Source organism: Neolamprologus multifasciatus, chromosome 5, assembly GCF_963576455.1.
Source record: "Neolamprologus multifasciatus chromosome 5, fNeoMul1.2, whole genome shotgun sequence".
Classification (NCBI taxonomy): domain Eukaryota; kingdom Metazoa; phylum Chordata; class Actinopteri; order Cichliformes; family Cichlidae; genus Neolamprologus; species Neolamprologus multifasciatus.
The window spans coordinates 19,588,341-19,732,105 of NC_140443.1; the positions used below are offsets into that span (position 1 = coordinate 19,588,341).

Below are 143,765 nucleotides of genomic sequence, written 5' to 3' on the forward strand. Positions count from 1 at the left end.
TCCATCTCAATTAAGTACTGTATATTTTTTATATTTTTAATAGTGTGTCACACAAACAACAAATATTGTCAAAAAAAAGTAAGAAATCTTTGGGGGTGCTTTGATTCATTTTGGGGGTGCTGAAGGACCCCCAAAAATGGGCTAAAATCGCCCCTGGCCTAAATTATTTCTCACAGTTTTTTGTTGCCTTATGGTTCCAAGCGCTGTCACCAATCTTTGCATTTTGTTATTATCTCATGACAGTTGTTTAATTAGCTACCATCTCTCCTATGGACTTTTTAATGTCTACAGTCTCAGATCAACACAGCCCTGCCCTCCAGCACTATCCACAGCAACCCCTCTACAGCAACATTGTACCCATCAGGTAAAACATCGGCTACGTTTGCTTTGCCTTGTTGCCCATATTAGATTCTTGATGAATGTGTGTTGTTGTTATTCAGCCTGGTTCAATGTGCCCCTTTTTAACTTTGAGCACCCGCCCCTTTAAACCTCTCTGCACGGCCCTGCCCTTTAGGCTCCATTTTTTAGAAACACCAGATCTATCACTCTTGTGCAGATGATACACAGTTCTACCTCTCTCTAAAACCAGGTGCCGATAGTACACTGCAGAAAGTCTCAGTGTATGTCTTAGCAACATATATTGCTGGATGTCTCTGAACTTTCTCAAACTAAATCACGACAAAACCGACATTATAATTTTCGGTTCCATTATCAGCTAATGTACAACCCCATGTAAAAAATCTTGGTTTCATTTTTGATTCTACCCTCGAGCTGGACAAACAAATAAATTCAGTTGTTCGTGGCAATTTTTTCCAACTCAGGAGCATTTCTAAACTCAAAAATATCCTGTCATCTAAAGACCTGGAAACCCTTATCCATGCCTGCATATCATCACGTCTTGACTATTGTAACTCTCTCTACTTAGGCATCTGTCACTCCAGCCTGTCCCGCCTGCAACTTGTTCAAAATACAGCCGCAAGGCTCCTGACGGGTAACAAAAAAAGAGAGAGTATTACTCCAGTACTCGCATCTCTACATTGGCTGCCAGTTACATATAGAATTGATTTTAAGATTTTATTATTTGTTTTTAAAGCTCTCCATGGTTTGGCTCCAGGTTACATTTCAGATCTTCTTAGCCTGCATTTACCCACTCGAACTCTGCGCTCCTCCAGTAAGATGCTGTTATTAGTTCCACGCTCCCAGTTCAAATCTAGAAGTGACAGGGTTTTCTCCATTGCTGCCCCAAAACTCTGGAACAGTCTTCCCCCTTTCATAAAATCCTCTTCATCCTTGGAAGTCTTCAAATCAAACTGAAGACCAACCTATTTTCCAAGGCTTCCGGATCTCTCTGACATCTCTTTTATTCTGTTCTAACTATTCTGGTCTTTTATCTCATTGGATGATGTTTGCATGTGTATACACGTATACATGTATTTTATGTTCACATATGTGTGCTTGTGTGTGAATGTGTACATTTTTGTATATGTAGTTGCATATTTGCGTGTACACATATACTTTTTACAAACATATACAGTGGGGCAAAAAAGTATTTAGTCAGCCACCGATTGTGCAAGTTCCCCCACTTAAAATGATGACAGAGGTCAGTAATTTGCACCAGAGGTACACTTCAACTGTGAGAGACAGAATGTGAAAAAAAAATCCATGAATTCACATGGTAGGATTTGTAAAGAATTTATTCGTAAATCAGGGTGGAAAATAAGTATTTGGTCACCTCAAACAAGGAAAATCCCTGGCTCTCACAGACCTGTAACGTCTTCTGTAAGAAGCTTTTCTGTCCCCCACTCGTTACCTGTATGAATGGCACCTGTTTGACCTCATCATCTGTATAAAAGACACCTGTCCACAGCCTCAACCAGTCAGACTCCAAACTCCGCCATGGCCAAGACCAAAGAGCTTTCGAAGGACACCAGGAAAAGAATTGTAGACCTGCACCAGACTGGGAAGAGTGAATCTACAATAGGCAAGCAGCTTGGTGTGAAAAAATCAACTGTGGGAGCAATCATCAGAAAATGGAAGACATACAAGACCACTGATAATCTCCCTCGATCTGGGGCTCCACGCAAGATCTCATCCCGTGGGGTCAAAATGATCATGAGAACGGTGAGCAAAGATCCCAGAACCACACGGGGGGACCTGGTGAATGACCTGCAGAGAGCTGGGACCAAAGTAACAAAGGTCACCATCAGTAACACACTACAACGGCAGGGAATCAAATCCCGCAGTGCCAGACGTGTTCCGCTGCTGAAGCCAGTGCATGTCCAGGCCCGTCTGAAGTTTGCCAGAGAGCACATGGATGATACAGCAGAGGATTGGGAGAATGTCATGTGGTCAGATGAAACCAAAGTAGAACTTTTTGGTATAAACTCAACTCGTCGTGTTTGGAGGAAGAAGAATACTGAGTTGCATCCCAAGAACACCATACCTACTGTGAAGCATGGGGGTGGAAACATCATGCTATGGGGCTGTTTTTCTGCCAAGGGGACAGGACGACTGATCCGTGTTAAGGACAGAATGAATGGGGCCAAGTATCGTGAGATTTTGAGCCAAAACCTCCTTCCATCAGTGAGAACTTTGAAGATGAAACGAGGCTGGGTCTTCCAACATGACAATGATCCAAAACACACCGCCCGGGCAACAAAGGAGTGGCTCCGTAAGAAGCATTTGAAAGTCCTGGAGTGAGTCTCCAGACCTCAACCCCATAGAAAATCTGTGGCGGGAGTTGAAAGTCCGTGTTGCTCGGCGACAGCCCCAAAACATCACTGCTCTTGAGAAGATCTGCATGGAGGAATGGGCCAAAATACCAGCTACTGTGTGTGCAAACCTGGTAAAGACCTATAGTAAACATTTGACCTCTGTTATTGCCAACAAAGGTTATGTTACAAAGTATTGAGTTGTATTTTTGTTATTGACCAAATACTTATTTCCACCCTGATTTACGAATAAATTCTTTACAAATCCTACCATGTGAATTCATGGATTTTTTTTTTTCACATTCTGTCTCTCACAGTTGAAGTGTACCTCTGGTGCAAATTACTGACCTCTGTCATCATTTTAAGTGGGGGAACTTGCACAATCGGTGGCTGACTAAATACTTTTTTGCCCCACTGTATAGATGTCTTACAATGTTTCTATAGTGTTTTCATTCATTGATGTCTTTTAAATGTGCTATATAAATAAAAATGACTTGACTCGACAGACACAGAGACCCAGACTAGACACTGAACAGAAAGAACACAGAGTACAGAGACAGGAGCGACAAGAGACACGACTGACTGAGGAACAAGAAGACAAACATAAGGACAGAACTAAACCTACACTAAACATAGGGGCACCAGAACTAAACCTAAGAACTAGAATTAACAGAGCAAAGAAGGACTTGAGCGCTAGGAATAAAAAACAGAAACCAAAACACTAGTAATCATAAACCTTGATGAAATCAGACCACAGGGGCACTGACATAGAACCGTGACAAGAATACAGATTAGAAAAGTGATCAGTTACATTTGTAGATTGTCACCATATCTATTTGATAAATAAAATGAATGTCACTTTGATTTAGTGACAAACTACAGTAATTCCCATGTCTGCTTTATTGTTTAGGATCATGCAGTCTAACCTTTTAGAGCTTTTCCATATAGCTGTTACATAAACACCAGCACCAAGAGTACACTGAATAGTAATACAAATAGATTAACATGTTTATTTTAGTGCTCCATGCGCTTGTGATGATCTTGTGAATGGTTGTCATGATGACAATAACCATTGTCATGACACCTGTTATCTCCAGCTGGGGTTTTAGAATGTTTTAAGTCCACTAATGCAAATAAAGTCTGGCTATGTTGATCTTGGTTTGTAGTATACCCCTCTGATGTTCATACAATAAGATGGTTTTGTTGTTTAAATGCTTTGTTCATTCAATTATATCATTTTGGTTCCTCATCAAAATAATCTTAATTGTTACACAACTGTAACAAACCTCAGACCAAAATTAAAAAAGGAAACCTGTGAGCATAAAAGCAGCAACTCACCGTTAGGTGGGTCATCAACAGGGACTAAACTGGTCATACTGTAGACTTCAGAATCATTTGGAGACATCTTGTTTGATAACAGAAGAAATGGAGAAGAGGAGAAGTCATGAATGACTTGCAATTAAGTACATGAATTATTAGTAGATACAAGGAATTTTATTACAACAAAAATAAGAAAGAAAAGTACCCATCCTCCTCGGTCAGTTTTTTTTGCGCTTGAAAAATTACCTACAACAAAAGGCAAAACAAAGTCAGCATATAAAACTACCATACAAAAAAAACAACAACACTCAAGGACATCGTGGTCTGCAGCACGGCTGTGAGGGAGGCAGTCGCACCTGGATGGCATATGTTATCACGCCTCGCCAGCTTTAAAGTCTTTATTGGGTCCTGAGTTTGTGTTGTTGTTTTGATGTGTTCGGCTGCGAGCTGAAAAGCTGCAGCTGTGTGTGTGTGTGTGTATATATATATATTATATATAAAGTACAGCAACCATTAGTAAAGTGTATGCTGAAAAGCATGGAAACGTGGCTGGGTCTGCCGTGGATTTATTACACACATAATACCAGAGGTGATTAGATATTTAATTAATTTAAGTCATTGAGGATGTGACAGTGTTGTTACATCAGAGCAAAAAAGACAAGCATTAATTCTCAAATAATTGTCAGTTAATACATGCTAAAGTAAAGTGATCTCTCTGATCTGTCATTAAGCTTCTCACATACTTGTTTGCATCCATCCAAACAGGTTTAAAAAAAAAACAACTGCCATTTTGTGGCAGCTGCTGTCTATTCACTTATAAATCAGAATGATACTTGATACCAGACCTACTCAAATCTATATGGGAATGGGCATTCTCATGCGTGTGTGATAGAGGTGGGCAGATTGAGTTAAATATCAATGATATACTAACACAGTTGGATCAATACGTGTTTCTATCCAGAATGTATGCACTCCACTGAACTGTGTTAAATCAATTTTTCTTTTTTTTAAAAGAAAACTGAAAAAACATACACGTTGAAAAATATGCAAACTTTTTTCTGTTGACTGTCAAGTCAATTCTTTTTACCCTATGTTGGGCGAGTTAATATATTCACTGGTGTGTTGAAGCAGTGAGGTACAGTGTTGGTGCCGAGCAGCTGGAACATAATGCTGAGTCTTAAGGAGGAATAAGAAAATTGTGGTAAAGCGTGTAAGTATGTAAGAGAAGTAAAAGATATGGAGGTAAGAAATCAGTCGGTTTATGAACAGAATGGTGGTGGAGCTGGTCGGTCGATTTTGTGTATAAACTTATCCTTACCATTTCTTCTTTTCACGCAGACAAGAGCCATTCCCAGTGAGATGATGCCCACGATTACACCAAAACCAGTTGCAACTACAGGTAGAAGTTTATGAGCAGAAGGTACTAGAAAAGCACAGACCACAAACAAGTGTCAGTCTTACTTCCAGTTTTGGTGAAAGTAAAGAAGAAAGACATCTACTGTTAAAATCCAACAAATTTCTTATTTTACGGTCTTGAGAGCAGCAAAGTATGTTGAATGGCATGTAGGCAAAGAACAAACTTCACTGATATGCAAAGCAAAACCCTCCTAGTATGATGAATACACAATTTAAGGAAATTTCGCTAACCTGAAGATGTCCTTGGTGTGGTCACAGAAGAAGTCGTCCCTGTAGTGCTGAGCTTTGTAGAAATTGGGTCTACTGAAATGTCTACGGTTAAAAACCAACAAATCTCTTATTTTACGGTCCTGAGAACAGCAAAGTATGTTGAATGACATGTAGGCAAAGAACAAACTTCACTGATATGCAAAGCAAAATCCTCTTAGTATGATGAATATGCAATTTAAGGAAATTTTGCTAACCTGAAGATGTCCTTGGTGTGGTCACAGAAGAAGTCGTCCCCACTGAAACGAATATCTCTAGATGTCAAAAAACACCACAGCAGTTGACCTGGGCATTTTTATTTACTTATAAAAATCTTAACAATAATTGTGTTTTTCCTGATTGTGTGACTTGTAAAGTCCATAGATGGGGGAGGAGCAAAGGTCAAAGTGTTTTATCAGCTGCAATAAAAGAAGATTGTGTAGTGATTGTTTCATTATTTAAGTTTCTTGTGGATTCACCACAAAAGGCATTTTTCTTCCACTACTGCAATACTGCCATACAACAGCCCAGTGGCAATGTTTTACAATTATTCCTACAACACTTAAACAATGTTGTAGGGCTTTAATACTGATTGAGTGATTCAAATACTTTGATTATAAAAAACTCTCGACACAGCCTTTGCTTCGATGCTTCCTTTAACACGCGGCTCTGTAATGCTCCGATGTATTGTGTGTGTGAAACGATGTAAACGCACCTAGAACAAGACCTGCAGCAGTGTGTGAATAAAAGGTTTGACAACATTGATCCCACACACACTGATAACACAATAGCAACAGTGATGATAGAGCTGACACAGTTTAACATGCAGCCGGAGTTTGTTTATGCGCAAGAGCAAAGAAGTGGAGGCGTTACCGAGACTATGAGGTCAAGGTGAGTGAAACAGAATGTGTTTCTAATTTCAAAACAGCAGCGATGTTCCTGTAATCACCATTAAAACCTTTACTTTAGCGTGAGCACCTGATCAACAAACTCTGGCGTGAAGCAAAGCAAACTCTTCAGCTGCTCTATCCACCTCTATTTGTTTTAAACAGAGAAAAAAAAATCTGCAGTAAGCCTTCAGAAGTACTATTAAAATATGCAGATTGTCTGTTAACTGAGTCTGAGACCAGACTGGTTAAATCATACAGCTTGCTGAAGGCTGACGGTAGCAGTCTTATTTTACATGGAAGTGGTATCTGCAGCAAACAGGGGCTAAACCGTATTAACTTGAAGACTCTTGTAACATTTTCACACTGAAAGTGAAATCATATCAGATAATGTGCTAATTAAACTGCATTAATATTTAAAAATATAGGAATAAAAACTTTTTTAACAACCTAATAAAAATATAAATGGGCATTTAAACTCTGATCCACTGACCTGAGAGCTATTAGGTTGGACACTAAAATATTATTAATATTAATTATTAACATTTAGACCATCGTATCATCTGTTTTGTGCCGTAGTTTAGATTACACATATATCTTGTTTTGTTTTATTGGACCTTTGACTATATTTTAAACTATTTATACTTTTTTAAATTTAAGATAAAGCTTTTAAAATACATTTTATATAAATACACACTCACACACACACACACAAATATATATATATATATATATATATATATATATATATATATATATATATATATATATATATATATATATATATATAAAATTTACATATAATTTTAAATAAAAATTTTTTTGACAGATCTTATGTCTTATATGCAATAAACTTTATAATTTCTAAAATGGAAGCTCACTCAATTACTAAAATAATCGGTAGCTGAAGCCCTATGATATTGTTTTGCTGTCATCTGATGTCAGTGCATAACACATAATGCTCTGTAAATACATCCATCAATACTCAGAATTCTGCTCCCTGGACGGAGTTAAATAAATTCAAGATATAGGCAGTTTATTTAAGGATGGAAAAATGTATCACCTCTTAATATATGGTACATTACATTACATTATTAAAAGTAAACAGAACCTTATAAACATCAGGCTTTAGCTTCCCTTTTTGGTTCGTAGAAATAAATGCACATCCTGTAATGAGGTACAATATTACTTCACTATCACTTACTTTGTATGTTAATGAAGGATATGTTGCTGTGAGGAGACTGGTATTGTCCCCCTTTATGCTGTGACAAGTAAAAACATGTCACTTCCACCTCAGCAGCTGAACTCTGCTGTGCCATAGAGAGGAGCTCAGTTCGTGTAAGTGTCTGCAGACAGGAGATGGACGTAGATTGTCTTCTTCTCATAAAGTACAAAAAACACTGAGTCACAGAAACAGATGGTGGAGTCTGACATTTCACTGTGACTGAGTCTGTTTCTGTGATCATCATTAGATTCATTGTCAGTTCAGGCCGAGGTGCTAAAAAATGTAAAGATTTCTCAAGTTAATTAAATAAATGTTTCATTTATTTGAAAATAAAACCTAATAAGAGAAATATATGTATCTTATGCACATTTACATTTTCCTCACACCAAACAACCGACAAGTTGAGAGAAGTTGTTTTTTCTACTGATACTGTTGCCAGACATCCTCATATTAGTTAACTGCATTAGTATTGACTCACTTTGTATAATAGCTGTAATTTCTGACATGTTACTCAATGGAAAATTTGTTTTAAATTGACTCTTAAATTCAAAGAAATTGCAGTTTATTTAAGAATGTAACATCAGTTACATGTAAATGAAAAACTTTATAAAAATCAGTTTTTAGTTTCATTCTTTGGTTTATAAATGCTAAAAATGTATGCACATACTGTACAGAGGTATACTGTAGAGCAGCATGTTATGATCACTTACTTTGTATGCTGATGGAGGACGTGTTACTATGCAGAGACTTATGTGGTCCTCCTTTATGTTTTAATGTGTAAAAACATGTCACTTCCACCTCAGCAGGTGAACTCTGCTCTGCCATAGAGAGGAGCTCAGTTGCTGTCAGTGTCTGCTGACAGGAGATGGACGTAGATTTTCGTCCTCTCATTAAGTACAGAAAACACTGAGACACAGAAACAGATGATGGAGTCTGACAGTTCACTGTGACTGAGTCTGTTTCTGTGATCATCATTGGATTCACTGTCAGTTCAGGCCGAGGAGCTAAAAAAGGTAAAGATTCTTTTTCGTTAAATAAGCAAATGTTTCATTTACTTAAAAATAAAATATATTAATAGAAACTGATCTGAGAGTTTTACTTTTTAAAATGATCAAGTCTGATACACATGAAAAAGTTCTTCCCACAACCCTTAAGTTGAGAGCAGCTTTGTTTTTGTACTGATACTGTAGACAAACATCCTCACATTAGTGCACTTCAGCAGAATTTACTCACATTGTATGTTGATGGGTGACATGTTACTCTCTGGAGATTTCTGTATATTAAGGTAATAACAGGTCATTTCAAGTATAACAGGTGAACTTTGACGTGTCCATGACAGAAATTCAGACCCTGTCAGAGTTTGCAGACAAGGAGCTGCTTTATCAGGTTTATGTCCTGAAATGATGAAATAACACTGAGACACAGAAACAGATAATGGAGTCTGACAGTTCACTGTGACTGAGTCTGTCTCTATGAACATCTGTGGATTCACTGTCAGTTCAGGCCGAGGATCTAAAAAATGTAAACATTTGTTGAGTTAAATAAGCAAATGTTTATTTTCTTTAAAATAAAATCTAATAATAGAAACTGTTCTGAGAGGTTTTTTTCTGATGCACATGAAAATTTTCCTCTTCACTCACAGCATGATCACTTACTTTGTATGCTGATGAAATATCTGTTGCTGTGAGGAGACTGGTATTGTCCTCCTTTATGCTCTGTGCTGTAAAAACATGTCACTTCCACCTCAGCAGGTGAACTCTGCTGTGCCAAAGAGAGGAGCTCAGTTGCTGTAAGTGTCTGCTGACAGGAGATGGACATAGATTTTCTTCCTCTCATAAAGTACAAAAAACACTGAGTCACAGAAACAGATGATGGAGTCTGACAGTTCACTGAGACTGAGTCTGTCTTTGTGATCTTCTGTGGGTTCACTGTCAGTTCGGGTCGAGGAGCTAAAAATGTAAAAGTTTGTTGAGTTAAAAGAGAAAACATTACATTTCTTTGAAAATAAAATAAAATCTGATGCACATTTAAACCTCATATTACTGCGTTCATTGCAGTAGCATTTACTCACTTTGTATTGTGACTGGTGACATGTTACTCACTGGAGATTTACATATATAAATGTAATAACAGGTCATTTCAACTGTTACAGGTGAACTCTGACGTGTCCATGACAGAAATTCAGACCCTGTCAGAGTTCGCAGACAAGGAGCTGTTCTGGCAATTTCATTCCCTGCAATGATGAAATAACACTGAGACACAGAAGCAGACGATGGAGTCTGACAGTTCACTGTGACTGAGTCTGTCTCTGTGATCTTCTGTGGGTTTACTGTCAGTTTAGGTGGACGGAGATCTGAAAAATTCAGGTACATGTTAGATTAATTAAGTACATTCGCATCTATATTATATATTTTATATTGTAGATTTATAATAATTACATTTAGATTCATAATTATTGCAAGTTCTGAGATAATAACTAATCAACCCCATAATTACTATTGAAACATATTATAAACTGTTCATGTACTTTTGTCACTCACTGTTTATGTTGATGGTGGATGGCTCGCTGCAAGGAGATGTATGTTTAAAAGTATTAATTTGTACAGTGTAAGAACATCTCACTTCAACCGCAGCAGGTAAACTCTTATGTGCGATCTTTAGTAGCTCAGTCGCTGTCAGTGTCTGCACACAGGAGGAACCTTTGGACAGTTTTTGGCTTGCAATGTAGAAATCACACTGAGACACAGAAACAGATGATGGAGTCTGACAGCTCAGTGTGACTGAGTCCGTCTCTGTGATCGCAGGTGGATTCACAGTCAGTTCAGGTGGAAGACTGGCTGAAATTACATTTACACAGATGCTATGTTAAATAGTTTACATACGCACAAAAAGTATTCATGATGAGTAAAGCTGAGTTACTGTAGAGAAGCTCTAGAGACAAAACAGTAAAATTAATAAACCCATACAGTGATAAACACATGAAACTACGACTGACCTTGTGCTTTAATTTCATGAAAGGAATCTGAAGAAGGAAAGAAGAAAATACAAAATAGAATCAACAATAAAAACATTCAAAATGTAAACTTGTGTTAGAGGTAAACATGCTAACACCAAACAGTAATAATAGGTGAGACTATATTTAGTAATAGCTGACATGAACAATGAATTATAAGAAGTTTAACTTACACAAGAGAACGACTAGCAGCAGGAGATCAGCCATGATTAAAAGAACAATGTGAACGTGCAGAACAGACTACAACAGTCTGTCTGACTGCTCTGACTCTCATGTGCATTAAATGTTAATTTTAGAACTTGTTTTCAGGAAAACCACAGTTTTCAAAGTGTCACACTAACTGGCCGCAGTAAGACACACGCCACATACTGAGAACCTGCAATGATACACTTTTTAAACCCTCACTTCCTTTCAAGTAAAAATGCATTTTAGCATACAGTATAGCTACAGCTAGAGTTCATATAAACTATACAGCAGAGGTCTCATTACCACAAACTATGAATGCCTATGCCATATTCTTTCTTGCAAGGCATTGCAACAACCTCAATATATGAGAATAAATGGACAAACAGAATTATAAATAACTTGTCTAAAATGAGACCATATAAAGTAAAAGAGGTTTGACTTCAAGGACAGATGTTTCTCCTAACTGCTGTTAAAATCTCCTCATTGTGATGTTCAGCCAATCAGAAGAAAGTTTGTTTTAAAGGAAGCTAGCACAGGCTGTGGGTGAAGCAAGGCTTTTGTAGGGGACAACACAAGACAAGACACATATATACACAAATAGGCGAGTGAACACGGGTAAAAGCAAACTAAAGTGAAACTAATGAGAGCAGAGAAGCAAATTACAGAGCTGGAAGTCAAATGAAAGCAAGGAGTATAAGAAAACTAACCTTCCAAATAAAACAGGAAAAAGACAAAAGATAAACAACAACGCACACTAATTTTTTTCTTTGTCTGTTTCCTAAATGCTGGATACTTTTTTGTAATCAAAAGCTCAGAGAGACACAGAAACCAAATAGACCTGCTGTAGCACACTTTTTGAAACCCTCAACACATATAATGATGATATTGTTAAGTTAAATGGAAATCTGGACACAAGCACAGAGGTGATCTTAAAAGGAAGGAACTTATTCAGTTGGTGAGCAGCAGTCTTTTCCTCAGAAATATGTTGGTGGAAGCTAAATTATATATTATAAATGAGCTGTTCTCTCTCTCATGTGTTTCCAGACAAAATCAAAAGTAATTCTGAAATAATTGTCTCTAAAGACCTGCTATTCTCCTTTTTAACAGCTTGCCAAAAGATGTATGACATTTTATTCTTAAATAACACAAAATCTCCAGTGTTAAATTGACACGAGAAACTGTCTATATGAATCCACTCTTTTGAGTGTTAAATGAACATTTTTGACAGTGTTATATTTCTAACAGTAACCTAGTCAGTGTTAAAGATTAACAATGGCTAACATTAGCAGTGTTGATCCTCTAACACCGTAAAGTTACTATCATGTTTAGTTATTTTCCAGTGTTAGAAAATTTGTTCCCGTAAAAGGGTCCAGGCGATTAGTTAAAGTAACAAAAAGTGTCCAGGTCAGAAAAAGGAGACAGGGAGGCAAAAGGGGTTAAATTAAAGAGTTTTATTAAAGTTTCTATTAATAGGTCAACTAAAAGAGACGGACAAGCTGTTATCACCATATAAAGAAACAAAACAAAACTCAAGCGTTGGTCAGTAAACTGAAAAGTAAGTAAAGAGGATTAGTTGCCAAACACACTCCTCTCCACCGAGTAGGAGCAGAACACACAGCTCACTAGCTGCAAATCAACAAGGATCTGGCCCTAGAGCTGCTGCTCATCGTCTTCTTCTATTTTAATGGCAGCTTGCATCCATAGAAGTTGCATTACTGCCATCCTCTGGTGTTACTTAGACTGCATCTAGCTCTTTAAATCCTCTTAAATAATCCCGTACTTCTCAGAATCCAAAGAACCACTTCTTTCCTTTCATGACATCCTAGCCATTCAACCACCTTTTCAAACCTGAGTTCCTCCCTCATTCCAGTTTCTACCCTCATCATTCTCCTATAGTTACCATACCTCCTGCAGTTAATAAAAACATGCTCAATTGTTTCCATAACACCACACCAATTACACAGCCCCTTTAAATGTTTCCCCATCCTAAAAAGAGTGTCATTCAGGTAACAATGCCCTGTTCTTGTTCTACATATAACAGTCTTCTCCCTCCTATTCAGTCCTCTATTTCTTTTACTTCTACTGTATTTTGTACCCTATACAATTGTCTCCCTCTAGTTTCATTATCCCACACATTTTTCCATAACTTCTTACTTTCACTCCAAACTATGCACTTTCCTTCAGATTTAGATAATGGTATCTGTAGCTCTGCGTCTACTCTTTTAATAACTCCCTTAGCCATTCTGTCTGCTTTTTCTGGCCCTAGAGCTCACCTTTCTCTGGCCTTTAATACCTTTAATTGCTGATGGGAGTCAGCTGTGCAAAAGAAAAAGGTGGCACCTAAGGTAGGAGGGATGGTAGGACACACCCACGCAGGTAACTTCAGGAGAAGGCCCAGCTCATCAGGAGAAGGCCCAAAGGGCAGCTCATCTCTGTGATGCTTATCAGAATAAATCTGTGGGTATTTTGTGATCAATATCTAAGACAAATCAATAGAGTTAAATTATTGACTTCTCAGAATCACACAGATGACAGCAAAAAGTTAACCAAACCTGTCAAAACAATAAACTGCATCTTCCTGTAGAAAACATTTTACTTGTAATGAAAGTTTTTAAAACTCAGTTGTTATTATTATTATTATTATTATTATTATTATTATTATTATTATTATTATTGGTAATTTCTGTGTTTAACTAAAAAACTAATTCAGAAGTGAAAAAGCTTCATTAATATTGATTTTCTTTTAAGATATGATAGGACAAGAGTGACAGTCATTTACATTGTACAGTAATGGAGGTTAGGTTACTGTAGATGAAGAATACCTTGATCAATTCTGTCCCCAGGAATGAAGGGTGTTAAATCTGTGGTTCTTAATCCAACCTTTAGATCAACAAAAACTGACATATTACAGCACAAAACGTCTGTTATTAAGGTAGTGTATCAGTATATAATAATATGGAAAAGAATAAAAAGACATTTGTACTGTAATGGTCAACATGCTACTGTAAATAACATTCAGGCACAGAAACAGATGAAGGAGTCTCACAGCTAACTGTGACTGAGTCTGTCTCTGTGATCACTGGTGGATTAATGATGAGTTTACATGGAAGAGGCGCTGAAGAGTTGAAACATTAACAGCAGTTAGGATCACATCTGTGCCTGACCAACATACTGAAAGCATGCTTTGCTTTCACACATTAAGATAATATCAGTACTTTGTGGTATAGCCGCACACTCACTTTTGATGATGATGGAGGAAGAGTCACTGTACAAAGAATTTGACCCTCCCGTCTGGGGCGTGTAAGAACAATTCACTCTCCATGTGGTCTGAGACCGGCCATCTCCAGAAGTTTAGTTGCTGTCTGGTGTGTCAGACAGAAGAACTTTTCTTTTAACATATGTGTCTGAAATAGGTATAGAGTGGTTTTACTGCATATTGTAATATTGTTGTCTGCACACATGGAGACTGGTATATAAAAAGGTACAAACCAGTGACTGTAGAAAACATGGATGACGTGACAGCTCCCCAAAAATGAAGCCAAAATGTCTCTATCGCCCTCTGGTATCTATATTTAACTCAAGCCCTATTTAATGTTGGTTTTTATAAAATATTAAATGTTTATGTAATTACAGTATTTTACTGTAGACTGACAGAATTACACTTAGTGGGAATTGCAATCTTTTAACATTTAGTTTTTAATAAATTCTCTCTCCAGTAGATTTTTGTTGATGATATCAATAGCGAATTTAGTCAGAGAACCTAGTATTTACTTTCATGGTCACCTGCCTGATGTGGTGATGTTAGCAGGATTTCCTCCACCAAAACTGACTCTGAGGAAATCCTTGATTTCAGTGACAGCCTCAGTCATATTGAGCTGTGAAGCTTCATTAGTGTAATTTCTACATTGCAAGCCAAGTGTCTACAGGCTCCTCCTGTGGGCAGACACCAACAGGGACTGTGTTGTTGGAGATGGCTCAAAAGATTTTACCTGTTGAAGCTGAAGTTTGGTGTACTTATGTTGCAAAACTTGATGCTTTTCTTTTTATGTCACCTGGCAGTGACCCATCTACTATTGCCATAAACAGTAAGTACTTGTACTGCCATGAACTTCATATATATATACTATATATACCCATCCATCCATTCGCTTCCGCTTATCCTTTTCAGGGTCGCGGGGGGCGCTGGAGCCTATCCCAGCTGTCATAGGGCGAGAGGCGGGGTACACCCTGGACAGGTCGCCAGTCTGTCGCAGGGCCAACACACAGGGACAGACAACCATTCACACTCACTTTCATTCGCACATTCACATCTCACATATATACATATATATATAATTTTTCTTATGCAGATGAGGCATTATTTCTGTACCATTATTTGTTATTCCAGAGGCTTTTAAGCAATTTTTTTTGCACTTGTTGTCTCTTAAAAGCCTATATTACATATTTTATTTTACAATTCATTAACTCCACAGAGAAGGCATCGTTTAAATATGTTAAATATGTTTCTTTAAGCAAGTTCTTCATGACTGAGCCAAGTGTCTGTCAAGGAGTGCAGTGTGGTAGGCAGGAGTAGGACCCAAAATGCAGGCGCTCAGACTAAAGGTGTTAACTCAAAGTCACAGCTTTATTGGCTGGCAGGAAAAAACATACAAACTAAACTGGGAAACAACAAACTAAAACTCACAGGGAGCTCCACACAGCAAGAGGGACGACGCGACACTGACTCAGAAAAACACAGGGTTTAAATACACTGGGAAGTAACGAGGGGAATGAGACACAGAAGGAGGGCACAGCTGGGAGAAATCAGGACTGACGAGACAAGGAAAGCAGGACGCATTCACATAAGACACGGACCTTCAAAGTAAAACAGGAAGTATGACATAGAGACGCAAACTTGACACGGTGGAGACAGCAACTAAGAAACACAGAGACAAACCATAAGGTAGAGGACTCTAAGAACCGAAAGACACAGAGGGAAACTCAAACATGCAGACACAGACTTACACAGAACAGAGGGTACACAGAGAAACATGAAGGGCAAGGGATCGAAACTAGAAACCATAGAATAACTCACACAAGTACAATAATACAAAAATCACAAAGAACTAAACATGCTGGGTCAGGGCACCCAGGACCCTGACAGTGTCCTCTTTTTTGGAAATCAAAATATGGTCACCCTAATATATCTGATTGTTTTTTTCCACAGTTCAAGGCAACTGTTGCACACTTGGATTGAAATGAATTGCAACCAGTGTAGCTTTATTAGTTTTACTTTACTGTGCCTGCAAATATATAGACATAGCACATCGTTACACATTTGTACAGTCTCACACAGCTCTTTTTAGGCGCACTGCCTTATGGTTAGTCTTTAAACTCAAATGCTAATACTCCTAACAGTAACATAAATAAAATAGCATAAACAAAGATAGTGTGATTCACCAGTCTTCACCCACTGTGATTACATCGGTATAGGTCCACACAAGGTTTCCACAAGCATTAGTGAATTAGCTCTAGCTGCTAATTGTTAGCTTCATGACTATCGCTACCAATGAGTATATACTAATGACACAATGTATATACACAATGTTAATGGGGATTAACAGCCAACTTTCCCACATTCTCTGCAATCTGTGGGCTCATCTTTAGGAACTGAGGAATAACTACTGTGGCGTGGGTGTGGTCTCTGGCCAGCTGCAGAGGAGGGGTGACGGAGTGAGCTCCCGGGCGGCGCAGGGGCGGAGTGAACAGGTGTGCTGGGATCTGACAGTGATTGTGTCTCTTTATATGTTGGCAGTGACAGTCGGAGGGGGAGCGGACGTGACAGCAGAGAGAGAGCGGGAGTGTCTGTGTCCCAGTCAAGAAACCACAGTATTAAATAAAAGTTCTGCTGTCAACATATTCGCTCCAACGTATGTTTATTGGGTCCAACGTTACACTGGTGCCGAAACCCTGGCGCGATGTCCGGTCCCCAGCCGGCTCCTCCTGCTCCCCCGGCGGCGGCGCCGCCCGCCCAGCCGCCCGCCCAGCCGCCCGCCCAACCGCTGCAGATCTTGGGCCAAATGATGATGGACATGGCGGCGATGGCGGCGATGGCGGCGATGGCGGCGATGGCGGCGATGGCGGCGATGGCGGCGATGGCGGCGATGGTGGCGATGGCGGCGATGGCGGCGATGGCGGCTCGTCAGGTGGCCACGCAGGACCAACAGTTGGCGTTGCTTCGCCTGCAATCAGAGCAGCAGACCGTGGCTCTGGGGCAGCCGCTGGGGAATGCGGCCTCAGCGGTGACGCGGGGTCGACCGACACGGACTCTGGGGGGGAGGAGGTGGCGGGGACTTCCACGGAAGCCTCGCTGCCTCCCGTTGTGCACCCCACGGAAGATTTTCCACTAGAGCAGTCTCGGGACGACACCCTACGCTCAGCCTATGACCAAGTGATGGATATTGATGGTCGCTTGGTGCGCCCTGACGCTGCGCGAACTTACCCTCATTTCCAATTGCGGAACGATCGGCTTTATTGAGTGAGCCGCGACACTCACACTAATGAGATTCGCACACAGTTGTTGGTGCCGCAAAGCCGCCGGGAAACGATTTTCCAGGCGGCTCATTCGAACCCCATGGCAGGGCATTTGGGTGGTGAGAAAACTCTGGAGCGCATAATGGCCCGATTCTATTGGCCGGGCATTTGGGCCGACGTGCGCCGCTGGTGCGCGTCATGCCCAGAATGCCAGCTGGTTAACCAGCCGGCCGTGCCAAAGGCGCCGCTGCGCCTCTGCGCCGCTGCGCCCATTACCACTGATGGAGATCCCTTTTGAGAGTATTGGCATGGATCTCATCTGGCCATTTCACTGGAGTGCATGCGGCTATCGCTTTGTGCTGGTCCTGGTGGACTACGCAACGCGATACCCGGAAGCAGTGCCGCTGCGCACCATTGCAGCGAAGAGCGTGGCGCAGGCACTGTTTCAGGTCATCTCCCGAGTCGGTATTCCGAAAGAAATACTGACTGACCAGGGCACTTAGTTCATGTCGCGCACATTGCGGGAACTGTACGAATTACTGGTATTAAATCTATTCGGACCAGCGTCTACCACCCTCAGACTGATGGGCTGGTAGAGAGGTGGTACGGTCGGACAGGGGCGGAGCCACGCAGATTTACCACCTCAACCTCCTCAAAGCCTGGAGGGAGGCGGACACCGCTTCTCTGGTGAGCCTAGTAAGAGAGAGAGATGAGTTGGGGCCAGAGGCGCCAAAATCTAACATCCCCGCCTCCCTCCATTGTAGTGACCATCTCACACAGGCCCAGAGGGCGGATGTTGCCACATTGCAACAGCGCTTTGCCGACGTGTTCTCCCCCTTGCCCGGCCGTACTTCTCTCATAGAGCACCATTTTGAGACGCAGCCTTGCGTGACAGTGCGTTCACGGCCCTACAGGTTGCTGGAACATAAGAGGCAAATTGTTTTCCGGGAATTGAAGGAAATGCTGAGGTTGGGAGTAATAGAAGAATCACACAGTGCTTGGTGTAGCCCCATCGTTCTTGTGGTGAAGAAGGATGGGTCTATACGGTTCTGTGTCGATTATTGCAGAGTGAATGAGGTGTCACGTTTTGATGCTTATCCCATGCCCCGGGTTGACGAGCTCCTGGACTGGTTGGGCACCGCTCGCTTTTTCACGACACTGGATTTAACCAAGGGCTACTGGCAGATTCCCTTGTCTGCAGAGTCCAAGGAAAAGACGGCCTTCTCCACTCCGTACGGGTTGTACCAATTCGTTACGCTTCCGTTTGGCCGGTTCGGAGCCCCTGTCACTTTTCAGCGCCTCATGGACCGGGTGCTGCGGCCCCACGCTGCCTATGCTGCCGCCTATCTAGACGACGTCATCATTTACAGTGACACATGGGCGGAGCATGTGTGGCGTGTGGCCGAGGTGCTGGAGTCCCTGAGGCAGGTGGGGCTCACGGCCAACCCGAAGAAATGTGCGGTTGGACGGAGGGAGGTACAGTATTTGGGGTACCACTTGGGGGGCAGGCAGGTGCAACCTCAAGTGGATAAGACGGCGGCAATTGCATCCTGCCCGCGTCCCAAGACGAAAAAAGAGGTGAGACGGAGTTCGCGGACTTGACCAGCCCCCTAACTGATCTCACCCGCAAGGGTGCTCCGGATCTGGTCCAGTGGACGGAGCGGTGCCAGGCGGCGTTTGTGCAGGTGAAGCGGGCTCTCTGTGGAGAGCCGCTGTTGTTCACACCTAACTTCTCCCTCCCTTTTTGTCTGCAGACTGACGCCTGTAGGTGACCACTGATGAGCTTGATCAAGGACACTGGTATTGTCCAGGGGCTCGCGGCAGCGATAATGCTTTAGCTGGTCATGGTGAACAACTTTTACTTTAGACCTTGGGTTCTTCTGGATCGGACAAACTAGGTCATCCAATTGCCCCAGGACAAAGAATGGTCCTTCATACGATGGAAGGAACTTTTTGACCTTGTTCTTGACGTGACGTGTTCCTTTGATGAGATACCACACAGGATCTCCAGTCTTATACTGTGTGTGGCAACAGTTCTTGTCATATTGCCTTTTTGCGCGCGTGACTCACTCACACAGGGCTTCCCTGGCGATGAGGTGGGCCAGCTCCAGCCGCTCACGCATTTGCTGCACATACTCTGGAGCTGAGGGTTGGTTGTCTGGATCAGGAGGTAGACCTGCGACAAGGTCCACTGGCTCACTCAGTTCTCGGCCAAACATCATGAAGTTTGGGGTGAAACCTGTAGCACTGTGTTTGGTCGCCCTGTAGGCCATAACAGCGTATGGGATCATCAGGTCCCAGTCCCAATGGAAACGCTCTGCTGTGGAGGCCAGGATCTTCTGGAGAGTGGCATTGAAATGTTCAACCTGGCCATCTGACTGGGGTCGGAATGGCATTGTATGAGTCTTGTCTATGCCAAACAAACTGCACACCCCCTGGAACACATCAGATTCAAAATTTGCATATTGGCCCGGACGTAGGGTGGGGACTCTCTCTCTTGGATCACCGTCCTCTTCACTGTCAAATGGGGGCTGACGGGGCACACAGCGGGTCTTGCCTGGTTTCGAGCGGGGTTTATGCTGTGCAGTGGTTTGCCCATAGCTTATGGCTTCATTAAGGCTACTGGAAGGCATACATTGCATGGGTGTATTTAACATTGCGTTAAATTGAGCCGGTGTGCTGTGTACAAAACTGTCCATGTGAGTGGAGGAAAATGGGTTTGAGTCTGGATAGTGGATTTTCATTTGGGGAGTAGGAGCTGGATAATAGTTCATGCTGCTGCCTGTGTTTCTCTCACGGCCTTAGATTCATGCGGGAAAACTGCGGCTGGGCAGGACCATCGGGCGGCGCGAATACACCCTCTCCATTACCGTGTGTGTTTGCACAACTTTCGGCACACAGGAATGGGTTCATATGCTCACATTTAGTCACAGTTCTGTCTCTGCTAGCTTCCCTAATGCTCGCAGCACCATTGGAGACACTGGTCAGCAACATGAATGGGTTGGAGTAATTGGTCTCAAGTCCGTAGTTTTCACGAGAATGGCGAGCAGCGGCCATCGCAAGTTAGCTTAGCTACGGGCTAATGCACTTGTAATTACGGTCACTCGGCTTTATCGTTAGCCGCTTTAGCCTGTCGGTTTTTCTCAGTGCTCACCACTCCTTTAACAACGTGAGAGGGTCCCTTCGTGGTCGCCAGTGTTAACCATTCCTCGCCGTCAGTCCCCTGACCGTGGTCAGGAGACGCGAGGGGAGATGCTTCCTCCAGGGCCGAAGTTTATCCTCCTTCGGGGTTAACTCCCTTCACTTTTGTGGAGTAGTGACGCAGACAGAAATCAGCCGAGGCACCGGAGAGTACTGAAGAGATGAGGCTTTAATAACAGTACTGTACACTTCGAAAAACACACTGCATATGCTGTAGCCCGTTAGAACGCTGATCCTGGTCGCCCTCTCTACCCATGACACACTCTCTCTCTTTTTTTTTCTCTTCCGCTCCCTGCATTTCCTTCACGCGCATGCTCACACACACATCACATACACTCCTTACTGCCACCCAGTCACACACAAGACAGCAATTCTCGCAACACCTGCTTCAGCCATTGTCGTGCCATGGACAATGACATGGTCAATGACTATTGCTCGCATCTCGTCCGGAATGATGGTGCGAGGTGGTCTTGCTCTCCCTCCTGGACCTTCTCCTCTCCCATGTTGGCCTCCTCCTCTTCCTTGTTGGCCTGCTCCTCTTCCTCCTCTCATTTGAACTCCTCTTCCTCGTTGGCCTGCTCCTCTTCTTCCAGGGCCAGCTCTTCTCCCTCCTCTCCATCGAATTCCTCTTCCCCTGACTCTGCCTTCATCCATTGTGTTTGTTTGGAATCTTCAGCATACTGTGCACTCTGAACTTGCTTTTATACATGTGGTCACAGCATTAGCAACAAGTGTCTTCAATTTTGAGTCGTTGTGTGTAATGAATGACGCCAGGTGTGTTCATTGTGTTCAAATATTGCTGACTGTGGCAAGCATGTTGCATCACATGAGCTTTCATTTGAGAATATGAGCAGAGTTCTTTTGCAACTTGTGTTTTAGCAAGGAAAGATGTGTTTAGATTTATGAAAACGGAGGATTGTGTTCTGTGAATTGTGTCTTCATGTGACATGTGTTTGTGATATTGGTAAATGATGGCTAGATTTGGTAAATGTGTTTAGACAACTGGTCATTTGGTTTAGAGGATTGGCTTTTGTGTTTTAGCATTTGAGAAAAACTGTAATATCGCATTGACCTTCATATCAGTCTATTGATCTTGAATGAGAGGTCAGAGGTCTAATCTGACATGACATTTCAAGTCTTTATACGGTACTTTCTTACGGTGGCCCCTAGAGACAAAGCACGTACAAACTCCAAAACACTTGCAAACTCCAAAACACATGCAAACTCCAAAACACATGCAAACTCCAAAACACTTGCAAACTCCAAAACACATGCAAACTCCAAAGCACATGCAAATTCCAAAACACAACGGAAGTGCTCCAGGACGCTAGAGGCAGTGTTGAGCTTTTGTTACCTAGTAACTACACAAGCCAGGATGTACCAATGACCGGATTTGTGGTCTGCAGCCTTAAAGGCCGCATTTTAAGGCCTTTTACGTCACAGCGACACGACGAAGGCTGTCCCAATTCAAAGGCTGCTCGAAATGCAGCCCTCAAATGCGTCCTTAATTTCCCTGAATTTTAAGAATGGGTCGCTGTAGCCTTCATGGCCCAACATATCCCAGATTTCATAGCGCGGCTGTGGTGTGGATAATTTTGCCGAAAAAAACGGCTGAAGCGGAGCCGCCGAAGAGTAAACTTTCAGAAGTAAGTACTGAATATTATGTCACTTATTTATGCGCAAATGTTTTTTATAATGAAGAACATTAAAACATTACTGTTGGCCACATGTCGGGAAAGTTATGTGACATTAGTGATGTTTGTACTAACTTGGTTTTAAAGCCTTTACTCCAAATTATACGCCGTTCAATAGTTGACTTTAATCTTACAGAGAATGTGATGATTTTATGGATAATTAAAGTCAGTCATATATCCACAAACACAACAGGCTGAAAGTCAGTGATGCTGCTCGGTTTGCAGTCCTGAATATCACAGCACAAGCAGGATTCACTGCACTGTTAATGTTAGCTATGTTATATTGCTGCCTCTGTTCGGTGGTGTCGAGCCAAATGGACTTTAACGTGTGTTTGAACAAGCTGACGGTTCACTCGTTAAGCTGAAAGAAAGATGCTTTAATCACAGGAGTCACACATATGTCCACTGTACCATCTGGGAACTCTTCTTGTTTCGTAATAACACAGTCCTCCTTCTTTTGTGCTGTTTTGTAGCAGTGTATACACCTGAGACTGTCACCTGTCTGTCTGTCCTGCACTCTCTCTCTTTTTCTTTCTCTCTGATTGTGTAATAAAAGTATGAACATGTATTTATAAGTTACACTTGTGTTTGAATCCTGCAGCTTATCACGCATTTGATTTCCATGTGTGACAACTGCAAGTGTCCAGAGTGAGGACAGACTGAGGGACTCACTGCTGCACATCATCTGTGAGGCTTTGCACCCCTGATGATCCACCAGGACTCAGCAGTGTGTGAGGAAGAGGAGGAGGAAGAGCCAGCAGCAGCTGACAGATGGAGAGAATAGACAGACTGTTCCCTGTTTGTGAAGGACTGCTAGGGAAGTTTAACATAACTAATTGTCTGTCCTGAATCAGTCTTATTAGGTAATGTTCAAATAATTTTATCATTCCAGTGTTTGCAGTGTGGGAGAAAGTACTCAGGGCCTTCAAGTTACACACTATGAAAGGAAGAAACAAGTTTAATATTCAGAAACCTAAAGTATGTATCAGCAGCTGAATGGACCTAAAAATAAATGTTTGTTTCAGTTCTATGAAGCTTTGAGTATTTTGGATTAGTAGCAGTGCTGTGTTTGTTGCATCATATTGCTGTAATTGTTTATATGCTTTATATATTCTGAGGTAAGTTGATCTATAGTGTTACATCATATTCTATAATGATGCTATGTGTTTGTATACTTTCTGCCCAGTTTGACCCATTTAGTAGAAGTCAGCCTGTTTAAGGCTCTGATATCTATTCTGTATGACTTAAAGCAGTTATGACATGGTCTGATTTTCTCACCCAATAAAGGAATATTCAATATATCAGTCTACTCTTTTTTTTATCAGAAACAGTTATCACAGCTCATATAATTTCTTTTTACACACGTATGTAAGCAATGAGCCAAATTTAGTAATGCCAACATACTGAAGGAACAACATTTCTCTCTTATATATGATACACCTATATATGCACTGTCAAAGATACTTGTCTTTGAGTGAAGATTTAAGGTGATAAGACCTATAAATAACTGCAACTTGAATCTGTACTGAGGCTCAGTATTTGACACAGAGTTCATGTTCACTGCTGTAATAGCTAATAATGATTAATATAATAACTATAATATTGGCCATATTATATTTACATTACCAAAGTGATATGACTTTAGTCTCATGAACAACATTAGCTAATTGTTATTTACTAACTAATCTTAAATGACTGTTCAGTACAGAAATGAAGCCCAAAAATCATGTTTTACTGTCCTGTGGTCTCAACCTCAGATACTTATCAAATCACACAAAGCTCTTGTAGAAACAAACAAACAAATGAACAAAATATGTTTTCCTTCATTTCTGTCAAACAAAGTTGTATGACACGTATCCAGCGGTTAGTATCATGGTTGCTAGGCAACGCGAAGCGCGACAGAGACTAGACCAGGGGTCGGCAACCTGCGGCTCCAGAGCCGCATGCGGCTCTTTAGTCCTTATACTGCGGCTCCGCGTGGTTTGGGAAAATAAATTAGTATTTAGCTGAAGTGTATTTTATTTGTGTTTAGTTCTTTTTTTTAAACTTGTAGTTCTAAATTGGAAGATTGTTGTGATATTGAAATATAAAAATAAAATTATATTCTATTATTTTTTCATCGCTCAAAATAAGCGTCACACTCGCGGAAGCCGGTGTACCCGCCGAAACGCCGTGCATTTATCGAGACTTTCAACCCCAGGTAGGCCAATTATGGATCTTCGGATCCACATTATGTCAGCAGCTATTCTCCACCATGAACTATGTTAAAGACAAACACCGCTCACGCCTGACAGATGACAGCTTACAGTCCTGCGTAAACTGACTTCGTACAGCCCCGATTAGCAGACGCTGTGCGCAGAGGTTCGGGACCATAAGTCTTATTGTAAACATATCACGGCAGACCGACGATGTTTGCATGAACACACTTTTCAGCATCTCTTTATTGACCACTTTTCACACACGGTTGCTGTACGCATACAGCCGGCTATAGCTTTTCACCTCACAGCCCGACATACACCACCAACAACACAACAGCACAGATAGCGCAGACGTAAAGGCAGCGAGGCATGATTGCGGGTGTGGCTCAGGTGCGTCCGCCTCCCCTGCAGCAGCGCTGCAGACCACGCCCCACCGCACGCATTAACCTGGTAAAATACATATTTAGGCAGAATTTTGCAAATATCTACTTTTAATTTTTCAGCAGCATAGTGCTTTTTTAATTTTTAAAAGTCAGGTCAAGGCTCCAACAGCCCAAAGGCGATATAAGGGTGGTGGCTGAGAACAGTTTTTGTTTGCTACATGGATCATTTTAGTTCAGGTTGGTGTCTTTCCTTTTGTTATATTTCTTTAAGAGTTCAAAATGTGTTGATTACATAAATAAAATGTAATTTTCTCTGCAGCACTTCATGGATTTCATAAGCAACACACCTTAGTTGTTGTTACCGCGCCAGATCCGCGGTCCCGAACCGTAGTAAGGAAACCTCTGGCAGTTACTTGAAAGTTCCGTAACTGACTCGTAGCCGGCAACAGCTTACTATACAGGTCAACTCCGCTATCAAAAAGATCGAAGGAGGCGTAGGAAACTGCTTCACCGAACTTTATTTCTTCTCCAAGGCACGAACACCGCATACAGTGGGCTGAAACAGTCTACTCACAGCGAGCATCGCCGACACAACTCTGGCTGTCCAGGGAGTTATTATATTCCTTTTATTTATTTCCTTTCCGTCTCTTCTGTAGCTAACCGTTACTTTTCTTCTTCTCTTCTCTCTCTCCACACACCCACACACGGCAGTCCCGCTACACACATTCCAAAATACATTTCCCATCAGGCTTCACCCTTAAAGGGCCATGCCTGTAACACTACCCCCACTCTGGATGATAATTAAACCCTTAACATCATTCCAGCACATGAACCCCCCATTAACAAGGAAACATACAGCATTCTATGCGGGACAGCAGTCATGCCCCCAGTCCATAAATGGCTAACCTTAGGAGGGAACAATCTTGAAGTAGACAACTGTCCATATCTTGCACACAAAAAAAAAAACATAGGATGTACAAGGTTCACTTTGAGGAGGGTGCAAGTCAATGTCCATATCCCGTCCTTCACATATACAGTATTCACAAAGAAAGAAAAAAAAACACACAACATCAATTACATCAATCCCATGAGCGTTCAGAGGTGGTGCCCATATTGTTCAAGATGCGCTACGACATTAAGGCACTACAGCTGAATGTTTGCCCCTGTCTTACACCATTTGGCCCTATATCCAGCTTTGCTTCATTAGTATAAACAGTTCAAACAATAACTTGCAGCCCGTCGACAGCCATATTACCAGCAAACAGCAAGACAAACAAGCCCAACAGTACACGTAAGAATAGCCCCCTGTAACAACTCAATCTACAACAGTCATATCACTTAGCATATGCAACATGAACAAATTTTTATTTTTATTTTTTTTTTACATTTTTCTTTTTTCAAACGACTGAGCAGGGCAGCGATCCGCCTACACCCCGACTCAGTTTGGACATACTAGCCTAGTGACTGACCCAGTCACCAAACATGTCCGGCGCCCGCCGCACACGCCGTGGTCTGGAACAGGGTGTGGACCGATGGGGGCGATGTCCTGGTCCTTTAGCCTCATCCACGTAAGGCTGAGCAGGGCTGGCTGGCAACCCGCTACAGTCTCCTAGAGCGGGTGGCGGAGAGCCAGTTCTCAGGGAAGCACCAGTATCTGGTTGATCTGCCCCGGATGGGGCCTCCCACAAGTCGAGGGGACCGAAATCCATGTCAGAATCGCTTTCATCGAGCGCTGGAGGAGGCACCTCGATAGGTGCTGCCTGGTCGGAGTCTTGGAAGACCCAGCTGTTGTCCAGCGGCGTTCTTGAGTGATAAGGCTTGAGTCTGTCGTGATGAACCACTTTAGCCTTTGCTCGGGGCCCCTTTTTAATGCAGTAGACCAAATCATCCAGCAGGCCCACTACGAAGTAGGGGCCCTCATAGGAAGGCAAAAACTTGCGAACCTTATGCCGCACTCTCTTGGTCCCTTTGATCAGATGCCATACTGCAGCGCCGACTTGATACTGAACTTGGCAGACATTCTTATCGTACTGTTTCTTAGCACGCTCAACAGATTTCCCAAGAGCCTCCCGTGCCAGTTGGTGGGAGAGCTCCAGCCTTTCCCTGAGTTGCACCACATACTGTGGTGCAGTGCAGTTGGGGGTGTCGTCGGCTGGCAGACCCGCGACCAGGTCAATAGGCTCGGTTATCTCTCGCCCCAGAAGCATCATGTTTGGGGTCAGTCCTGTGGAGCTGTGTTTAGTTGCCCGATAAGCCATGACAGCATATGGGATCATTATATCCCAGTCCCAGTGGCAGCGCTCCGCGGTGGTGGCTAAGGCCTTCTGAAGGGTAGCATTAAAACGCTCTACCTGGCCATCGGACTGTGGATGAAACGGCGTGGTGCGCGTCTTTTTGATTCCGAACAGTTCGCACATCCCCTGGAACACAGCTGACTCAAAGTTGGTGCCCTGGTCACTATGCAGAGACTGTGGGGCTCCATATCTACACACCCACTCCGCAACAACCTTTTCTGCCACCGTGGGTGCTTGTCCATCGGGGACTGGATAAGCCTCCACCCACTTGCTGAAATAGTCTTGTACCACCAATATGAACCGGTTATGCCTCTCTGTTTCGTTCAACGGTCCCATCAGATCGACTGCAATCCTCTCCATGGGGGCGCCAACACGTACGGTGCCCATCGCTGCCTGGGGGGTTTTTAGGGGCCGCGCCCTTTCAGCACAACTGGTGCAAGTGCGGCACCACAGGGTCACATCATCTTTCATGTTGTACCAGTAGTACCTGTTCTTCAGGCGTGCCAGGGTCCTTTCTGCCCCAAAGTGGCCGCCCACCGGGCCATCGTGCATCTGCTGCATTACGGAGTAACGATAGGCTTGAGGCAGAAGGATTTGGGGGAAAAACACATTACTTTCTGTACAGTGGAATTTCCTCACCAGTACTCCATCTTTTAGGTACAGTCTTTTCCACTGCGCCCAGTAGGCTTTGGTTGCGGGGCTGCATGCTGCTACATCGGCCCAGACTGGCCGACCTCCCCCTTTTTCCTTCCATTCCCAAACTGGGCCTATATCCACGTCGTTCTTCTGGCTAGCCACGAGCTGTTCTGGGGTCCAGCCACTGAACAAGCTAGTGTGATGTGACTCATCCACCCGGTGGATATTTGGGCGGGTGTCGTGGCTACTATCGGAACAACAGTCCACTGCTGCTACGGGTGCACACTCTGGTCCTGCTACCCGGCTTTTCCCACTGGTACCGTCAGGCCCCACTACCCCCACTGGGGGCTGTCCTGGGGGGGTTATGCTGGTGCAACAGTCCTCTAAGTTACACTGCACACCTTTATGCTCGAACCGGCCGCTGTTGGTGGTGGGCTCGGGGAGTGTGCACGGGCATGAAGCACGGCAGGGTCTCCTGGAAAGCGCATCCGCATTCTGGTGGTTTTTCCCAGGTCGGTGCAGCACCTGGAAGTTATATTCTGCCAGCTTCTCCAACCAGCGGGCCAGCTGGCCCTCGGGCTCCCTTAGCCTGGTCAGCCAGCGGAGGCTGCTATGGTCAGTCCGGACAGTGAATGGCCTACCCAGCAGGTACTGTCTGAAGTGGGAAGTGAACGCCACAACCGCCAGAAGCTCTCGCCTGGTCGTACAATAGTTTTGTTCGGTAGCTGACAGCCGCCTGCTCCCATAAGCCAAGACCCGCTCCTCGCCCCCTTGCACTTGGGAGAGAATTGCTCCGATCCCACAATCGCTGGCATCAGTGTCAAGGAACAAGTCACCCTGGTCCAGTGGGTAACCCAGGACAGGGGCAGCTGTAAGCCGTTTTTTTAATTCCTGGAATGCTTCCTGGCACTCAACAGTCCAGTTAAAACGGGCATACTTCTTAGTGAGTTCATGGAGGGGTTTGGCTATTGTGGCAAAGTCCTCCACGAACCGGCGGTAGTATGAGGCTAAGCCAACAAACTGGCGCACTTCTGTGACAGTCCGCGGTGTAGGCCAGTCCGTCACCTGCTGAACTTTCTGGGGGTCTGTGGAAATACCTCCAGCAGAGATGATATGGCCCAGATAGGCCACCTGCTCCCGAAACAGGCAGCATTTAGATGGCTTCAGTTTTAGGTTGGCTCCACGCAATCTGATGAACACTTGCTCGAGCCGCTCCAGCATCTGGGTGCTATCCTGACCCAGGACAATGATGTCATCTAGGTACACTAAGCACGTCTCCCACTGCAGCCCAGCCAGGACTCTGTCCATAAGCCTTTGGAATGTGGCCGGTGCATTGCACAGTCCAAACGGCATCACATTCCACTCGAACAATCCCTTACGGGTACAAAATGCAGCTGCTTTTCGGGCTCTGGGGGTCATTTCTACCTGCCAGTACCCTGATGTCAGGTCTAGTGTACTGAAGAACTTGGCAGTGGAAAGCGTGTCAAGGGTGTCCTGGATGCGTGGTAGGGGATAAGCGTCTTTAAGGGTTCGCTCATTTAGTGGTCTATAGTCCACACATAGTCTGGGACTCTGGTCTTTCTTCTTCACCATCACAATTGGAGCAGCCCAGCCACTATTGCTAGATTGGGCTAGCCCAGCCTCTGCTGTACTTGCTGGTCGGCCGCTATTTGTTTGTCCCCTGCCATCCTGCGCGGCGGGTGCTTAACTGGTGGCCCTGGCGTGGTCAGGATGTCATGCTGGACAACACCAGTGCGACCAAGGTCATTTGGGCCAGTGGAGAAGACATCACCATAGGACCTCAGCAGGCCTGCCAGTTCGCAGCGGGCAACGTGAGTCAAACCGGGGCTGCTCTCAGCATAAAGGGCCTGCAAATGGCTTGGCACAGAAGCAGGGGGAGTACCATTAAGCTCGAGGGCTGCCAAGACCCTTGGTGGGTGACTCCCCGACCCCTCCAGGACCTGCACCGGCTGAAGAACCCCTGCCACGGCACCCCGCTTTAAGGTAACAGCTGTAGCCCCAGGGTTAAAGACTCTGATTGGGATGCTAGAGGGTTTACGAGGTTGCACAACTGCGTGAGCCACCAGCACTTGGTGCTTCTCCACAAAGCCCTTTGTGGGGCTTAGCATCATGTCTTTATGAGCGGCACAATGGAAGCTGGAAAACCCAGGGACCACATACTCGCAGCCTGGTTCCAAAACCGTAGTGCGTGCCACCCTAACAACAAGCACCTGGGGTTGAGGGCACAAGCCAAAGCATGGTATCTTTTCATCAAACAGGGTTATCTCTTGGCGGCCATAGTCTAAGCAAGCACACGATTGTTGCAGTAAGGGGTGCCCCAGGATAACTTCAGTGCCCTCAGCCATGTCGGCCAAAAGAAAGTCAACATTTTGAACACCGCTCCCCACATGTACAGGCAGGATGACCTCACCCAGGACGGCCAATCCCTCTGGACCAATGCCTTGTAGAGTCTGAGCAATGGATGCCTGCACCTGGGGTCTTGACTCTGCGGGGATGGTGTTAAAATAGTGGAGGGGCAGCACATTCCGCCGTGCACCAGAATCCAGTAAGGCCCGTATTTCCCGTCCCTGTATTACTATCTGGACACACATCACTTCTTGGCCTCCGTTGTGGAGCACTGTGCCTGGGTCAGGGGCTGGGCCTCTAGCAGCTTTTACAGGCTTTTGGGCAGGTGAGCGAGGAGAGGGGCAGTTCCTCTGTAGATGTCCAATGCCAGAGCAGTTATGGCAAACAGCCTCCCTCCTGCTTGACTTGTTAAATGTGCTCCAGCTTTGGCGCCCACGCTGGATAGGTCTTTGAGCTCTCTCCGGTGGTTCATAACTTAGTATATGAACATTCTCCCGTAATGCAGCTGTTCGGGCCCCCTGTGCTGCAGAGACTCGTGCCCCTGGCTGCATAAGCTGCGTGACTGCCCTGGCGGCCCTTTTCGTTGTCTCGAACCTGTGGGCGATTTCATAGGCTCTTGCCAGGGTGCGTGGTTGTTCTTCCAATAATTTCTGGACCATTTCAGCATCTGCCAAAGCATTAGTGAAGATCTCTACAGCAATACAGTCCTGTTCCAGCTCGGAGCGGTTGGCATACACAATGGAAACCTTCTCATATATATCATCTCTGAGGGTGTGCAGGGCCTCACCTGGTTTCCTGACTCTCTGCCGTAGCTCAATGCCAATGGCCGCTGCATGCTCTGAACACGGCCCATAGGCAGCCTCCACCTCCTCCACAATCCTCTGGTAACTCCAGCGAGCAGATTTAGGGTTTTTGTGGATTATGGCTCCAGCTGCGCCCCTCAGGCTGAATCTGAGTTGGACAGCCATGGTCTTCTCCGTCCAGCAGTTGGCCTTTGCACAGGTCTCGAACTGATAGAGAAAGTCTTTCCACGACCCTGACCCATCGAAATGGTCTGGTTGTAATGTGGGAATTTTCTCCTTGCCCCTCGTCTGTTCATCAGCATTACAATCTGCAAAGCCACCATCTTGCACTGCACAAGGAAAACAGCCGCGTGGCCCTGGCGTGGCTTGTTTTGAACTGTGACCCTGGCCATGCTTACAAAGTCCACACCCCCCATCTGGTGCTGGTATTACCATGCGAGGTGTTGGGGAAAAATAGCCCTGAGCTGGCATTTCATAGCTGTATTGTGCAGGTTGGGGTGTACTTGGCATAATGTGTAGCTTCGCTGGCTCAGTAAAATGTGTTTTTGTAGGGACATTGCAGGTACAGCTCATGGCGGTGAATGGCTGGCTGCATGGCAGAGATGTAACAATCCGAGATAGGTGATCATGTGTGCCATGCCGTCCCATTGTAAGCGGTGTAGATGTAGTATTACCAGGGCCTTCGCAGTCTGAGCACTGAAACTGCTTAAACTCACTGCACACTGCATTCTGCTTTGCTGTTGGTGTTAAGAAAGGGTTGGTGTGAGCTGAAGGTGGCGGGGTGAGATGCCATGCAGCCTCAAACTCTGTCATATTGGCTGCTGCTATGCTCGCCGCTGGCGTTAACTCTATGTCTGTGATGAAGGGGTTGCTGCTATGGATTCTATTGTTTACATAAGTGGCACGGTCCACATTAGCTGTGCCACTCTCTGGGGATTCTGACAAAAATGGGTTGCTGCTCTTACTTAAGTACATTACCATGTCACCCCCTTCAGCATCTCCCGGCGCCGCCATTTTCTCTGCCGTCCGAGGGAAAAGAGAAAAAAAAAAAAAGTTTCCTCCCTCTCTCTCGGCGCTTTGCGGAGTTTAATCCCGGAAAAGAGCCCCCAGTGTTACCGCGCCAGATCCGCGGTCCCGAACCGTAGTAAGGAAACCTCTGGCAGTTACTTGAAAGTTCCGTAACTGACTCGTAGCCGGCAACAGCTTACTATACAGGTCAACTCCGCTAGCAAAAAGATCGAAGGAGGCGTAGGAAACTGCTTCACCGAACTTTATTTCTTCTCCAAGGCATGAACACCGCATACAGTGGGCTGAAACAGTCTACTCACAGCGAGCATCGCCGACACAACTCTGGCTGTCCAGGGAGTTATTATATTCCTTTTATTTATTTCCTTTCCGTCTCTTCTGTAGCTAACCGTTACTTTTCTTCTTCTCTTCTCTCTCTCCACACACCCTCACACGGCAGTCCCGCTACACACATTCCAAAATACATTTCCCATCAGGCTTCACCCTTAAAGGGCCATGCCTGTAACATTGTTCACACAAAGCATAAAGGTAAAAAACAATATATACAGTGTTATCTTCATTTTAGATGTCAAAAAGTATTTGCGGCTCCGAGTGTTTTCTTTTGCGTGGAAACCGAGTCCAAATGGCTCTTTGGGTGTAAAAGGTTGCAGACCCCTGGACTAGACCGTCCCATACAGACAAACTTGCCGTTTATTTTGCAAATCGAGCTCAACACTGCCCCTAGCGTCCTGGAGCACTTCCGTTGTGTTTTGGAATTTGCATGTGCTTTGGGGTTTGCATGTGTTTTGGAGTTTGCATGTGTTTTGGAGTTTGCAAGTGTTTTGGAGTTTGCATGTGTTTTGGAGTTTGCATGCGTTTTGGAGTTTGCATGCGTTTTGGAGTTTGCATGCGTTTTGGAGTTTGCAAGCGTTTTGGAGTTTGCATGCGTTTTGGAGTTTGCATGTGTTTTGGAGTTTGCATGTGTTTTGGAGTTTGCATGCGTTTTGGAGTTTGCAAGTGTTTTGGAGTTTGCAAGTGTTTTGGAGTTTGCAAGTGTTTTGGAGTTTGCAAGTGTTTTGGAGTTTGTACGTGCTTTGTCTCTAGGGGCCACCGTACTTTCTATATGCTGACCATATACACCAGAATCATAATTTCTAAGTTATATTCTATCACTTTTTGACCAATAAATCATTAACTTCGCCTTGAAGACCTTAGTGGAAGTAAGCCAAATTTGAATGGAATCCTAACATGACCCCATCTACACCCCTACAAAGTTTTAGTAGTAACTTACAAAAGAAACACAAAGATAAGAAACACATTTTGATAAACCGCAAAAGTAGATTTCTGAAGGTTCTATACTGATGTAAATGTGCTGTTATGATTTGAAGAAAAAACAAAAAGATATCTGGGCACAACCTTAAAAAGAATGAATTTGTCAAAAAAAAAAAAGACAGCTGTGAAGATATTTTGTTTATTGGCAACATAAATGCTTAACTATTTTTAAAAGTAATTCTAAAACTTAAAGTTTGATAATGACTTGATAATGTGCACTTTATTTAGTTAAAGTGCTAATTTCAATTAGAATTCAAAGGCACAGCATTTATTCTCATATTTAGATCAATTATCACAGTTGACTTGGTTTTTAAATAAATTACCAGTTCATGGCTAAGTAAAGCCAGCTCATGTTTTGTGTTTTGTTAAACCATCAAGAATGGAACTGGAAAAAATACACAAGTCAAAAATGCAATACCATAATTGTAAATAGCGATGTAATGTTGAAGTATTCATTTGTTCTCATGCTGGGGCTGATGTAAATATATGAAGTATAGAAATAGAGGCTAGAGAATGCAGAGTTGTTCTCTCACCCGTGTGGTCTGCATTTAATTATATATTTGGGTTTCACTTTTTCAAGGCAAGATTTTTAAATTTACTTCATCAGCATCTGCACAAGAAAATTTTATTCACGGTCTGCTTTTAGAACAGATATAAATTTGCACAATGAGACGGTTTCCACTTTTAGTATTGAAGTACATTCATATTTTGTTTACTTTTTTAAAAATTCACATTGATGAAATAACATAAATTACCAGAAAGACAGTGTAGATTTTAACATGGCTCTATTCTATTTGTTCTTGTTTTAAAGCCAATGATATTTAAGAAAAAACTTCATTTACAGTTTGTTTTTTTGTCTGTGTGTGTACTCATGTGAATCTGTGTCCAGAAGAATAAAACATATCCTGTTACAAAAATATCTTGAACATAATACAGGCAATGTTTAATGCAGCTGCCATGTATTGGTATAGAAGGACTGTATTTCATACTGTACCTTCCATGGTCAATAGAAACTTCTTGGCTTTACATATATCATCTCCCCTGCAATGTCTGCATGCAGTAATGCATTTTCTGCAAACATGTCTGGTGGATCAGGTGGTTTTCTCATGGTCACTATCAGATCTCCTTTCCTTCTTACACCAAGGCAGTTTTTGCTCTTTTTTGTCATTTCTTATTAACATTGAAGCACATGGTGAGGAAATTTTCTCACATGTACATTTATTCTTCTCTTAGTTTTTAGTTAGATCTTTGTTTGCTTTTCCTCAGCGCTGTTGTAAATATTTTTTTCTTTAATACAAATGTTGGCATAATTAATGTTGTATAGGAATGCTGCCAACCTTATGCAAAATTCTCAAATCCTTCAACCTCACTGACTATTGACATATAACTGTGATTGTAATTATTATAAACTGGTTTCAAACCAATAGTCTATTTTATAAGACTGATTAAACTAAAAACTTATTTAGATTTCCTGCTGATTTTAACAAATTTAGTTATTAGAATCTCCAAATTAATGGTTAATCAGTAAAGATCAGCTTAATTGCTTCATTGGTTTTTCTTCTTTTAAAGGTGGTGCCCTTATTAAGATCATTCTTAACAAGGTAGATAAACATAAAGAAAGGTCCAGCATTTTTGCTGGCACTGCCATTGTGAGACACAGTAATGACCGTATATAAAAAGAACACAGAACACATTTTGTAGAAAGCACAAATACTGCTTGAATAATACTGCACTGGTAATACAAATCTCTGGGCTGACACCAGAAAGCAAGCCATGCACATACAAAATGTTAAATTGGGTTTAATAATTCTCTATTAATCTTTTGGAAATTATTGTCTTAAGCAGAAATATTATCTAAGTGAGATTCCTACAAACTAAAAGAAAGAAAGAAAGAAAGAAAGAAAGAAAGAAAGAAAGAAAGAAAGAAAGAAAGAAAAATATTTTCCTGTCTTATCAATATGGCTTGAGTGTAAGTAATGGCCATTCAGTCTTATCTTCTGTTTTCTGCCAGTTAAATATTTTTAATGTGTTTCAGCATGCCTGTAGAGTGCTGTATGCCAGGTCTGTTTTCACTGTAGGTGTTTCATCTGGCTCCTCAGGGATGCTGGAGTACAAGTGGTATAAGGAAGACTAGAAAAAAAATAGAGCAAAAGTTATTTGCATCTGTATTTTTTTCTGTAGTAAATATATTAAATGCTGAGGATGCACTTGTCTCACTTACATTCTCAGTTTGAGACTCTTGTCTTTTGAGTTGATTAGACCCTGTGAGTAATACAGAACCAGAGTTATCTTTATTTTCACTTTGTATGTCTTCTTGTATGTGTATGAAATAGGAAAATGTCTGAGGAGCAGTGTTGGGACTAACGCGTTATTAAGTAACGTGTTACAGTAACTACGTTATTATTGTGGTAACGAGCACGGTAACTAGTTATTATGCCAAAATCAGGAACGCATTAGTCGTTACTGGGATTTAGATAGGGTCGTTACTCGTTACTTCGTGTGGTGGCTATCGCGGAGCTTCCACAGATTCAGTAACATTAGCAAGTGGTGGAGGCAGCAGGTGGAGGAGAGAAAGGGGAGGCAGGAGGAAAAGAGACCCGAGGCGGCCGCCGGTCCAAGTGTGAACTGAACTTCAGGTAAGAAGTTATGACCTGCAGGCTATCTGGGTCAGATATAAACCAGGTTTAGGTGGAGTTTATTTTCGTTGTGCTGACCTTTTCCATACTGCGTACTAGCTAGCATGACGGAGTTTCTATACAGCTGGGTGGGTGCTATGAAGTTAATGATGTTGAACTTTATTTTGTTCATAAGTTATTAGAGTTGCCAACTGTCCCGCCTGGTATTCAGAGAAAATATTACGCGTTTCTTATTGAGGTGAAAAGGAACAGTTTGTCCCGTAATTCAGCTACAATGAAAAAGACACAAAGCTGGAGTTATTCTGTCTTTGCTGCACAGCTGCCTCTTCTTCTTTCATTCTCCTCCCTCCCTCTCCTGTTTCTACTTCAATCATGAAAACTGATCAATGATCAGCGGATCGGCTCTCTTGTTTGTTTATCGCCCACTTTGCGCCAGAAAGAGGAAACCAGCGGATGTCGCGCTAAACAACAGCCGCACGTTTAAGCTTGATCAGCTGTTGTTAGAATTTATTTAATATTAATTTCTAGTATCAGCTGATGTTTTCTGGAGCCACAGCTGCAAAAAAGCTGCTGGTCATGATATCGGTTTGGTTATGTGGTGAGAGGGAAACATGAAGATGAAACCAGGAGATGTCCTTACTGAATCATCAGAGCTGAACAGGTGATGGAGAAACAGGTTTACCTTTTAGGTGACATGAATGAGTTGAAGGGAAGTTATGAACTGTTTCTGAGAGACAGATAACCCCAGGATCCTTTTTTAGGTAGCTGACAGCTGGTAACTGTGCAGGTGCGGATCTAGCAAAGTTTTGCCAGGGGGGCCAGGTAGGGCATTAACAGGGAGAGGGGGGCACAAAGAAATACTTTTCTTTCTTATTCTCATTTAAAATGTCTAGCTTTTAAAAAATAATTATCTGAATCTTACAACAAACAATTGATAGATTGATGCATATATACCATCAAGACAGTGAACATCACTGTCACAACAGCGTTTGTTTTCATTCAAAGGCTTTATGATTTTTCCTATAATGGCGGCCGGTCTCTAGTCAAAATGCCCGGGCCGATTTTTTGTCCCAGTCCAGCCCTGTATGCAGCTCATCTGCAGTCTGGTGTTACCTACATCTTCCTATTCAGAAGGCAGAATTTCCGAGTTCTGAGTACAATCAAAGCACCACGACTGCAGTTTTTGTGTTGGATGTAAAAGGCGCACATGACGCCGTGACGTAGGCTAGAATCATGGCAGCAGTCAATGACGGTCCAGGCGTGGGATTTCTCTCGTGGAAAAATGCACATTATCTTTTCCTTTCTATTGGTAGGTGGCACAGTGCACTTGTGGCAAGTTAGCAAGCTAGAAGACTGGCAATCTTGCTGGGTATCCAGTTACAGAAGCAACACATTAACAAGAGAATTCTGAGTAAAACCAAAGTTACTTTCCCTAGTAACTAGTTACTTTGAAAGTAACGAGTAACTTGAAGTAACTGAGTTACTTTTGATAGAAGTAACTAGTAATGTAACTAAGTTACTATTTTAAAGTAACTTACCCAACACTGCTGAGGAGTGTACCATAAACGAAAATTATTGGGTTAGCAAGGTAAGTTGAGTGTAAAGCAGGAGATTTTAGTGTCACAAAAGTGGATCTCTTTTTACCACCTACATCGCTATGGTAACCTATAATGAGCACATTACCTGGTCCAGACCAGTCTATGTTAGAACTTTTGGCTTACAATTGGCTGGTAGTGACACATTTTCACTAATTCTTGTTTTTATAGTATCCAGTAAGTGCAATATCGATTCACTACTGAAGGAAACCATTTTATATAAACAACATGTAGAAAACAGCAGTAAATAAAGCCCAGCAAACTGCATGTTACATTGTCATGGCATGCATTCATATTCAGATGGTGAAGTAGAAAATATCGAATCTTTTTTTGCTTGGTCCTATTCTTTTAACAAACTTTTGTTTTGAAACTGTTGTAATTGCAGCTACTAGAACACAGATAAGAAAAGTGATCAGTTACATTTGTAGATTGTTTATCACAGGGAATATCTATTTGATCACTAAAATTAATTTCTCATTTATTTGGTGACAAACTACAATTTCCAAGTCTCTTTCATGTTTAATCTCATCCAGTTTAACCCTTTAGAGCTTTTACAGCTGTTACTTTAGAAATAGACAGCAGCACCAAGATTTCACTGAGCAGTAATATAAATAGATTAACACGTTTATTTTAGTGCTCTGTACACTTGTGATGATCTTGTGAATGGTTACCATGATCATGGTCAGCTGGATCCAATTCCAAAAGAAGGCTTTGCTAAATCCATTTTCGGTTAGTATGTTTAATTATTTTATTTTAAAATATATCATTTCTTACAACCCTTGTTGGTTTTAATCTAGTTTAAACCAAACCACTCCACTGGATTTAGCTACATTCTGGACTGTCTTTTCAGAATCCAGTAGCTAGCCAGCTGATTGGAGACCGTGACAGCCAATCAGAATATTTGCATCCAAGTCTGTAATTTTGTGTGGTACACGGCGCTCAGCAATCTGTCAAAAAATGTTTTAGTACAACTTTGGTAAGCTACAAAGCCCCACCACTTGATGGATTGTAGAAGCATTACGGCTACCATAGTCAGGAGCCTCGCAGAGTAATACATTTATTTATGGAGCATTAGTATTTAATAAATGCTGACAATTTATTTCTGAGTAATTTTTTCATGTACATCTATGCTGTATGTTAATAAAAGTGCCTATGTGAGATTTGGGACACAGCTTTGATTAGGAATTCTCTTTTTATTCTTACTTTATGGCTTTAAAAAAATATCAAGATATCTATTGTATATTGCCATCCAGCTAAATAATATCGAGATATGTAGTTTGGGCCATATCACCCATGAACATATGCACACACACATACACAAAGGTGTATAAACCAACCATAAATAACCAATCCAGGGGCGATTTTAGCCCATTTTTGGGGGTGCTTCAGCACCCCCAAAATGAATCAAAGCACCCCCAAAGATTTCTTACTTTTTTTTGACAATATTTGTTGTTTGTGTGACACACTATTAAAAATATAAAAAATATACAGTACTTAATTGAGATGGAACATTTAACAGCAAAAGTTTAGATAACCACCACCCCCCCCCCCCCCTCCCAAAATGGTTTGTTCCAGCTCGGCTCTCCCCTGCTCTGCAGCGCCGCTGCTGCCAGAGCGATAGTGGCTGTTACGCAGCGGAGCGGAGGGGGAAGTGCCTGGCTTAAAACAGGACATATTAGCTGCATTTAACCTTCAGTTACTCTTTATATAGTTAGGTAGGAGTCAGACCATGTTTCTTTTTAGCTGAAAAACATTACACCAGGTAACCTGCAGGGTTGAAAATGTCTTTTCCGACGATGTTTGCTACCCTACAATCCGTCCTGCTCTGTAGTAAAATCAGTGATATTTGACCGTCCCGTTGCGCCCATTGAAATTTATATAGCCTATTTAAAATCTAAAACTTAACATTATCTAGCCTGCTGTTGTTACCACTGTCCTGTTTGAAATGTAATGAGAGAAACTGGTTATTTTGTCATATGTGCATGTGCCGATATTGAACCCAAGTTACTAACTAGCTAACTGACTGGATGCAGTACAAAGAGGCAGCCAGGTTCATAATGGATATGAGGAAGTTTTTTCAAAAGAAGGAGCCACACTTAGGTAAAAGTGTAAAATCAAATGATCCATCAATAAAGAATAATGTTGGATCAGTGTTTCAATATTTGTATCCTTTATTAGATGTGCATGTGGTTTGGTTATTTGCGTTTTGGTTGAAAGTACACTGAGAGAGGACTTTTTTTTATTAGTGATCTTAATAGTATTTTTTTTTTAATCTAATTGAATACAATCTATTTGTGTATGATTGTCAGTCCAAAGAGGGAGAGAGGAAAGAGGAGAACATGAGGAGAAAGTACAAGATCAGGAAGAACCAGGTAAGGAAACAGGCAGGGAGTACTAACAGGCAAGACAGAAACTGTTAAACTGGCAAATAAAAAAAACAACAACTAATTTTACTCATACAATCTGGAAGTTGTGTTCTCCCTATATTAAAGCTGCTATACAGAATCTGCTAAACAAACTGGGTTGTCAGCCCTGGACTGCATTACCATATTGAGCTTCAGTCAGAGGAAGTCGGGTTGCCAAAAACTTTTTGAAGCTCAAGAGTGAGGCTGGTGCCATTCCAGATATGTTAACATTGTACAATCTTCTGGATAATCAGATCTTCCCCAAACTGAAAACTGTTATTCAGGTTGCCCTAACAAACCCAGTTAGCAGCTGTAGCTGTGAGAGGTCTTTTAGTGTCTTGAGTCAGCTCCATACCTGGCTGAGAAGGACCATGGGTCAAAGCAGACTCCAGCACCTGGCTGTGATGTCAGTTGAGAAAGAGATGCTTCAGAGACTTGACCACCAAAATGTGACAGATTTACCAACCTCAAGGTGAGGCGACATAGGTTAAAAGAAAAGAAAAAATCTGCAGAGCCATAGTAGTATCTGCAGTAAAGATCTTTTCATATATTGTATACATTGTACCATAGGCCAAGGTCTCTCAATTTTCTAATTTTTTAATAATATTTTGTACATTTCAAGGACTCTTCTATTTTTGAAGTGTATTTTTTATGTATCTATTTTATATTATACATACACATTAAAAGTGAATCTCTGTCCAAAAAATGCACTGAGTTTACTTTTTACTCACTATGAGCATCATTCATTATTCTCCCGCAGTAATTAAGGTTAGGATTAGAGATGGCACGATACCACTTTTTTATGTCCGATACGATACCGATATCATAAATTTGGATATCTGCCGATACCGATATGAATCCGATATAGTGTGTTTTTTAATCAATAAAATGTTTTTTTAATATCTTGCTGCATTTTGTATAAGTTTCTACTCAAGTTTAAATAAATAACAACACTAAAGCTATTCTGTTATACCTGTATGTAAAAAATACACTGCGCCCAAAATATTTCATAGTTCAGTAACACTGATCAATCTAATAAACTTAAACCTACTCAATCCTTCCTATTCTGGTATTTTAAAGAGTACTTAGCAGAAATATTAAGCAACCTAACTAATAGGGTTGCAAACTCCCAGCAAAAAACAAACAAACCACCCTCTACCTCATGATGCTTAATCGATGTAATCAAATTTAATTTGATGCAGGGGGAAAAATGCACAGAAATAAATTATTTTTCAAGAATAATTAAATAGATTCAACATCTTTCTTCAACAGAATTGCAGACTGCACAGATGGTATCTTCCCAAAGGAAAAAGTACTATAGCTTACTAGGGTATATTAGACTTAACAGTTACTATATACAGTAATGGACTTCTATAGATTTTACATCAGATTAAAACTTTGGGTGTAAGAGTCAGATAATTATTTATTAAAAGCTCGACATTTTAAATGAGAACAAGAAAGAAAAGTATGTCTTTGTGCCCCCTTTTGCCTGTTCATGCCCTATCGGCCCCCCTGGCTAAACTTTGCTAGATCCGCCCCTGCGCAGTTACCAGCCGTCAGCTGCGTAGAAAAAGATCCTGGTCTAGAAAGTAATATTAAATAAATTCTAACAACAGCTTATCAAGCTGAATAGTGCTGCTGTCGTTCAGCCGCTGGTTTCCTCTTTCTGGTGAGAAGTGGGCCAAAAACTAAGAAGAGAGACGGACTCGCGACAGTAAAGCCGATCAGCTGATCATTAAGCAGTTTCACGATTGAAGTAGCAGCAGGAGAGAGAGAGAGAGAGGCAGTCGCTCCTAATATCTGTTGTTAAGCTTTACACGGGAATGCTTTACAGACATTCAGAGATGAACTTACACACTTGCTTTACTTCTCTCTGGGATAACTTCCTCGGAGATGTAATGCTGGTTTGCTAGCAAGGCTACAAATACACACAGCCTCTCTATCACATGATGCATATTGCTGCGACGTGCTACGGTTATGAGCCGAGTTACGCCGTGTAGCAAGTTTTGTGAGGTGCTTTTTTGATATTTAATGGATCGGATTACATTTTTTATTTCTCACCGATATCCGATCCAGTAATTTGGGTCAGTATCGGACCGATACCGATACGTAATATCGGATCGGTCCATCTCTAGTTAGGATATGTTTTTTTTTATTCCAATCCATTCTTCTTTTGCAGCATTTAAATAACCTTTATCAGATTTGATGGTTTTGTTACAGACTTTTCAAAAAAGTGTTTAAATGGGATTAAATTGTGTTAAAACGTACAAAACAGTGATGTCATGTTTTGTGACGAGGACCCAGGCACTGAGAGACTTGATGAATTTAAGAATCTTATGATTTAATAAAGAAATTTGCAGACTTGCACAGAGAGGGTAAAATTATGATGACTGATAATGGAGATGAAGTCAGCAGACGATGAGGACAGAGAGGAACAGGGGTTTAAATGCACCAAGGAGACAGTCAGAGAGAACTGGTGACAACTGGAGACATTTAAGGAGGGACTGACAGAGACAGGGAAGACGTCTCATTATGACGAGTAAAGTTTACCTGGCCTGGATGGGCAGCTCTCTGGGTGCTCAGCACCCCCAAAGCTCTGATCCTAGAATCGCCCCTGAACCAATCTAAATCTTATATACATAAAATACAGGATGACAGAAATGAAATGAATACCACAGATTGTGCATAAGGTGGAGTTGGGAGTGAAGGTAGACAGCGAGACAGAGCAAGCGAGTGAGAGAGAGAGTTTTGAGATGTGGGAGATTTGTGACTTTTAGCATGGAGTATCTAGTTTGTGTGTTGAGTTGTCTCGTGTAATTAGTCTGTTGTGTAGTTGTTGTTTTGTTTTGTGTGTGAGTGATGGTACTAATGAATGTCACAAAGGCAGATTGCAATGTAAACGCTGTCTCTAGGTGAAAAAGAGGAGTGAGTCAGGCCTGCAGGGTTTATCCCTGTGGTGTTCTCCTCTGTATTGTAATAGATAAACTTAATTATAGTAATATTTTTAAATAGAGTGTTAACCCAAGAAATAATGAAAAACTAGGTTTAAATTTTTGTTCATGACAATGTAGATTTCTGACATTTTGTGTAAATTTAAGCATATGTGACCACCTGCATATGTGTTTGATAAAAAGGGCTTTGATTTTGCCACCCCATTTGATTTCCTTACCACCCTCATGCCACCCTCAGAACATTTCTCTAGATCCTCCGCTGTGGGTTGCGCCATGTCGCAAGTTTTGTGAGGTGCTTTTGTGATATTTAATGGATCTGATTTTTTTTTATTTTTATCTGATCCAGTAATTTACATCAGGATCAGACTGATACCCATACTGTATATCGGATTGGTCCATCCCTAGTTTGAAGTCCACTAATGCAAAGAAAGCCTGGCTACGTTGATCTTGGTTTGTAGTATACCCCTCAGATATTCATGCACTAAGATGCTGTATAAATGCTTTGCACATTAAATTATATCATTTTGGTTCCTCATCAAAATAATGTTACTTGTTATACAACTGTAACAACCCTTGGACCAGAATTTAAAAAAGCAAACAGAAAAGTAGTAGCTTACCTTTAGGTGGGTCATCACCAGGGACCAAACTGGTCATATTGAAGGCTTCAGTATCATTTGGAGACATCTTGTTTGATAAAAAAGAGAAGAAAAGGAGTAAGAGGAGAAGTCATGAATGACCTGTAATTAAGTACCCGAATTATTAGTAGATAAAGGGAATTTTATTAAAACAAAAAAGAAAAAGAAAAGTACCCATCCTCCTCGGTCAGGTTTTTTTGTGCTTGAAAAATTATCTACAACAAAAGGCAAAACAAAAATCAGCATAACAAACTACCACACAGGGGGAGAAAAAGATAACACTCAAGGACATCCTATTAAACACAATACCAGAAATGATTAAATAATAAATATTTAATTAATTAAAGTCATAGTGGATTTGACAGTGATGTTACATCACGGAAAAAAAGAAAAGCATTAATTGTCAAGTGATTGTTAGTTAATACATACTAAAGTAAAGTGTTCTCTGCTTTAATCTCAAACAGCAATCTGTCATTAAGCTTCTCTCATACCTTTTTTGTCCAGCATTTTGAGTTCATTTTGTATTTTTGCTTTCTTATATTATATTGAAAATATGTTCTTTTGTTGGTATTAGAGATGGACCGATCCGATATTACGTATCGGTATCGGTCCGATACTGACCCAAATTACTGGATCGGATATCGGCGAGATCGGATATCAAAAAAGGACCTCACAAAGCTCGCTACGCTGCGTAACTCGGCTCATAACCGTAGCACGTCGCAGCAATGTGCATCACGTGATAGAGCCGCTGTGTGTATTTGTAGCCTGCTAGCAAACCAGCATTTCATCTCCGAGGAAGTTTTCCCAGAGAGAAGTAAAGCAAGTGTGTAAGTTCATCTCTGAATGTCTGTAAAGCGTTCCCACGTTAAGCTTAACAACAGATATATGGAGCGACTGCCTCTCTCTCTCTCTCTCTCTCTCCTGCCGCTACTTCAATTGTGAAACTGCTTAATGATCAGCTGATCGGCTTTACTGTCGCGAGTCCGTCTCTCTTCTTAGTTTTTGGCTCACTTTGCACCAGAAAGAGGAAACCAGCAGCTGAACAACAGCAGCACTATTAATCTTGATAAGCTGTTGTTAGAATTTATTTAATATTACTTTCTAGACCAGGATCTTTTTCTACAGCTGACGGCTGGTAACTGCGCAGGGGCGGATCTAGCAAAGTTTAGCCAGGGGGGCCGATAGGGCATGAACAGGGAAAAGGGGGCACAAAGACATACTTTTCTTTCTTATTCTCATTTAAAATGTCGAGCTTTTAATAAATAATTATCTGACTCTTACACCCAAAGTTTTAATCTGATGTAAAATATATTTAAGTCCATTACTGTATATAGTAACTGTTAAGTCTAATATACCCTAGTAAGCTATACTACTTTTTCCTTTGGGAAGATACCATCTGTGCAGTCTGCAATTCTGTTGAAGAAAGATGTTGAATCTATTTAATTATTCTTGAAAAATAATTTCTTTCTGTGCATTTTCCCCCTGCATCAAATTAAATTTGATTACATTGATTAAGCATCATGAGCTGGAGGGTGGTTCCCTATTTTGTTTTTGCTGGGAGTTTGCAACCCTGTTAGTTAGGTTGCTTGATATTTCTGCTAAGTACTCTTTAAAATACCAGAATAGGGAGGATGGAGCAGGTTTACGTTTATTAGATTGATCAGTATTGCTGATCTATGAAATATTTTGTTGTATTTTTTACATACAGGTATAACATAATAGCTTTAGTGTTGTTATTTATTTAAACTTGAGTATAAACTTATACAAAATGCAGCAAGATATTAAAAAAAAGTTTTATTGATTAAAAAACACACTATATCGGATTCATATCGGTATCGGCAGATATCCAAATTTATGATATCGGTATCGGTATCGGACATAAAAAAGTGGTATCGTGCCATCTCTAGTTGGTATTACCAGTTAGGTTTAAGTTGAGTTTTATTCTAGTTCAGGTTTTCATTTATGTTTGTATTTCATAGTTTCTTTCATGCTCCTGCTCAAAATCATGTTCATAGTCATGATAGTCTTTTCTAGTTTTTCCCGTTTAGGTTTTAGTTTAGCTCTCACCACTGTTCATGTTGTTTTGTTTTCTTGTTATCTAATAAAGGCTCACATTTTGTTTAAAGCTCACTACCATCTCCTCTCATGTTCTGCATTTGGGTCCATTTCACAAACACACCGGCGTACATGTTTGCATCCATCCAAACAGGTATGAGAAAAAAAAAAAACCTTTCATTTTGTGGCAGCAGTTGTCAATTGACTCTGGAAGCAGAATACTACTTGAAATCTATATGGGGATAGGCATTCTCATGGGTGTGTGATAGGGTGGGCAGATCGAGCCAAATATCGATAATGTCAATACTAACGCTGGTATCAGTATTGGACAGATACTAATGCAATTGGATCATAGGTTGCTTCTATCCAGTATGTATGCTCCCCACTGAACTCTGTTAAATACATTTTTACTATATATATTTTTAAATTAAAAAATATACTTCAAACATGCACTATGAAAAATATCTAAACCTTTCGCTGTGTTGTCATGTCAATGCTTTTTACCCTGTAGCACATTTAAACAACAGAAGCTGACACAAAGTATTTTAAATGATCGGCACATTTACATCCCAGGTCTCTAAAAACCACACTTAATATATTAGAAAAGCTAAAAGTATTTTTTGACTGTGTTTTTTAATTGTGTTTAGTAAAAGTCAGAGCACTCATTCAGCAAGACTGAACTTAACCAGAGTTTTATTGCTTGATTGATAGATACATAACAAAACTGGGAGGGCTAAGGGCAGATTCAAAATGGACATATGGAAAGGGCATAGCAAGAGGGAGATTGCGACACTTGACGGTGGTAGACGGACAATAAATACATGAGGGCAAATGAGGGAACAAAACACAGCCACCTTGGTTGGTAATTGGTCCCATTCATGTCTTTGTCTTATCTCTGTGTCTCTGGAACACAGAGACAAGACAAAGACATGAATGGGGCCAATTACCAACCAAGACAACCTAAACTAAAATACTGATAAACCTGAGCACAAGCAAACTGAACTGTGAAACATAAGACACACAGAGAACATAAGAAAGAATAAACAAGACCCAAAACTCTAATAGAAAACACTGGGTCAACGACCCAGGTACCATACCATGATCATTCAGCTCATAAATCATGATAGACTGTTCTCCCCTACATAAGATCTCTTTATAGATTAAAAGTATCAGTATTGGCAATACTGCTGTTAATTTACCTGGTATCAAATTGATACCAAAATTTGCCTGCAGTTTGCAACTAGTTGTTTTGTCATTGTAGACAAACATCTGGACCTTGACAGGACTAGTGTGCTAGACAACTTAACACTGACTGTGCTTTCATTGGCCACTTTGGCCTATGATGCAAGTAATCTTTAATAACTCCTTTAAGGTGTTGAAAGTTTTAATGATAGAGAAGGGAATGTCTGCCATGTCCAGCGGATCATTTGGAGGCTCCATTAAAACTTTTAGATTAATATCTCTGAGTAATCACTTAGTTGACCAAATGCATGGAGTTTAACTGTTTATGCTAAAACTTATTTTACTTACTTTCTTCATTGATATTTAATCTCGTTGTACATATTGGCAGTTAAACACGTCACAGAGTTCTTGTGCTGTTAATTCAGCTCAGATTCTTTTTTAATATAGATATATTTGATACATGTTAACATCAGGATCATCACCACTGATCATTTTTAGCTAGTAAATAGTTAGATAACTATAGCAGTAATAACATTTTACAATTCTACAGGCAGGAGGGAGTGCAGAGAGGTGAAGACTACCAAGGAGAGTGCAGCAAAAGAGTGGTATGTTTTAATCTGGTCCAATTTGCCAAAATAGGGTTTGTTAAATGATAAGGGAGCCTTTTTTTTTATTATTATTAAATAAATGTATGAGGGGGCAGGAGGGGTATGTCTCTGCTTTCCTTCCTCTAAAAGTCACCACACACCGTTAGGATGTGACATCAATAGAGTAAGAGCTAGATTAAAAGAGCTGGGCGAGTTAATATATTCACTGGTGTGTTGAAGCAGTGAGGTACAGTGTTGGTGCGGAGCAGCTGAAACATAATGCTGAGTCTTAAAGAGGAATAAGAAAATTGTGGGAAAGCGTGTAAGTATGGAAAAGAAGTAAAAGATATGGAGGTCAGAAATCAGTCGGTTTATGAACAGAACGGCGGTGGAGCTGGTCGGTCGATTTTGTGTATAAACTTTTTATAATATAGGGTGATAAGAAATACTTCAGACTGTAGAAAAGCTTTGGGGTTATACATGAAATAAGGAATTGTTACTATCCTTACCATTTCTTCTTTTCACGCAGACAAGAGCCATTCCCAGTGAGATGATGCCCACGATTACACCAAAACCAGTTGCAACTACAGGTAGAAGTTTATGAGCAGAAGGTACTAGAAAAGCACAGACCACAAACAAGTGTCAGTCTTACTTCCAATTTTGGTGAAAGTAAAGAAGAAAGACATCTACTGTTAAAAACCAACAAATCTCTTATTTTACGGTCTTGAGAGCAGCAAAGTATGTTGAATGGCATGTAGGCAAAGAACAAACTTCACTGATATGCAAAGCAAAACCCTCCTAGTATGATGAATACACAATTTAAGGAAATTTCGCTAACCTGAAGATGTCCTTGGTGTGGTCACAGAAGAAGTCGTCCCTGTAGTGCTGAGCTTTGTAGAAATTGGGTCTACTGAAATGTCTACGGTTAAAAACCAACAAATCTCTTATTTTACGGTCCTGAGAACAGCAAAGTATGTTGAATGACATGTAGGCAAAGAACAAACTTCACTGATATGCAAAGCAAAATCCTCTTAGTATGATGAATATGCAATTTAAGGAAATTTTGCTAACCTGAAGATGTCCTTAGTGTGGTCACAGAAGAAGTCGTCCCCACTGAAACGAATATCTCTAGATGTTAAAAAACACCACAGCAGTTGACCTGGGCATTTTTATTTACTTATAAAAATCTTAACAATAATGGTGTTGCTCCTGATTGTGTGACTTGTAAAGTCCATAGACGGGGGAGGAGCAAAGGTCAAAGTGTTTTATCAGCTGCAATAAAAGAAGATTGTGTAATGATTGTTTCATTATTTAAGTTTCTTGTGGATTCACCACAAAAGGCATTTTTCTTCCACTACTGCAATACTGCCATACAACAGCCCAGTGTCAATGTTTTACAATTATTCCTACAACACTTAAACAATGTTGTAGGGCTTTAATACTGATTGAGTGATTCAAATACTTTGATTATAAAAAACTCTCGACACAGCCTTTGCTTCGATGCTTCCTTTAACACGCGGCTCTGTAATGCTCCGATGTATTGTGTGTGTGAAACGATGTAAACGCACCTAGAACAAGACCTGCAGCAGTGTGTGAATAAAAGGTTTGACAACATTGATCCCACACACACTGATAACACAATAGCAACAGTGATGATGAAGCTGACACAGTTTAACATGCAGCCGGAGTCTGTTTATGCGCAAGAGCAAAGAAGTGGAGGCGTTACCGAGACTATGAGGTCAACGTGAGTGAAACAGAATGTGTTTCTAATGTCAAAACAGCAGCGATGTTCCTGTAATCACCATCAAAACCTTTACTTTAGCGTGAGCACCTGATCAACAAACTCTGGCGTGAAGCAAAGCAAACTCTTCAGCTGCTCTATCCACCTCTATTTGTTTTAAACAGAGAAAAAAAAATCTGCAGTAAGCCTTCAGAAGTACTATTAAAATATGCAGATTGTCTGTTAACTGAGTCTGAGACCAGACTGGTTAAATCATACAGCTTGCTGGAGGCTGAAGGTAACAGTCTTATTGTACATGGAAGTGGTATCTGCAGCAAACAGGGGCTAAACCGTATTAACTTGAAGACTCTTGTAACATTTTCACACTGAAAGTGAAATCATATCAGATAATGTGCTAATTAAACTGCATTAATATTTAAAAATATAGGAATAAAAACTTTTTTAACAACCTAATAAAAATATAAATGGGCATTTAAACTCTGATCCACTGACCTGAGAGCTATTAGGTTGGACACTAAAATATTATTAATATTAATTATTAACATTTAGACCATCGTATCATCTGTTTTGTGCCGTAATTTAGATTACACATATATCTTGTTTTGTTTTATTGGACCTTTGACTATATTTTAAACTATTTATACTTTTTTAAATTTAAGATAAAGCTTTTAAAATACATTTTATATAAATACACACTCACACACACACACACACACACACAAATATATATATATATATATATAAAATTTACATATAATTTTAAATACAATTTTTTTGACAGATCTTATGTCTTATATGCAATAAACTTTATAATTTCTAAAATGGAAGCTTACTCAATTACTAAAATAATCGGTAGCTGAAGCCCTATGATATTGTTTTGCTGTCATCTGATGTCAGTGCATAACACATAATGCTCTGTAAATACATCCATCAATACTCAGAATTCTGCTCCCTGGACGGAGTTAAATAAATTCAAGATATAGGCAGTTTATTTAAGGATGGAAAAATGTATCACCTCTTAATATATGGTACATTACATTACATTATTAAAAGTAAACAGAACCTTATAAACATCAGGCTTTAGCTTCCCTTTTTGGTTCGTAGAAATAAATGCACATCCTGTAATGAGGTACAATAGAGAGCAGCACATTGTGATCACTTACTTTGTATGTTAATGAAGGATATGTTGCTGTGAGGAGACTGGTATTGTCCCCCTTTATGCTGTGACATGTAAAAACATGTCACTTCCACCTCAGCAGGTGAACTCTGCTGTGCCAAAGAGAGGAGCTCAGTTCCTGTAAGTGTCTGCAGACAGGAGATGGACGTAGATTGTCTTCTTCTCATAAAGTACAAAAAACACTGAGTCACAGAAACAGATGGTGGAGTCTGACATTTCACTGAGACTGAGTCTGTTTCTGTGATCATCATTAGATTCATTGTCAGTTCAGGCCGAGGTGCTAAAAAATGTAAAGATTTCTCAAGTTAATTAAATAAATGTTTCATTTATTTGAAAATAAAACCTAATAAGAGAAATATATGTATCTTATGCACATTTACATTTTCCTCACACCAAACAACCGACAAGTTGAGAGAAGTTGTTTTTTCTACTGATACTGTTGCCAGACATCCTCATATTAGTTAACTGCATTAGTATTGACTCACTTTGTATAATAGCTGTAATTTCTGACATGTTACTCAATGGAAAATTTGTTTTAAATTGACTCTTAAATTCAAAGAAATTGCAGTTTATTTAAGAATGTAACATCAGTTACATGTAAATGAAAAACTTTATAAAAATCAGTTTTTAGTTTCATTCTTTGGTTTATAAATGCTAAAAATGTATGCACATACTGTACAGAGGTATACTGTAGAGCAGCATGTTATGATCACTTACTTTGTATGCTGATGGAGGACGTGTTACTATGCAGAGACTTATGTGGTCCTCCTTTATGTTTTAATGTGTAAAAACATGTCACTTCCACCTCAGCAGGTGAACTCTGCTCTGCCATAGAGAGGAGCTCAGTTGCTGTCAGTGTCTGCTGACAGGAGATGGACGTAGATTTTCGTCCTCTCATTAAGTACAGAAAACACTGAGACACAGAAACAGATGATGGAGTCTGACAGTTCACTGTGACTGAGTCTGTTTCTGTGATCATCATTGGATTCACTGTCAGTTCAGGCCGAGGAGCTAAAAAAGGTAAAGATTCTTTTTCGTTAAATAAGCAAATGTTTCATTTACTTAAAAATAAAATATATTAATAGAAACTGATCTGAGAGTTTTACTTTTTAAAATGATCAAGTCTGATACACATGAAAAAGTTCTTCCCACAACCCTTAAGTTGAGAGCAGCTTTGTTTTTGTACTGATACTGTAGACAAACATCCTCACATTAGTGCACTTCAGCAGAATTTACTCACATTGTATGTTGATGGGTGACATGTTACTCTCTGGAGATTTCTGTATATTAAGGTAATAACAGGTCATTTCAAGTGTAACAGGTGAACTTTGACGTGTCCATGACAGAAATTCAGACCCTGTCAGAGTCTGCAGACAAGGAGCTGCTTTATCAGGTTTATGTCCTGAAATGATGAAATAACACTGAGGCACAGAAACAGATAATGGAGTCTGACAGTTCACTGTTACTGAGTCTGTCTCTGTGATCATCTGTGGATTCACTGTCAGTTCAGGCCGAGGATCTAAAAAATGTAAACATTTGTTGAGTTAAATAAGCAAATGTTTATTTTATTTAAAATAAAATCTAATAATAGAAACTGTTCTGAGAGGTTTTTTTCTGATGCACATGAAAATTTTCCTCTTCACTCACAGCATGATCACTTACTTTGTATGCTGATGGAATATCTGTTGCTGTGAGGAGACTGGTATTGTCCTCCTTTATGCTCTGTGCTGTAAAAACATGTCACTTCCACCTCAGCAGGTGAACTCTGCTGTGCCAAAGAGAGGAGCTCAGTTGCTGTAAGTGTCTGCTGACAGGAGATGGACATAGATTTTCTTCCTCTCATAAAGTACAAAAAACACTGAGTCACAGAAACAGATGATGGAGTCTGACAGTTCACTGAGACTGAGTCTGTCTTTGTGATCTTCTGTGGGTTCACTGTCAGTTCGGGTCGAGGAGCTAAAAATGTAAAAATTTGTTGAGTTAAAAGAGAAAACATTACATTTCTTTGAAAATAAAATAAAATCTGATGCACATTTAAACCTCATATTACTGCGTTCATTGCAGTAGCATTTACTCACTTTGTATTGTGACTGGTGACATGTTACTCACTGGAGATTTATATATATAAACGTAATAACAGGTCATTTCAACTGTTACAGGTGAACTCTGACGTGTCCATGACAGAAATTCAGACCCTGTCAGAGTTTGCAGACAAGGAGCTGTTCTGGCAATTTCATTCCCTGCAATGATGAAATAACACTGAGACACAGAAGCAGATGATGGAGTCTGACAGTTCACTGTGACTGAGTCTGTCTCTGTGATCTTCTGTGGGTTTACTGTCAGTTTAGGTGGACGGAGATCTGAAAAATTCAGGTACATGTTAGATTAATTAAGTAAATTTGCATCTATATTATATATTTTATATTGTAGATTTATAATAATTACATTTAGATTCATAATTATTGCAAGTTCTGAGATAATAACTAATCAACCCCATAATTACTATTGAAACATATTATAAACTGTTCATGTACTTTTGTCACTCACTGTTTATGGTGATGGTGGATGGCTCGCTGTTAGGAGATGTATGTTTAAAAGTATCAATTTGTACAGTGTAAGAACATCTCACTTCAACCGCAGCAGGTAAACTCTTATGTGCGATCTTTAGTAGCTCAGTCGCTGTCAGTGTCTGCACACAGGAGGAACCTTTGGACAGTTTTTGGCTTGCAATGTAGAAATCACACTGAGACACAGAAACAGATGATGGAGTCTGACAGCTCAGTGTGACTGAGTCCGTCTCTGTGATCGCAGGTGGATTCACAGTCAGTTCAGGTGGAACACTGGCTGAAATTACATTTACACAGATGCTATGTTAAATAGTTTACATATGCACAAAAAGTATTCATGATGAGCAAAGCTGAGTTACTGTAGAGAAGCTCTAGAGACAAAACAGTAAAATTAATAAACCCATACAGTGATAAACACATGAAACTACGACTGACCTTGTGCTTTTATTTCATGAAAGGAATCTGAAGAAGGAAAGAAGAAAATACAAAATAGAGTCAACAATAAAAACATTCAAAATGTAAACTTGTGTTAGAGGTAAACATGCTAACACCAAACAGTAATAATAGGTGAGACTATATTTAGTAATAGCTGACATGAACAATGAATTATAAGAAGTTTAACTTACACAAGAGAACGACTAGCAGCAGGAGATCAGCCATGATTAAAAGAACAATGTGAACGTGCAGAACAGACTACAACAGTCTGTCTAACTGCTCTGACTCTCACCTATATGAAATGTTAATTTTAGAACTTGTTTTCAGGAAAACCACAGTTTTCAAAGTGTCACACTAACTGGCCGCAGTAAGACACACGCCACATACTGAGAACCTGCAATGATACACTTTTTAAACCCTCACTTCCTTTCAAGTAAAAATGCATTTTAGCATACAGTATAGCTACAGCTAGAGTTCATATAAACTATACAGCAGAGGTCTCATTACCACAAACTATGAATGCCTATGCCATATTTTTTCTTGCAAGGCATAGCAACAACCTCAATATATGAGAATAAATGGACAAACAGAATTATAAATAACTTGTCTAAAATGAGACCATATAAAGTAAAAGAGGTTTGACTTCGAGGACAGTTGTTTATCCACCTAACTGCTGTTCAAATCTCCTCATTGTGATGTTCAGCCAATCAGAAGAAAGTATGTTTTAAAGGAAGCTAGCACAGGCTGTGGGTGAAGCAAGGCTTTTGTAGAGGACAACACAAGACAAGACACATATATACACAAATAGGCGAGTGAACATGGGTAAAAGCAAACTAAAGTGAAACTAATGAGAGCAGAGAAGCAAATTACAGACTAAAGCTGGAAGTCAAATGAAAGCAAGGAGTATAAGAAAACTAACCTTCCAAATAAAACAGGAAAAAGACAAAAGATAAACAACAACGCACACTAATTTTTTTCTTTGTCTGTTTCCTGAATGCTGGATACTTTTTTGTAATCAAAACTCAGAGAGACACAGAAACCAAATAGACCTGCTGTAGCACACTTTTTGAAGCCCTCAACACATATAATGATGATATTGTTAAGTTAAATGGAAATCTGGACACAAGCACAGAGGTGATCTTAAAAGGAAGGAACTTATTCAGTTGGTGAGCAGCAGTCTTTTCCTCAGAAATATGTTGGTGGAAGCTAAATTATATATTATAAATGAGCTGTACTCTCTCATGTGTTTCCAGACAAAATCAAAAGTAATTCTGAAATAACTGTCTCTAAAGACCTGCTATTCTCCTTTTTAACAGCTTGTCAAAAGATGTATGACATTTTATTTTTAAATAATAACACTGCAAAATCTTCAACTGACACGAGAAACTGTCTATATGAATCCACTCTTTTGAGTGTTAAATGAACATTTTTGACAGTGTTATATTTCTAACAGTAACCTAGTCAGTGTTAAAGATTAACAATGGCTAACATTAGCAGTGTTGATTCTCTAAAGTTACTATCATGTTTAGTTATTTTCCAGTGTTAGAAAATCAGCACTGCTCAGTGTTAGTCATTGTTAATCTTTGTTCCCCTAAAAGGGTCCAGGCGATTAGGGAAAGTAACAAAAAGTGTCCGGGTCAGAAAAAGGAGACAGGAAGGCGAAAGGGGTTAAATTAAAGAGTTTTATTAAAGTTTCTATTAATAGGTCAACTAAAAGAGACGGACAAGCTGTAATCACCATTTAAAGAAACAAAGCAAAACTCAAGCGTTGGTCAGTAAACTGAAAAGTAAGTAAAGAGGATTAGTTGCCAAACACACTCCTCTCCACCGAGTAGGAGCAGAACACACACAGCTCACTAGCTGCAAATCAACAAGGATCTGGCCTTAGAGCTGTTCTTCTTCTTTTTCTTCTTCTTCTTCTATTGCATCCATAGAAGTTGCATTACTGCCACCCTCTGGTGTTACTTAGACTGTATCTAGCTCTTTAAATCCTCTTAAATAATCCCGTACTTCTCAGAAACCAAAGAACCACTCCTTTCATGACATCCTAGCCATTCAACCACCTTTTCAAACCTGAGTTCCCCCCTCATTCCAGTTTCTACCCTCATCATTCTCCTATAGTTACCATACCTCCTGCAGTTAATAAATACATTCTCAATTGTTTCCATAACACCACACCGATTACACAGCCCCTTTAAATGTTTCCCCATCCTAAAAAGAGTGTCATTCAGGTAACAATACCCTGTTCTTGTTCTACATATAACAGTCTCCTCCCTGCTATTCAGTCCTCTATTTCTTTTACTTCTACTGTATTTTGTACCCTATACAATTGTCTCCCTCTAGTTTCATTATCCCACACCATTTTCCATAACTTCTTACTTTCACTCCAAACGATACACTTTCCTTCAGATTTAGATAATGGTATCTGTAGCTCTGCGTGTACTCTTTTAATGACTTCCTTAGCCATTCTATCTGCTTTTTCTGGCCCTAGAGCTCACCTTTCTCTGGCCTTAAATACCTTTAATTATTGATGGGAGTCAGCTGTACCAAAGAAAAAGGTGGCACCTAAGGAGGATGGTAGGACACGCCCACACAGGCAACTTCAGGAGAAGGCCCAGGAGAAGGCCTGCAACAGCTTTAACATGACAAAAGTAGTACAAATAATAAATAAATGGCTGTTCTCAAAACCTTTAAAACAATAAATATAAGTGATATAAACTGCTAAGTGATAATGATGTGGACCTCTGGGTAGATACGTGTCTCTCCTGGGGCTGTACTAATGTTATCATCAAATCTCTTTCCATAATGTCTCAAAATTGATTTTGGCCTCTAAATAACTAGAAGCATGACAGACTTGGAGAACAAACAGGCCTCATTCTGCTAAAGTTTTAAACACATTTTAATATTTGAACTGACAAGTCAAAGGGCAGCTCATCTCTGTGATACTTTCCAGAATAAATCTTTGTATTTTGTAATCAATATGTAATCAATGGAGTTAAAATATTGACTTCTCAGGATCACACAGATTACAGCAAAAGGTTAACCAAACCTACAAAAAAACAATGAGCTGCATGTTGGGTCTGTGTTTCCACATGCCCCACTAGTTTAGAAACTTATTCCTCATGAAGAACGGAAAACAAGACAGTCAGCGATCGATCGATTTTACTTGCACAAGGGAGGCCCCAGTCGGTGTCTCAGGAACGCACTTCGAATCCTAACACAAAATGACCCCGACTCCAGCTTCCGCTCGCTGCTTTTTATTGGGAAAAACAGCACAATACACATCACAGCAAAAGCACCTCCCACCGTAAAACCCCCAAATGGTTCTAAGCAGATCCGATTACTTTTTTCAAGTAACGAGTAAAGTAAGGGATTACTATTGCAAAAACTGTAATTAGATTACCGTTACTTTCCTGTAAGCACGCTGCGTTACTGCGTTACTAAAACTGTGATTTTTGTTGCGAGAATGTCTCATGACAATGACGTAAGCGAGTGCGACGTTCGTGACAACAGCTGTGTGCAGATCAACAATGGATCATATATCGAGTGCGGGAGAGAGTATGAGAGTGCAGCGTTTAAAGCGTGGAAATACTGACCTTACTTTGAGTTTGATTCCATAAAAAGTGACAAAAACATTAGTGTCCATTGTGTGTGGGAAGAAAACTTTACAAACTCTTTACAGCAAAAAAAACACCTAAACTTCCGAGCAAGCACCAAGTGCGCTACGACATAATGGGAAATTCACAGAGAAACTCGCGGATTCTTCAACTGACCGCTGAGGCACACCTGCACCTGAGCAAACCTCCGCCTACCCCACTCCTGCTTTACAGGTGAAAATAGAGCAACAGGACCGCTAGTCTTTGATTTTATTTATTTTCTGCTGTGTTTTACTTGCATCTATTTGAAAGACTGAGTGTAAACACAAAAAAGTATTTTATTTTATGTGCTGGAATGTGCAGAGAATAGGTTTAAATGTTAAACAAATTTCTTCCAGTCAGAGAGAGTCATATAATTAAATCTTTGCTTGATGCATAAAGTTAAAAGATTAAAACTGATAAAACAAGTTTTAAAAAGAGACTTTTCCCTTTGATTGCATTTTGTATGATGGATTATGCAAAAAAAGTAGAATTGGGCTGAAATATCTATCGCTTTATCAACTATTCAGGTTGTAAATCATGTTTTTTAAAAAGTAACTAAGTAACTAAGTAATTAATTACTTTTGAAAATAAGTAATCAGTAAAGTAATGGGATTACTTTTTGGGGGAAGTAATCTGTAATTAGTTACTGATTACTTTTTTCAAGTAACTTGACCAACACTGGTTCTAAGACAAGGCACTATGTGTGTGTATGTGTAAACACCTGTATGCATGTGTGTGTGTGTGTGTGTGTGTGCAGAATCTTAAAAAAGGATGTGTCTGTGATAAAAACCTTCCCCAGCACAGAGTGGTTGGAGAGGTGGTCAGGATCAAAGGAATGTCTTGATCCCATAGTTTGAACTAAGACTTACAAATTTAAGAAACACAATGACAACATTCAACAATTAGACTTAACACTGTATCTTACTGTAGAAAACATTTTACTTGTAATGAAGGTTTTTAAAACTCAAAAGTGAAAAAGTTTTATTAATCTCATTTCCTTTTAAGATATGGTAGGACAAGAGTGACAGTCCCTTACTTTGTACAGTAATGGAGGTTAGGTTGCTGTAGATGAACAATACCTTGATCAATTCTGTCCCCAGGAATGAAGGTTGTTAAATCTGTGGTTCTTATTCCAACCTTTAAATAAACAACAACTGACATATTACAGCACAAAACGTCTGTTGTTAGGGTGGTGTATCAGTACATAATAATATGGAAGTTTACATGGAAGAGGAGCTGAAGAGTTGAAACATTAACAGCAGTTAAGATCACATCTGTGCCTGACCAACATACTGAAAGCATGCTTTGCTTTCACACATTAAGTTAACATCAGTACTTTGTGGTAAAGCCGCACACTCACTTTTGATGATGATGGAGGAAGAGTCACTGTACAAAGAGTTTGACCCTCCCGTCTGGGGCGTGTAAGAACAATTCACTCTCCATGTGGTCTGAGACCGGCCATCTCCAGAAGTTTAGTTGCTTTCTGTTGTGTCAGACAAGAGAACTTTTCTTTTAACATATTTGTCTGAATGTGAGTTTGTCTGAGTGGTTTTGCTGCATATTGTAATATTGTTGTCTGCACACGGAGACTGATATATAAAAATGTACAAACAGACCAGTTTTACTGTAACAGGTGCACTTTGATGTGCAAACAATAGCTTTTCAGATCATTCAGCTTCTGCAGACAAGAAAATTGTTTGGCAAGTTGTTGCCTTGAAGTGCAGAAATAACAATCAGATATAGAAACATATGGTGGAGTCTCACAGTGCAGTATGACTGAGTCTATCTCTGTGATCACCTGTGGTCTCACTTTCAGTTTAGGTGAAAAAAATGATGATTCTAGTCCATCTATGTACTATAATTGCAGTATATAATATCAAGTTCATGGCAGAAGCGTTACTTACTGTTTATGGCAATAGTAGATGGGTCATAAAGTAGATGGGACATAAAAAGAAAAGTATCCAGTTTTGCAACATAAGTACACCAAACTTCCGCTCCATCAGGTAAAATCTTTCCAACCATCTCCAACAACACAGTCCCTGTCAGTGTCTGCACACAGGAGGAGCCTGTAGACACTTGGCTTGCAATGTAGAAATTACACTGACGGAGCTTCACAGCTCAATATGACTGAAGCTGTCACTGTGATCAAGGATTTACTCAGAGTCAGTTTTGGTGGAGGAAAGGCTACTAACATCACCGCATCAAGCAGGTGACCATGAAAGTAAATACTCGGTTTTCTGACTAACTTCGTTTTGATATCATCAACAAAAATCTGCTGGAGAGAGAATTTATTAAAAACTAAATGTTAAAAGATTGCAACTCCCACTAAGTGTAATTCTGTCACTCTACGTAAAATACTGTAATTACATAAACATTTGATATTTTATAAAAATCAACATTAAATAGGGATCGGGTTAAACATAAAACCAAGTCAAATATAAAGCAATGATAACAAACTGAAGTTAGAGGTGAGGATGGCAAATAGCAAATGTCGAGCCGTGATGGAGCTGAATACTGTGACTATGAAAACTACACCTATCTGAGTATATGGAAACGTGGTTTTGAGACGCGATATACTTGCTATCAGAAAACCACAGGCAGCATCAGAAAACATCATATTTAACAGGCTACAGAAATACATATAGGCACTGTTTCCATTGCTGACTTAATTTAATTTTTATGGCCTTGTGTTGTTTTTTCTTATGTTCAAAATTATGTTATCAATGGAAAAAAACTTTATATCTTTTAAAAATAAAACATTTCAGCATTCACCAGTGAAAAGTTGCCATGGTCTTTGAGTTTTGTCTTTTGGGTTCTTGCTCAATGCATTTGAGTTTGTGTTTTTGTATGGGTGAACCTTTTTTTTAATGCTTGAAATGTAAATGTTTGTGTTTGTTGAATCTTTTGACTCCTGATTTGATTTTTTTTTTAATTCTTGCAGTTGATTTTTAATTTTTGTGGAATCATTGATATTGGGTTTTTATATCAGCAACGCTTTTTCTTTTTGGATTAGGTTGCTGTTCTTCTGCAGATATAATAGTAATCATCAGTAATATACATGAGCTTGATTTAGAATGAACTTACATAACTGAAACCAGTGGAGACAATAAACATACTGGACATTCATCCCATATACGTGATATAAAACACAAAGCATTCATTTTGTTTTCTTTGTTCTTTTTCAACGACCAGGCCACAACCAGGCTCCACCATCAGCCAGCAGGCCCAGTCGGCAGGACCAGCCACCAGGCCAGGACCAGGTTTCCACCTTAGCTTCCAGGCAGAGCAACCCCATATGGAAAAGCAATAGTAAAAACTTATAAAATACTTGCATAAGATGTGGCCTACTTCATATAGTGAATCATATAAGGCTTATATGATTTACTAATGAAAGTGACCACTTTCTCATTACTTTCATATATTGTTTTAGTAAATATCCAAAACATACAAGTTTCATTTATATAATTTTTAAAGGGATCTTATATCTGTTTTCACTCTTGTATACTATTCATACAAGTTTTACACAAGACAGATACAAACTTTATAAGATTTATATATATCTTTTCCATATGGGACAAGTTGAAACATCAGTAATGAATGCCATACTGCACATATCATGTTGGCCCATGATGAGAGCCTTATCCATGGGACCTACTGACTTGTTGGAGCTGAAGTTCTCCTTTTCTTTTCTTAAGTCCAGTGGTAATTGTTGAGTGCTGTCTATTGGGCCCAGGCTGGTCTGATTTTATTTAATTTATTCACAGCATTCTCTACCTGGGCTGATATCCTGATTAATGTGTGTTGTCACCCATCATCATGAACTGTGACCCATGTCACAGTTCATGATGATGACTGGGAAGGACCAAAAACCTGAATAAAAGCTGTGTCCCAGCTCAGTAGAGCCGGCAAGAACACCGAACTCCCAGCACTCAGGTTAAACGTGATATATAGGTCACTTGGATAACTTCAAGATTTTATTTTAATTTTTTTTTTTCAGTATTTTATTTGTTCCTGAGTAAATCGGTTTGGCTGAGATAAAGTTTTCACAAAGCTGAATAAACCTCAAACAGAAAATTAAATTCAGTTCATTTTTATTTTATTTATATAGTGCCAAATCATGGGGGCTTCCGGTTGACGGCATGTCGGAATAGTCGCTCTTCGCAGGGCTCCTACTTTTATCACAACTACTTGATAATTTTCTCACTACCCGCTACAAAGTGGGGACTTGTATTGGTGGTATTGTTTGTCTGGTGTCATAATCTGCCAAGATGACCAGTAGAAACACCAGGAACCAGGAGCAAAAAAGAGATGAGCTCGGTGCGGCTAGACCACGCTGGATGAGCACAAAGCTTCGCTTTCGGCAGAATTCAAGACATCCGTTCAGCGACTTGAAAACAAGCTAGACAGCATCCAAACAACTCTCAACAGTCATGGCCAACAGATTACAGCTTTGGAAACCATGGCCACAACTACAAATGCGAAGCTTCAGGACGTGGTGGCTAAGTTAGCGGTGGTGGTGGAGGATAACGAAAAGCTGAGAGCTAGGCCAACGACGTTGAAAGCAGGAGCCGCCGCAACAATATTCGCCTCTTGGGAGTCCCTGAAAATATTGAATGGCCCAGGCCAACTGTGTTCTTTTCTCAGATGCTTGTGGACATATTTGGAGTGGACGTTTTGAAAACGGTCCCGGAGTTGGATCGAGCCCACCGGGCACTGGTGGCAAGACCGGACCCCAACGCGAAACCCCGAGCGGTTGTTGTCTGTTTCCATAGCTACCAGACCCGTGAGCTCGTTGTGCGCAAAGCTCGGGAAATGCGGGGTAAACTGAAATATAAGGACACCCCCATTCATATTGTCGAGGACTATTGCCCTGAGGAGCTGGAACAACGGTCTGCTTACCGTGGAGTTATGAAGGAGTTGTATGATCTTGGACTCAAGCCTCAGCTTTGCTACCCGGCCAAACTGTTCGTTATGACTGACAAAGGAAACCGGAAGCGACTGGCGTCACCAGGCAACGCTCGGAGCTACATCGCCTCACACCGTCCCCTGAGTTCTAACATTCTGGAAACCTGATCTGAGGGTCATGGTTGGATCCTGCCACTTCCGTAGAAGGGCTCATGACATTTTAGTTTGATGTTTGGTACCTAGAGGACAGCATGGTATGAGTAATTCTAACCTTATTGTTTTTCTCCGTTTTTCTCTCATTTTCCTTTACAATACCCCTGTTTATACTTTGTTCTAATGCCACTGTTGGCATGCTAGTCTGCTACGTACACATATATGTATATACTGTTTTACTTTATATAAACACACATTCTTTCATTATTATTACCTCTCCTACAGTCTGATTCCTGCCATGTACAAATGGAGGACAACAATACCTCAGCCTGCCTTTTTTGTGCTTTTCTTCTGTCCGTTTTTGTATAGTAAGATTTTTTGTTTTTGTGGGTTTCCAGGTCCAATTTATGTTGTTCGATCTGCATGTATGTATTGTCCTGTTTTATGTTGTTGTTGTTGTTGTTGTGTTGTTTTTTTTCTTTCTTTCTGTTTTTTTCCCCCTGTTCTGTTCACAGTCTATTACCTCAAATACAGACACCAGTCTTCCCCTGGCCACTGTCAACTTGTCAAATCAAAGACCTGTCTGAATACAGTAAGGTATGTCGAACACAATCAATGGTCTTAGAATTGTCTCCTGGAATGTGAGAGGTGTGGGGAATGCAACCAAAATTAACAAAGTTATGGCGCATTTACAGCAGCTTAAAGGAGAAGTGTTTTTTCTTCAAGAGACACATCTCTGCAACAAAGAAATGAGGCGACTCAAGAGAAACTGGATCGGCAATATATATCATTTCAAATTTAATGCCAAGGCTAGATGGACAGCCATACTTATTCGTAATAATATTCTGTTTGAGCAACATAAAGTTATTAATGGTTTAATGGTTTAATTATTTATATAGCACATTTAATTACAACAGGAGCGTTGACCAAAGTGCTGTACAAGAATACAACATACATAATAAAAAAACTGTACAAGAATACAACATACCTAATAAAATAACAAATAATTCTCATGCTGTATTAAAAGCCAGTAAATAAAAATGCGTTTTAAGATAAGACTTAAAAAGATTGACAGTGGGAGCCTGTCTGATGTATAGGGGTAAATTATTCCACAGCTTAGGCGCTACGACTGCAAATGCTCGATCGCCTCTATGAACCAGCCTCGACCTTGGTACAGCTAAAAGCAAAAGATCACTTGATCTAAGAGATCTAATTATTATTGTTGCTGATCCAGATGGCCGTTTCACATTTGTGTCAGGAAACTTGCAGGGCTCACTTGTGATACTGGCTAGTGTGTACGGGCCGAACTGGGACGACGACTCTTTTATAGCTAAACTTTTCTCTTCACTTCCAAATTTGGAAAACTATCATCTTATTATTGGAGGTGACTTTAACTTGGTTCGGGACACTCTGCTGGATAGATCGTCAACTAAGGCCTGTTCCCTGAGTAAATCTGCTAAAACCTTAGAATTTTTCAAAACTGAGCTGGGGATTGTGGATCCATGGCGACTTGGGACTGTTAAGGACTTGTACAGTCAGGACACCTTTCTATCTTTTGCTGACCTATCGTCTGAATACGACCTGACTAATTCCAATTTTTTTTCATTATCTTCAGGCTAGAGATTTTGTAAAAACGCAGTTCCCTCACTTTCCCAATCGGCCTCCAGAAACAAATCTGGATATCATTCTGCAGACAAACCCTCATCAAAACAGACTTATATCAGCCTTGTATAAAATACTAGATGCTTTGGTCCCCAAATCCATTTCTCATACTAAGCTGAAATGGGAGGAAGAGCTAATCTGAAGGCTCGACCGTCCCATTTCACAGTCTCGCACTTCCGGCCTTCTTGGTCTTCAAAGGACCCGGCCCACATAGACCGCAAAGGCTGGGTCTTCCGAAGGATGCAGCCTAGAAATTGGGACTAGGGATGGGTGCCGGTATCCGGTGCCATCATGGCACCAGTTCTGACATAAACAGTAGTAACCAGACCGAAAAGCAGCGCACATTACGGTGCTTTATTTCAGTGCTTTATTTTTTCTTAGATGTCATACACTTTGGATTCTAGCCAATCACTTTACCTTTACGAGGATAGTAGGCGGGCCCAGGTAAGTACGTTCTTTTAGAGCAGAGCTACAGATTAAAAATGCCCAAGGCAAAGGGGTCAAAGTCTGGCTGTACTTCACAGCAAAAGATGCAAACTCAGCAGCCTGCAACAAGTGCTTTAAGGTGATACTGTGCAAAGGAGGTAACTCCTCGAATCTGATGAAACACCTGGCGATGCATAGCATTTTGTTAAAAGCCGAGAAGTGCGCCATATTTGATAGCTTGTTGCAAGACCGAGCACATCTACTGCGGGTGGGTTGCCTGTTATCGGACCCGGAGTTAGCAACATCCCCCAAGAACCCGAAGAGGAGAGTCCTGGCCCCTAGCCCTGCCAGTGTAGCAGAAATGATGACGGATGATGATGGCAGCAGCCGCCGTTCTTCTCTGCGTGAGTAGCTTAATGTTGTTCGTGTGTAATTTACGTTGAGTAGGCTAACCATGTTATTAAATTAATGCATGTAAGGTGAACTAGCAAACACCATCGTAGTTACATGCGGCTGTCTTCTTGTTTGATGGCAGATATTCCCTTCACCCTGGCGAAAAAGGCTAAAATGACCAAAGAAAAAGTTGAAAACAGCTAAACATGAGAAGTTTTTGGACAAAGTTTGTGTTTTTTCCATTGATTAAGCACTGCTTCCAGCCAAGAGTGATTCCATAAATCCCCTATAGCTGCAGAAAAGGCTAACATTGTTATCTTTTTACAAAAAAACAGCTGAACATGAGAGGTTTTTGGACCAATTTTGTGTTCTCCATTCTTTAAGCACCGTTTCAAAAATACCGGTTTGGTACTGGTATCGGATAAAACCTAAACGATACCCATCCCTATTCCAAAGGGAGGTTTAATACAGTTTGGCATACACATGTGCGTGGCAGAGTTCATGCTATTCCAGCAGCTGCTACATGGCCTCATGCATTAAGATCTATGCTATTTTTTTCTTGCCAACCATAGCAAAGGTGTTAACACATTACAACAGACTGACAGGCAGCATAGCTAAGAAGAGATTGTTTTACTCAGAAACTCACAGAGCATCGAACTGCCGTTTGTCATTGTGATGCTCAACCAATTAGAAAAAAGTTTGTCTAAAAAGAGGATGCTAAAACAGGTTGTGGCTGAACTCAGGGGTTTTACTGAGACCTATTATAAATAATGTCCAAGAATAAAAAGACTGAGATTAAACAGAACAAGTTCTATATACACTTTATTCTATTTGTATGTTTTCTGTGCATTTGTTACAGATAACTAGAGCTAGGGCCCAAATGCAAGAGACCTCTGTTTAATCTAAAACCACAGAAACACAGAATCTAAAGGCTGGGAAAAAACAAAAACAAAGCTGGAATCCATAAAAGAAGAGGCACAAGGTGGGCCTTCAAAAAGCAAATAGACATTCTGATATCTGATAACAGGAAGACTATTTACAACACAATATACTCATAGAGCAGACAGACTGAACAGACCGGTGGGAGAACTGTCAAGCTGAGGTGAGAGAAAGGCAAATGAGGAAGCCAGCAAAGTAAAATACAAATAATATAAATGTATAAATAACATTAAACATGAAGTAAAAATATAAACAAAAGAAATGGCAGAAATAAAAATACCAGAAACACAAAGAGGCACAATAATAAATTTGACCTTGTTTAACCTTGAAAAAGAGGTATGAATGCAAAGTATAGAAATTGAGGCTAGCTCAGGGGTGGCCAACTCCGGGCCTCGAGAGCCGGTGTCCTACAGGTTTTAGATGTGTCCTTGATCCATCACAGCTGATATAATGGCTAAATTACCTCCTCAACATTTCTTGAAGTTCTCCAGAGGCCTGGTAATGAACTAATCATTTGATTCAGGTGTGTTGACCCAGGGTGACCTGCAGGACACCAGCTCTCGAGGCCTGGAGTTGGCCACCCCTGGGCTAGCTACAGTATTAGAATGCAGAGTTGTTCGCCCACTTGTGTGGTCTGCATATGTTTAGGTTTTATGTGAGGTGTTAATTTTTTAAAGAAAGATTTCATCATCTACTGCCTACTGTATCTGTTCAAGCAAACAAATCCAACTTTTTATTCATGGTGTGCTTTTAGAGAACATGAATAAAATAGATTTGTGCAGTCCAGACATGTGCTTAGTGGGGATATGTTAACTGGAAACTCTAAATTACTACTCATAGTTGTGAATGTGAGCACGAATGGTTGTCTGTGTCTATGTGCTAGCTCTGTGACAGACTGCCACCTGCCCAGGGTGTACCCCCCCCCCCCCTTTCCCTAAGACAGCTGGGACAGGCTCCAGGATAAGCGGAAGCAAATACATGGATGGATGGACATCACAAAAATTACCAGAAATACATTGTGGATTTTAAAATGGTTTATTTTGATTGTTCTTGTTTTAAAGCCAGCAATATTTAATGCAATATTTTATTTTACATGCAAACTCCAAAACACTTGCAAACTCCAAAACACATGCAAACTCCAAAACACTTGCAAACTCCAAAACACTTGCAAACTCCAAAACACTTGCAAACTCCAAAACACTTGCAAACTCCAAAACACATGCAAACTCCAAAACACTTGCAAACCCCAAAACACATGCAAATTCCAAAACACAACGGAAGTGCTCCAGGACGCTAGAGGCAGTGTTGAGCTTTTGTTACCTAGTAACTACACAAGCCAGGAAGTACCAATGACCGGATTTTGGGCTGTATCCCAGGGTCAGGGTCTGCAGCCTTAAAGGCCGCATTTTAAGGCTGATTACGTCACAGCAACACGACGAAGACTGTCCCAATTCAAAGGCTGCTCGAAATGCGGCCCTCAAATGCGTCCTTAATTTCCCTGAATTTTAAGGATGGGTCGGTGTAGCCTTCATGGCCCAACATATCCCAGATTTCCCATAGCACGGCGGTGGTGTGGATAATTTTGCCAAAAAAAAAACGGTGAAAGCGGAGCCGGCGAAGAGTAAACTTTCAGAAGTAAGTACTAAATATTATGTCACTTATTTATGCGCAAATGTTTTTATAATGAAGAACATTAAAACATTACTGTTGGCCACATGTCGGGAAAGTTATGTGACATTAGCGATGTTTGTACTAACTTGGTTTTAAAGCCTTTACTTCAAAATATACGGCGTTCAATAGTTGACTTTAATCTTACAGAGAATGTGATGATTTTAAGGATAATTAAAGTCAGTCATATATCCACAAACACAAAAAGCTGAAAGTCAGTGATGCTGCTCGGTTTGCAGTCCTGAATATCACAGCACAAGCAGGATCCACTGCACTGTTAATGTTAGCTGTGTTATATTGCTGCCTCTGTTCGGTGGTGTCGAGCCAAACAGACTTTAACGTGTGTTTGAATGAGCTGACGGTTCACTGGTTAAGCTGAAAGAAAGATGCTTTAATCACAGGAGTCACACATATGTCCACTGTACCATCTGGGAACTCTTCTTGTTTCGTAGTAACACAATCCTCCTTCTTTTATGCTGTTTTGTAGCAGTGTATACACCTGAGACTGTCACCTGTGTGTCTGTCCTGCACTCTCTCTCTTTTTCTTTCTCTCTGATTGTGGAATAAAAGTATGAACATGTATTTATAAGTTACACTTGTGTTTGAATCCTGCAGCTTATCACACATTAGATTTCCATGTGTGACAACTGCAAGTGTCCAGAGTGAGGACAGACTGAGGGACCCACTGCTGCACATCATCTGTGAGGCTTTGCACCCCTGATGATCCACCAGGACAAACTCAGCAGTGTGTGAGGAAGTGGAGGAGGAAGAGCCAGCAGCTGACAGATGGAGAGAATAGACAGACCGTTCCCTGTTTTTGAAGGACTGCTAGAAAAGTTTAAAATAACTAATTATCTGTCCTGAATCAGTCTTATTAGGTAATGTTCAAATAATTTTATCATTCCAGTGTTTTCAGTGTGGGAAAAAGTACTCAAGGCCTTCAATTACACACTATGAAAGGCAGCAACAAGTTTAATATTCAGAAACCTAAAGTATGTATCAGCAGCAGAATGGACCTAAAAATAAATGTTTGTTTCAGTTCTATGAAGCTTTGAGTATTTTGGATTAGTAGTACTGCTGTGTTTGTTGCATCATATTGCTGTAATTGTTTATATGCTTTATATATTCTGAGGTAAGTTGATCTATAGTGTTACATCATATTCTATAAGGATGTTATGTGTTTGTATACTTTCTGCCCAGTTTGACCCATTTAGCAGAAGTCAGCCTGTTTAAGACTCTGATATCTATTCTCTATGACTTAAAGCAGTTATGACATGGTCTGATTTTCTCACCCAATAAAGGAATATTCAATATATCAGTCTACTCTTCATTTTATCAGAAACAGTTATCACAGCTCGTACATTTTCTTTTTATAAATATATGTAAGCAATGAGCCAAATTTAGTAATGCCAACATACTGAAGGAACAACATTTGTCTCTTATATATGATACACCTATATATGCACTGTCAAAGATACTTGTCTTTGAGTGAAGATTTAAGGTGATAAGACATATAAATAACTGCAACTTGAATCTGTACTGAGGCTCAGTATTTGACACAGAGTTCATGTTCACTGCTGTAATAGCTAATAATGATTAATATAATAACTATAATATTGGCCATATTATATTTACATTACCAAAGTGATATGACTTTAGTCTCATGAACAACATTAGCTAATTGTTATTTACTAACTAATCTTAAATGACTGTTCAGTACAGAAATGAAGCCCAAAAATCATGTTTTACTGCCCTGTGGTCTCAGCCTCAGATACTTATCAAATCACACAAAGCTCTTGTAGAAACAAACAAACAAATGAACAAAATATGTTCTCCTTCATTTCTGTCCCATACAGACAAACTTGCTGTTTATTTTGCAAATCGAGCTCAACACTGCCCCTAGCGTCCTGGTGCACTTCCGTTGTGTTTTGGAATTTGCATGTGTTTTTGGGGTTTGCATGTGTTTTGGATTTTGCAAGTGTTTTGGAGTTTGCAAGTGTTTTGGATTTTGCAAGTATTTTGGAGTTTGCAAGTGTTTTGGAGTTTGCAAGTGTTTTGGAGTTTGCAAGTGTTTTGGAGTTTGCATGTGTTTTGGAGTTTGCATGTGTTCTGGAGTTTGTACGTGCTTTGTCTCTAGGGGCCACCGTAGAAAAATAATAAATCAAGACTGAAAAGTGTGGTGTGTTGTGCTGTGCATTATGAGTGATGCATGTTGCAATAAAAGAATAACAAGATAATGAAGCAATCTCCAACCAGTGACAACAACAACGATCAATCATCTAGTCAACTAGTCACACGCATCCCTAATAGTAAGCTAAGAGAAAAGACAAAAACTTACCTCCCTAAGTAACAAAAACTGGAGAAAACTATAAAGAAACAAAAAGGCAGTCTACCCCTACATACTCCAGTATAAAGCAACAGCAACGAGCAAGTAACAAAAGGGTCCACTAGTTAGGGTGCGCCAAGGATGAATCCACTGGTCTACATCCACCAATGACAGAAAGGCACCTGCACACTTAGATTTGCATTCAAGATTACGACGGCAGTCGTAACATTCTTCATTCTTAATGTTGTATAAGAATGAATGCTGCCAATCTTTGCTATGCAAAATTGTTCAACATCACTGACTATTGAGATGTGACTGTGATTGTAATTATCATTAACGGGTTTCAAATCAATAGTGCATTTTATGAGACTCAAACTAATAACTTAGTCAAAAGATGAGATTTCTCACTGATTTTAGTTAATAGAATGCCCAAATTAATGGTTAATCAGTTAAGATCATCTTAATTCCTTTATTGGTTTTCCTTCTTTTAAATCTAGACCCCATTCTTAGCAACACTACTTTTTGTGGACCTGACAGACTATAGTAGTGATACAAAACCTGCCGGGTCTGCCTTATATTAATCCCCTACTAGGCTTTTCTGGCTTAACTCAATGATGTAGCTGTACCATGAAGTGCATTGATTCCTGTACACAACAGTTTCTATAAACAAGTGATACTAAACTGTAGATATATATAAATGAAAGGAAATTAGGAACAATAGAAGGCTGGAGGGTGGGTGGGAAAGTCCACATAATGAGTTTTCTAGTTTTTGGTTTTGCTGATTTATTTCTTTTTTATTTATATATTTTTTTGTCTCACTTACTGTCTTACTCCAATCCTACCTATTCTTTTTTGTTGTAATTACCAATATTGTGATTATTTTTTGTGTTTGGTTTTCTGATGCTTGAAATTATCCTTGAATGGCATGGATACAAAAATATACACTTTTGTTTCGCAACCATGACAATAACTTATGAGGTGCTGTAAGGGACATTATTACTGAAACGCTCTCACACACTACTGAAATTTTAGCTCTCACACACACTAGTGAAACGCTCTCGCGCACACTACTGAAACGCTCTCACACACACTACTGAAATGCACTCACGCACTCCACTGAAACCAGAGGCATTTCCGCTGAACAGAAGGTTGTTTCCTGACAAGAAAACTGATGGAAAAAGTGGTACATTTCACAACACTACAAGGATGTCTACTCAGCATCCTGCTAGTACAGTGGTCCCCAACCTTTTTTGCACCACGTTCCATTTATGGCCGACAATAATTTCACGGACTGGCCTTTAAGGTTTCTTGGATAAGTACAATAAAATAAAACCAGTACCGCTACCAAAAAAAGAAGATTTATTCATAACACACGGGAAAAGACCCAGGGAAACAGAGTTTCCCTGGGTCATAAACGATATAAAAAAAACCAATAAATAACCTGAAAACCATGAATTTCAAACTCAAGCCTCAACTCTTGCGACCCGGTACCAAACGACTCACAGACCGGTACTGGTCCAGGACCTGGGGGTTGGGGCCGGCTGTGCTTGTAGCTTAAGTCAAGCAGCCGCATTACTTAACAATATTTTAGCTTCATTGAATCAAGAAATGGATTCAAGGTGCAACAGGGAATTCGGCAAGTATGTCCTGTTTCCCCCTAAGCTTTTTATATTGGCAACTCAGTTGTTAACACTATTAATCAAAAAGTCTAACGACATACAAGGAATATCAATTTTTAATAAAGACTTCAAAATAAGTCAATTCGCAGATGATACATCTATTTTTTTGAAAGATAAATACGTGGTAGAGAAAACTAAATTTTCTCTAAAGCTTCTCGTTTATCTCTCAGAATCAAAAAATGTGAACTACTCCCGATTCATACAAGCTCTGACTCCTCAATAGATTTGGTTAGAGTTGAATCTAAAGTTAAATATATAGGGCTGATAATATCTAAAAAAACCCAATTAGCAGAGAAGACACTAATATTTCTAAATGTATCATGGAGATGAAGAAATCACTTAGCCACTGGTTAACCAGAGACCTCGCTATTTTTGGCAGAAATATCCTATCTAAAGCTGAAGGCATCTCCAAATTGATTTATCCTTGTCACTCTCTATATATCTCCTCTAAAAACATTAATAAGGCTAACACAGTTATTTTCGAATTTTTGTGGAGGAATAAAACCCATTACATTGAAACATCTCAGCTTGTGAAGGAATACAATAAAGGTGGTATCAAAACTCCAGAATTAGAATTTATGGTTGGCACCCTTGGTGGTTGAAATCTGAGATAATGAGATATACCCACAACTTCTCCCCATAATTAAACCTTATGGAATCATAGGGTAATAACACTTAATCAAAAATCAATTTTCAAGAGCGACTGGTTTAAACAAAAAGATTATATTCATAACAGATTTGTTGGATGATAAAGGTGTCATTCTAAGTTACACAGACTTTTCAGAAAAATATTGTCTAAACTGTTCTCAAAGAGAACAGAATTTTGTGAACTGGTCCCACTGCCTCTGCTTCATTTGATTAAAATTTTTATGATATACAATAATTTCTCATCAGTGCTCCCAAATTTATTGCTAGGGCAATGTCAGCTGTTTGATAAAAATGCAATAATTAATTTATAAGTAGTTTCTTCAAAGACAAAATATTTCATAGTTACAACAGAATGGTTACATTGAAAAAAATTGGATTTCCCTAAATATTAATGATGTACCACTATTTGAATTACATCATAAATGTTTTCATATGGATCATCTAGCATTGGGTGTCTCAGACATTATTAACATCATCATACTTTTGAGTAAATATCATATCCATTGTGCTAAATGGAGGAACGCTAAGCCTTCTCTCTCTGGTTTTATTAATGATTTTAAGATATTTTTTCTTTGCTAAAAAAGACAAAAAGCATGTATGCCAAAAAAATTAACCAGGATAATGCCCGTCTGCTATTCTATTCAGCTGCTTCACTTAGGCTACTAGCAGGTTGCTGAGTAGACATCTGTGTAGTGGTTTGTTTGAAATCTACCACTTTTTCCTTCAGTTTCCTTGTCAAGAAACAACTTCCTGTCCAACTGAAACGCCTTCCTGTTCAACTGAAATGCCTTCCTGTTCAACTGAAACGCCTTCCTGTTCAACTGAAACGCCTTCCTGTTCAACTGAAATGCCTTCCTGTTCAACTGAAATGCCTTCCTGTTTAACTGAAATGCCTTCCTGTTCAACTGAAATGCCTTCCTGTTTAACTGAAACGCCTTCCTGTTTAACTGAAACGCCTTCCTGTTCAACTGAAACGCCTTCCTGTTCAACTGAAATGCCTTGGTTTTTCATTAGTGTGTGTGAGAGCGTTTCAGTAGTGTGTGTGAGACCTAAAATTTCAGTAGTGTGTGTGAGAGCGTTTCAGTAGTGTGTGTGAAAGCGCGTTTCAGTAGTGTGTGTGAGAGCGTTTCAGTAGCGTGTGTGAGACCTAAAATTTCAGTAGTGTGTGTGAGAGCATTTCAGTAGTGTGTGTGAAAGCGCGTTTCAGTAGAGTGTGTGAGAGCGTTTCAGTATTAATGTCCCTTACAGCACCTCATAATAACTTATCATATTATAATGAGTTGTAGATATTTACTATGTGCCATGAGTATTCTGTAACAGCTTTTGTTATTAAAATAAAAGCAAAAATAAATTTTGGGGAAAAAAGGTTAGAAAAACACAAATGCTGCTTGAATAACACACATTGCACTGTTAATACAAAGCTATAGGCTGACACCAAAATAAAAAACATTTATGTTAATCTTTTGAAAATTGTTGTCTTTAACACAATTTGAAAGCTGAAGTAGAAAAGTTATCTGGGTGAGATTCCTACATAAAAAAAACAAACAAAAAAACGTGTGCCTTATCTATACAGCTTGAGTGTGTAATGGCCATTTAATCTTATCTTTTCTTTTTTTTCCCAGTTCAGTATATTTTCATATGCTTCAGTGTGGCTGTAGAGTGCTGTACGCCAGTTCTGTTTTTGTTGTAGGTGTTTCATCTCGTTCCTCAGGGATGGTGGAGTACAAGTGGTATACAGAAGACTAGAAATAAAATAGAGCAAAACGTTTTTTGCATCTGTATCTTCTCTGTTGTAAATAGTAATCTCTGTAGTCAGTTCAATACTGAGGATGCACTTGTTTCACTTACATTCTCAATTTGAGACTTTTTTCTGTTTAGGTGATCAGACCCTGCAACAGAACCAGAAGACAGAGTTACCTTTGTTTCACTTTGTATATCTATACATAAAAATGTAATGTGTATGAAATAGGAAAAGGTCTGATGAGTCTTCTATGAAGCATGGTTATTGACTGAGTAAGGTAATTTGAATCTAAACTCAAGAGATTTTAGTGTCACAAAAGTGGATCTCTTTTTACCACCTACATTGCTATGGTAAACAATGCTGAACACATTACCTGGTCCAGACCAGCCTTTCTTTGAAATTTGGATTTAAAATTGGCTGGAAGTGACATGTTTTCACAAATTCTTTTTTTTATAGTATCCTATAAGTGGGATATAGATCCTACTATACATTTCATATATACAACATGTAGAAAACAGCAGTAAATAAAGCCCAGCAAAGTGAAGTAGAAAATATCTAATCTGTTAATACTTGGAACCTTTTGTCAAGCTTTTTGTTTTGGCACTGTTGTAATTGCAGCTAATTGAACTGTCATGGTTATGGATGCTTTTGACACAGCATTCTGAGTTACGTGTGTTTTGGTAATATTTTGTATTATGGTTTATGTTCTTGTTCATTAGGAGATTAGTTATGCTGTTTTGAGTCTTCTATATTCCCTGTTTAGTTCCGTAAGTATTAGATTTCCTCTTGTCTTTGCCCTCGGTGTCTCTCTCTTTGTGTGTGTGTGTGTGTTAATTGTGTGTTTTGTGTGTCCTTGTGTCTGGTTTCTCTCCTTATGTTTCATTGTATGTTCATGTTTATCTATCATGTTTATCCATTTTTCTAGCCTGTATTGACTCTCTTATCTCCTCTGTATTTCCTCACCACCTCTTGTCTGCCTTTCCTCCACTCCTGTGTCAGTCTTGCATTCATGGTGACAGTCTTGTGTTCCATGTTCAGTGTGTTTAGTCTTGCTTTCTCTGTCTCGTCATGTCTAATTTGTCTCAGTGTGTCTGTGAAGATTCTCAGTCATCCGGGTCAAGAATTCCAGACGCTTTTCTTTGCAAGCTCCTTTGACTAATTTGTCTCAGCTGTGTTCCCCATGGGTTTTCTGTTCCTTTGTCACTGTATTGTGTATTTCAGTCATTCTGAAAATGTGGTGCGCCTACTACTCGTGGTACGTCAGCTCTCTTAAACGGTACGCAGGGAGTCTCCAAAAACCTATTTTTTAAAGATTACATAATATACCATGTTCTGACCTATCTCATGCAGTTGCATGGTAGGATGCTGTAAACGGATCAAACTTCAGTCAGGAAAACAATTTAAATAATCCATCCATAATACGAGGTTAGTCCTTAACGTCAGTGTTGGGGAGTAACGGAATACATGTACCGCCGTTACATATTTAAAATACAAAACATGAGTAAATGTATTCCGTTACATTTACCATTTAAAAAGGTGGTATTTAGAATACAGTTACTTTGCTGAAATAAAGGGATTACACGGCGGTATTTTCCTGCTTCATATTGTGGCGGGTCAGGACCGTTTGGGTTTTGTTTGACAGCTATGGAGTGTTGCCAAGGAAAATCGCTATTGGCTGTCCTAAAAGTCGCTAGAAGTTGTTAAATGACGCCATCACCTAATTTGCATAATTGGTCATGCTAATGTAAATGTGACCTACATTGTTGGAGAGAGAAATAACATCGTGGAAGAGACATAAAGTGAGTAAAAAAACGTCCTAAATGCAGTTATTTAGAACTACAAATTAAATTTATTTTAGCAATTATTGTTTTTTAATGTCACAATTCCAACCCTGCTCCTTTATCCGGGCCTGGACCGGCAAAAGTTACCGGAAATAGCCACTCTGGTGGAGTTACTTTGTGTGTGTGTGTGTCTGTGTGTGTTTATAAGTAGTTTTAAACACCGTGATCCACAAAACAGCATATAACTGCTAACTATATATATAACTGCTAAAATAAATTTAATTTGTAGTTCTAAATAAATTCTAAATGCATTTAGGACGTTTTTTACTCACTTTATGTCTCTTCCACTATGTTATTTCTTTCTTCAACAACTTAGGTTACAATTATATTAGCATGACCAATTATGCAAATTAGGCAATGACGTCATTTAGCGACTTCTAGCTACTTTTAGGACAGCCAATAGCGATTTTTCTTACTGAGGAGTTGGCAACACTGGCGCCACTGACTGTCTCTGTGATTGTGTGGACATGTGCTTGCACGCTAGTGCATGAGGAGGGACAGATTTTATGTTTTACCTCTCCAGACACCTTTGTTTGCAACGTTATGGGTTGTACGAACACTGCGCGCTATGTTTGTTAAGCTGCAGCCTTCAACTGGGCTTATATGGTTGACGAAGAGAAGGTATATTAAAGAACACGCTGTGGAATTCCCAATGCCAGTGTGAATGTGTGTTCTTTCGACTCTCCTGCTAAGTGTTTTTGCCGCCTCCTCTCAACCACTAAACACAACCCGACGTTACAAGTTACTTTGTGTGTGAGAGTGTGTGTTTATAAGTAGTTTTAAACCTTGTGATCCACAAAACAGAATAACAGTAAAAGAAGAACTGACTGGGTTACAGTCAGTGCGGGAGCAGCGGCTTCGCTCATACGCAATTCATTTGCTGTTTGGACGCATAGGCGTGAACATCTCCTGCCCTGATAGCAGCTAGGGGAGGACTATCATCCGCCTGTGAGCGCTTTGGCACAGGTGAGGTGCCCACGGCAGCACCACTGCATGTTGAGAGTAAGAGCAATATGGGTTTTCACATCAAAAAGTCGTCATAAATAAGTCTCCAATAACACCAGAAAAAGTTGCCAGATTTGTCGCTAGTCGCTTTTTAGAAAAAAAGTCGCTTAGGGGGTCTGAAAACTTGTTAAATATAGCGACAAAGTCGCTAAGTTGGCAACACTGCAGCTATGTTTTGTTCTTCCATGCGGCAGCGTTACGGTTGCCATGGTTACAGGGCGACGCGCTCTCTCTGCGACTGTGTTTCCTGGGTGAGAGAGCACCTTTTTGTTGTTGTTGTTGTTGTTGTGCTAAGCTATGCCGAGCAGTTTGGTTAGCGGCGGTGTGTTTCTGTCGAAAAATAAACGGTTGTGGTCCCTGGAAACTCGGGGAAGCAAGACCAAACAATGAAAACCCAAACAAAACACGTATTAAGAGGCCAAAATGCCTGTGTCTCAATCTTGCATCTCATAATGACGTGAAGAAATATTTTTTAAAATTATTTAATATGAAGGCAATAGGCAGAGTGTTACAGGCATAGCGCTAAAGAATGTAGCCTCATGGGCAGTGTAGTCCGTGCTGCAGCGAGAATGGACTGGCGTACCCGTTATGTGTCTGTGAGCGCGAGGAGGGAGAAAAAGGAGAGTGGAAAAGTAAGAGTTGTCACTGAGCAGAAACGGGAGTTGGAAGCATGTAAATATAATAATTAGTGATGGGATTTCCGGCTCTTTTTAGAGATCCGGCTCTTTCGGCTCGGCTCACTAAAAAGAGCCGGCTCTTTCGGCTCCGAACCGGCTCTTCAGGTTGTTTTGTTGCTTTAATTAATTCATTGTTCATCGAACAGAAATGGGAGCTGGAAGCATGTGAATATAATAATAATCACTGCAGCCAAGAAGAGTGCCTGACGAGCCCAGTTGTGAGTACGCTATTAAGACTGTGTTCGTGTTTTCCTCCGAAACAATAAGTTCCGTTGGAGCAGCCTTTCAACGCCTGTCTCTGTCTCTCGCCTCTCTCGCAAGCAAAGTTGACCCACACAACAAAGTAAAGCTATTTTTCGGCTATGAGCCCAACACGGAACCCGACGTATTAGCTAGAGGTCCCTTTACTACGGTTCCCTTTACTACGGTTACTACGGACCTTCAGTAATAGTAATAAATCACACAGCAGTAGTAAGGTGTAAGGTTTTAAAAACTGAGCTTTAAAACGTGCTGCCGATGAATAGTGGTAATAAAAACCAAGAGAAGCAGACAGTGATCACTGCCTATTTTTAGGGGTTTGTTTAGATTACCGTATTTTTCAGACTATAAGGCGCACTGTAGATGAATGGGCCTGTTTTCATACATATAGCGCACCGGATTATAAGGCATTATAAGTGAAACAAAACAGATAAGTCAAACTTTACTCAGCTCATTCTTCTTACTTCCTCCTCTTACGTAACTTAATTAATGTTGAATTCTCTCACAGCTGCTCTATTCCTGTGTTGTTGCAGTATATTAATGACTAACCTCATATTGTGGATGGATATTTCATTTGTTCTCCTGACTGTAGTTTGGTCTATTTACAGCATCCTGCATCGCAATTGCATTTGTTCCTAACATCAAGAACCCTCCCTAGACGAGTGGAAAAAAGTTAGCATCCTGCAGCTTCACTGTGGTCATGTTATGCTAACATAGCTGTGTCGCTAGCAATCATGTAGCACACCCTTATATACCAGCTAGCCCAACTTCAGTTACCCTACAAAAGTCACTGATGTTTAGTTTTCTGTCTTCATTTATGTTGGAAGTGATAGCAGAGCTGTACCTTTTAATTTTTTCAGAAATCTCTCTGTCAGAACATGATATATCATGTTTAGGCTAACTTCCTGTTAACTTCTAACTCTGTTAAATTTAATAAATTCTGTTTTCATGGGTGCCTGGACATTAAACTTAATTGTTACATCTGGTAAAGCAGCAACTCTGATCATTTTATTACAGATGAAAGAATTCAGACAATTTTTAACTCTGTGTTTGTTTGACTTTGGGAACTGAAACGGACAGAGTTTTGGATCCAGATTACTCCGTGAGGCTCTGGACTACGGTAGCCGTAATGCTCTGACAATCCATCAAGCAGTGCGGCTTTGTAGCTTATCAAAGTCGTGCTAAAACGTTTTTGAGCGCCGTGTATCACATACAATCGGTTCAAGGTCAGTAAGTACAACCAGAATTCATACATAAGGTGCACCGGATTATAAGGCACACTGTCGATTTTTGACAAAATTAAAGGATTTTAAGTGCGCTTATAGTGCAGAAAATACGGTAAATACAACAAGATACAAAGCATTAAAACATGTTAAAAACAAAACAGCCTTAATAAACGCAGAGTAAGTTGGACCTGGAAGCAGGGTTCATAAGTCATCAATCAAAGTTTGTTTTAATGCAGTACAGTTGTTATTATTATTACTTGTCAAATCCTGTTTATGACAGTTAAAATAAATAACATTAATATAAGAAATAAAATTGTCTTGTGTAAACTATATATGGTGTTAAATAGGCCTATACTACTGTACTTTAATGTTAGTCTTAAGGGTGGTACTTTAAGAGTCATATATTTTATGAGGTGGAAAAGTTTGGGAACAAATGGTGTATTTAAGCCCTCGGTTTCCCTCTGTCCAGTGTTGCATTCCCAGTCCCTCATGGTTGTGTGTTTCTTTCCCAGAGCTTTCCCAATGTGTTTAGTTCTCATAATTGCCCAGTGTAGTTTTGTATTACTTTCTATTTGGCTAATAAAACTTCACGTTTCAAAAGTAAAAATTGAAACCATTGTCACGATACCTGTTGTCTCCTGCTGCAGTTATAGGATGTTTTTAAGCTCACTAACGCAAAGAAAGCCTCGTTGTGGTGATTTTGATTTGTAGTATACCACTCTGATATTCAAGTTCTAACAATCCGTTTGCTTTGCTTAAATTATATCATTTTGGTTGCTCAAATAATCTCACAAACAAACCTCAGATCAAAAATTTTTAAAAAGGAAACATGAGCACAAAATACAGCAGCTTACCTCTAGGTGGGTCATCACCAGGGACTAAATTGGTCATATTGAAGGCATATATCATATCATCTGGAGACATCTTGTTTGATAAAAAGAGGAAATTGAGAAAAGAAGAAGTAAGAATGACTAGCAATTAAAAATGTGAATTATTATTAGATACGGGGAAATTTATTAAAAAACAAACAAAAACTAAACAAAATGTAAAAGAAAAAGAAAATTACCCATCCTCCTCTGTCAGTTTTTCTTGTGCTTGAAAAATCACCTACAACAAAAGGCAAAACTACTACAAAAGAAACAACAACATGAGTCATAGTTGATGTGACAGTGATGTCACATCAGGGCAAAAGATAAGCATTAATTGTCATGTTATTGTTAGTTAATAAATATGAAAGTAAAGTGATATCTCTGCTTTCATCAAACATCTGTCATTAGCTTTTCATTAAGCCACAAAATGGCAGTGTTTTTATCTAATACATGTTAGGATGGACCCAAACAGGTATGAGAAAAAACACTGCATTTCGTGACAGCAGCTGCCTGTTGACTCTGGAAGCAGAATTCTACTTGAAACTGGACCCACTGATGGGTTTAATTTCTTAAATACATAAATTTGTAATTTAGTCCTATTTTCTCACCTTATTAAACACTGTTTTTTGTAATTACTGAACAGACTCGGCAAACATCATTTTAAAGAATCAATGAATCACTTTAGGTTAAACATAGAAAGGATTTACAATGAGCTCAGTGTTAAACATTTGCAGCACTAATACTCATCCATATAAAGTTGTTGGGGAAAATTTTCTGCAGAATAAGCACTTTTAAAAATTGTGGGAAAGCATATAAACATGCATATATAGAAAGGTTTGAGGCTTTACATGAAATAAGGAATTGTTACTGTCCTTACCACTTCTTTTTTTCACACACACTAGAGCCATTCCCAGTGAGATGACGCCCACGACTACACCAAAACCAGTTGCAATTACAGGTAGAAGTTTAAAATGTACTAGAAAAAACACAACCCACAGGCAAGAGTCAGTCTCACTTCCCATTTTTGTTAAGAGAAAAGACGGAAGACATCTGCTTTAAAAACCAATAAAACTCTCTGCAACCTATTTTACTTTCTTAAAAGAAGCAAAGTATCCTGAATGTCATACAGGAAATAAATACTGAAAATTATAAAAGTGTTTCAAAAGCAAGATGCTTTTAGTATGACTAATAATAAGTTTAAGGAAATTTCATTTACCTGAAGATATCCTTGGTGTAGTCACAGAAGAAGTAGTCCTTTTAGTGCTGAGCTTTGTAGAAGTAAAGTCTACTGAAATGAACAAATATCACTAAATGTCAAACACTCCACAGCAATTGACCTACGCATTTTTATTAACTTGTAATACTCTTACCAATAGTTGTGTCCCTCGTGACTGTGCCACTTGTGAAGTTCATAGCAGTAGAAGGTGCAGAAGTCAAAGTGCTTTTTTCTGCTGCAATAACAGAAGATGGTGTTGTGATTGTTTCATTATTTGAGTTTCTTGTGGATTCACCTCAGAAGGCATTTTCCTTCCACTACTGCAATACTGTCATACAACTGCAAAGTGTCAATGTTTTACACTTAAAATTTAACTTATAAATTCAAAAGAATATTGTTTTACTGTCATCTGATGTCAGTGCGTAATACTGAATGCAGTATAAATACATCCATCATTACACAGTATTCTGCTCCCTGGATGGACTTAAATCAATTCAAGAAATACACATTTTTTAAGAATGAAATTATGTATGTCCTTCTAATATCTGTTACATTTAAAGGTAGTTAAAGACTTAGAAACATCTGTTTATGTGTCTTCTTTGTTTTGAAAAAAATGCACATCTTATAATGAGGTATGATATAGACCAGCACAGTATGATTACTTACTTTGTATACTGATGAAATATATGTTGCTGTGAGGTGACTGGTATTGTTCTCCTTTATGTTGTGACATGTAAAAACATGTCACTTCAACCTCAGCAGGTGAACTCTGCTGTATCAAAGAGAGGAGCTCAGTTCCTCTTAATATCTGCAGACAGGAGATGGGTGTAGAGTTTCTTCTTCCCATAAAGTACAAAAAACACTGAGTCGCAGAAAAAGATGATGGAGCCTGACAATTCACTGCGACTGAGTCTGTTTCTATGATCATCCGTGGATTCACTGTCAGTTCAGGTCGAGTAGCTAAAAACAAACATTTGTTAAAATTACAAATGTTTCATATATTTGAAAATAAAATCTAACAATAGAAATTGTTCTGAGGGTTTTTTTTTTAATTATCATGTTTGTTGCACATGATAATTTTTTCTCACACACCCACAAGTTAAGAACACTTTTGTTGTTTTGTACTAATATTGTAGTTTAACATTCACATATTAATACATTACTGCAGTATTTACAGTATTTATGTGATGATTGCTGTCATGTTACTCACTGGAAATTTGCATTTAGACTTAAATCAATTCAACCAATTGACAGTTTATTTATGAATGAATTTATACATCCCTCCTAAGATTAGTTAATTCTAAATTAAATAAAGCTTTATTAACATCAGATTTTAACTTCCTTCTTTGGAAAAACTGAAGAACTTATGTCCATCATATACTGAGGTGTAATATAGACAGTTTAATCACTTACTTTGTATGTTGATTGAAGATGTGTTGCTGTGAGGAGACTGGTATTGTCTTCCTTTACGCTCTGTCATGTAAAAACATGTCACTTCAATCTCACCAGACGAGCTCTGCTCTGCCATAGAGAGGAGCTCAGTTCCCTTAAGTCGCTGCTGACAGGAGATGGACGTAGATTTTTTTCCTCTCACAAAGTACAAAAAACACTGAGTCACAGAAACAGATGATGGAGTCTGACAGTTCACTCTGACTGAGTCTGTTTCTATGATTGTCCGTGGATTCACTGTCAGTTCAGGCCGAGGAGCTAAAAACAATAAACATTTCTCAAGTATAATAAACAAATCTTTAATTTACTTGACAATAAAATCTGATAATAAAAACTGCTCTGGGAGTTTTACTATTTTAAATAATCAAGTCTGAGTCACATGAAGATTTCTGTTTTTCTCTATAGACAGAAGTGTTTACTCACGTTGTATGGTGATTGCTGACATTAAACTCATTGGAGATTTATATACTAAAAGGTAATAACAGGTCACTTCAATTGTAACAGGTGAACTTTCATGTGTCAATGACAGAAATTCAGATCCTGTCAGAGTCCACAGACAAGGTGCTGTTTTATCAGTTTTATATCCTGAAATGCTGAAATAACACTCAGTGACAGGAACAGGATTCTGACAGTTCAGCGTAACTGAGTCTGTCTCTGTGATCATCAGCGGGCTCGCTGTCAGTTTAGGTGGACGAAGATCTGAAAAATTAAAGTGTATGTTAGATTGTGAAGGTTCTCAGTCATCCAGGTCATCGTAAAGAGACTGATTCTTATATTTAACTGCTCTCTACTCTCCTGGAGCACTCAAAGCGCTTTATACAACACATTCACCCAGGCACTTTCTTCTATGCTTTTAAGGGCTTTCTAACTAACATTTACAAACATTCATACTCCAATGCATGCATTGGAGAGAAACTTGGCGTTCATGTCGTGCCCAGAGATATTTGGTATGTAGATTCGAGGAGTCAGGGATTGCACCAACCTTCCAATCAGCAGATGACCTGCTCTACCTCCTGAGCTACAGCCACCCCATTGTAGTTTAAGGAAGGAAAGTGTCTGATCTTCTTTAAATTTCTTTAAGTCTTTCAACTTCTTTGAGTTTCTTGAAAACTTAAAGATGAAGGACTTAAAAGACTTAAAGAAATGTAAGAAGCCCAGATGCTTTCCTCCCAAGCTCCTTAGACTGTATGTTAGATTAATCAAATAGATTTAGACCCATATTGTATATGTATATGTATATGTAATGGTAAAGTAAGCACTGAGATTTTAATAGATAATAAGTCTTAAACATAGTTGACTGAAATATGTTGAAATATAATATAAACAGTGCATGTAGTTACACAAAAAATATTCATGATGAGCAAAGCTGAGTAACTGTAGAGAAGCTCCAGAGACAAAAAACAAAGTAAACATCCCATACAGCGATAACAACATGAACCTGAGACTGACCTTGTGCTTTAATTGCCTGAAAAGAATCTGAAGAAGGAAGGAAGAAAATACAACATTAATTCAACAATAAAAAGATGAAAATTTTAAACTAGTGTTAGACGTCTGACGCAAACAAGAGAAACATGCTAACGTGAACACCTAATAGAATGAACCTGATAAGAAGTTTAACTTACACATGAGAACGACTAGCAGCAGGAGATCAGCCATGATTAATGATGATGATGCAGAACAGACTACAACAGTCTGACTGACTGCTCTAACTCTTATTTACATTAAATGTCATTAGGAGAAGTTGCTTTCAGAAAACCACAGTGTTTGCAGTGTCACACAAGCTGGCCACAGTAAGACACACGTCACACAGACCTGCTATGATACACTTTTCAAAACCTTCACCAATATAACTGGAGTGTATACAGCCAGCTACAGTGTTGGTACAGAATAGTTAAAGTGTTTGTTGGTCATTTGTGCTGCTTTGCTTTTGTTTTTGTTTTTTACTTAGAGGTGCTTATTCACTAGAATGACAGGACAACAATTTATTAATGAACTTTTAAGATGCTGGTACATGGTTATTGAAACCTTCCACCTCGTGTCCTGACTGTAGTTTATTTACTATAGAAACATGAGAATAAACCTTTAAAAATACTATAAATAAGCATTTTGCTGTTTTACCATTATGATATACTCTTTTAGGCATATTATGAATACATTTTTACAATCAGTGTGATATAATCATTACATTTTTGTATTGTGACACTCATGTTAGACTCAGGCATGAAGTCTTCAGTCAGAACTGCAGCTCTCACAGCTCTGTGAACCTCTGCAAAGCTCTGGTGCATTTTCATCTAAAATGAAAGTAATATGCTGACAGTAATCAGATAGCAATGTCTCTTCTGGTTGTCATTTTTGTTTGGGTATTCATTTAGTGATCACATATTGCACTGAAAATGTTGCATGTTAACGGCACTACAATAATAAAGCGTGTCATGCCTCACTTCGTTCCTTAAAGTCATATTATGTCCATGTTTTGAAATACTTGTCTCAGTTCTCATTTTAAAAAATTTCACTTCATGTCCTCACAGAGAAGTTTCCCTTCATGGTTTTACAGAGTCATATGAGCCCCAACAGGATGAGGATGTGGTGCATTAGTGGGTCAAACACAGAACACTAACCGAGACTAGAGTTTATATCCTGTGAGAAACTGAAGCTTTGCAACTTATAATTCTTTGACGTAGCTGATATTTATTTATCTATTTGTTTTTGTCCACGATTCAGTAAAAAGGGATCTGTGGGATTAGCATCCGGTTTGGAATATACATGTGTCAGACAGAATTAATATAAAGACTCCAGCAAAACTAACATTATCATGACCTTTGAATGTCTATGCCATGTTTTTATTTAGCAATCCAAAGCAAAGCCTTCAATATATAAGGCGACCAACATGACAAACCGTTGACAATCAGGATGACTTATAAAGTAAGAAAGCTTTGACTGAGCAGAGCAGCTCCTCCTAACTGCTGTAAAAACAAAAATGTTGTCATTTTGATGTTCAACCAATCAGAAAAAAGTATGTCTTAAAGGAAAATAAAAAAAGGCTGTGGCTGAACTGAGGGGTTTAACCAAGGTCTGTTATAAATAACCTCCAATAATGAAAAGAAACTGACCTGAAAATGGGTATAAAAGGTCTCCTTTAAAGCTAAATGAACAAAATTGAAAGCTGGCTCACATGTATATTTTATCCAGTTTATACCATTTTTTTAAACAAAAATGGAGAAAACAAAGCAGGAACCCCCCAAAATATACACAAAATATTTGTCATGGTCCCCCATGTCTGCCTAGCCGGCGCCGCAAAGCTACATGTGTTTTGTATTCTTTCTCTCCCTCTCCCTCTCTCTCCTCTCTGCCTGGGCAGAGCTCACTGCAGGCTCTCGACCTTGGCCCACACACCTGTTCGCGATTAGCTGTCATTACCTGTCCACTATTTGAGGCTGTGACGCAGATCCTCTCATCGCTGGATGATTGTGCAAGACACGTTAGTGATCCTCTCAGCTCCCGTGAATCTGTGGTTAAGTGTTGTGTGACTTGTGAGTAATTTCCCTCTCCTGTGTGATAGTTTTCCTCCCCGGACCTGTGACCTTCCTGCTGTGCGAAGGTGTGTGAGTTTGGGCGTGAAGACGAGAACAAGTGTGAGAGAGCTTCCCCTTGGACCTTTGGAATCCTGGATTTCCCCCCTCACTGTATATATTCAGCACTGGTGTTGTAAATAAACTGTGTTTGGAAACGTCAACCTGCTCTGCGCTCGAGTCCCTGCTATCGACCGTGACAATATTAAAACATTTTGTGGAGGAAGTTTTAAATTAAATTCTAGGGAGAAAATGTTTTGCCCTTGTTTTTACCTTTGTTAAACACTACTTTCCTTTTTTAAATTAATTATTTATAATTTGCATTTAATGAGTTCTCTACTACAGATATTGATAAGCAGCAAAATGGAAACAGGAGGAAAATAATCTGATTCTGCAGAGGAAATAAATTAATGTTTGCACAAAGCAAGTTATACTGAACATGACTGCATTGTAACAGTAATGTCAATGCAGAAGCTGCTGTTGAGTTGAAAATATATATTTAGGACATACATAATAATTAAAAATACAATTTATAAGCTTAAAAGGTAGACTCCCCAGTATTTTATAAATCCTCAGTGTTTGCATACAGAAAATCCAGGATTTTACTGTCCCATGTTTTACAGTCTACATACAACTTAGAAGTTGTCAGAGTGGAGTCCACATTAACATGGTTAAAAACGCATTGAAGATGATGAAAGTCTTGTATGCTATAGGTCAACTACAGTCAAATGTGTGATGTCACATGCCACGACCCCATGAGCTGATAATGGTATGGCAGAGGAGAATTCTTGTGATAAATAATATGGAAGCATACCTACAGCTAAAGGCTCAGTCTCTGGAGAGCAGAGACAGCCCTTCATGGTAGCATGTCGGGGATAGCACCACCTTTCATTCGCAAACACTGCAATCCTTCCGCCTTTCTTCTTACCATTTAGCTTTGAATCTTCACTAGCCTGAACAGTCATAAAACTGGGTACTGTATCACTCTGGTCCAGGTGCAATCATGTCTCCATGATCCATAACACGCTGCAGTGCCAGTACTCCTTCTGATGTCTCACCAGGACCCACAGCTCATGCATCTTATCAGCAGCTCACAATCCCTGCAACCGATGGAATAGAAGGTTTATATTTACTTCTCCTTGACTTTTGCTCCTACTCAAGCACACACAACATCTACAATTGAGTTAGTGCAGGTTAACCAATCTGGATCTGGGCAACAGAAAGCTAGCAGCTGGTCATGTTTGAGAACTTGATTCCCAAAAAGCCAGAAATAAACATTATGTGGCCACAATAAGACAAATGTCAAACCTGGTGTGACACACTTGTGGAAATCAATTTAACTATGATATATTTAGATAAAGTCTGCTAACAGTGTTGTATAACAGGTACACAGAGACTTCCAGGTTTATTCATAATAACACATTATTAAGCATTAGTAAGATAGACTTAAGTAATACTTAAGCCATCATTTGTAAAGCATTGCACTTTCTTGGTTTAAATTTCCAGATTGATGATATTATGCAGCTGTTTCATGGTCCAACTGTCACACAACAGCAAAGCGTTTTACATTAAACATTAAACATTCAAATTCAAACTATTTTTTCCTTAGGTGGATGTGTTTTGGTCATTGATCAGCTCAGCATTTTTTGAAAGTGTGAAACACTTCATAAAGGTTACATTTGAATAGAAATAATACTTTGAAAATTTGTTCCCCTTTTTGGTTTGTAACATCCAAAGTTAATCACATGTTGTACAAGCTGAAACATCAGATGCACAGGTGTTAGTAGAAATAGTAAATATCTGCACTTGTCAAAAACTGTTCAGGATCCACAAAACTGAGGTAGTGCAAAGAAGATCCAAAGCAAGAAAGATAGAAAAGTGGGAAAATAGTCAAAGTAGACATCTGATATACAGTGGCTTGCAAAAGTATTCGGCCCCCTTGAACTTTTCCACATTTTATCACATTACAGCAATAAACATGAATCAATTTTATTGGAATCCCACGTGAAAGACGAATACAAAGTGGTGTACACATGAGAAGTGGAACGAAAATCATACATGATTCCAAACATTTTTTACAACTAGCCAGGGTGGGTGCTAGTTCCTTCTGATGATACTGCCTAAGGCAGGGGTGGGCAAATCCAGGCCTCGAGGGCCGGTGTCTCTGCAGGTTTTAGATGTGTCCTTGAACCAACACAGCTGATTTAAATGGCTAAATTAGCTCCTCAACATATCCTGAAGTTCTCCAGAGGCCTGGTAATGGACTAATCGTGTCATTCAGGTGTGTTGACCCAAGGTGAGATCTAAAACCTGCAGGACACCGGCCCTCGAGGCCTGCAATTGCCCACCCCTGGCCTAAGGGAAGCATGTATAATGTAAACAGAATTGGACCTAACCCTTTGGGACACCATAATTAACCTTAGTATGTGAAGAGGACTCTCCATTTATGTGAACAAACTGGAGTCTATTAGATAGATATGATACAAACCACTGCAACACAGTACCTGTAATACCTCCAGTTGGCCAACCTATACGGAGAAGAAGTGGAAAAAAGGGCTTTGTTATCTTACCCTAAAATACCACCAAGTCATTGGTTCAGGTATGTGGATAACACCAGGGTGAAAATTAAATCTCAGGACGTACCAAAATTCACTGATCATTTTAACTTGGTGGACCAACAAATCAAATTCCCCAGGGAGGATATGAAAAGTGGCAGGTTAGCCTTCTTAGACTGTGAATTTTCATCATTAATGGTGGACATTTAAAGAGGATGTGTGCTATAAACCAACACACACAGATCAGTATTTAAGGTTTGACTCTCAACATCCACTGGAGCATAAACTGGGTGTCATCAGGATGCTACAACACAGAGCGAACACCATTCTCACAGAAAGAGTGGCCAGGAAAGCAGAAGAACATCGTATCAAGAAGGCCCTGTGTAAATGTGGTTATCCCAGATGGACATTTGTCAAAGCGGGGAAGGCACCTAAAGAAAGCTCCAGGTGATCCAGGAGAAAATGACAACTGCTGCCTAAGCGAAAACTCTTAGTGATCCCGTGTGTTAGTCCTGGCCTAACTTGTCAGGCCAGGACTCTGCAGTCAATTTTTTCCACTTTATTGTCATTTCAACCATGTGCAAGTGTGCAAAAATTCCAAAAAAGCAGTGCAACACCAGACAGAACAGAACAATACAGACACAAGATAGTGCAGACACAATAGTGCAATAGAAAAGTTCAACAATGACAGTGGGTTGAGCAAAAAGACTGAGCGCTGTGCAAAAAGTGACTTGATGTATGAAGGCATGTGTGTGTGTCAGTCCAGTCACTGAGTGTTCAGGAGTCTGATGGCTTGGGGGAAGAAACTGTTTCGCAGTCTGGCAGTGAGGGCCTGAATACTCCAGTACCTCTTGCCAGAAGGCAGCAGGGTGAAGAGTAGGGATGGGTATTGATAAGATTTTCATGATTCCGATTCCATTTTTGATTCTGTTTAACAATTTGATTCTTTATCGATTCTCTTATCGATTCTTTTTAAAAAAGAAGAACACTAAGGTTGATTAGCTTAGAACTTTGTTTTATATCTTCTCTTTGAACAAGATCGAAATTTAGGAGTAACATGGCCTTACAAACCCAACAGTGTGATCTTAAGAGATCCACAGCCTACGGCTCTTCAATGGGGTGTCACAGGGTCCCCAGGAAAAAAAAAATCGTAAATGTAAAATAATAAAATGAATATTCTTCTGTAGCAATAACAAAGTATAACATAAATTATTCTATAGCAATTACTCAAGAATATCCAGTAATGTCCCTGCCTACAATTAAACACATTCACTTACCGAAAATCGGGGGTATCTGCTTTGGCAAATGGGTGCAAGCCTTTTACCACAATCTTAGTCACTGCTCGTCTATCCTGGCCTGAAAGGAGACGCTACCGGTAGACTGCAGCAAGAACTGCCAGCATCTGAGCCAGCCAGACTCTGTCTGTCTCTCTCATCATGGTCACCTAAATGCAGCGCACAGTAATGGCTGGTTTTGTAATAAGGCAGATCGCGCTAACATAATATGCACTGTTGGTTGATTATTTACCTGCCGTCTTAACGGGAGCGGACGTGCAAACCATTACCACTGCTGCTGGGTTGAGATTCACGAGTCCGGAGCAGAATTAAAAACACAACATTCATTTAAGGTCATCGTGTGTTTTGTGAACAAATGCTTTTGCATATTTGTAGTGTTTCCTCCTATTTCTAAATGAAATATCTACTGTGCAAGTATTGCAAGTTTCCCTGTTGTCATCTGTTCTCCACTTAGGCGCCATGTTTCCTACCAGGTAAATGACGCTCCGCAACGTGGTGACGTCATTTGAGGTGACTGGAATCGATAAGGGAATCGTTTGCAAAAATGGCAAACAATTCCAAGGAATTGAAACAGTGGGAACCGGTTCTCAACAAGAACCGATGTTTCGATACCCATCCCTAGTGAAGAGTGTGTGTGAGGGGTGGTGGGCTTCTCCACAATGCCTGTGGCTTTGCGGAGGTAACAGGTCCGATAACTATCTGTGATGGAGGGAAGAGAAGCTCCAATAATCTTCTCAGCGGTTCTCACTATCCACTGTAGGGTCTTGCAGTCTGACATGTTGGCCGGGCGGCCAAGTGATCCTCTGTGAGGGTGACTGCAGCCTCCAGGCTCTCCAGCCTATGGCACTGGACCCAGCGCGCCGTTTCCCTGGGCAGGCCCCCCACAAACTGCTCCAAGACTACTTTTGCCAGCATGCATGCATGAACGTCCAGTCCTCCCCTGCCATTTGACTAGCCCAGAACTATCTGCAGTGATCCTCTGGGGAGAGGCCCAAGAGATCCAGCACTGCATGGAAGATGTCATCAAAACTGCCATGCGAAGCAGGTGGCAGGCTCAGAGCCACCGTCTGAGCGTTCCCGACAGCAGCGGCAGCAACCACAGTGCCTATTCTGTTTTTCGGCACCACTGTAGCACCACAGACCCACACAGTATTAGATAAGATAAGATAAACCTTTATTAGTCCCACATGTGGGTAATTTGTTGTGTCACAGCAGAATGTGGACAGTGCACGTTAGAGTAGCAAAAATTAAGAAATAAATGGAATAGGATAAGATAAGAATAATAAGATAATAAGTTACTATATACAATGTGGAATGTGGGGCCTCCCTGCTGCTGCGGAGTCGGGGCGGTCTGCTTCTCCCCACCGCAGGGAAAAGGGTAACATAACCTGGGTCTGGGTGCAGTTCCCCCCTCCAGGGGCAAGGGTACCTAGACCCGGTTCGTAGAGTACGCTTGGGGAGTGTGATTGTGTGTACAGCGTCTCTTTATGTCTGTCTCCACGTTGGTTGAGTGTGGAGTAAGTGCATATGAGAGCATGAGGGTGGGAATGGATGTTTGTATCTGTGTGTGCCTGTATGTCTGTGTCTATATGTCAGGTTGGGTATCAGATGCCACCTCTCTGAGGACAGCTCAGGCCCTCCAAGGTTTGGAGGCCTATCTCCCCCCACCACTTCCCCTGCCGGGGGCGGACTCCCTCAGACATCGGTGCGTTGGTGGTTCTTTGTGTCCGGGGGTGGGCGTCCGGGTACACACCGGCTCACTCCTTGGCGGCTGCTTATCGGGGCCTGGAGCCTGGGGCTCGCTTGGGCCACCTCGGAGGTGGGGTGCCCCCGGCCTCTCGGCCTGGGGCTCGGTCACTCAGGCACAGCTGGCTGCCGGCGGAGCTCACGGGCACGTCACTGCAGCCCCCCCTGGCTTCTGCTCCGTGGCTGCTGGGTGACCCCTCATCTGGGACTCTCCTCGGCTCTTTCTGGGACAGTGGCGCGGCTGCCCCTCTGTTGGTCTTCCTTGGTCTCTTGTGTTCTGGGGGCCTCTGGATGTCTGGAGTTTTGATCTCCTCCATACCTGCTTCATGCCCTGGAGGACGGGGCAGTGGCCCCCCACACCCTCTAGCAGATCATTACATGAGGGAACCTTTTAAGAAAACAAGCGCGTCCATGCTCACAGGTGTACACACGGGTGATCACACACACAAACTACACCCTTTTTGGCTCCTACCTCAATGCACACTGTGCTGTCGATCTTACGTGCTGCACAATAATGTTTAATATTTAGTAGTTACTGTCATATTCCCATATATCATTGTGATGTGGTTTATTGTATTACTCTCGTTTTCTTCTGCTTGTTTTCTTTTTTCTTTCTCAACAGGTGATCCAGGTGATCGATATATGTATTTATTTTTTTATTTATTTATTTTTTTTTCTTCTGCTTATTCTGTTGGTTTTTGTTTTTTGCCCTTCTCCCCCGTCCCTCTTCTCAACTGTCTTTCTTTCCCTCTTTCTTTCTCCCTTTTCTTTCCCCCAGTCAAATCTGTCCCGTATTCAGCAAGTGAAAATAAAATAAAGAATAAAAGGTGAATCAAATGGACCATTACGGCAAAGCTGGGATGGTCAATTTGGTAAAGAAAAACCGTTGGGCATCTTTCTTCGCCTTTAGACAATAATTCTGATGGCAAAAGAGCCAAACGGGACAGGCAAAAAAAAAAAAAAAAAAAAAAAAAAAAAAAAAAAAAAAAAAGTTACTATATACAATAGAATAAAATACTATATACAACAAAATAAAATGCTACGTTGTCAGTAAAAAAGTTACACTTAGTGTTCTTGCACATGTGTGGATGTGTGTGTTTGCTCAGCTGCAAAGTCTTTGTTGTGGAGTCTGACAGCAGTAAGAAGGAAAGACCTGCGGAATCTCTCCATCCCAAATCGTGGGTTCCGCAGCCTGCCAATGAAGGAGCTGCTCAGTGCTATCAGAGTCTCCTGCATGGGGTGGGAGATGTTGTCCAACAGGGATGACAGCTTAGCCACCATTCTCCTGTCATCTGTTCAGTCACGGTTCAATCCTTTTCTTTAAAGGTTCTGTTTAAGCCGCAATGCTTTCAGTTCGGCACCTTGCACTTCCTCTCCAGACAGCTTTCCACCTGTCTCTGCACTCCACTGTCCACTGCCGGGGATATGTGTGACAGGAGGCATGGTCTTTGGCTTCGCTGCAGAGGAGGGATGGTGCAGCGGGCTCGAGGGGCAGTGCCAGGGAGGCTGAGGTCCAGGTGAAGGAAGTCAGCCTGATGAATAAATAAAATCATCAATTATTCTTATTATAGTTAACAATAAGAGTCACTTGTGTTGATAGATCATTACAGACTGGTATATGTAAAAGTTGAGATAGGATGCTGATTTAAAACCTGCCATGGTCCTGGGTCCAGTGATCCAGTGTCCATGTGTTTTTGTGTATGACTAATTTTCCTTTGATGTCTTGAGATCACTCTGGCGAGGGCATAATTTGCACCTTTTCCTTTTGGGTAATGAGCCAGGAGGGGCAGCTGGGCGAGGAAGAACTCGTGCAGAGGTCAAGCGGAGCAGAACTGCTGGTTCTCCATAACCAACCTGGCAGCTACTGGTGTGCAGGGAATATCTGTCAAGTCAAACTTTATTATAACAAATCACAGTGCAATTACAAATAGTTCAAATTCTGAGATCACTAGAGAAGGAAGAACAACAAAAATGCAGCTTAATAATAACCTCCTTTGCTTGATGTGAGGTATCACCAGTTGTTGCCCAAACTTCTCCATTAACAGTCTGTCCATATTTGTATCCCATATTTCCCTAGTTTGCTTGGGATGTACTGTTTAAATGTACAGCAACCTCTAAAGGGCACCGGGCGCTCATCTACAGTCACATCAGTGCCTGGACTCTACATCATCGGCAGAAGAAGCACCGCCTTGTCTCATACATCTCAAATGGGAGCAAGTTTGTCTCACGCATGGCGGTCTTCTCTTGCATCTTTATCATCGAATCAAAGCACTTTTGTGATTTTATGAAACATTTTGAGTGTCATGGTAGCACGAAAAATTGTCCTACCAGACTCAGCATGCCATAAAATAGCTGGAGCGGTACACACTAGCGAGAATCAGCATACCCACATATGCCTGCGGGTCGATTCAATCCATCTTTCTCTACTTGTTGCCATACACATGTCACTCCTCCTTGTTTGTCATGTTCAGCACCACCTCTTCAATAGGCTTGAGCAAAAACAGGTCGTAACTGGACTTTATGTCATCAATACGAGACCGTATTAGGTTTGAACCATGGTGGCTTATCTCTCTCTCTCTCTCTGCTGTCAACATGCGTGTTACGGCCCTAGCAGGGCCTCTTCTTGAAATTGCCCTTGTGGGGGTGTGGTCTCTCTCCGCCTCCTCTTCTCTTTCTCCACCCCTCTGTCTCTCTCTCACTCTTCTCTCTCCCCAGGACACAGCTGCTGCTCATTGGCCTCATTTACCACCTGGGCCCAGTCAGCAATCACCTCTCTGAGGTCATATAAGCTGGGGATGAACTGGATGAGAGACGGTGGTTTTCTCTGGTATCTCCAGATTGTGTCCTAGGTGTCGGAAGAATTAAAAACCGCTCTTGTGTCTGGCTTGGTGGAGAAGGGGATAGTGGCCTAGCCACTGTCTGCCAGTCCACCTGAACATGGTGTAGCATCTCAGCCTGTTTGGCAGGTGCCAGATCAAGCTGTAGCTCCATCGGTGTCCACACTTGTTGCTCAGGGGCTGCCTGAGGACAAGTCGATGACACTGCCTCACTTCGCACCACTCTCCACAGAGTCATCAGTAGGTTCAAAGCAGGCTGCTTGGCTCCGTGTATGCCTGGCTTGTCTCCAGCTTGAAAGGGAGGATCGAGAGAGGGAGTTCCAGCTAAAGAAGTTGTTGGAGCTTAGGCGTTTAGAGGCAGAGCTTGCGAGGGCCAGGGAGGTTGAATTGAAAAAGGTGGAGGCAGAGACAGCTGTCGACAGTTGGAACTTCAGCAGGCTTCCCTTCCTGCGACTGCCTCCATTCGGCAGGCAGAGGCACCATTTGATGTGGGGGAAACAGTCATCTGGTTCCAGTGTTTCGGGACACTGAGGTTGACAGTTATTTCGAGTCCTTTGAGCAAATAGCCACTGCCTCGCACCGGCCACGGGATGCATGGGCCATCCTGCTGCAATGTAAACTGGGAGGTAAGGCTCAGGATGTTTGTTCCTCATTGACAGCTGAGGACAGTCTGAATTATGATAAGCTGAAAAGTGCAATCCTGCTGGCTTATGAGCTAGTCCCAGAGGGTTATAGGCAGCGTTTCCGGGGGTTGAAAAGAGGACGGGGTCAATCCTACCGAGATTTTGCGAGGAAAAAAAGTGTGCTTTTTGATTGGTGGTGTGTGTCCAGCAAAGCTACCGACCTGGCGTCAAAGCGTGAATTAATGCTGATAGAGGAATTTAAGAACTGCGTCTCCGAGCACATCGCTGTATATCTCAGTGAACAGAACATTTCCTCATTACAGCAGGCTGCAACACTGGCTAATGAGTTTTCCCTCATCTGTAAAACCAGTGTCATTAAGCACAACTGATGCAATGCCCTAATTAATGATAGTAATGTGCCAGCTGTGCTGTACCCAAAGAGTGAGGTACTTGTGTCTCGTCCCAAGGCGAAACGAAAGTGTTTCTTCTGTTTCAGGTCTGGCCTAATAATAAATTGGGAGGCCTACAAACAGAAACAGTCAGTCTCTAGAGCTACGAGTGTGCCAGCTAACAAAGCTGATACAGGCATGGTTTCAAGATCCAGAGCAAAGCTCTGTTTCTTCTCCCACAAACCTGGACACCTGGTTGCTGACTGTTTGAAAGCCCACTCAAAGCAAAAAGGCTCTGCTTTGAAAGGAGTCAATCGTGGTTCACAAACAAACAAAGTTGCCAGTCCGAGACGACAATTGGAGCATAATTGCTCAGTGGTGTCTTTTGGTCACTGTCAGAGGTCGACTAACTCTGCTCTGCCACCTGTACACCGTCTTTCAGGTCCAGATGACCTGCAGTGTAATAGATTGTGTGTGACACAACCACTCCAACTTGCACCTCTGGCTAACCAGCATGCCTGTCGCCATGACCTAGCAAAGAAGCGTCTGAAAAGTGTTGCGGTAAGGACTTCTAGCTGCCTGACTGGTTCTCCATATGTGATGGCTCAAAAACATCTGGCTGTCACTTGGGACACTATTTTGAGGGACTTGAGCCAACCCCATTCAGTGTTTTCAACCCATCAAAAAGGTCTTGGCAGATTTGGCAGGCTATGCCTAACTGTTATTATGGTGCATGGTAAGTGATATGTTTAAAAGTTGGGTAGGATGTTCTGTGACAAAGCTGTGGTTTGCATTTATGGGAGGGGGTGTTACGGCCCTAGCAGGGCCTCTTCTTGAAATTGCCCTTGTGGGGGTGTGGTCTCTCTCCGCCTCCTCTTCTCTTGCTCCACCCCTTTGTCTCTATCTCACTCTTCGCTCTCCCCAGGACACAGCTGCTGCTCATTGGCCTCATTTACCACCTGGGCCCAGTCAGCAATCACCTCTCAGAGGTCATATAAGCTGGGGATGAACTGGATGAGAGAGGGTGGTTTTCTCTGGTGTCTCTAGATTGTGTCCTAGGTGTCGGAAGAGATCCTATGATGTGGAATTGTGGAAGCAGTGGGGAGTATAGCTGCTTCATGTGAGTAGTGTGAGCTTGTGGGCGTCAGCAGCAGTAAAGCTAGCTGCTGCTAGTGACAGGGTGGGCCTGTGGGCCCCTGGAAGTGCCTCCTCGTGGTGTGGAGTTTGTTAGGTTGTTGGGTTCTTTGTTGTTGTGACCTTTTCTTTTTTTTTTGTAGTGTTACTGGTAAAAAGGCGTTGCCGGTTCTTTATGTTAAGATTATCTATAATAAAAACAATTTTATTTACTAAACACCTCTGTCTGTTCTCCTTTCATTCTGTTCTGGTCCCATTTGTTATCAGTCCCCACACACACCCATAGACCTTCATTGTGGGGACGTAACAATGTCACTGGGAAGGACCGAAGACCAGGTCAATTTTTCATCCTCAACTGGAAGTATTCTCCTGTCTCAGCGGGGTCCTCTTCCCTCTTCAGTTGTTTCTTCCTCTTCATCATAAGTGCAGTTCTCTACTTCTGACACTTCTTCCATTTTAGCTTCAGATTCTTCCTCGTCATCATCGTCATCATTTTTCTTCACTTCATAGCCTGCTTCCATTTCTGTCATTTTGACCCCAGGGGACAACAGATGTTATGGAATTCAATAAAACACTCATAATGCAATCAAATTACATCAAATGTATTTAATACACAGTACTGAGAAAAATGGTAAATGGTATTTGTATAGCGCTTTACTAGTCCCTAAGGACCCCAGTGCTTTACACATCCAGTCATCCACCCTTTCACACACTGGTGATGGCAAGCTACATTGAAGCCACAACCACCCTGGGGCGCACTGACAGAGGCGAGGCTGCTGGACACTGGCGCCACCGGGCCCTCTGACCACCACCAGTAGGCAACGGGTGAAGTGTCTTGCCAAGGACACAACGACCCAGTATGCCCAATGGCCAGTCCAGCTATTGTGATCTAGAAAGAGTAATATTTCAAACTCCGCCACAACGTGTTTCTCCGCAACTGCCTCGTTTGAGTTTTGGACAAAATGGATTCTGGGATATTGCAGTTCGTCATTTCGAGCTGATTTGAGACCAAAACAGCCAATCAGATTTTTTTTGCATCCAAGTCTGTGATTGGCTGGTTTTGTGGCACAAATATAACGGTGTAGAGAAAGAGTTGAGCGCGCACGGGCAGAAATGTTGAGAGCGCAAGCAACGCATTGCGAGCAAGTGCAAATGCAAAAACTGAGCAAGTTTTTGCATTTGCAGTTTTTCTTCGCTCAAAATGAATTTCTCCTCAAAATGCAACACTTGCACCTGCAAATTGTTTTTACGTGCGCTCAGAATAGTGGCACAAAAATAACGCCATACACTCAGCACGCGAGCCTTGTGCTTTAAGCTGGGCAGAGGGGGGAGGGGCGGTAGTTACACTCAGTAGCACAGGAACAGAGCAGGAGGGAAAGAGTCAGAAAGAGAGCCAGGGACAACAACGTCACATTAGAAAGGTATAGTAATCATCCAAACTATTTTCAGTTGCAGATGATAAAGGATTCAGAAAGTTTATTCATGCAGGTCCATGTGACAGAGAATGTGCATCTTCTTTTTGTTTTCATATTTTAATTTATATTTAATTGTGTTGTGGTTTGCAGTGTTTTGTGTTGTTTCACTTTAAATTTGTTTAAAAGGAAAAAGCTGAAAATTTAAATAGTTCAAAGTTGAAATGTAAATAGTTGATTTTTGTATTATATGATTTATTTATTACATTTTATGTGGAGTGAATAAATAAAAGTATATTTACAGTGGCCCCTAGAGACAAAGCACATACAAACTTCAAATCACGTACAAACTCTGAAGCACGTACAAACCCTGAAGCACATACAAACTCCAAAACACGTAAAAACACGTACAAACTCCAAAACACGTAAAAACACGTACAAACTCCGAAGCACGTAAAAACTCAGAAGCACATAAAAACTCAAAACACGTACAAAAGACAACAGAAGTGCTCCAGGATGCTAGGGCACAGTGTTGAGCTTTTGTTACCTAGTGGCTACACAAGCCAGCAAGTACCAACGACCGGATTTGGTGTGTGGTAGTAACAGGTAAATGAACATTTTTTTAAATTATTTGAATATATATGAGTGCCTGTGTATAAATACACAAACAATACACACATGCTTTCAATTGTGTAATTTAAGTGATCTAGTAGCTCTGCTTTGGAAGTTCAGTTCATGCTAGAAATGTCTTTTGGAGTTTGTACGTGTTTTGTCTCTAGGGGCCACCGCATATATTTATATATAAACATATATAAATAAAATCACTTTTTTTTACGTTAGTAATTCCTTTTGTGCAGCTGAACTCAGGGCCGTCACTTCCTGTTTGCCATTTGTTTGAAAGTTGTGTTTTGATCGTGTCCTGTGGATTTTTGAATTTTTGGCCATCAATTTCTGGAGCAAAGACTACTCAAATTGTTGGAACTTTTGGTACAACCCTGTCTGGATTACGACTTTGATACAGGATATTGGACTGGACTAACGGAGTTAACGAGGTACTTGCAGGCTAGCCAACACCTTACCAGGCTAACAGCTGACTGAGGAATCAGCTGACTGAACCTGCTACCAGGGTAACCAGATAAAATGGGGCCGAAGAGGACACCGACAGCTGAGGAAGTCGAGGACATTAAAAAGTCTCTTGACTTCATAATGGAGGAAATTTCTGCTATCAGGTTGCAGCAGAAAAATATCATTGAAATTGTGGAGGAGGTAAAGGTCCTCCGCATCCAAAATGCCAAAAAAGATAAAAAGATTGCATACCTGGAAAGTAAGGTCGCTGACCTGGAACAATACTCCAGGATAAACGACGTTATCATCACTGGGCTCCATATTAAACCCAGGTCATACGCTCAGGCGGTGACCGCTGACAGCAATGAGGAACCTGGAGAGCTTGACATTAGCTACACGGAACAACAGGTGGCTGCTTTCCTGCGGTCCAAAGGGATTGCCCTGGACTGTAACTCTGTCGAAGCATGCCACCCTCTTCCCAGGAGGAACGTCAACATACCGGCTATTATATTAAGGTTTGTAAATCGAAAGCACAAGATTACGCTGCTGAAACAAGGAAGAAAATTAAAAGGATCTAATGTCTTTATCAATGAACATCTAACCAAACACAACGCTGAAATAGCCAAAAAAGCGTGACACCTGAAGAAGCTGGGAAAAATCCAAAGCACTTGGACAACAAACTGTAAAATATTCATTAAACAAAACGGATCACCAGAGGAAGCCAAAGTTCTGACCATTAAAAATATGGCGGATCTCGAAAAATATCAGTGAGCAACACGATCTGGACGCCAAACAAGGTAACAGACAACCACACACTCACTTATGACACACACTGGAAGGAAGAACTCAGATAAATCTGGAAGAAACAGCTGCATCAGTCAGACAGTTGCAGAATATGATCAATTGGAACTGAAAACATTTAACTATATGGATCACAATACACAGGACTTGGAATATGAAATAGATCCAGACAACAACTTCTTCTCATCTAACAATAACAATTGCTGCTACTATACAAATAAAGACTACAATCAGAGGATTAAAACTGAGAATAAATTATCAATTATCCACTTTAACTGTAGAAGTCTCTATGCTCATTTTAATCATATCAAAGAATATCTTAACCAGTTTTCACATCCATTTAGTGTCATTGCCTTATCAGAAACTTGGATCAATATGGAAAAAGGAACAGACTTTGAACTGGAGGGTTATGAATTCACATTTATAACAAGGCGAAACAAAGGAGGAGGAGGAGTGGCCTTGTATGTGGACAAATCCTTGAAATTTAATGTGGTGGAAAAGATGACGATGGTGATTGATAATGTACTAGAATGTATTACAGTTGAAATTTGTAAAGAAAAAAGTAAAAATGTAATCATTAGCTGTATATACAGAGCTCCAGGTAGTAGTATTGACACATTTAAAGACTGGATAGAAGAAACATTTATTGAATTAGCTCACAAAAAAGTTTTCATTTGTGGAGACTTTAATATTGATTTGCTAAACCCAAATAAACATATAACCACTAAGGAATTTATAAACACAATGCACTGTATGAATCTATTCCCTAAAATTACTAGACCTACCAGGATTACATCACATTGTGCAACTCTCATAGACAACATTTTTACAAATGACATTGAAAATAAGACTGTAAGTGGACTCCTGATTAACGATATAAGTGACCATCTTCCAATTTTTACAATCTATAATAGGAATTACAAGATCAATAAAATGGACAGTAAAAAACAGTACAGACGAGTAAGAACAGAAGAAAGAATGAATGCATTTAAAAAAGATTTATTGAAAGAGACATGGGGTGAAGTATATCAGGAACAGGACGTTAATAGTGCTTATAATGAATTCCTTAGAATATTTACATTACTGTACAATACCAACTGTCCAATAAAGCAATATAGTAGGAAACATAAATATATGGACTGTCCATGGATAACAAAAGGTCTGCAAAATGCATGTATAAAGAAAAATGCTCTATATAGAGAGTTCTTAAGAACGAGAACTAAAGATGCTGAAATCAGATACAAAAGATATAAAAATAGGTTAACTAATATACTTAGATTTAGTAAAAAGGAATACTATATGAAGCAATTAGATATAAATAGAAATAATAATAAAAGATGATGGGAAATCCTGAACAGTGTTATAAAACGTGAGACTGGACAAAAGAACTATCCCAAGTATTTCATTTGTAATGACCATGAAGAATACAATATGGATGTTGTGGCAAATAGTCTCAATGAATTCTTTGTAACTGCTGGACCAAATTTAGCAAGAACAATCACTCATCCTGGGAAAGCACAGGAAAAACCGGATACACTGATAGACAGAAATCCATATTCTATGTTTCTCACAGCCGTTGAAGAAAGTGAAGTTTTTGAAATTGTCAAAAAATGTAAAAATCAGAAATCTTTGGATTGTAATGATATTGATATGATAGTGGTTAAAAGAGTCATTGAGGCTATTATAAAACCATTTACATACATCTGTAATTTATCATTTCAAACTGGTCAATTTCCAGACAGAATGAAAATAGCAAAAGTTATACCTCTATACAAATCTGGAAACAAACACCATTTCACAAACTACAGACCTGTCTCTTTACTACCTCAATTCTCAAAAGTTCTTGAAAAACTGTTTAAAAACCGACTGGAAAAATTTACAGATAAACATAAACTACTCACTGAGAGTCAGTACGGATTCAGATCAAGCAGATCAACATCATTGGCACTATTAGATTCAATAGAATACATAGACAAAAAGCAATATGTGGCTGGGTTATTCATAGACTTGACAAAGGCATTTGACACTATAGATCATGATATATTAATAAGAAAACTGGAACGTTATGGTGTCAGAGGGGTAGTTTTAGATTGGGTCCGGAGTTATTTAAGTGACAGAAAGCAGTTTGTGGAAATAAATGGTGGTTGTTCCTTATGTATGGACATTGCTTGTGGTGTACCCCAAGGGTCAGTTTTGGGTCCAAAATTGTTCAACTTGTACATTAACGACATCTGTAAAGTGTCCAAAGTATTAAAAATGGTTCTCTTTGCTGACGATACAAACATTTTTTGCTCTGGTGATGATCTGCAGAATTTATTGGAGGATATGACTAATGAAATAAGTAAAGTGAAGTTCTGGCTTAATAAAAATAAATTATCATTAAATTTGAATAAATCTAAACTTATGTTATTTGGAAATAGTAGTTTAAATACAAATGCAAAGATTCAAATAAATGGTGTTGATATTGAAAGAGTCAGTGAAAATAAATTTCTGGGGGTAATAATAGATGAAAAACTTAACTGGAGAGCTCACGTAAGATATATTCATTCCAAAGTATCACGTAGCATTGCAATACTAAACAAGGCAAAACAGGTATTCGACAGAACATCACTTCATATTCTATACTGTTCACTGGTTTCACCATACTTAAGCTATTGTGCAGAGGTCTGGGGCAATAACTATAAAACCACATTAAATTCACTTTTTACTCTTCAAAAAAAAGCAATTCGAATAATCCACAATGCAGGTTATAGGGAACATACAAACTCACTATTTTTGCAGTCTGAAATATTGAAAATTGACGATCTAGTGAAATTCCAAACAGCACAAATTCTATTCAAAGCAAAAAATAAAGAACTGCCAGGTAATATTCAGAGTATGTTTTTTTTGAAAGAAGGAAGTTATAATTTAAGGGGTTTTTGTAACTTCAAAACAATGAAGGTACGTACTACAAGAAAAGGCTTTTGTGTTTCTGTTCATGGAGTGAAACTATGGAACAGTCTGAATATGGAATTAAAGCAATGTCCAAACATAAAACTGTTCAAAAAGAGTTATAAAAATATGATCTTCTCGAACTATAAAGAAAAGGAAAATATTGAAATTAAGTGAATGTCTCTATTTAAAAAACAAAAAAAACAAAACAACTCATGATGTGATATTATAGTATATAGTATATCAGAAATCTGTTCACTGTTTTTATTACAAATTATATCAGTAAGGAAGCTGACTAAATATTAACTGATAATTTATGGCAAAGGGGTGGGATTAAATAAGTGTTTACTTCTTCCCACTCCCTTTCAACATGTAAATTAATAAAAAATTTTGTATGTAATTTGTACAGTATTTTTTTTCTTTGTTATTTTCTTTTCTAAATGTACTTGTATATTGTTCACATGTTGAAATAAATTACCAATCAATCAATCAATCAATCAATCAATGCATAATTTTATATTATTGTTAATAATAAATTAATTAAAGCAACAAAACAACCTGAAGAGCCGGTTCGGAGCCGAAAGAGCCGGCTCTTTTTAGTGAGCCGAGCCGAAAGAGCCGGATCTCTAAAAAGAGCCGGAAATCCCATCACTAATTATTATATTTACATGCTTCCAACTCCCGTTTCTGCTCAGTGACAACTCTTACTTTTCGACTCTCCTTTTTCTCCCTCCTCGCGCTCTCTGATACATAAAGGGTACGGTAGTCCATTCTCCTTGCAGCATGGACTACACTGCCCATGATGCTATATTCTTAAGGGCAATGCCTGTAATGCCTGTGTTGAACAGTATTTTCCTATTTTTAAATTACAATTACGTTTTGCATGCAATAAAGCCACTATTACAAATATGTTTCTAATGTTTATACGTCGGGTAATAATACACTTGCTATGGCAGAAAGAAAATCTTATTCTGTAGAAGAAACAATATTTTGACTTATGAGGTAAATGAACATCACAGATAAAAAGTGTGTGTGTGTGTGTGGGGGGGGGGGGGGGGGGGGTTAATAATAAAATATGTCCACAGACATATCCCACTGGAGGTGCAGATCTCACTCTATAGAACAGAAACAAAGAAGAACAAATGAAGTGTCAGTTACTTGAAATATTTAATAGTTGACACACTCAGATTATTTATGTTATACTTCAGTGAATATACATATTTTGATCATTTGTATCTATAATGACATATGTCTGTTTAGATTCAAGCAGTTTGTTTATATTTCAGCAGAATGTGAAAATCTGAGAACACCAGGAAAAAAGGAAAATGAATCTCACCAGTGTTGCAGACATAGGTGATAGTACTGTAGGTGTCACTATAACCATCCTGTAAATTATTTAATCAGATGTTACTGCAGTGGTTGTGGCTGCTTTATTCCCAGAATAACCAGAATAATCACTGCACAGAGGAACATCAAGTAAAAGGAGAAGTTTTGAAAATAAGATTCGTCACTTGTTGAGACTCACCAAAGATTTCCAGTCACCTAAAACAGAAACCACAACACAACAAAATGTGTTGACCAAAAATAAACCATGCAAATAACATCTGAATTATTATTGCAGTAAAGTAACATAAGCAACATACATTTTGATTTACCAGTGCCTTTGTCTTTTTGTCTAAAACAAGGATGAAAACAGATTTTCATTCAAGTGGAAAAACAAAAACATAATGTATTTACAAGTTCCTCTCTCCAAATATTTATTCGTTATCTGAATGAAAACAAAAGCTCAGGTTCTGCTGAACTAATGAAGGTTTACAGAAACATCTAAATCCTTTCTTTCCCCAGTTAGCACAGTTATTTCACTCAGTGTCAGCATTCACAGCAAATTGGGGAATTGTCATTAGGTGCAGCTTTTTGTTACTTTGTACAAAGGAAATGTAGAATCCACTTGTCTCATTCATATAAAGTAAAACTGTAATTTCCCTTTAATCTGTCACTGAAAAGAGGGACTGGTGGTCCTGAGCAGCTGCCAGAATGAATGTAAATTAGAGTAATGATAGAAATGAAGTTGTAGACTAGCACACAAGAACAATGCTAATACCTTAGAAATAACATTTCTTACCTCTTGGAACTGCATTTCTCTGCCAAAAGTTAAGAAAATAAATTCACGAAGCCTCAGAACTCGAAAGCAAATCAGAAATGTTGGACATAACAGTCATTTGTTTATGTTTTACTACCATAAAATAATACAAGCTGAATATGAAATTAAATTGAAATTAAAGGTGAAAGTAAATAAACTACAGCTGGATTTTTTTATTCTTACCAGTCCTGCTTTGATTACAGAGAAAAGGCAATGCAAGAAGGAGGACATCCACTATCACCACTGCTCCGATCATCCACATCATTTTTTCTGCTTTAAAAGAGGTTGTGTCACACTTTAAGGTACAAATCTCAACGCAATAAAAACACCATAAAGCTTAATGTGGGCATGGTGTGACACAAAATGCTGGATCATAAAAACAGGCCTACAGATACTCACCACAAACTCTGAAACTGACAGAGGTGTGACAAATAAATCATCCCCTTTTTTTTAATATCTGACCTTCAAATTTTTCATTCAACATAACCAGATTCTGTAATTTCTGTTAATATCATTTACCTCACAATACTGGTCATGGTTTTCTAAGATTTTGTTCATTTAGTTTGTAACACATAAAATATGTTCAACATACATTATTGAGGTATAACACAGAAAAGTATTGTATTATTCTCTTTTCTTATATTATCAGCTTTCCTTGTTTGCTGATAATGACTAAAAAAAACTACAGTAATGAAAAACTATCAACTTTTAACGTGACTGATACACATTATGTTCAAGTAATTGTTTGTATCAATTAACAATTAACCCTTTTATTCATTTGAAAAACTCCCACCTGTAGTAGCATCTCTGCTGAAATTCATGGGAGTACCAGGAGCAGAGGTCAAAGTGCTTCCAGAAATAAGTGATGGATCTAAAAAAAACAAAACAAAAAAACATTATCTGCTGGAAAGAGGTCGTGATAGATGCTATAGTACAAAAACCATTCACAAACAGAAACAAAGTTCACTGTGACGATTGTGACAGGTGAGACCTGAGTCTGGGAACTGCCCGTCTAAATTCAAAAGAATATTGTTTTACTGTCATCTAATGTCAGTGCGTAATACTGAATGCAGTATAAATACATCCATCATTACACAGTATTCTGCTCCCTGGATGGACTTAAATCAATTCAAGAAATACACATTTTTTAAGAATGAAATTATGTATGTCCTCCTAATATCTGTTACATTTAAAGGTAGTTAAAGACTTAGAAACATCTGTTTATGTGTCTTCTTTGTTTTGAAAAAAATGCACATCTTATAATGAGGTATGATATAGACCAGCACAGTATGATTACTTACTTTGTATACTGATGAAATATATGTTACATGTAAAAACATGTCACTTCAACCTCAGCAGGTGAACTCTGCTGTATCAAAGAGAGGAGCTCAGTTCCTCTTAATATCTGCAGACAGGAGATGGGTGTAGAGTTTCTTCTTCCCGTAAAGTACAAAAAACACTGAGTCGCAGAAAAAGATGATGGAGCCTGACAATTCACTGCGACTGAGTCTGTTTCTATGATCATCCGTGGATTCACTGTCAGTTCAGGTCGAGTAGCTAAAAACAAACATTTGTTAAAATTACAAATGTTTCATATATTTGAAAATAAAATCTAACAATAGAAATTGTTCTGAGGGTTTTTTTTTTTAATTATCATGTTTGTTGCACATGATAATTTTTTCTCACACACCCACAAGTTAAGAACACTTTTGTTGTTTTGTACTAATATTGTAGTTTAACATTCACATATTAATACATTACTGCAGTATTTACAGTATTTATGTGATGATTGCTGTCATGTTACTCACTGGAAATTTGCATTTAGACTTAAATCAATTCAACCAATTGACAGTTTATTTATGAATGAATTTATACATCCCTCCTAAGATTAGTTAATTCTAAATTAAATAAAGCTTTATTAACATCAGATTTTAACTTCCTTCTTCGGAAAAACTGAAGAACTTATGTCCATCATATACTGAGGTGTAATATAGACAGTTTAATCACTTACTTTGTATGTTGATTGAAGATGTGTTGCTGTGAGGAGACTGGTATTGTCTTCCTTTACGCTCTGTCATGTAAAAACATGTCACTTCAATCTCACCAGACGAGCTCTGCTCTGCCATAGAGAGGAGCTCAGTTCCCTTAAGTCGCTGCTGACAGGAGATGGACGTAGATTTTTTTCCTCTCACAAAGTACAAAAAACACTGAGTCACAGAAACAGATGATGGAGTCTGACAGTTCACTCTGACTGAGTCTGTTTCTATGATTGTCCGTGGATTCACTGTCAGGTCAGGCCGAGGAGCTAAAAACAATAAACATTTCTCAAGTATAATAAACAAATCTTTAATTTACTTGACAATAAAATCTGATAATAAAAACTGCTCTGGGAGTTTTACTATTTTAAATAATCAAGTCTGAGTCACATGAAGATTTCTGTTTTTCTCTATAGACAGCAGTGTTTACTCACGTTGTATGGTGATTGCTGACATTAAACTCATTGGAGATTTATATACTAAAAGGTAATAACAGGTCACTTCAATTGTAACAGGTGAACTTTCATGTGTCAATGACAGAAATTCAGATCCTGTCAGAGTCCACAGACAAGGTGCTGTTTTATCAGTTTTATATCCTGAAATGCTGAAATAACACTCAGTGACAGGAACAGTATTCTGACAGTTCAGCGTAACTGAGTCTGTCTCTGTGATCATCAGCGGGCTCACTGTCAGTTTAGGTGGACGAAGATCTGAAAAATTAAAGTGTATGTTAGATTGTGAAGGTTCTCAGTCATCCAGGTTATCGTAAAGAGACTGATTCTTATATTTAACTGCTCTCTACTCTCCTGGAGCACTTAAAGCACTTTAACCTTCCTCTTGTGTTAGGATCGGCACCGAAACATTTTAAATTAAATGCATAAAATCACATACATTGGTTTATTGTATCAAGGCTTTTTGACTTTGTAAGGAACCTCTATTTCTAGAAAATAAAACAAAAAATATCTTTTTACTAAATTATAAAATGCCTTGGTTGAAATTATGACCTTTGGGTTGTTAGGGTCGGTTTCGACCCAGTTATAATATTATGAGTATAAAACAATAATAAAGCCAAAACTGAAATCATAAGTGCACTGTCGGTTGACACACTGACAGCCAGCTCCTCTCCTAATCATATGAGCTTTAAGGGATTCTTGTTTTGCGTGTTTTTCCAGTATAACTGCACAAAAACAAAACAAAATAAAGATGGGCATGTCAAGACATGTGAGGTCAATTCACTCATTTGAGTGGCCATTTGACTTCCAGAGTGCACATTTACAATTTGCAGCATACAAAAATGAGAAGAAGATTCACAGTGAGCCAAGTTCTGGATCATATATTTGGTGAAAATGAAGGAGAGGACACAGAGCAGCATAGCGATTCAGATGGGCAGGTTTCTAAGGAGGAAGACAATGTGTCATCCAGAAGACACAGACACGTGATCAGAGGTGGAGGTCGCTGGTGCTGAAGCTGCTGGTGCTGAAGCTACACCTGCTGAAAAATTCAAGTCCAAAGATGGTAAGATATTTTGGAGCTCAGTATCCCATGATGTACATGGCAGGGCAGCTGCTGCAAATGTCATCAAAATGACCTCTGGAATCGCAAAGTTTGCTCTGACCAAAGTCAGTGACATCAAGAGATGTTTTGAGCTATTTATGCCATTGTCACTAAAAAGAATCCTCATCACTATGATGAACCTTGAAGGAAAAAAAAGTCCATGATGACATGTGGAAAGATATTGATGAGGAATACCTGGATGCTTTCATTGGTGTTCTTCTTCTTGCTGGAGTGTACAGATGCTGCAATGATGCCACTGATAGTCTATGGGACACACTGACAGGCAGAAATATTTTTTGGGCAACGATGTCACTTCACACATTTGATATCATTTTGATTCAAGAGTCCTCATATTTGACAACAAAGAGACCAGACCTGTCTCAGGTCTGACAAGCTTGCTCCCCTCAGGGATGTCTGGGATAAATGGGTGCAGCTTCTTCCACTGATGTTCATCCCAGGGCCAGAGGTGACAGTGGATGAACGTATTGTCCACTTTTCGAGGAAAATGCCCCTTCCGGCAATACATACCCAGTAAGCCAGGGAAATACGGCAGAAAAATCTGGGAAGCCTGTGATGCAAAAACCAACTATGCCTGGAATGTACAGATTTTCACAGTCACAGCTGTGAGTGGCAGCCCTGAGAAGATCCAATGAAAATGTGTGGTCCTCGATATGACCACTGGACTGCAGGGTCACAATATCAGCTGTGATATTTTATTTTATTTTATTTTTTACCAGATATGACCTCAGACAAGAACTTCACAAAGGAAACTTCACAAAGGTGTAGCTGTATCATTGGGAAGTGATAAAAAGCCCAAAATTACCCACGACTATAACCAAAACAAAGGAGGAGTGGACTTTCTTTTTTTTTTTTCAGTTTATATTAAAGGTCTATTGCTAAAAAAAATGTGTCTTTTCTTGATGTAAATATCTATGGGTCGAAATTGACCCGTAACACTATAGATGTCATTTTAGTTATTAATATTAAAATGAAAACAGATTTATTTAAGAGATGTGTCCTATACCCCTCAGTAATAGTAAGGTAACACAAAAACCTTTTATTTATTAATATGATTCTCTTGAGGTTAATTTTACTTTTTTTTTTTTTTTTATTGAAATCGAGGGGTATAGTGACAAAAAAGACCCAGAGCCCCACACCAAAAGTATTAAAACCAACATTTTCATGGATATGGAAGACTAACAAGGTAACCAAGAGATGAGAAACAAATTGGATGATAACTTATTGTTTTTAGTGTATTTTATAGCTGATTTAATACACGGGTCAAAACCGACCTCTTAACATAAGAGACGATAACAGAAAGCTAACACAAGAGGAAGGTTATACAACATGCCACATTCCCCCAGGCACTTTCTTCTATGCTTTTAAGGGCTTTCTAACTAACATTTACAAACATTCATACTCCGAATAATGCATTGGAGAGAAACTTGGGTTTAGTATCTTGCTAACGGATATTTGCATGCAGACTCGGGGAGCCAGGGATCAAACCAACCTTCCAATCAGCAGATGACCTGCTCTACCTCCTGAGCTACAGCCACCCCATCGTAGTTTAAGGAAGGAAAGTGTCTGATCTTCTTTAAGTTTCTTTAAGTCTTTCGACTTATTTGAGTTTCTTGAAAACTTAAAGATGAAGGACTTAAAAGACTTAAAGAAATGTAAGAAGCCCAGATGCTTTCCTTCCAAGCTCTTTAGACTGTATGTTAGATTATTAAAATAGATTTAGATCCATATTGTATATGTATATGTAATGGTAAAGTAAGCACTGAGATATTTATCACCTCAATAAGTATTAAAGATATTTGATTGAAACATATTGAAGCATAATATAAACGGTGCATGTTAGTTACACAAAAAATATTCATGATGAGCAAAGCTGAGTAACTGTAGAGAAGCTCCAGAGACAAAAAACAAAGTAAACATCCCATACAGCGATAACAACATGAACCTGAGACTGACCTTGTGCTTTAATTGCCAGAAAAGAATCTGAAGAAGGAAGGAAGAAAATACAACATTAATTCAACAATAAAAAGATAAAAAAATGTAAACTACTGTTAGAAATCTGATGCAAACAAGTGAAACATGCTGACAGCCATCACAGTGTTAGTAGAGAACAGTTAGTGTTTGTTGTTCCTTTGTGTTGCATTGCTGATTTGTTTCTTAGAGGTCTTTACTCATTAGAATGACACGACAACTAAATACATAAATATTTTTAACTAGGGGTGGGTTTTGATAATCGATTTATAGATTAAAATCGATTCTGGCTTGGATAATGTGATATCGATTCATTAAAATCCTGAATTGATTTTTTAATATTGGTTTATTTTGCCCGAAACGCCAGAATCTCAGGTTTAAACCTCACAAAGTTTCAACAACCACCAAACAGCTAAAACAGTAAATGAGAGCAGGTACACGGATTCTGCACAAAGATGTAAACACAAAGCGCGGACCCGCCGACGGATCAGAATCAGTGAGATGTTGCCTTTCTCACCCGACGGCACGGACGCGGTCGGGGCTGAAAGCCGACAGCTTGCTGATTCTGATGTTTCGGCGGGTCCGCGCTTTGTGTTTACGCCATTTTTGCGCTGATTCTAAAGCTGTCACTTTGATCTCTCTCTGCTACCGAACCAGCAGCAAAAGAAGATCCAGACTACGCTTCACAAAAACATTGTCATGAATTCCCTCTTACTTTTGCTGTTTTGCTTCCACCACACTTCATGCACAGCTCTCTCTCTCTCTCTCTCTCTCAGTATACTTCAAGAACAGTTTCCCGTCTAAAAAGGGAAAGACTTTGACACGCTTAGCTATGTCTCTAATAAAACCTCTGTAACTTCAGAGGAAATGTTCATATGTTGATTAATGGTTTTCTTTCGTTTTTGATATACTGCAGAATATTTTTATAAAATCCCAGGCCAGGAAAATCACCTTCATGTTTTTCTGTGTTTTATCTTCAGCTACTTTGACACAAAGGCATCTGCTGTGATGCTCACACCTTTGATAAAGACTTGCAAGTGTCAGCTTCCTTTTTATAGATACAAAAATATTTAAATATACTGATCTGAATTATAATATTTCTGACTGTTTGAGGCAAAATTTCCCAGTTTCGGGCATACTGGCCATTTCCCAGTGGGCCGATGGTGATTTTTCGTTTTTATGGGCCAATGATTTTTTTTTCTTTTTGTAACGGTATAAACAATGAAAGGTGGTGGATTGGCCAGATGCTGGCAGATGTGTAAAAATAACTCAGTTGTTTGGTGGGGGCAATGGCAGAGCTTCCACAGAGGCCAGCAGGTGGATGAGGGAAAGGGGAGGCAGGAGGAGGAGAGACCCGAGGCAGGTGAACTGAACTTCAGGTAAGAAGTTATAACCTGCAGTCTATCTGGGTCAGATATAAACCAAGTTTAGGGGTAGTTTATTTTTGTGTGCTGACTTTTTACAGTCAGTTACAATAACTCGTACTACATACTAGCTAGCATGACGGAGTTTCTATACAGCTGGGTGGGTGCTATGATGTTACTGATCGTGAACTTTATTTTATTCATAAGGTTAGTTAGTAGAGTTGCCAGCCACCCCTTAAAAAGACGGAATTGTCTCGTATTCAGAGAAAATATTACGCGTTTCGTATTGAGGTGAAAAGGAACACAGTTTGTCCCGTACTTCAGCTAGAATGGAAAAAGACACATAGCTGGAGTTATTCTGCGTCTTGTTGAAATCTCCCAGTTCTTTGAATCTTTGGGCTGAAGGAAGGACAATACTCGGTGTATAAATGCTCAATCAACAATCCTTTATTTCCATACAATTTTCACACAATGAGCATAAACAACCATCCGGATGGGGAGAGATGCATGAGAGGGTCACAGCAAGTCTCAAAATGGTGGTGTGTTACACAGCTTTTTATACTTTCTACTGGCCCCCACCTGGTCGTAAACCTAAACATTCACACTCTCTTATCTGTCATGGCGCCTAAGTTATGACCTCGGGCTCCCTGTCTTTCTACTCCCTACAAGAGTGGGGGCACAGAATGTTGTTTGCTCTTGCTGTTACCAGCCCAAGGTCCTTCGCACGCAACATTCTCAGAAAATGATTTAAGCAGTCTGACATGACAAGAAAACAGTGTAAAACATTCACAGCAGATAAATGGTGGCGCCCACCTGTCTAACAGAACCCAAAGGATGGTCACATTCTTTTTAATCCCCAAAGATATACTTGAACTTTTGTCTATCCTACTACCAAAATATACTGAGACATTTTGTCTAACATACTATAAGAATATACTGCGAAGGGGGTCATGTTCTTTAACCTAAAAATATAAGGAAACTAAGTTACATATTTTGCACACATCCTAGACTAAGGAATATATTTATGTTCTACAGCTGTTTAACATAATTCATCTACCTTGACTATGGGTATAAGATAACATAGTTTAAAATACTGATCTCACAACAGTCTTTACGCTGTCAGCTGCCTCTTCTTTCTCATTCAATCAATGATCAGCTGATCGGCATTTCTGACGCAAGACCCGTCTCTTGTTTATTTATCGCCCACTTTTTGCCAGAAAGAGGAAACCAGTGGATGTCGCGCTAAACAACAGCTGTGCGTTTAAGCTTGATCAGCTGTTGTTAGAATTTATTTAATATTCATTTCTAGTATCAGTTGATGTTTGCTGGAGCCACAGCTGTAAAAGCTGCTGGTCATGATGTCGGTTTGGATATGTGGTGAGAGGGAAACATGAAGATGAAACCAGGAGATGTCCTTACTGGATCATCAGAGCTGAACAAGTGATGGAGAAACAGGTTTACCTTTTAGGTGACATGAATGAGTTGAAGGGAAGTTATGACCTGTTTCTGAGAGACAAATAACACCAGGATCCTTTTTTAGGTAGCTGACAGCTGGTAACTGTGCAGGGGCGGGTCTAGCTAAGTTTTGCCAGGGGGCCAGGTAGGCATTAACAGGGAAAGGGGGGCACAAAGAAATACTTTTCTTTCTTATTCTCATTTAAAATGTCTGGCTTTTAATAAATAATTATCTGAATCTTACAACCAAAGTTTTTATCTGATGTAAAATGTATAGAAATACAGTAGTACAAATACAGAGCAGCTGTATTTGTACTGACATTACATTACACACAGGCGCACTCTATTTAGACATTAGCACTCATCAGGCAATGTCTATGGGCAACTGACTGCACTCAGACCAAAGGGGGCTGAATAATTCCGCACACCCCACTTTGCAGTTATTTATTTGTAAAAAATGTTTGGAATCATGTATGATTTTTGTTCCACTTCTCACATGTACACCACTTTGTATTGGTCTTTCACGTGGAATTCCAAAAGAATTGATTCATGTTTGTGGCTGTAATGTGACAAAATGTGGAAAAGTTCAATGGGGCCGAATACTTTTGCAAGCCACTGTATACCAACAAGACAGTGTACGTCACTGTCACAACAGCGTTTGTTTTCATTCAAAGTAGTGATGCGCGAATCATGAACGAATCGTTCAATACTCGAGAATCACTTTACTGACTCATGAATATTGATTCACAAGCCCAACTGACTCACTGACTCATCCCTGTTGAGTTAGCAGCAATATATCTAGCTTACAATTAAAATTGTGGAGAAAAACACAACGTCCAGTATCTTAACAAAAAAAATTCTGCTTTGAACTGGATGAAAAAACCCTGAGTAGAAGCTCACATCAAGAAAATAGCTCCTCGGTTCACAGTAGCATTGCTCTGCTAACATGCTAACAGCACATTTGAGCTATTCACCCCCTACCTTCCTGTGCTGAATCGTAAGCGTAAGCAAATCACTCAGGACTCGCTCACCCCCTCCCTCCTGTGCTAAATCATAGAGCGAACAAATCACTCACTGGCTGTGTCCCAATTCAGGGTCTGCACGCTTGAAGTACACATTTTAAGTGCGATTACGTCACCGCCACGCGACAACGGCTGTCCCAATTTGAACTGTACTTCCAAATGCGCCATTGATTTCCCCAAATATCAAGCGTGGTCCGGTGCACGCTTTGTGGTCCCATATATCCCACAATTCATAGCGCGGCGGTGGGTGTGGATAATTTTGCGGCAAAATACGACAGAAGGGAGCGGCCGAAGAGTAAACTGTCAAAAGTAAGAACTGAATATGATGTCACTTATTTATGCGCAAATGTTTAATAACGAAGAACATTAAAACATTGCTGTTGGCCACATGTCGGCAAAGTTGTGTGACATTAGTGATGTCTGTACTTTCAGCGTTAACTTGGTTTTAAAGCCTCTACATATATATATAGTCGACCTTAATCTTACAGAGAATGTGATGATTTTATGGATAATTAAAGTCAGTCATATATCCACAAACACAACAAGCTGAAAGTCGGTGATGCTGCTCGGTTTGCAGTCCTGAATATCACGGCACAAGCAGGATCCACTGCACTGTTAATGTTAGCTATGTTATATTGCTGCCTCTGTTCGGTGGTGTCGAGCCAAACAGACTTTAACGTGTGTTTGAACGAGCTGACGGTTCACTCGTTAAGCTGAAAGAAAGATGCTTTAATCACAGGAGTCACACATGTGTCCACTGTACCATCTGGGAACTCTTCTTGTTTAGCAGTCGTAATAACACAAACACTAAATCCTCCTGTTTGTAGCAGTGTATAAATAATAAAAGTATGGACATGTATTTATAAGTTACACTTGTGTTTGAATCCTGCAGCTTATCACACATTTGATTTCCATGTGTGACAACTGCAAGTGTCCAGAGTGAGGACAGACTGAGGGACCCACTGCTGCACATCATCTGTGAGGCTTTGCACCCCTGATGATCCACCAGGACAAACTCAGCAGTGTGTGAGGAAGAGGAGGAGGAAGAGCCAGCAGCAGCTGACAGATGGAGAGATTAGACAGACTGTTCCCTGTTTGTGAAGGACTGCTAGAAAAGTTTAAAATAACTAATTGTCTGTCCTGAATCAGTCTTATTAGGTAATGTTCAAATAATTTTATTATTCCAATGTTTTCAGTGTGGGAGAAAGTACTCAGGGCCTTCAAGTTACACACTATGAAAGGCAGCAACAAGTTTAATATTCAGAAACGTAAAGTATGTATCAGCAGCAGAATGGACCTAAAAATAAATGTTTGTTTCAGTTCTATGAAGCTTTGAGTATTTTGGATTAGTAGTACTGCTGTGTTTGTTGCATCGTATTGCTGTAATTGTTTATATGCTTTATATATTCTGTGGTAAGTTGATCTATAGCAGGGGTCTCGAACTCCAGACCTCGAGGGCCGGTGTCCTGCAGGTTTTAGATGTATCCTTGATCCAACACGGCTGATTTAAATGGCTAAATGACCTCCTCAACATGTCTTGAAGTTCTCCAGAGGCCTGGTAATGAACTGATCATTTGATTCAGGTGTGTTGACCCAGTGTGATATCTAAAACCTGCAGGACACCGGCCCTCGAGGCCTGGAGTTCGAGACCCCTGATCTATAGTGTTACATCATATTCTATAAGGATGTTATGTGTTTGTATACTTTCTGCCCAGTTTGACCCATTTAGCAGAAGTCAGCCTGTTTAACGCTCTGATATCTATTCTGTATGACTTAAAGCAGTTATGACATGGTATGATTTTCTCACCCAATGAAGGAATATTTAATATATCATTATATTATTATGTATCTCATAATAATCTGACAATACTATAATATTGTCCATATTATATTTACATTACCACAGTGAGATGATTTTAGTCTCATGAACAACACTAGCTAATTGTTATTTACTAACTAATCTTGAAATGACTGTTCAGTACAGAAATGAAGCCCAACAATCATGCTTTCCAGTCCTGTGGTCTCAGCCTCAGATACTCAACTAATCAAAGTGATGTCAGAACAAAAATGACCAACAAAACATTTTTCTCCTTCATTTCTGTCACACAAAGCTGTATGTAACGTTTCTCGCGGTTAGTATCATGGTTGCTAGGCAACCTGAACAGCGCGACGAAGGCTAGACCGTCCCATTTCACAAGCCTCTCACTTCCGCACTTCTCGTACTTATAGTACGCACCGTGACGGCATGACATACTTCAAGCGTGCAGACCCTGAATTGGGACACAGCCACTCACCCCCTCCCTCCTGGCTCACAGCTTCTTCTTTATGGGCTCAAAATGTGGTCATAAATATTTTGTACTTGTAAATCAGTTTTGTACTTGTAAATCAGGATTTGTATGTGTAAAAAGAATTTGTGTGTGTGTAAAAAAGATTTGTGTGTGTAAAATAGATTTGTGTGTGCGTAAAAAAGATTTGTATGTGTAAAAAGAATTTATGTGTGTGTGAAAAAGATTTTTATGTGTAAAAAAGAAAGAATTTATGTGTGTGTGAAAAAGATTTGTATGTGTAAAAATGATTTGTGTGTATGTACAAAAGATTTGTGTGTGTAAAAAAGATTTGTGTGTGTAAAAAAAATTTGTGTGTGTAAAAAAGATTTGTATGTGTAAAAAGAATTTGTGCGTGCGTAAAAAAGATTTGTATGCGGACTTAGCCAAAAAAAGTACGAATTTTAACCCTATTTTTCTTCCTTTCATCTGATTGGTCAATGTCATGTCAATCACAAATGTAACAATCCAATCAGAGAACAGATGGGTTTGGCTGTTGGAGGGCCGCTTTTTTTGAACTGCAGGTTTTTGAAGGGAATAAATGCCCTTTTACATGCCAACCCAGCGTTTTCCTTTATCACCACGAAGGAAAACAGTCTGTGGACGTCCGAGTTTGGTGATTTTTGTGTCACAGGTCTACGTGTTTAATACAGGGACTTCCACAGCCTTTTCAACAGCGCTGCGGACCGCGGGGGGCAGGCAGTGTTTTGGAAATGACAGTCTTCATTACAAAGCTTTCTTTGTTATGAATTAGCATACATGTTTTTATTGAACATTTGAAGAACTAGCAAAAAAACAGAAACTCTTGTAGAGGAAGTTCAGTTAACGCTAGAAATGTGTTTTGGAGTTTGTGCTTTGTCTCTAGGGGCCACCGTAATTTATACTTTTATTTATTCACTCCACATAAAATGTGATAAATAAATCATATAATACAAAAAACAACTATTTACATTTTAAACTTTTAACTATTTAAATTTTCAGCTTTTTCCTTTTAAACAAATTTAAAGTGAAACAACACAAAACACTGCAAACCACAATACAATTAAATATTATGGTGGCCCCTAGAGACAAAGCACATGCAAACTCCAAAACACTTGCAAACTCCAAAACACGTACAAACTCCAAAACACTTGCAAAATCCAAAACACTTGCAAACTCCAAAACACAACGGAAGTGCTCCAGGACGCTAGGGGCAGTGTTGAGCTCGATTTGCAAAATAAACAGCAAGTTTGTCTGTATGGGACGGTCTAGTCTCTGTTGCTCTTCCCAGGTTGCCTAGCAACCATGATACTAACCGCTGGAAACGTGTCATACAACTTTGTTTGACAGAAATGAAGGAGAACATATTTTGTTCATTTGTTTGTTTGTTTCTACAAGAGCTTTGTGTGATTTGATAAGTATCTGAGGCTGAGACCACAGAACAGTAAAACATGATTTTTGGGCTTCATTTCTGTACTGAACAGTCATTTAAGATTAGTTAGTAAATAACAATTAGCTAATGTTGTTCATGAGACTAAAGTTATATCACTTTGGTAATGTAAATATAATATGGCCAATATTATAGTTATTATTTTAATCATTATTAGCTATTACAGCAGTGAACATGAACTCTGTGTCAAATACTGAGCCTCAGTACAGATTCAAGTTGCAGTTATTTACATGTCTTATCACCTTAAATCTTCACTCAAAGACAAGTATCTTTGACAGTGCATATATAGGTGTATCATATATAAGAGACAAATGTTGTTCCTTCAGTATGTTGCCATTACTAAATTTGGCTCATTGCTTACATATATTTGTAAAAAGAAAATGTACAAGCTGTGATAACTGTTTCTGATAAAATGAAGAGTAGATTGATATATTGAATATTCCTTTATTGGGTGAGAAAATCAGACCATGTCATAACTGCTTTAAGTCGTACAGAATAGATATCAGAGCCTTAAACAGGCTGACTTCTGCTAAATGGGTCAAACTGGGCAGAAAGTATACAAACACATAACATCCTTATAGTATATGATGTAACACTATAGATCAACTTACCTCAGAATATATAAAGCATATAAACAATTACAGCAATATGATGCAACAAACACAGCAGTACTACTAATCCAAAATACTCAAAGCTTCATAGAACTGAAACAAACATTTATTTTTAGCTCCATTCTGCTGCTGATACATACTTTAGGTTTCTGAATATTAAACTTGTTGCTGCCTTTCATAGTGTGTAACTTGAAGGCCCTGAGTACTTTCTCCCACACTGAAAACACTGGAATGATAAAATTATTTGAACATTACCTAATAAGACTGATTCAGGACAGACAATTAGTTATTTAAACTTTCCTAGCAGTCCTTCAAAAACAGGGAACAGTCTGTCTATTCTCTCCATCTGTCAGCTGCTGCTGGCTCTTCCTCCTCCTCTTCCTCACACACTGCTGAGTTTGTCCTGGTGGATCATCAGGGGTGCAAAGCCTCACAGATGATGTGCAGCAGTGGGTCCCCCAGTCTGTCCTCACTCTGAGCACTTGCAGTTGTCACACATGGAAATCAAATGTGTGATAAGCTGCAGGATTCAAACACAAGTGTAACTTATAAATGAATGTTCATACTTTTATTACACAATCAGAGAGAAAGAAAAAGAGAGAGAAGGCAGGACAGACAGACAGGTGACAGTCTCAGGTGTATACACTGCTATAAAACAGCACAAAAGGAGGAGGATTGTGTTATTATGAAACAAGAAGAGTTCCCAGATGGTACAGTGGACACATGTGTGACTCCTGTGATTAAAGCATCTTTCTTTCAGCTTAACGAGTGAACCGTCAGCTCGTTCAAACACACGTTAAAGTCTGTTTTGCTCGACACCACCGAACAGAGGCAGCAATATAACATAGCTAACATTAACAGTGCAGTGGATCCTGCTTGTGCCGTGATATTCAGGACTGCAAACCGAGCAGCATCACTGACTTTCAGCTTGTTGTGTTTGTGGATATATAACTGACTTTAATTATCCATAAAATCATCACATTCCCTGTAAGATTAAAGTCAACTATTGAACGACGTATATTTTGAAGTAAAGGCTTTAAAACCAAGTTAGTACAAACATCACTAATGTCACATAACTTTCCCGACATGTGGCCAACAGTAATGTTTTAATGTTCTTCATTATAAAAACATTTGCGCATAAATAAGTGACATAATATTCTGTACTTACTTCTGAAAGTTTACTCTTCGGCGGCTCCGCTTCCGTCGTTTTTTTCGGCAAAATTATCCACACCGCTGCCGCGCTATGAAATCCGGGATATGTTGGGCCATGAAGGCTACACCGACCCATCCTTAAAATTCAGGGAAATTAAGGACGCATTTGAGGGCCGCATTTCGAGCAGCCTTCGAATTGGGACAGCCTTCGTCGCGTCGCTGTGACGTAATAGGCCTTAAAATGCGGCCTTTAAGGCTGCAGACCCTGAATTGGGATACAGCCCAAATCCCGTCATTGGGATACAGCCCAAATCCCGTCATTGGTACGTCCTGGCTTGTGTAGTTACTAGGTAACAAAAGCTCAACACTGCCTCTAGCGTCCTGGAGTGTTTTGGAATTTGCATGTGTTTTGGGGTTTGCAAGTGTTTTGGAGTTTGCAAGTGTTTTGGAGTTCGCGCGTGCTTTGTCTCTAGGGGCCACCGTAAAATATAAATTAAAATATGAAAACAAAAAGAAGATGCACATTCTTTGTCATATAGGTCTGCATGAATAAACTTTTTCTAATCCTTTATCATCCGCAACTGAAAATAGTTGTGGATGATTACTATACCTTTCTAATGTGACGTTGTTGTCACTGGCTCTCTTTCTGTCTCTTTCCCTCCTGCTCTGTTCCTATGCTACTGCGAGTGTAACCGCCCCTCCCCCCTCTGCTCAGCGCAAGCACAAGGCTTGCGTGCGGAGTGAAGCGAAAAAAAGGGCGAAAGAGAGGGTGAGATAATGAAAAAAACAAGGCTCATGTCATTCACTTCAAAGATCCGGCTCTAAGAGCCGTTTCGTTCGCGAACGACACATCACTACTGTCCATTCCTTTGGGCTGGAGCTTCCTTTATCCAACCTAGGCCTCATCTGCAGGCAATCAGCAGAAGAGCTACTTCTGAGTAAAAAAACTTTCTGTTCATTTCCTGGTGTAACCCTGTTCTCCCCTATGTTTAGAGGAAATTGTCTTCACGGTTTGGACTCTCCTTGACTTCAAATATCTGATCGGTTTATCAAGATATCGCATATTTGCAAAAGTGCTTCGACGTTTTCGAAGACGTCTGTTACCCACCAGCTCGATAGCTAGCCGAGAGCTCGAGGGTCACTAAAGCCGCCGAGAACGGCACAACTCCCGGCACATCATTTTCATATCACCGCGGACTTTCACTACTCAGGTTAAATGTGATATATAAGTCACTTAGACAACCTAAAATTTTATTGTTTGGCTTTTTTCAGTGTTTTATTTGTTCGTGAGTAAATTGATTTGGCTGAGATTAAAGTAAGATAAAATAAAACTTTATTAATCCCCCAAGTGGGTTCCTCCTTGGTTTTCACACAGCTGAATAAACGTCAAACAGAAAATTGATTAAAGAGAAGTGTAAGATGGTCGGATGGGGGATGGGTCCTCAGGAGGATGCAGCCCATGAATTTGGACACAACCACTCTGAGTGCCCGCGTCGCTCTGAGTACCTCTGGCAACGTGGGAAGCTAAAAACAGGTAGCTTGTGGAGCACGTGGAGATCACAGACATTCCTCATCTTTGGAAGAGCTGAAGACAACTTGTTGTCTGGATTAATCTGGTAGGAGTTGCAGTTTCACAAGGTCTCCGGCTTGGAGATTGTTTTGGATTTATTCTGGAGCAATACAGGCCTGCAATGTAGGGTGTATTTCTGCCGGCTTTAGGTTTAGTTTGGGACTATAATTGTCTTATCACTGGTGATTTACACTGTATATGTGGAGATTCTATGTACAGCTGGTAAAGTGCTGTGTGTGTGTTGGTTTCCCTGAATACTGAAACCTGTATGACATGATTTACTGCACTGTAGACACTATTCATTCAGTTCATTTTCGTGTGTAGTGCTACTGTTAAGAAATAAGCTTCATTGATCCCAGAAACAGAAGAGAAGTTAATTTAAAAAATATTGTACAAGAGTACAGTAGAAAAAGAACCCAAAGCCCGTTTATTTAATGGTATTGAGTAAATAAGGGTTACATAAGGTTTTTTTAAAGCTGTGGTGTTAATTTTTAAGTAACATGAGGTGAGATGCAGGAGCAATGCTAGGCTAACACTAGCTAGCTGTTTATAAACCTGGTGCTAAACTGAGAGAAAGCACAAAAACAATTTGAATAAGAGTAAACATTTACTCAGCAAATCAGTGTATCAGGTTAAGATTCACAGCAATGCCAACAATGATCTCTTGAGCTGAAGCTTCTCCAGCTGAACCAGGGCCATGCAGTCATTTTAAAAGGGGGGCGCCCAAAGTTAAAAAAAAGGGGCATATAAAACCAGACTGAAGAACAACAACCCATACATATCACTGTCATCAGGTGGTGCCAATGCAAAGCAAACGCGGCCTATGTTTTACCTGATGGGGTACAATGTTGCTGTTGGGGTGTTCTGCTCCTGCTGCTGGAGGGCAGGGCTGTGTTGATCTGAGACTGTAAAACGTCCATAGGAGAGATGGTAGCTGATTAAACAAGTGTTATGAGATAATAATAAAATGCAGATTGGTGACAGCGCTTGGACCCGTAAGGCAACAAAACTGTGAGAAATAAACTAGGTGCTGCCTGTGAATCACTCTTTGCCTCTCTTCCTCCTTCAATCTCCTCACCTCATCTATCACTCTCCACCTGCTTGTCCATCTGAGAACAAGGCACAATTTGCTATTGCATTAATCTATTATTTAAATATCCACACTTAACAACTCTTGCACCTAATCCATAATAAAGTAAATACAGAACCAAAACATTTTCTTTATTATTGTTTTTATACTTGAATACCTCTGCAATGCAACAACTGGTACATGTGTTATTGTTACCTGTGCTCTTTTTAATCCATCTGGTGAGGGATCCACTGCCTTTAGCAGCCTCACACAGATCCTTTTGTCACTTTTTCCCTTCTCATGTCCTCACAGGGCATGTCTGGACAATGTTATAGCATGAGTAGTAATTCTTTTTTAAATCTATACACATAAAACACGCACATACACACATACACATACAGTGACATTTTATACCTTCTCCAGAATACTGTATATACTATGGCCACAAGTTTGCATCATGGTGTTGATCTAGAATCCTTCCATTATTATTTATGCATTGAAATATAAATGTAATATATTCTGTTTCTTAATATATACAGTGTTATTTCATCATATTGTAACTATAATAATAGGGCTTTGGAGCGCGATGTCACAGGAGGGGGAGTGGCCACGATTTTTGGTCGAACTGCCATGTTAGTAGGCCAAACAAAGGGCTACAGGAGCAAAAGCAGATGGAAACATCAACTATGGCTCATACTTGCTGTGTTGTCGGTTGCAATGTTAGATTGCACGATCGGGAAGGGAATAAGCTGGAAAATGGGCTCTCTTTTTACCGTTTCCCCTCCTGGAAGCAACGTGAGGGATCTCATGTATGTTACCAAACGAAGACGGCAGGCCTGGATAGCAGCGGTGAGACGAGCTGATATCGAGTTCTCTGCCATCCCCAGTTTTTTGTTGGTGTGCTCCCGACATTTTCATTCCGGTGAGTTCTAAAGAAATTCATATTGCTCTTTATAGGCTTTTAGTTTTATTTTCAATGCGCTGATGCTATAGAAAATTAGAACAAACATCCTAATCTTTGATGCAGCAGAACTATGTTCTGTTTGTGGAGTAGCTTATCAGTGACAACTCCAGAGTAGCAAGTGGAATTTGCCTTGTTTGCGGACGGCTCCTTTTGCCTTTCACTGCAGATGGTGTGTTTATGTTTTCATCAAGAGCAATTTTTGGGGAAGCTGCTGAGGAGAAGTCAATGTTATGTGCAACCTCTGGCTGTATCTTGGTCATATGGTCAACGTAATCACAACATGGAGGCTTAAAAATGGCCAAATCTTGTACCCAACCGTTTGTGAATTAGATGTGCGCCTCCAGGAATTTATAATTCCGAAAATGATTCACTGTGTATGCGTATGTATGACTCCACAGACAAGGTACGCAATAGGACAACGGCGGTAGGTCGTCTGGGTTTCCACTCCACTACCTTATTTCATACGCACACACCACAATACCGATGCACGCTATTTTTTTCCAAGTACCGTCTCTTGACGTCTGGGCGCAATTGGTCTCGATACAGCCCTTTGTATTTTGCGCTGATTTTAAGCATGGTTCTGGCAGTCCTTTGTTTTGATTTGTGGCCTTCTAACATGGCGCCACAATCCCACAATGCACTGCGACATAACGTCAACTCCAAAGCTCTATTCATAATTATGTGGCTATCCATATTAGATGGTCTTTAGTGAAATATAAGCCCACCAGAAAGGCAGGAAAAGCCCTGTAACTTACTTTAAAACATATATATATAATCCCTAAAACAGTGGACAGAGCTACAGACCCATGACAGCCTTACCCAGTGAGCTAGTAGCTTATGACCACCACTACTTGTACAGTTAATAAAAGGGAAGGTAATGTTTTGTCGCGCTGTTGCACAGCAAGCTCATTTGTTTCAATTCGTCAGTTGTCACAAGATAATTTACCACCGTGTACATAATAAGCTAATACTCCTTCGTGCTATAGACTACATTGTACGCTGCACACCTCCTTACTGGTTTTTGTTGCATCAGTCTGTATGTCTTTTTTTTTTTTTTTTGCCTGTCCCATTTGGTTCTTTAGCCGTCAGAATTGTTGTCTGAAGACCAACAAGGATACCCAATGGATTTATTTTGCCAAATGGATCATCATGGCATTGCCGTATTGGTCCATTTGATCGACCTTTATTTTTATTATTTATTTTATTTTATTTTCAGTTGTTACAGACGGGACAGACATGAGTGAGGGATAGGAAAGGGAGAAAGAAAGAGGAAGGAAAAGAAAAACAGAAGGGGAGAGGGACAGTGAGAAAGGGGGGAAAAAAATATCTCCGGGATCACCTGTTGAGAGAAAAAGAATAGAAAACAAGCAAACAAAACAAAGCAGCATACTAAATAACACCATCGCATTAATCTAGCTAAGTGTAAACAGCAGTAAATACTAAATATTGAATGTTGTTGTGCAGCATGTAGGACAGACAGCGCACAATGTGCTTTGAAGTAGCAGCCAAGAAAGGTGTGATTTAAGTCTACGAACAGTGAACACCCGTGTGCACACCTGTGTGGATCGGCGCGCTTGTATTCAAATGGTTTCCCCATGTAATGGTCTGCAAGAGGATGTAGAGAGCCATAGCCCTGTCCCCCAGGGCATGAAGCAGGCATGGAGGAGATCCAGGCCCCAGACATCCAGAGGCCCCAGAGTGCAAGAGCCCGAGGAGGACCACCGGAGGGGCATCCGTGCCACCCTCATGGGAAGGGCTGAGGATCCCCAGACGAGGGGTTACCCAGTAGCCACCGGGCAAAAGCTAGAGGGGGCTGCACCGGCGTGCCCGCCGGCTCCGCCGGCAGCCAGCTGTGCCAGAGTGAACCGAGCTGCAGGCACAGAGGCCGGAGGCCCGAGGGCCCCGAGGGCCCCCCGCGCCCCGGAAGAGGCCTGACCGAGCAACAGGTGCCAGGCCCCGCCAAGTAGCCACCGGGAGTGAGCTGGTACATACCTGAGTGCCCAGCCCCGGACACCAAGAACCACCAATGCACCGACCCCTGAGGGCATCAGTCACCGGCAGGGAGTGTGGTGAGGGGAGATAGGTCTCCACACTTTGGAGGGCCTTGGGAGTTCCCAGAGAGGTGGAGTCTAAGACCCGACCTGACATATAGACACAGATAAACAGGCACACACAGACACAGACATGCATTCCCACCCTCATGCGCACATATACAAACACTCAGCACTCACCCAACGTAGGGATAAACATAAATGGACATGTACACACAATCACACTCCCCAAACATACTCTATACCCTGGGTCCAGGTACCCTCGCCCCCAGAGGGGGAAACGGCACCCAGACCCAAGAGATGTTACCCTTCCCTCCGGGGTGGAGGCAAGCAGACCGTCCCAGGCTCCGCAGCAGCAGGGAGGCCAATCGGACAGCCAACATCTCCTCCCAGCCCCCCCGCCCCGATGGCTAGTAGAGAACGGGGGTGTGTTAAGACCCCATACCTCCCTCCTCCCGCTCATGTGTAGTGTTGCTGCGTGTTGCTGTAAAGTGCATTTAAAACAAGGGAGAGCATGGTGCTGCTGCCAGAGAGCAGCAGGTGTTAGCACGGCCTCTCCCGAGAACCCTCAATGTCTACATGGATTTAAAATTGAGAGGTGGGCACCGGCGCCAGAGATAGGTTTGAATACACAGACCGTCTACTGGACGCCGTTAACGTGCCCACCCTCAAGGCCCTATATATATATATGTGTGTGTTATGAGAGTGTAAGTAATGTGGATGTCTAAGTTGTGAGATAAAATTGGGGCACAGGTGGCCAGAAGAGGACGGGGGGGGAGGGGGGGGGGATGTCCTGGTGACACACCCCGCACCCCAAGGCCCTACCTGTGTGGGTGGGTGTGGTGGAGCGGGAAGAGGAAGGTAGCCGGGGATGGGGAGGAAAAGAAGGGAGGGGAAGATGCCCCTACCTAGGGCCAGCTCCCCCGCTGACCCCAGTAGGCACCCCCATCCTCTGGTATCCACCAAGGCAAGGGAGCCCAGGCCCATCCAGACCGGGGCCTACGGCAGCAGCACCGCCAAGCCCCACAGGACCCGGGGCAGCCCACCCTACCCCACCGCAGAGGAAACTGTACCCACCCCAATATTCAATCATCTCCCAGACTACACAAGACAACAGACACCCAGGTTAAATTTATTCTCCACCTCTCCTATGTCTCTCCCCGACCTGCAGAGTGGACTCCTGCAAGGATGGAACAATCTCCCCGCCAGTTGAAGAGCCCCCCAGTTAGACGGATGCACACGAGGCCCCCTGCGCCAGGGCTGAGCCCCCGTGCACCCACCCGCCCACAACGGCGGCACACCGACGAGGACCGAAGCCCCCAAGGCCCAGCCAGAGCCCCAGCACGGAGGCGAAGCACCCCCGAACCCCAAACCCCCATGCCTGCCCCGGATCCACTCAGGGGCTGCCAGGCCACCAGGCCAGTAACCTACATCCGCCAGCACAGACCGTCCTCCAGCCCCGCTGCACGCAGCCACGAGGAGAACAACCAGAGCCACTAATCAGGTTATGAACACAACCCCCGGGTTAAGCCCTCCAGGGATAACGTCTCTAGGGGTCCTCCAGGTGCCCTAAGCCCGTCCCAACCTCCACATCAACCACAATAGCTAAGGCGGGACCAAACCACGACCCCCTACCGCCGCTAGGTGATGGAGCCGATCAAAGGAGCCCAGAGGGATTGATCTAATGTGGTGGCAGAGGCTATATCGAGACGAATGTGATCTATTAGATAGTTTCTATATTGGCTAGAATTAAGATTATTTTTATTCTTCCAGTTCATGAGGACCGTTTTCTTGGCGATGCATAGGGCAGTAAAAACCATGTGGACTGTATTAGTTTCTGTAGTGACATCATCCAAATTTCCCAACAAGCATAATAAAGGGGCGGTTGGAATTTTACATTTCAGACACTTTGATAAGTCTTCACATATCTCGTGCCAAAACTTCTGCACTGGTGGACAGAACCAAAGAGCGTGGATGTAATTGTCTGGTGTATTGCCTTGACAGTGTGAGCAGTTGTTGGCGGATGTAAAGCCCATTTTGTATTGTATTAATTGCAGACTGGGATTTTTAATCAATTTAAAGGTTTTTAAGCAAATCTGAGACCAGACGTTTTGGTCTAAGCTGACTGATAAATCTGCTTCCCACTTTGCAATAGGAAGGGATATTGATTCATCTATTTTAGAAAGTGTTCTGTATATTTTAGATAATAATTTGGGGGATTTAAGAGTAAGAAAATGTACCGCACTTGGTGGTGTTTGTAATTCAACTTGACTGAGGTTAAATTTCTTTTTTACTATGGATTTAATTTGTTGATATTCTAAAAATCTTTTCTTGTTGATCCCATATTGTGTAACTAGTCTGTCGAATGGAATAAATTCTGTTCCCTCTAATATATGTTCTAAGTATTTAATTCCTTTACAACTCCATTCTGGGAAATTAATCATATTATTGTTTTGTAATATGTCAGGGTTATTCCAGATAGGTGTACGTTTGCATGGGATTAATGAAGACTCCGTTATTTTTAGAAACTCCCACCATGCTGTCAGAGAAAAGCTGATGTTGATGCTTTTAAAGCATTCATGTCTTTTGATGTTTGAGCTAATAAATGGTAGGTCTGAAATCTCTAGATCATTGCATAGTGCCTGTTCAACATCTAGCCAGGGCTCATCTAAGAAGGTACATTTTAACCATTCTGAGATGAACTGAAGCCTGTTGGCTAAGACGTATTGGTGAAAATTAGGCAGATCTAATCCTCCTCTATCCTTGGTTCTTTGTAGTGTTTTTAAGCTGATACGCGGGGGTTTATCTTTCCAAAGAAATTTAGAAATATATGAATCCAGAGATCTGAACCAATCTTGTGATGGTTTGTTAGGGATCATTAAAAGTTTGTATGTCTTAATTGATTTGTGTTTATCCTACAGCTCCGCACCGCTCAGACGGGAAAAAAAGGGGGTTCTCTTTGCGAGCTCGTTCGCGGCTCGTAACCAGCGCGCTCTGCTTTTAAGGGCAATCATTGGTTATTGGTAGTCATGTGACAGATGCAAGCCAGATCCTTTTATTGAGCAAAACTGTGGTTAACAGTTACATATTATTGTTGAGGGGCACAGGCAGGACTCCACACACACACACACATAAAAAAATAAATAAAAAATAAATTGCCTCAAGAAAAGGGCACTTGGGGAAACCATCACCCATCAAGAACGTATTCCAGAAAAAAATGTGAGTTTATAAAAAATAGAGTCAGTGAAGTCCTATTTTAAGTTTTGTCATACGTAAAGGTAGAAGTCAAGATGAAGCCGTGTTTCACACTGAGGAAATTAGTTCTGTACTCCACACAGCAGTTTCTCAACAATACATTAACAAAGACACAGAGAAACAACACTCGGTGTAACACACAACAGAAAATCAACAGCTATGAAAAATGTATGGCCTATATGTGTTTTCTAAATGTGAATCTGTATTTATTTGTATGCCATTAGAAATAGCAAAATCAACAGAGGTTCAAATTAGAGCTCCGGATGACAAATAACCGGCATTCAGCCATGATGAAGCTGAAAACTGCAACTGTCCAAAACAAAATACTCAGGTGTCTGACTACAGAGAAGTTAATTTGTCATTTTTCAGAATTGGTTCACAGGAAAACCACAGGAGCTCTAGCTTCAGTTCCCACTCATACATTTAATCTTATTGCTGGTTTCCCATATTAGTGGGTGCACAAACTCAATTGTTTGTTTCTCTGTTGCTATGCAATGAATGTGCAAAACTTGTCACCTGTGGTGCTAACACATATCATCATCATAGATAATTGTATTGAAAATGATTACCTCACAGTTCACATCTTAGCGTGTTTTGTTTTAATTTTAATTTTAAAACTTGTGTAAGGAGTTCAGGTAACATTCTTTGCTGATTCTAACATGTGTATCACAGAGGACAGGAGTACAATTTTACATGATTCAATCTTGGTCTCAACCAAGGTGTACTTGACAAGTTTAGAGCTTTTATAAAACTCTAACACTTAACAGTTAGTTTATTAGTATGCAGACTGTAATGATTTGAATAGGAGTAGCAGATAGCTGTGGTTTGTTTGCCTCAGAAATAGAGCCACAATTCTATGCCACAGAAGCTGCTTCATTATCTATTTTTTGATCCTACCTCAAACATATTTCTTAAACATTTGTGAGACACTTAATTTTGAAACTGTGCTCATTTGTCATCTGTGGTTGACAAAAACTGCAATGTGATAATGAAGGGGCTGGCCAAAGTAGGTGTTCAACTTTAATGGTAGTTAACTCAGACACTTTTATAAAGTTTCAGTCTTTGCAGGAACTTTGAACTACAAACAGACAGTGTAAATGCTTGTTGCTTTGCTCCATAACCTGCATGGAAAACGTCCCTGTGTCTTCTGTTTGCATATACTGGTGAAGAAATGCTGCAAGAGAGCGGTGAGCAAACTCTGACTGAGAGAAAGTATATGTGGAGAAACTAGTGAGGAGATTAACTACTGTGGATTTCGTGTTGGACAATTGTTGCACTATTCACTTTTAAATAAACTCACTGTATCGTTTAAGAGAGTCTGTGCCTGTCCTGCTTTTACCAGTTAGAAGAAGAATGTAAAAATTCCCCAAACTACCAATGTTACAATGATACATTGTATGGGAACATGAATGTGCATGACATGCAGCACAACATAAGCACAACGAAAGGCATCCAGCCATGATAAAACTCAATAACACTACTATTAGAGATAGTAATGTGTCTGACTGCACAGAAGCTGATGTGTCATTTTTCAGAACTTGTTCACAGGAAAACCACACGAGGCATTAATAAAGAATGACACATCAAGGCCACAGAGCTACACAGTCAACAATCACTTAAAAGTTCCTGTACATGTCTTGTTGAGAACCACAAGGCAAATAGAGGTAAAGATGACCAAAGCAGCATGTACTGTATGTTGATCATATTTGCTGCTTTGGTTGTGTTTCCCAGTTATACATCATGTTTCTGTCATATTAGCAGGTACACAAACGCTTAGACTTTTGTAATAGCCCGCTTCCTTTTTGCTATGCAGTCCATGTGCAACACTTGTCACCTTTGCTGCTACTAAGTACAGATATCATCATCAAAGAGAAATGCATGTTAAATTGACTTAAATTAAAAAATTCAACTTTTCAGCAAATTTTGTCCTTAGCCCTAAGAATAAACAATGTGTTGTTCCAAAAAACTATAATGTGATTATGAAGGGGACGGCCATGTGGTTGTTGTTTTATGTTTGTTTTTTTGTTGTTCAGTTGTCATGTTGGTATGGAGTACTTGGTGAGGACCCAAATGCAAGATGCAGTGAGTTAAACAGTAAAAGGTAAGCCAATAATTTATCTAATAAAAGCCCAAAATAAAGGATTTAGAACAGAGGCCAAGAGAAATACTACAAGATAACATATATCCCCATAGCACAATGAAATACGCACAAACACAAACAAGCTAAAGCCTGAAATACCCAGGAGACATATTTAGGAAACTAACTAATCAAAGGCAAGGATACAGAGTAAGTAAGACTAGAAACAAGACAGAAAGGACAAACAGCTACCAAAATAAAACAGGAAGTCAGAAATTATACCTAGATACTTCCTGGGTTTAAAACAGAAAATGTAACAAAGAACTACTGCACAAGGTACTAAAGAACATGAAAAGGAAATAAGAAAAGCAAACAAATGAAGAACCAAAGAGAACTTCAAATAAAAAGACAATTTAAGTCTAAAAAACTCTGAACTCTGGGTCAAAAATCCAGGACTATGATATAAATCTGATAATGGTGAAATCAGACATTCTTGTAAAACAAGGTAAGGTAACTTTATTTATATCCATAGGTAAATTTGCTTTAAAGAAAAATGATAGCATTTGGCATCCCTTCAAAAACACACATACCTAATAAATATAAACCTCACTGTAACACATATATAGTACTTTAACATTTCGAATCAAAAACAAAAACAGTTCTTATTTAATTCAGCAACAGCAACAGGGACAAAGCAGTTTTCATAATGCTTTGTCCTGCATCTTGGAAATAGAAACCTCCATCCTGAGGAAAGAAGCTAAAATTCACCGTGTAGAGGATGGGAACCATTTTTAAGGGTTGATAAAGCCATCCTCTGTACCTGTTTAGAATACAGGGAGGCTAAACAAGACTGTGGCTCACCTATCAGACGACTGGACCATCTCACTATCGGATTCAGTGAGTTTTTCTCTGTGACAGAGGTCTGACCGAACCATGCCACCAAACAGAAGGATAAAACAAACATTAGTGTTATGTAAAATCATGCCCTGGTGATTTAAACTTGTGTCTTTCTAATTTTTTTTTTTTTTTTTTTGTGAAATGGTTCTAATGAAATACAAATTCCAATATACAGTGAATAGACAAGTACTACCTGACATGTTATATTCTGCTGTCACAGCACTTAAAAATGACCTGCTAATGTTATTAACATGAAACAGAGCAAGAAGAAAACCAACTAATCCAGACCAAACCATGACCTTGATTAGGATTAGGTCACTCTGTGTAGCATTTAACATATTTGGTAATTATTATGAACCTTAATTGGGTAAGAGAGCTTTTGTAATCACAAAACAGTAATAAAATACATCAAAAGGTTTACAAATGTGTATAAAAAGCCAAGGATCTTTGCACCTCAATTTCAACTTTGAAAATATTTCTTTTTACTTTGTAAATTTTAAATACAGCAGGATGGATAAGAGATAAACACTGTCAGCAATCATGACACATGTTACAGTCTACACATGCTGACCTTAAAACAGACATCAGTTTGTATTCCAAAACTTCAATATTAAAAAGAAAGAAAGAAAGTTTAACAATAAATTTCCCAGGCCTGGAACAGCTAGATGAGGGTGTGAAGTACAGCAATCATACTATACAAAATAAACAGAGAGGCACAAATTAACTCATCTTAGTTAAATATAATTGTTTTCTATCATTATGAAAAACGTGAAATATTTCATATATTTTTCACATATATTGTGTCAAAACAACTTATTTTACATGTCAAATGTGAAACATGCCTGTAGCATGTTTTTAGTTTCAGTAGAAGAGCTCCTGCCTTTGTTCAGCTCATCAAAGCTGCAGTCATAGGTGACAGTACTGTATGTGTCACTATCAGCCTGTAAATTATTTCAAACAGATGTTGGGTGGAAGGGACAGAACTGTGACTATGACTACTAACTATGAGTAGAAGGTTTTTTGAAATATTCTTCAACTTTTGAGACTTACCAGAGATTTCCAGTTATCTAAAACAGAAAACAAAACAATAAAATGGTTTCAATAATCAAGTATGAATAGACTACATCACTGCAGTGAAAGAAAATGAGTAGTATATGTAAGGCAGTGACTGGAATAGGTCACAAGGTGTCGCTGTGAGCTGCATATGTATGGTAAATCTAAGCAATTTTGACTATTTGTCCTCTGCAGGACACCGTAGTTCAGATTTCTCGTTTGCGCGGGCGCCATCTTGGTTCAGTGTTTACTGTGATTTGCAAAGGTAAGCACTGCCAGTGGTGTACTGCATTGGTTTTTTGTTTAAAAATAAGTGTTCCACTGTGTAAAATGGCGGTTTGCTAAGCATATATTGTGTTTGTTGGGAGGTTCATGTAGTGTCTGATGAGAGTATGAGCAGTTTGTGTGCATGTTTCATTTGGTAATATCTGCCGCAATTTCGGGCTACATTCCCGCTAGTTAGCAGAGCACCCATTCGGGCAAAGTAATGCAAGATGAAGCATTAGCTTTTCAGCTACAGTTTTGCTGGTAATGTTGGCTATGTTAGTTTTGTGTCATACTCATTCGTGAGACCGAGGAATTTTGTAAAAACATGATTATTTTTGTGTCATGTGTTTTTTTATATAAATATTTGTTGTTGACTTTCACAATATGTTGATAATCACACAGTGTTTACTGTGATTTGCAAAGGGCCAGCAGCAGAGTTGGAGTGGTGTTTGCCCCAGCATCTGAATAAACGGTGCGGTCCGAGCCACAAATTGAACGCCTGTGTCCGACTGGTCTCTCTACTGTGCACCCTAACCCAACACAAACTTACACAACGCAGAGTCCGGGGTGTAGGGAGGCCCCTGCACTGGTTGGGTTACATATACATTTTGTGTTATCAGTCACGTTGCCTTTGTTTCTATGTGGGAAAAAAGAAAAATCACTTATCACCAGTGTTGGTCAAGTTACTTGAAAAAAAGTAATCAGTAATTAATTACTGATTACTTCCCCAAAAAAGTAATCCCGTTACTTTACTGATTACTTATTTTCAAAAGGAATTAATTACTTAGTTACTTAGTTACTTTTTAAAAACATGATTTACAACATGAATAGGTGATAAAGCGATAGATCTTTCAGCCCAATTCTACTTTTTCTACATAATCCATCATACAAAATGTAATCAAATGGAAAAGTCTCTTTTTAAAACTTGTTTTGTTAGTTTTAATCTTTTAACTTTATGCATGAAGCAAAATTTTAATTATATGCACCATTCTCTGACTGGAAGAAATTAGTTTAACATTTAAACCTATTTTCTGCACATTCCAGCACATAATATATAAAAAAAAAAAAAACACCCAGCACGCCCCTGCGGGCGGTTTATCCTTCAAGCTCGGGTCCTCTACCAGAGGCCTGGGAGCTTGAGGGTCCTGCGCAGTATCTTAGCTGTTCCCAGGACTGCGCTCTTCTGGACAGAGATCTCCGATGTTATTCCCGGGATCTGCTGGAGCCACTCGCCTAGCTTGGGAGTCACCGCACCTAGTGCTCCGATTACCACGGGGACCACCGATACCTTCACCCTCCACATCCTCTCGAGCTCTTCTCTGAGCCCTTGGTATTTCTCCAGCTTCTCGTGTTCCTTCTTCCTGATATTGCTGTCATTCGGAACCGCTACATCGATCACTACGGCCGTCTTCTTCTGTTTGTCTACTACCACTATGTCCGGTTGGTTAGCCACCACCATTTTGTCCGTCTGTATCTGGAAGTCCCACAGGATCTTAGCTCGGTCATTCTCCACCACCCTTGGGGGCATTTCCCATTTTGACCTCGGGACTTCCAGGTTATACTCGGCGCAGATGTTCCTGTACACTATGCCGGCCACTTGGTTATGGCGTTCCATGTATGCCTTGCCTGCTAGCATCTTGCACCCTGCTGTTATGTGCTGGATTGTCTCTGGGGCATCTTTACACAGCCTGCACCTGGGGTCTTGCCTGGTGTGATAGACCCCAGCCTCTATGGATCTTGTACTCAGAGCTTGTTCTTGTGCTGCCATGATTAGTGCCTCTGTGCTATCTTTCAGTCCAGCTTTGTCCAGCCACTGGTAGGATTTCTGGATATCAGCCACCTCCTCTATCTGCCGGTGGTACATACCGTGCAGGGGCCTGTCCTTCCATGATGGTTCCTCGTCTCCCTCCTCTTTCTTGGGTTTCTGCTGCCTGAGGTATTCGCTGAGCACGCTGTCAGTTGGGGCCATCTTCGTGATGTATTCTTGGATGTTCGTTGTCTCATCCTGGACTGTGGTGCTGACACTCACCAGTCCCCGACCCCCTTCCTTCCGCTTAGCGTACAGCCTCAGGGTGCTGGACTTGGGGTGAAACCCTCCATGCATGGTAAGGAGCTTTCTTGTCTTTATGTCAGTGGCTTCTATCTCCTCCTTTGGCCAGCCTATTACCCCAGCAGGGTACCTGATCACGGGCAGGGCGTACGTGTTGATGGCCCGGATCTTGTTCTTACCGTTCAGCTGACTCCTCAGGACTTGCCTGACCCTCTGCAGGTACTTGGTGGTTGCAGCTTTCCTAGCGGCCTCTTCATGGTTCCCATTCGCCTGCGGGATCCCCAGGTACTTGTAACTGTCCTCTATGTCTGCAATGTTGCCTTCTGGTAGTTCAATCCCCTCAGTTCTGACTACCTTCGCTCTCTTTGTTACCATCCGACTACACTTCTCCAGCCCGAACGACATTCCAATGTCATTGCTGTATAGCCTGGTAGTGTGGATCAGTGAATCGATGTCTCGTTCACTCTTGGCATACAACTTGATGTCATCCATGTACAGGAGGTGGCTGACAACTGCTCCGTTCCGTAGTCGGTATCCGTAGCCAGTCTTGTTAATGATCTCACTGAGGGGGTTCAGGCCTATGCAGAACAGCAGTGGGGACAGAGCATCTCCTTGGTACGCCACATCCCCATTGAGTTCCAGATGAAGGCTCTTAGGGTCCCATTGATCTTGTACAATTCTAGGCATTCCAGTATCCAGCTGTGGGGCATTGAGTCATAGGCCTTCTTGTAATCAATCCAGGCAGTGCACCGGTTGGTTAGTCTGGTCTTGCAGGTCTTGTCTACCAGTAGCTGGTGTTTTGCGCCTCTGGTATTCTTGCCAATTCCTTTCTGTGTCCCGCTCATGTATTGACCCATGTGCCTGTTCATCTTAGCCGATATGATGCCTGACAGGAGCTTCCATGTAGTACTGAGGCAGGTTATTGGTCGGTAGTTGGAGGGGACTGGTCCCTTCTTGGGGTCCTTGGGGATCAGGACCGTCCGACCTTCGGTTAGCCATTCCGGGTGTCTCTCATCAACTAGCAGCTAGTTCATTTGTGCTGCCAGACGCTCGTGGAGTGCAGTCAGCTTCTTCAGCCAGTAGGCGTGAACCATGTCGGGCCCTGGTGCTGTCCAACTCTTCATACTGGAGACCCTTTCTTGGATATCTGCCACTGTGATGGTTACTGGACCCTGTTCAGGGAGGTCGCTATGGTCTGCCCTCAGATCCACTAGCCACTGAGCATTGCCGTTATGGGTTGCGTCCTTCTCCCATATGCTCTTCCAGTATTGCTCCGTCTCCAGCCTTGGTGGTGCTGTTCTCTTATTATTGTTCCCTTGCCACTGAAAGTACACCTTTGCTGGTTCTGTGGAGAACAGCTGGTTTATTCTCCTGCCTTCTATCTCTCTGGTGTACCTCCTCAAGCGGCTGGCCAAGGCTGTGAGTCTGTGCTTGGCAGTTTCCAAGGCCTCAGGTATGGACAGCTTGCTGTATTTCTTATGCACCTTCTTTGTCGCACCTTTCTGCAACTCCGTTAGTTGGCTCACCTCCCTCCGTGCTACTTTGATCTTGCCCTCTAGCCTCCTTCTCCATGGAGGGTACTGCCCCTTGTGGCTGTTCAACTTGTAGCCAAGCATCTCACTGATCACTGCTGCCGTATTGTAGATCAGCTTGTTAGTGTCGGTAATCGTGGCTGTAGGTATCGTCCGTAGTGCTGCATTAACATCATCTAGCAGACCTTCTGAGGGTACAAGTAACGCGTTACTGCCCATCTCTGCTTATCACTTAAGCACTGGGAAAATAACTGTTCACTTTAATGCAGCTCATTTAAGGCTAATTTATAAATGGCTAGTTTAAGGTTGACTTTGCACAAAGGGGATTTAGAGTGCACTAGCCTCATTTAAAATGTTCAAAAACATATTTTCCCTGGAGAGAAAAAAAGCAGTGCGGGTCCTGAAGAGCTGTCAAAATGGATGTGAATTAGCGCAAAGATTAAAATGAGGGTGCAGACCTGCTAACACTTGAGACATAGTATTGCTTACCTGTTAGAACAACATTTCTGTGGGGGGAAAATAAAGGCATAATTTAATAATCTCCAATAAAGCACTGTTACTTTTTTATTATCAGATGTTTAGATCTTTTTCATTAGGTTTGTGACTACAATGGTAACTAGGGCTGGACTGGGACAAAAAAATCATTGCTGGCATTTTTGGTCCAGTTGGCCCACCATGACATATCATACATGAACATATTATGTATTCATTTAATTTTCTTTGATTATAGATATTGAACAGGTTTTAAACCGGTTGCTACAGTTGTTGTGTCAAGGCTGTGTGCGGGCAGGCAGGATAAAGGACCCAATATGCAATATGGAGGCAGAATGCAAAGTCCACTGCTGTATTGCAGGCCAAATCAAAAAACAGAACTAGTGATGGGTCCAGCAACACTGACGCACCGACGCTTGTATCAAGCTCACCTAGCGATGCCTGTATCGGTGCGTGCGTCGCTTTAAGAAAAAGTCACGTGATCGATACAGCCGCTGTATCGCTCATTGCCAACGCGCCAAACTGTGTTTAAAAGGTTCCGCATCTGCCAACGGAATGAGTCGCCACCATTGACTGTAGAAAACATGGACGACGCGACAGCTCCCCAAAAATGAAGCCAAAACGTCTCTATCGCCCCACTCGTGTAACTGTGTCACTATATATCAGCATTAACAGGACCTCAGTTTGTATCTCAGACCTGCACAGCTTCCGTTTTAAACACTTGATGTACTCAGCTGCATGAAGAGCATATGAGATTTTGTCTAACACAATTAAATAAAACCTGATGAAGGTCAAAGGTCATCACTTGTATGTTGAACTACAAACTTGTCATCTGGAATTCTTTCACAGTTTTTTGCAGATAGTGTGTTATTTACCATAAAGTGATTCAGAGTTATTCATACCAGAGTAACCAGAGAGGATCACATATTTTTAAATATAGAACTTTCTACAGGACTGAATATAATATCTTTATGTAAAAGTCTGGAGCCTCTGGGGAGTATCCGAGTATTTATAACATTACACAAACCAAAGGTCTCATCACAGTGTTGATGAAATGCTGGGTTTATCCATCTCCTGGGGCGGGCCTACGGAGGAGAGCTGAAGATTTCCCTGTGAGGGAGCTGCTGGTGAAGATCATGAGTCCTGCTTGATCAATGCGATGAGCTTCAGTCTTCCTGGTGTTTCTTAAATGATGCCTTTTGAGTGGGTCAACAGAACTTATGGCACAGGACAGCTATGATGAAAGAAAGGGAAGAAGTTTCTCCAAACCTCTGGACCCAGGAAACCCAGCTTGGTCCTGATGGTCTCCCTCACTAGTTTCTCTCCAGAGTGAATGTAGCTGTTGATATAATATGGACTCTATTATTAAATGAAAAGAACAAATTAGACTACACTACTGAGACGTTCTGCTGTTTTTAAAGTCTCCATGTTACCAGGCTGTAGAGGGCTCTGAAGATTTAAACAGTTTTAGATCCATTACACTCACAGTCTTATGTTAAAATCTCAAAGGACAGCATTATATTTTTGATATTAACAGTAACTCTGGGCCTCTGTGGAGTGTGCAGATGATCTCATCGCTGTCTTAAAATGTATAACAAAACCTAAGGAGTGCTGAATGCTTCAATAACACAGACTATTAGAGTAGCAGGTGTGTAGCATCGCTAACTAGCTAGCAACAAGCCTCCAACACAGTGCGTATGCTAGCGGCTAATCTAGCAAATGTATTAACAACAGAGTGATTTTAGAACTATAAGATGATAAACTGTGTGTCTTTTTTTATAACAGTGACATGGTTGTTTTTACCTTAATTTAACGAGTCGTCAGTCGTGGTAAACCAGCAAAAAAACTCGAGCAGCCGGGCTACGTAAAAAGTGTAGGGGGCGTGTTTGTGGTCACGTCCAGCGGGTGTGTGGGCGGGAGCGTTACACAGTCGCTCCACCTCAAGTCACTACTCCAAATTTGCAAGATGGCAGCCTCCATCTGAGACTGAGACCTGACATTTTTTCATGTGAGACTGAGACCTGACATTTTTTCATGTGAGTCTGAGACCTGACATTTTTTCGTGTGAGACTGAGACCTGACATTTTTTCGTGTGAGACTGAGACCTGACATTTTTTCGTGTGAGACTGAGACCTGACATTTTTTCGTGTGAGACTGAGACCTGACATTTTTTCATGTGAGTCTGAGACCTGACATTTTTTCGTGTGAGACTGATACCTGACAACTTTTTTCCTGAGACCTGACGATGTCCTAAAATGTACACCGTACCCGGGCTGCTCAGTCACTAATTGCTGTTACTGTACTTTTATTACAAGTGTTATACTGTAAAAGCAACAGGCTGCATCCTGCTTCAGCTCTTGTGCAGAGCTGAATATTAAATATGTGCAAACAATAGCATGTTTTCAGTCTCTTGCCACATCTGTAAAAACAGTAACAATTTTTTAAAAGCTTGTACTTCAGTAACTCCTCATTAATCAGGAACTATGGATTAAAGTACTGTAGTGTACTGTAATACTGAAAAAAATGTAAGAGAAGAACTTCAGATCCTGAGTGTGTGAGGACAGAAGAATCAGCTTTATTTCAATATTGAGGGATAAAATTTATATTTGAGTTTGATGGTTCTGTTCTCTTTGTGATTACAGGAGCTGCCCTCAGATTCAGACTTCAGCCCCATCGAGTGACAGCAGACAGATCATCCAACATGTTCACATGTTAACTGCAAAATGAACTGATGAAAACAGTACAAAGGTTAAAGTACCACATGTGCTGTAGTGAAAGCTGCAGCTGTTTTATTGATAAAGTTAAAGACAAAAAAACAAAAGGATTAATCACTCATGTAACTGTGTCACTATATATCAGCATTAACAGGACCTCAGTTTGGTGTTTCACAAAGCTGCTGATCTCAGACCTGCACAGCTTCCGTTTTAAACACTCGATGTACTCAGCTGCATGAAGAGCATATGAGATTTTGTCTAACACAATTAAATAAAACCTGATGAAGGTCAAAGGTCATCACTTGTATGTTGAACTACAAACTTGTCATCTGGAATTCTTTCACAGTTTTTTGCAGATAGTGTGTTATTTACCATAAAGTGATTCAGAGTTATTCATACCAGAGTAACCATGAGCTTCAGTCTTCCTGGTGTTTCTTAAATGATGCCTCTTACAGCGGGTCAACAGAACTTATGGCACAGGACAGCTGTGATGAAAGAAAGGGAAGAAGTTTCTCCAAACCTCTGGACCCAGGAAACCCAGCTTGGTCCTGATGGTCTCCCTCACTAGTTTCTCTCCAGGGTGAATGTAGCTGTTGATATAATATGGACTCTATTATTAAATGAAAAGAACAAATTAGACTACACTACTGAAACATTCTGCTGATGTTTTTAAAGTCTCCATGTTACCAGGCTGTAGAGGGCTCTGAAGATTTAAACAGTTTTAGATCCATTACACTCACAGTCTTATGTTACAATCTCAAAGGACAGCATTATATTTTTGATATTAACAGTAACTCTGGGTCTCTGTAGAGTGTGCAGCTGATCTCATCGCTGGCTAAAAATGGATTAAAAAAAAAAAACATAAGTGTTGAAGACTATTAAGAGTAGCAGGTGTGTAGCATCGCTAACTAGCTAGCAACAAGCCTCCAACACAGTGCGTATGCTAGCGGCTAATCTAACTAACGAACGAATTAACAACAGAGTGATTTTAGAACTATAAGATGATAAGTTGTGTGTCTTTTTTATAACAGTGACATGGTTGTATTTACCTTAATTAAACGAGTCCTCAGTCGCGGTAAACCAGCAAAATACGGAGCCCCGCAGGGGACATGGGAGAAAAAAAAATTAAGACGGACTTTTGCGAGATCCCGAGTCGGGATCTCGCAAAACAAACTCGGGATCTCGCAAAACTTTTGCGAGATCTCGCAAACGGTTTAGCCGCATTCTTCGGACGCTGGCTCGAAGCCGACCGGGCGGTCGAGGCACGATGTGCCGGGAAAGCGGTGTTCCTCCCGGCTGTAGTAGGTCTCGACCTCCCATTAGCTCCCGTTAGCTTCGAGCTCATATTGCTGTAATTGTTTCTATGCTTTATATATTCTGAGGTAAGTTGATCTATAGTGTTACATCATATTCTATAAGGATGTTATGTGTTTGTATACTTTCTGCCCAGTTTGACCCATTTAGCAGAAATCAGCCTGTTTAAGGCTCTGATATCTATTCTGTATGACTTAAAGCAGTTATGACATGGTCTGATTTTCTCACCCAATAAAGGAATATTTAATATATCAGTCTACTCTTCATTCTATCAGAAACAGTTATCACAGCTTGTACATTTGCTTTTTACACATATATGTAAGCATTGAGCCAAATTTAGTAATGCCAACATATTAAAAGAACAATATTTGTCTCTTATATATAATACATCTATATATACACTGTCAAAGAAATGACTTCAACTTGAATCTTTACTGAAGCTCAGTATTTGACACAGAGTTCACTCACATGAATTTCACTCACATGTGCTGTACCAGTGTACCTGCACATGTGATGTAACAATAGAAGTGATTTGATTTGAGAGTTCAAACTCACTGCTGTAATAACTAATAATGATTAATATAATAACTATAATATTGGCCATCTCATATTTACACTGACTTTAGTCTCATGAACAACATTAACTAATTGTTATTTACTAGCTAATCTTATATGACTGTTCAGTACAGATATGAAGCCCAACAATTATGTTTTACAGTCCTGTGGTCTCAGCCTCAGATAAATCACACAAAGCTCATGTAGAAACAAACAAACGAACAAAATATGTTCTCCTTCATTTCTGTCAACCACACGTTTCCAGCTATCATGGTTGCTAGGCAACCTGGGCAGCGCCACGGAGGCTAGACCGTCCCATTTCACAAGCCTCGCACTTCCGGCCTTAGCGGTCTTTGAGTACGCGGCCCTTGAGGACCGTTGAGGCTGCGTACTTTAAGGCTGCAGACCCTGAACTGGGATACAGCCTCTGGCTCCAAATTTGCAAGATGGCAGCCTCCACAAGCGGGGTATTTTGGCTTCATTTTTGCACAATGGTAGGAGGCGGGCTCGCGTCGTCCATGTTTTCTACAGTCAATGGTCCCCACCAACAAAACACAAAATTACTGCAAAGATAAAAAATAAATAAATACACATCTCTCCATAACAAAATGGAGCCCGAAAGAAAAAGAAATGTTTCTGCTGTGTGGGATCATTTTGATCTTTTATCTGGAAATAAGGTAATAGTTTGTCTGTCTTTGTTTCAGTGTAATCTATCAGAACACCTTCTCAGTGTTTAGGCATTACAGAGCCAAACATGATAATGAGGAGACAAACACTGACAATGAACACAGGTAGGCCTATATTGACACTGAACAGCTTCATCGCCTTTTTTTTTGGACTGGTTCTTATAGCGCTTTTCTACTCATCTGAGCACTCAAAGCGCTTTACACAACTTGCGCATTCACCCATTCACACCCATTCGCACAAGCACATTTTTCTAAGTGTTTCATAGCTAACATTCACACACATTCATACTCCGATGGATACATCGGAGAGCAATTTGGGGTTAGTATCTTGCCCAAGGATATTTGGCATGCAGACTAGGGGAAGCAGGAATTGAACCACCAACCTTCCGATCAGTAGATGAGCTGCTCTACCACCAGAGCTACAGATGTCTACAATATTTGAAACATAAAAGATATAAAATGATTCCATGGAAAATACAATACCTTACAGTGTATACACGTATGACTAGGTCATTGAATCAGTGTCTGTTGTGAGTCTCGAGTAAGTTGCCTGCAATGATATTTAATGTCCAGCAGGTGTCAGTATGGAGCAAAACAGCAACACTGTGTCGACACAGTATCGATACAGTTTGGGGAATGTGCTGAAACGCTTCACGAGGCCTCATCTACCCATCACTAAACAGAACTATGAGGTCTGGAAACTGAACTGGAAAAAAAAACCCACAGGCCAGCATAAGGATACACAGACGTTAACGACACAACAGAGAACAAAGGAACACACAAGGCTTATATACACAGAGGCCTAATCAGTGAATGGCAAACAGGAGGGAGACACAGCTGGGAGAAATTAGGGCTAATGGGACAGGGGGAAGTAAAACTGAATACACTGACATAGGACTGGGACTATCAAAATAAAACAGGAAACATGAAGCAAATCACAAAGATGCAAACTTGATGCTGAACTAAACCTACAATAATAATCAAAATAGCACAACTTAAAGAACCAGAACATAAATCATAATACAGAAATATACCAAAATATAAGAAACTGAAAAAGCTGGGTCAAAATGACGCAGAACCATGACATGTTGGGTTATTTCTTAGCTGCAGTGCTGTAAGTGCCAATAATTAAAAGCTATACTTTAGTGATTAGCAATGGCTCATGGTCAAAGTAGCCATTCATTTTACCTGAATCCCTAATTATCGTCTTCCATCTATTTTCTTACCACGTTAATTTAACCTTCCTCTTTCTCTCCCTAACAGCAGCCTCCTGTGACTTTGAGGCCTGGTTACTGGTTGTTTCTGGTCCAGCTGGTGAACAGCGGTACCGCCGTTGTGAGGGGTTTTTGTGAGAAACACAAACACAAAAGGGGCTTTCTCTCCGCCCCTTTTGTGAGTGTGGATGCTTCCCCTCTTTGCTCTTTAAATGCTTGGCTTCTTTTATTGATTTTTATTGATTTTCATGCTGATTTTTTCCCTTTTTTCCATATGAGCTTACCTGCAATAGCTTCAGGACACTTATAGATCATTAGGACTAAAGTGTTCTTAACAGAAACAGCAACATTTTTATAGTTACCGTATCTTCAGCGCTCCGTGTGTCTGCGGCCTACACACAGCTGAAGCCTGATTACAGCGTCTGGGCACCGAACAGCCTAAATAGCCTGGAAAGGT

General features: G+C 40.3%; 3 protein-coding genes and 2 long non-coding RNA genes across 8 annotated transcripts; 1 reads left to right on the forward strand and 4 right to left on the reverse strand.

Annotated features, from left to right (window-relative positions):
- Positions 1-3,963: 3,963 nt before the first annotated feature.
- LOC146518460 (uncharacterized) lies at positions 3,964-53,487 on the reverse strand. The gene is made up of 13 exons (XM_085159199.1): positions 53,397-53,487; positions 52,942-53,238; positions 52,473-52,754; positions 52,057-52,350; positions 51,635-51,913; positions 51,112-51,405; positions 8,516-8,809; positions 7,785-8,078; positions 5,912-5,968; positions 5,679-5,759; positions 5,350-5,454; positions 4,237-4,277; positions 3,964-4,116 (listed from the first exon to the last, which is right to left on the reverse strand). The coding sequence occupies exons 1-13, from the start codon at positions 53,470-53,472 to the stop codon at positions 3,979-3,981; spliced, it is 2,532 nt and encodes an 843-aa protein (XP_085015325.1). The 5' UTR covers positions 53,473-53,487; the 3' UTR covers positions 3,964-3,978.
- LOC146518461 (uncharacterized) lies at positions 9,453-13,541 on the reverse strand. The gene is made up of 5 exons (XM_085159246.1): positions 10,992-13,541; positions 10,801-10,827; positions 10,346-10,642; positions 9,877-10,158; positions 9,453-9,754 (listed from the first exon to the last, which is right to left on the reverse strand). Exons 1-5 carry the CDS (start codon positions 11,023-11,025, stop codon positions 9,453-9,455), a joined length of 942 nt encoding a protein of 313 aa, XP_085015372.1. The 5' UTR covers positions 11,026-13,541.
- Positions 22,128-24,665, forward strand: LOC146518462 (uncharacterized). The gene is made up of 2 exons (XR_014874050.1): positions 22,128-22,364; positions 23,014-24,665. It is a non-coding gene; the product is annotated as an uncharacterized LOC146518462 (long non-coding RNA).
- On the reverse strand, positions 33,690-48,454 carry LOC146518463 (uncharacterized). The gene is made up of 6 exons (XR_014874049.1): positions 48,315-48,454; positions 47,986-48,090; positions 43,827-43,867; positions 43,635-43,701; positions 35,652-35,692; positions 33,690-35,560 (listed from the first exon to the last, which is right to left on the reverse strand). It is a non-coding gene; the product is annotated as an uncharacterized LOC146518463 (long non-coding RNA).
- A 15,203-nt stretch (positions 53,488-68,690) lies between the features above and the next one.
- On the reverse strand, positions 68,691-84,174 carry LOC146518464 (uncharacterized). 4 transcript variants are annotated; one of them, XM_085159201.1, is made up of 12 exons: positions 83,738-84,173; positions 83,565-83,591; positions 82,539-82,814; positions 82,080-82,373; positions 81,333-81,626; positions 80,821-80,901; positions 80,667-80,735; positions 80,328-80,426; positions 79,648-79,688; positions 79,436-79,505; positions 73,682-73,722; positions 68,691-73,575 (listed from the first exon to the last, which is right to left on the reverse strand). In XM_085159201.1, the coding sequence occupies exons 1-12, from the start codon at positions 83,769-83,771 to the stop codon at positions 73,477-73,479; spliced, it is 1,425 nt and encodes a 474-aa protein (XP_085015327.1). In that variant the 5' UTR covers positions 83,772-84,173; the 3' UTR covers positions 68,691-73,476. The 4 variants fall into 4 exon arrangements, with proteins under 4 accessions (XP_085015327.1, XP_085015326.1, XP_085015329.1 ...); XM_085159200.1 differs by having other exon boundaries at positions 80,667-80,738; positions 83,738-84,172; XM_085159203.1 differs by lacking the exon at positions 80,328-80,426 and having other exon boundaries at positions 83,738-84,174.
- Between the last annotated feature and the right edge of the window lie 59,591 nt (positions 84,175-143,765).

Excerpts from the sequence above, each read along its gene's own strand:
- LOC146518460 (XM_085159199.1), bottom strand. The coding sequence starts at position 53,472 with ATGTTTTTATTGTTGACTCTATTTTGTATTTTCTTCTTTCCTTCTTCA. Across the intron at positions 8,810-51,111 it reads GTCCTCCATCAGCATACAAA|CTCCTCGGCCTGAACTGACA; the intron begins GTAAGTGATCAT and ends TACCTTTTTTAG. Across the intron at positions 5,969-7,784 it reads ATCCTTCATTAACATACAAA|AGATATTCGTTTCAGTGGGG; the intron begins GTAAGTGATAGT and ends TTTGACATCTAG.
- LOC146518461 (XM_085159246.1), bottom strand. The coding sequence starts at position 11,025 with ATGGCTGATCTCCTGCTGCTAGTCGTTCTCTTGT. Across the intron at positions 10,828-10,991 it reads GCTGCTAGTCGTTCTCTTGT|ATTCCTTTCATGAAATTAAA; the intron begins GTAAGTTAAACT and ends TTCCTTCTTCAG. Across the intron at positions 9,755-9,876 it reads GTCACCAGTCACAATACAAA|CTCCTCGACCCGAACTGACA; the intron begins GTGAGTAAATGC and ends TTACATTTTTAG.
- LOC146518464 (XM_085159200.1), bottom strand. The coding sequence starts at position 83,771 with ATGGCTGATCTCCTGCTGCTAGTCGTTCTCATGT. Across the intron at positions 80,902-81,332 it reads ATATTTCATCAGTATACAAA|CAGAAAAAAGCACTTTGACT; the intron begins GTAAGTAATCAT and ends CTGTTATTGCAG. Across the intron at positions 80,427-80,666 it reads TACACCAAGGATATCTTCAG|TACATTTTAAACTTCTACCT; the intron begins GTAAATGAAATT and ends TGTTTTTTCTAG.